The sequence below is a fragment of the Tiliqua scincoides genome, chromosome 1, assembly GCF_035046505.1.
Source record: "Tiliqua scincoides isolate rTilSci1 chromosome 1, rTilSci1.hap2, whole genome shotgun sequence".
Classification (NCBI taxonomy): domain Eukaryota; kingdom Metazoa; phylum Chordata; class Lepidosauria; order Squamata; family Scincidae; genus Tiliqua; species Tiliqua scincoides.
This window is the reverse complement of record NC_089821.1, coordinates 167,359,879-167,504,057: the sequence shown is the minus strand read 5'-3', so window position 1 is coordinate 167,504,057 and position 144,179 is coordinate 167,359,879. Positions and strand designations below refer to the sequence as shown.

Genomic DNA, 144,179 nt, shown 5'->3' with positions numbered 1-144,179 from the left:
AGATAGAGAAGAAACCACTCTAACAGGAAAAGTGGAATGGAGGCATACTTCAGAAAGAAAGCATAGCACACTCAAATGCAAGGCACAAGCAGCTCGGATAGATACTTGTGTAGGGAACTTTCTACTCAAAAGAGCAGCCAAAGCAGCTGAGATCCATGAAACACAATATAATGAAAACAATATCCAACAATGATTTAAATAGTAATAAAGCAAATAAATCAAACAAGGGAGAGTAATGCCACATCAAGCAACATACAAAACAAAGCCCTGCCTAAATAATTGGAGATGTTGAGAAACAAAAAGTAACTTTCCAATATGGTGGGATCTAGAGATGGTATTTTTTGTAAAGGTCTAGCCACCCTCCATTGAAGCTAGATGGTACAGCTCCTCCTTTAGGAAATATGTTAACTGCTCTGCTAACCGCCTTCAGTGGACACAATTTGCCCTAATGGGCAATAGCTGACAAAGTGCCATAATATACATATAATATGCCCTAACATTTTTGGGGAAAGAAGTCAATTTTGCAAAACTCCACTCTAAGTGAATATACACCAGGGCGAGGAGTCAGGATAGTGGGTGGTAAACAAGCCTCATAGAACATACTGTGTATTTGCAAGTCACATGTGTTTACATAATCTTTTTTTCTTTTTCTCCCTCTATTAGGCTACTGAGTGGGTTGCAATAATTTATTTCTCAAGTCAAATTACTTTTGAAGTGGGTGCCTATGTAAGAAGCTTTTCCTGGGAGCAGACTTAAATCAAAATGCTGTTCAGTGCAGCAGAAGGAAAATTGTAGACAAGAGACAAATCAGAGGCAAGCCACTCCAAACCAGCCTACTGTGATTTTTATAGATATAGCAGATAAATTCTTTAGAAGCAGAGAGGCAGGAATGTTCCTTTCAACTTCACTTGTGAAATGAAAACTATTTTTTAAGATTTTTTGGAGGGGGGAGATGTCTAATGAATCCAATTATCTGTAATAGTAGATTATGTTTTTACAATTCCTAATATATACAATGTATAAGTTTACAATTTATGTGTTGCTGCCTTCATGACTCCTTTCAGGATTATACAGCAAGTCTTTTGAGCCCAAGGCATTGGCCCCCTGCTCTGCTAAACCCTTGGGGTGCTTCTTATTCATACCATGTAAATTTCAGCTGCGGATATATCAATCCAAGAGCCACAGATTTTGCAGGCTTTCATATTGTTTCGTATGTCCTCTGAAGTTAAACTCTGGTTTTGAGTCTGCTTGACACCCGATGAAAGATATGACCCCGGCTCTTTGATCTCATACATACTCGTATATAGAACTGCACCGGGATACCAAGTAGCACACACTAGGATTAGTATCGTAGCATTCTTTGCAACACAGCTAGGACCAGTCTGTGCTTAAATCCCAGTATAAAAGTCTGCTACCATATATTATGTAAGTTACCTTATAGTATTCCAGTCAATTAATAGAAAAAATGACACTCATTCACTTAACAGGCAGCAGAAGACAAATAAAAGCATATGTAGCTTTTCTTCATGTAGCATATGATTAAGGGCACTATCCTATATATGTCTAGTCAGAAGTAAACCCTATTGTGCTCAATGGGGTTTACTCTGGAAAGTGTGTATAGGATTGCAGCCTAACTCATGTTGCTCAGCTCATTTGGCACAGGGTCGTCTGGTGCCTACTAACCTAAAAGGCCCGTTCCTATTCTTGATATATGCTAGTCTCCACATATCTCCATTTATGCCAGTGCAATGGCAGCCTCATCAGTGTAGAAGCCTGCCTGCCAAAGATGCACCACAGATGCTGGTGCAACATCAGAAAAACACTACAATGACATAGCTCAGACATCACCACAAGCTTAGACGTCGGCACAGAGGCTTGTCCAGCCTCCACAGGCTGGCTGCCTCTGTGCACCAACCTAGCTGACTCCTGTGGAGGTGCAAATGTGCTTTGTGGCACATTTACAAACCTCCTGAGCTGGCGTAAGGGACTTGCGCCGGCCCAAGTCAAGGGCTAGATTGTGCCCTAAATCTCTCTATAATATTTTACATATAGAAAATCATTGCAGAAAATTAGCATCATTGTATTTAGGCTCACACTAGAGTGTCTTGTGTGTACAAAAACATTGTTCTGCAGCAGCTGGAGCCCCGCAGCTGTGTCCCTGAAACCCTATACACTCCTTCATGGTTATCAACAAGCCAAAGAGCTGCTTAGCAGGCATGCTTCCTCCCAGATTTGACATTGTGTTAAGGAGCATCATATCTACATTCCTTGACCTGGCACATATGGCTTGCATCAGCAACTGCCACCATGTTAAGAGCTGCTTAGCAGGCATGCTTTCTCCCAAATTTGACACTGTGTTAAGGAGCATCATATATACATCCCTTGACCTGGCACATATGGTTTGCATCAGCAACTGCTACCATGTAACCAGGATACCATCCCCCAGCATGCCATGTGGGCAGTGTGTCCAGGTGAGATTGGAAAATATAAGATCGCAGGAAATTTCTGAGCCCCTCTTTAGTCTCCTAGGCCCCCTTTTTGATTCTGGGCCCTGATTGCCAACACCAGCCCCCTTCCCCCCACAGGTGAGTGGGGAGGGTCCTAGAGCTCTTAGTAACCTGAAAGTAGCAATGATTTGACACATGGCCTGTGGCATCCTAGAATTCCACTCACCACAGCAAATAAGAGAATGGTGCAGACAACAGAGCAGGAGAAGTAATGGGGAGAGGAATCACAGTGGCTTTCTTTCAAGAGGCTTGAGGTGATTGTAGGAAAGCTTGAAAGACAGACCACTGGTGTGGCGGGGGAGTAATCGGGCATTTTGAGGGAGGAACTGGGGGCATGTCACGGAAGGGAGAAGGCACATCTAGAAGCATGCACCACCAAAATAACTGCCATATGTTCAAGAAGACCAATAGGCCGCCTTCTAGGAAGTAAAAAATATTTTCATATTTTTTTATCCATCTTGTGCCTGAGCAGTGAGGGACAACCTTACTGATGAAAAAAACATAATAAAAGAAAGAAAAGACATCATTCAGATACAAGCTTATTTTCTGAGATGCAAAAACAGTTTTCCATAATTACGGTCTTTATTCATACCTACCTTGTATCTTTGAGAGTATGAAATGGTGGACATTCAGTTAATTGACTGACGGTCATGTTTATAACCCGATTCCGATTGTCAGCAAACTGTTGATCGCTGTTCTTAAACAAATATTATCACTCTTCCAAGTTTAATTAACATAGGAATCTATTGCTTAGTTTCAAATAAACAAGAGTTGGCCCATGTCATTTGAAATGAGTGTAATTTGCATTGATTTTTATCTAATGTGATTAAAGCACAATGTCTCTGTAATTACTGTATGGGCCTTTGTTCTCGCCTTCCACCCTTCCTGAAATCTCTTCCAACATCATGGATTTATGGTAATCTTCTATACATTGCAGGTGTGTTGACTTAGCAAAGCTTCTACTTTCTGATTAAACTGAAGTTAACGGTGTGTTCGCAAGTGAATTAGAGAACTAATCTAAACTCAAAGAAGGCTGTAGGAGCTTTTCACTTGACTTTCAAGGTTCATTAAAATACAGTTTATCAATTGTAATGTTCCCTGTAGTCTCACAGACAAACCTGATTATCATTTATTCCTAAGTAGCTCCATCTGCCCTACTCACTATGGGCAATTTCAGGCTTCCATGTTGTTCCCAAGCCAACATTTATGGGTTCTTTATTCTTTCATTACATGGAATGAGTGCATCTTTCTACAAGGAAGTCTTTCTGTTTCAGAGTGAGAAAGAATGTCCTTATTTCTCCCCATTGTCTGGTATAATAAATATGTTATATTTCTGTTGTGTTCTAAAATTGCAGGGGAAAAAAAGTTGAACTCATGGGCATGTTCAGGGTCAAGTGGTCAGTTCAGGAAAGAGAACTGACAGTATTAAAGGAAAAACACGGAGGCAAGATTTTCAGGAAATGGGGAACTAAAAACCACCAAACTAAAAACCACCAACCTGTCAATTGGGTCTGGGGGCTTTATTGTTGAGTAGCATCCCAGCTCCATCTGTTGTGCATTACTGGTTACTGTATCTATTTGAACAAGTTCCTGCTCTGTGCTTTCCAGTTTAGCTCAGGTATTTTCCGTCAACCTGCTTATACCATTACTACCCACTTTTGTTTTCCCATTTAATTTCTTTGGGTTTTTTAATAAATTAGTTACATTTTCACTCTTTGCCTGCCTAGTCCAAGTTCACAAGTAATTCAAAGGATTGTCTCTTTGCCCTACAGATGCTACTGTGGGTATGATTTTTAATAAGAACCCCAGGGATTCACTGGTCCCCTGGGAGGTTCTTTTCCCCCATATGCCCTCCCCTCAGCCCAGTCTTTGTAGCCAAAGATGGTGGCAGTGGATAAAAACTACCAACATTTTCCCCCATTAAGCTGCTGGTCCTGTAAAGAAAATGCTGGTCTTTACTGCTGGTCCAGTAAAGAAAATTTCTCCAGTAAAGAGAAAGCAGGAAGGAGTGTGTGTGGACACATTAACCACTAGGAGCTATTCCCCTCGTTCAGCTGGCCTTCTCCCAGTTTCTTCTCCCTAGTCAAACAAAAAGCCCACCACTGCCACCAATAGTATATCCATCTTGTCTAGACTGAGCTTGACTACATTAGCTTTCATCAGATATCCCCTTCCCTCCCACCTCCTTAATTATAATGATGCAAATGTAGGGAACATTGAGAAGTTAAATTGGTTTACTTTGTCAATGAAAAGAAAAAGAGTTTTCTATTCTAATGATTGTGATGTTCTTTTCATTTTCTGAACATCTGGAGCTTTAATAGAGAGAAACTGCATATACACCATAATCCGGTTAGGTTCCCTTCCCAGAAATAAGAGATGAGACCAATTCCTCAAAGGGAGTTCTGGGGAGAAACAGTAAATGTACTAGGGGGTAATAAGCAGAGAAAGGATGGCCTAAAGTGAGGGTGATATAAAGCTAAAACTGAAGTGTGCACTCAAGGTGGAAATGAGTGCAATAACAGATTAAATCTGGATTTATGGAGGCTAATAAAGGAGGAAGTCAGCTCATTAATACAGGGTTATTAAAGTGCCTACCTCCAACTGCAAAGCCCTTAGCAAAGAGAAGGGAAGTCTCACACCATATGCATATAGATAAACGTGCCATATTATGAGCCTAACTGGTAGTTTGCTGGGAGATAACAATAAAATGTATTAATATCAAGAGGTTGTAAATTGCTTTAGAAGGGGCCAGCAGACTAGTGCTCCCCAAGCAATTAAGGCACAAAGAGGGGGCAGGTGAAGAGTGAGCTATGTGTAGCTGAGCTAGCTGATTCTTTGCCAATCTGCTCCTGAGAGTCCGGAAGAGAGCTGGCAGGGCAGCTTTGTGAGAGAAAGAGCAGGACCTTCCACCCTTGCGCCAGGGCTCCTTTCTGCAGCTCTGCAGAAGCCACAAGAAGTCAAGGACCAGCTGTTGTTGGCCCAGAATTGGGGGTGGGGGTGGGGTGGGACAGCACATTCAACCGGCATTCCTACAGTAGCAAAGGTTAATAGAATGAATTTTAATAATGCAACCTAAGTATTTCATCAGGACACGTATACAAAATAGGCTCTGCAATTTTTGTCATTTCTAGCCTCCCGCTACTACACTTTAACCCAGCCTTGCTAATAAGACGAAAAAAGTTGCTGCCTACCAACCCACACCTGTTATTTATGTTTATGCTACTCAGGGCCCAATCCTACCCAACTTTCCAGCTCTGGTGTCGTCACAGTGCAGCCCCGTGATAAGGGAACACATGTTTCTATACCTTAAGAAGACCCCAGTGACTGCCCCTCCACCACAGGATGCAGCACACACCCTACTGGCAAAACTGCACCAGTACTGGAAAGTTGGATAGGGTTGGGTCCTCATTTCTGGGCATATCAGTAGCTTTCTGTTTTCAAAAGCTTTCCTATTTGACCATTTTGTACTTTCCATAGGCAGCTAGTCTGGTGTTATTTTACAAGATGGAAATCTGGTGTTGTATTCCATTATTAACAGAGGGGTAGCCAGCCCGGCTCGGCTCGGCTCAGCTCACCACTGAATAACCCCAGTGGGTGACAGCAGTGTTGTGAGCCAGCTGAGATTCACATTGCTGCAACTTCACCCACTCCTACACTCCTGTCTACAAGTAGGAGCATCCCAAGGCCCCCATTGGCCAGTGGGGACGGTGCAGCATGCCACGCAGGGCCCAGTGCAAGACTTGCCTCTGGGTCCCAATCCCACCACAATCTAACATTAGGTCTGGTTAACAGTGACCCTTTTAGCTCTACATTTTGATTCTTGGTTACATTCTCATCTATCTTCTTCTAGCCAGTTGCAGTGAACCCTCTGTCTTGGTGGTGTTCCCATGTGGATTGAAAACGTTTCTTATTTTATTTGGCGTTTCCATTGTGATGATTAGGAAGTTGTTATTCCTACCTTGCTGATTTTTTTTACCCTTCACTGTTTTACTGTGCATTACTGTTTGTCTTGTGATTTAACATGACTTCTCTTATTTTATTTTTTATTATTTTTATTATTTTTCCTGTGATGTGTACAGTTTTTATGGTATTGTGTTATTTATTGCTGTTGTTTTTTAATGTTTGTATAGTTTGATTGCTGTATTATATACAGGCTTGCATCGCTTAACAACCTTCCACTTAACAACGGACCACATATATGACAATGATCAAAGCACAACAAAGAGGCTCTTAATGAGGCAATCAGGACTGCCGTAGCCTGCAGCAGAGTGTCTGTTTACACAACAAAGAGGCTCTTAATGCAAAGAAGAGGCAATCTCTCTCCAGTAACCTGTGCAGCCAGCTAGTGTCTGGCAGGGAGTGTCTGTTTACTCATCAATGGCACTAGATTGGGCTGAATGTTCGTTTCATAACCTAATCGCATAGCAATGGGGATCGGAGAACGTATCCCCATCATTAAGTGATGCACACCTATATATTTTATGTGGGCTGCCATGGGACTAACTAATATGTTTTATGTTAAGAGGAAAGGTGGAGTATAAATACACAAAGAAATGCTTCATACCTGAGAGCTAATGCACGTCAAACAGTCACCCTATGGGACTTTCCACAGGGATCAAGTCATGGAAGAAAACCATGCCAGAAGCCACCACATACAGCTTGCTGTGAAGGAGTAGCTACCACAGAGAGCAAATTCAAGCCTTCTTGTAGCTCTTGTTTCTGCACTGGCCAAACGTGATTCTAATGTTTTTCTATTCTATCCCACCTTCATGAACATTTCAATAAGCACGTTACTTTGTGATATATTTATACATACCCCTTTTGGGTAGGGCGTTGCATGTTTTCTCTTCCTTTTCTGCAATAACAACTAAGTGTAGTGGAAAAATGGAAGATATTGCAAGGAGATAGGATGTGGTGTCTGCAGTGGGTCCCACTTTCTCCTGCAGCCGACCCAGTGTGGAGGAGACTTATTGTGGGGCTGGGAAGTAGAGACCAAGCATGAATTTCAGAAGCATCCCTAACTTGTGCACAGAAGAGAGCTACTGCCTTCTTGCCCCATGGCCTCTCATGGAAGAATAAGATCTTTCTTATTCTCCTTTCAACAGAGGGAAAGGCAGGAACCCTAATAACTTGAGAGGAATAACTTCCTAATAACTTACAGAGGAAGAGAGACACTAACCTTGCAGCATGTTTGAGGATGGCTCAGCTCTGCATGACTCTTCTGTAAAAATCAGACCTCTCATCTATAAATGACAGATCCAGCAAATGCATTTGCTATTTCAGTCATGTATCAATGATGGTCAAGCTATGTGTGAGGGTGAAAAAGACAGGAGTGATAGGAAAGCAGTGGCAAATGATCTAAGCACAATATTGTGCATGTAATTCGGAAACAGCAAAAGGAACAACAGACAATCCTCAGTGGATCTGTTCCATTTAGGAAACAGGACCAGGGAAGTGAGAACTTCAGAAGCCTGGGGGAAAGGAACCAGAAGTCTAGTCTAAGGGGAGTAGGGAGGAGCCGTGCTCTGGAACTTCTCCTACAGCAGAAGCTGGTGACGTAATCAGCAGTGTAACTAGAGGGGGGCACATCACTAGGTTTGCAGGGCACATCAATGCGCCGTGTCAGCTGCCTCTCCCCCTTGGCATCAGAGCCATTCCAGGCGGTGATAGCAAAGCGGAGAAGACTCCTCTGCATTGCTCTTACTGCTGGGAATTGCTCCAATGGCAAGGGGGAGGGGCAGCTGACACAGCGCATTCATGCGCCTGCAAAACTTAGTGCTGTGTCCCCCTGTAGCTATGCTATTGGGAGTATTTGGGTACTGTCTTCAGAACTTTTTCAAAGACCTTAGCCTAGAATAAGCACCAGGTTTGACAGGAAGCAAATAAATATGTTAACGGGGCATGTGCTAATGTCTACTCCAGGTCATTATGTTTCCCAAGAGCTACCTAAGAGACAGTATGAACTTCATGTTACTGTAAGGCTATAATCCTATGTAAATTTACCTGGGAATAAGTCCTCTGACCTATTCCTGGGTAAACACTTGTGAGTTAACCCTCAGGCCACACCATCTACTGGCCCAAGGGCTCTGCTGGCCATGTCACTCCTGGCCCAACAGCTGCATGACATCAGCCTAAATGGGAATAGCCAAGGGGTTCCAAACAATGGGGAAGAACCAAGGCCAGAGTTTGAATCTGCAGTTGTGTTCATATGGCTGAGACTGTTACTGCAATAGGTGAAAATTGGATCAGCACAAAACACCCTCCCCAAAGAAAAGGAAAAGCTTGCAAAGTTCGCGGCGGCAGAGGAGGTCATAGACACAGTCTCGCAGCCCGCAGCACAAGAAGTTGCAGACAAGTTCCCACTACTCTGGCTACTCCCACTGGAGACAGTTGCATGGAAGCCCAGTTAGTCCCCCAAAAAGAAGCTGAGGATCCAAGGAATCATTCTCCAACCTGGACCTGGCCATTGTAGCCAGCGCCAGCCCCTGAGACCAACATGACCTGGCCATTGCATCCACCAGTGCCAGCACTCGAGACCAACATGACCTGGCCATTGCAGTGATTCTGCCACCAGCACCAGCACATGAGACCCATACTGGGAGGGGGAAGTGGTGCTGCACCAGAATTTAATATTTGCCATTTTGGGTAGGTAGGCATTCCTGGCAAGCATGCATTAGCTTCCTTCTCAGAAGCTGTGCATGAGTTTATAATAGGAATCAACACCCACTCAATGGCCAAGTATGCGCAAAGGATACTTGAAAACATCATATGTGATTCTGCCTGTGTGCTAATCCAACCATATATTAGGTATCTTGTTGGAGGAAGCACCACCCGACCCCCAGGAGGAAAACGCCTCCAGGGAGCTCTTCATGCAGGGGCTAGTCTACAACATAGTTGTAATCTCGCTGTCTGCAGAAGTCACATAGTATTCTGAGAGACCCCTTCCATCTGGCTCATAAGTTCTTTGAACTGTTGTCGTCGGGTTGACGATGCAGAACTATTAGAGCAGCACCACACGATTCCTGAACAGTTTTTATCCCACAGCCATAATTACGTTGAATAAGGCGATACAGTTGTTACCATGCTCCTGGGCATTATGGTCTGTTATACTGTTTTTATGTTATGATGTATGTTGTATAGAATGTGTGGGTGAGTGTGTAGAGTGTGATTGTTGGATTTGTAGTATATATTTATGTTTGTATCTCAAAGGTGCATAAATTTTGTTGTGCTGTAGCACAATGACAATAAAGTTACTACTACTACTAATCTACACACTACTGACACAGTCAAAGGTTTGCCAGAGGAGGATCCAAGTTCCAAGCTCCCAGACAGTCTTCCTGGTGTGCCTCAGTGCCTTGCAGGCATCTGGAGCTAGGAGGAGGAAGGAAGGCCCCACTGGTTTGTTGTTGATCAGAGTTTGTTGTTGATGAGAGTTATTGGGACGCTCCTGCACACCGCTGAAATCATTGGGTTATCTTCTAAAACAGCGAGCAACATGTTCATCATCTTTCTATTTAAAACAAAAAAACGCCTCATTTTACAATTTCTGGTCTGACTTGTTTCTACAGTCAAAGCCCCATATCAATGCTCAGTTGTTTCATGCACTATCCTGCAGTGAGTCTGCCAGACTGGGTCACAGAGAGGTAGGTGTCCTTTCCTTGTTGGGGAACTGGCACTGCTCTCTCTCTCTCTCTCTCTCTGTGTGTGTGTGTGTGTGTGTGTGTGTGTGTGTGTCTTTTCCCTTCACTGTAATCTCTTAGATGTTTGTGTGCCATAAAGATTTGCTCAGTTTGCATTCTTGGTATATTTGTCTATGTTTGGGTTAACCCTCTGATATACGTACCTTTTATATTTAGGGGAAATTTTTTTTTTTAAATCTCATTTTTCAATGTTTAAATATTTGTCAACACTATTGGTACTCACTCCAAGAGTTGGGGTTGAAATAAGTTAGAAATTTTTAAATCAAGTATAATCAATCTTTTTTAAAAGAATTTTGTTTTATTTTTCCATAAACACATAAGCAAACACACATACAAACACATACATACAAACATTGAGGTTGCAGGATACCATATACCAATTAATTAATCATTCATTCTACCAATAATTTCTTATATCTCTTAATATAATAAATAATAAAAAAGGAAAAAAAGAAAACAATTATAAAAAGAAGAAAAAAGGATATCCAAAAAATACATATTCATTTCTAAAAACCCTGTTTCATATTCTATGTACTTCACCATTTCATCAACATAATCATCTCTCCCCTTCTTTTCCAATCATTCTTTATGTTCCTTCTTTCAATAAACTCTTAAACTCTTTTATTAATACAACTTATTCTAATACAAATTTACTACTAAATACTTATAATAAATCTAATTATAAACAAATCTACCAAACCACTCATATGTTACATATCCATTGCTTTCTAAACTTTACTTTCTACCTTCGTATCATTTACCCATCTATAAATTCCAAAACAATATCAAAAAAATTAAATCTAATTCATCAAAATTAATTCATCAAAATTCATCTAAATCTAAATTCTTAAAAATTAACCTATAAAATACAAAATCTTAAACTCTTTTATTAATACAACTTTTTCTAATACAAAATTACTACTAAAGGCTGTTAGCGCCAATCAGGCGCTAGCAGAAGATTGCCCCCGCCCCGCCCCGCCCCGTGCACCGAGGCGGAGGCTTGAGCCGCAAGTGGCTGAGGCGGTTGAGGAGGCGGGACCAGAGCCTTGGCGCGGAGCGCATGCCCCAGCCAGGCTCAGAGCGTTCCTGGCCGGCAACGAGGGTGGTTGTGTCGGCGGCAGGGAGCTCTGAGCGGCACGCGGCCTCTCCCTTCTTCCCCCGCGTTCGGCGTGGGCGGCAAGGAGGGCGAGGAGCAGCGAAGGGGGCGACAAGGGAGCGTTTTCCACGCCCCCTCCGGCGAGCAGAGGAGCAGTTTGGCGGTGCCTGCGGCGGCGGGGCAGCAGCGAGCAGCGGGCAGCGGACCCGCAGGGGCAGCAGCAGAGCAGTGGGCGCCTGGACGGAGGAGGAGCCGATTCGAGGGAGCGCTGGTTCTTCGCCCCGCATGGCTGGCAGGCAGTTCCTGCGCGCTACAGGGCACTTGGGGATCCAGGAGTGCACCTCCTCCCCTGTTGTGCTTGATAGCACCTGTATCCTACTGTGAATTTTAGCACACGGGGGGGGGGGCTTTCTCCTTTGGTCTTTCACCATGGGAAAAAAGAGTCAAAAGCGGGGGGGGGAACCCCCAGGCGACCTGCACCCCCTCCTCCTTCCCCGCCGGCTTCTTCGTCCGATGGGGAGGACGAGTTTTATGAGCTCAGGGCTATGCTTGCTCGTTTTGATGCCAGGGAGAAGGAGAAGGCCCTAAGGAAGGCGGGGATGGGTGATGGCGGCGGGCTATCGGGTGCCGTTACCCCGTTGCGTAGATCAACCAGAAAGGGGTGTGGTGCTAGGCTGAGTGAGATTTTGTCTTCCAGGAAGCGTGTGCGGGGACCAGGAGAGGCTAGCGATTTGGAGCCTCCCGCTCCGGTGCCCAAAGCTCCGGAGGTCGAGATTACGGGCACCTCGCAGGCTGTTCTGAGCGGCAGACAGCCAGTAGGCGGTGCTCCAGGTGTGGCAGGACAGGACTTGGGTACCAATGTGGGGTCCGTCTGGGATGAGAGGGAGGGCTTTGCTGTTCCTTTGGCGGCCCTCGCTCCTCAGTGGTTTCCATGGACTCAGTGGGGGAACGCCAATTCTTATTACCCATGGGGCGCCTTCCAGCGGGGCATGTTTTGTGGAGGGGCTCCGGCCCCGGCAGCTGCTGTTGGGGCCGGCGCTCCCCCGCTTCCTGCCTGGGCACATGGCGGGCAGGGTGTGCCGGGCTTTCCCCCTCTGGGCCAGCTGATGGGCCCATTGGCCACCCCTGGGATGCAGGCGGGGGGTGGTATGGAGCCAGATGAGCGCCCCCGGGTCTCATACGGGGATGTCGCTCTTCCTCTCGGCGGGCATCTGGCTCTGTCTGTGAAAGAAAAAATCTGGAGAGGTGAGTATGTGGACATGTTCAGCCTTCTGCAGATAGAGCCTGAGCCCATGCCGAAGGTAGATGAGCCGATAAGGGACCAGGAGTCAGTTAGGAGGCGTAAGATTGATAAGAACTGGGCCAACTGGCTAAATGGCTTCGTCATTTATGCCTCGGTTGTGCTTCAGATGTACCCCAATCGCGCCCAGGCGCTGTTTAAATATTTGGACATAGTGCACAGGGCGTTTAGGGATTACACGGGGACGGCTTGGGTGGTGTACGACCACCATTTCAGACTATGCACGGCGCACGATCCTGCGCTGGATTGGCGCGTTCCACAATGGGAATTGTGGATGCAGTTAGTCCTTCTGTCCTGGCCCGCATGGGGTGACCGTTCTGATAGCGGGCACCTCATTGCGAGGAACAAGCCAGATCCCAGCAAGGCACCTAGCGGTGCTCAGTGGGTTCAGAACCCATGGACGTGTTTTGAATATAATGCCTCAGGGAAGTGTGGAAGAAATAACTGCACTTTCTTGCACGCTTGCAGACTCTGTGGTGCAAAGCATCCTGTGTCTGCATGCCCCAAATTGGGCAGACCAAGATAGGCCCCCGGGCAGCCAGCTGGGCATGGCTGCCGGGGCGGCGCACCCCCATTCAATCCTCCCGATGGAAAGGGGGCCAACGCCGATTAAGTTACCACAGTTGTGTTTATGGTTGCGAGTTTATCCGGACTGAGTTGCTGCCAGTCGTTTGGTGGAGGGGTTTTCAAAGGGTTTTCAGATTCCTGCAGCGCGGCCTGCCGTGCCTGTGCTATCCGAGAATTTGCGTTCTGTTAAGGGGTTGGAGCATGTGGTTAGGAAAAAGATTGGCAAGGAGTTGGCCCTGGGCAGAGTGGTGGGGCAGTTTGCAGCCCCGCCTATTCCCAATTTACGGGTCTCTCCTCTTGGGGTGGTTCCTAAGAAGACTCTTGGGGAATTTCGGTTAATTCATCACCTGTCATTCCCGGAGGGTTCTTCAGTCAATGACGGTATCCCCAGCGAGCTATGTTCAGTTAGGTATGGATCTCTGGACCAGGCTGTGGGGAGGTTGAGGTCCTGTGGCGTGGGGGCATTGATGGCAAAGGCGGACATTGAGTCAGCATTCCGCCTGTTGCCAGTCCACCCCGATGATTTCTGTCACTTGGGCTTTTGCTTCGAGTGCGCCTACTACATTGAAAGGGCACTGCCGATGGGTTGCGCGATATCCTGTGCCCATTTCGAATGTTTCAGCACCTTCTTGGAGTGGGCGGTCCAATATCGGACTGGTCATGTGACCACCGCTCATTACTTTGATGATTTTTTATTTATGGGACCTGCTGGTTCTGGGACATGCAAAATGCTGCTGGCGTCGTTTGTGGCGCTGTGCGAGCAGTTGGGGGTTCCCCTGGCACATGACAAGACCGAGGGCCCTGTAGCCAGGTTGACTTACCTTGGGATAGAGTTGGATACCATCAATCAATGTAGTAGGCTCCCGGAGGCTAAGCTAGCCAAGCTGTCTGGCTTGCTTCGGGAGGCCCATAAGGCCAAAAAACTGACTCTAAGGGAGTTGCAGGTGCTGGTGGGGCACCTCAACTTCGCTTGTCGGGTGGTGGCTCCAGGTCGGGCCTTTTTGAGGCGTATGTGTGAGGTGATGGCGGGGTTGCGCAGGCCATCCCACCGCGTAAGGGTCATGGCAGCTCTCCGGGAGGACATGGCTGTATGGCTCATGTTCCTTGACCAGTTCAATGGGGTGTCGTTTTGGAGGGCCCGGTTTCTGGTGGAAGCCGAGCTGCAGGTGCAATCCGACACAGCAGGGGGCCATGGGTTTGGAATTTATTTTAGGGGGCGGTGGTGCACTGCCAGATGGCCTGGTGGATGGGTGCAGGAGGGCATCACTTGGGACCTAACGTTCCTGGAGTTTTTTCCCATTTTAGTTGCAGTGTATGTGTGGGCTGAGGAGTTTGCTAATTCCACTGTCTGCTTCTGGTGTGATAACCAGGCTGAGGTCAGGATCATTAATTCGCAGACTTCTAAGTCCCCTAGGGTTATGCGCTTGGTGAGAGCTTTTGTTCTCCAGTGCCTTTCGATTAATGTTCTTTTTTCAGCAAGGCACGTGCCCGGAGTGCGTAACAACATTGCCGACGCTCTCTCTTGTTTTCAGGAGGAGCGTTTCTGGCAGCTGGCTCAAGAGGCATGGCCGGACCCAGAGCCCATGCCCCTATGGCTGTGGAGCCTTGGCTCAGCACCGCCCAGGACATGATCTGGGCTTCTCTGGCGGATGCCACCAGGGTTAGTTATGCAAGGAAGATTCAAGAGTTTTTGGTTTTCCACAGGCAGCAGCGTCTTGAGGATGCGTGGCCGCTGCCTGTGGCACACCTGATGAGGTTCGTTATCGCTCTCAGGGATAGGGACCTGTCAGCTCGCTCCATTGCTGTCTATCTGGCCGCCCTGTCGTTTAAGGCCAGGGCTTTGGGTTGGGTAGACAATACTGCAGATTTTCGAGTCAGGAGGATGCTGGAGGGTTTGAAGCGGAGCTGTCCCAGACCCTTTGATGCCCATAGACCAGTTACTCCTGCCATGCTGCAGGCCCTTTGTGCCGAGTTTGGGTTACTTTGTACGTCTCCATATGAGACGGTTTTGTTTAAGGCTTGTTGCCTAGTTTTGTTTTTCGGAGCTTTTCGCCCCAGTGAGGTTTTGTCCATTTCTAAGTTTAATCCCGGGGAGAGGGCCCTCCATTGGGGTGATTGTCAGGTGGGGCCTAATCGTGTTTCATTGTTTTTAAGGCATTCTAAGACAGATCAACGAGGTAGAGGCCAGTGGGTCCATCTGAAGAAGGCGGCCAATGTCGAGATCTGCCTGGTGCGGGCTGTAGTCGCCTACCGGCGGGGGGCCCCACAGGGTGTAGGCCCTCTCTTTCGTCATGAGAATGCCCTTCCTTTAACTGTGTATCAGTTCAGGACAGTGTTTCACACTGCCTTGCAGAGGCTCGGAGTTGCACCTGGTCTTTTCGGCCTGCACTCCTTTCGGATTGGTGCCACGTCCGCTGTGGCAAGGCTTGGTTTCTCGTCAGGGGCCATTCAAAGGATTGGCCGGTGGCGTTCTGGTGCCTTTCGGTATTATGTGCGATAGGCCCGTGGGGGCAGGAAGGGCCGGGGCAGTCGAGCTACGGGTTCCCCCAGTGGTTGGGGGGACATGTTGACTGGCGTGGCCAGCCTTCGTGTAGTGGGGACTGTCCACAGGGGGTCCCTGGTTGTGTTGCCTAAGGGCATTTTGTGGGTGTTGACACATCGTTCATGTTGCCTTTTCTGTTTCAGGTCTCCGTCGGTCGACTCCAGTGAGGGTCCTGATCTGCGGACATTCGATTATCTTTTGGGCCCGGAAAAGAGCTTTGTCCAGCAGCTTTGGCTCCCAGTTGGGACTGGGGGGGTCTTGCCAGTGTCACCTGGGTTGCCAGACGGGGCATGCACTGGGGCCAGTTCATGCTTATGCTGCTGCACTATCTGGAATGGCATCCCCCTCCTCAGGTAATCGTGGTGCATCTAGGTGAGAACGACCTGGGCCAGAGGACGTCGATGTCCTTGAGGCTTCAGGCCCGTAGGGAGTTCTCACTTTTACGTAGCTGGTTCCCGGGGATGGCTATCCTCTGGTCCAACCTTCTCCCGCGGCGAGTCTGGAGCGGCGCTCGTAGTGTCCGTAGGATAGACGTTACGCGGAAAAGAGTTAACGATTACCTGGGGAGGGTAGTAGTTGAGCAGGGCGGGGCAGTTATTGGGCACCCAGCGATTGGGTTTAAGGATCCTGCCCTGTTCCACAGCGATGGGGTGCATCTGTCCCCAGACGGCAATGATTTGTTTTTGGCAGACCTGCAGCAGGGTTTGAAGGATTTTATCCTTGTGGGGAATGGGAAGGACAAGCGTGAGGCTGTCCTCCCCTATGGCAGGGTACGTGCGGGGCTGGGTAGGTAGGGACTTGGCTCGGCGTCTATCCAAGGCAGCAGGGTGAGGGGTAAGTCTGAACCGCTCCTATGATGCCTGACTGGCTCCAGGAGGCAGGCAGGCGAACTCCTGGCCTGGACAGACAGGAAGGCGCGGCTCGGCCGGCTATCCTGGAGTCCGGCTGCCTTGCCCCCATTGGGGGTGGCGTTGAAAGACCTAAGCTGGTGATTGACGGCTGGGGTCTCGAGCCAGGTGGTAGGCCCAATGAAAATGTAGGGGGAGGCAGACGGCTAGGACCGTTTCCCCCATATTGCCCCGCACGATTGATGTTCAGTGTTATTGCCCTGCTGCAGTTGAAGTTTAATAAAGTGGCCCATTTTCCATCCAAGCCGAAGTCTGGTGTCTTTATTGCGGGTGTGGGGGTAAATACTTATCATAAATCTAATTATAAACAAATCTACCAAACCACTCATATATTACATATCCATTACTTTCTAAACTTAACTTTCTACCTTCATATCATTTCCCCATCTATAGATTCCAAAACAATATCAAACAAATTTAAACCTAGTTCATCAAAATTGACCTATAAAATACCTAGATATAATTTTTCTTCTCTCAGATCAAATATTACACCACTACCAAATCGTGTCATTATCTTAATTCTGTCTTTTCCATCTTTTTTTCCTGATAAACTTCCCAAGAATGTCTCTTAAGCGTTCATGCTTTGACATACATCTTCTTCTTAGTCTTCTTATTCCTGCCAATAGATCCAGATCCTGGCAGGTCATCTCCTTCTTTTGGTCAATCTCTTGGTCAACTACGCTTGTTAGTTGACATGTCTCTTCCCCGTTCTGGTCCAATACCTTTTGAGTACTTACCTTCCAGTCTGCCCCATCTTTCTGTATCTCCATTAAAATTGTCATTTCAACTTGTTAGTCATTATTCTTCATTGTTGTAGCTTTAATTTCCGTTTCATTAAGCTTATTTATCTGTTGGCTTAGGGTTTCCACGCTAATTTGAATTTGTAAAATTTGGATCACTTGTTGTCAACTCATATCAAGCAAATATTCCAGCTTTTGTTGTAATAGATTTTCCCAATTTGTTCCTGATGAATCCATGATTTTTCCCTTACACTTTTCTTTTAGTTCACTAGATGTCCTGGGCAATCTCTTTGCTATGGAATGCAAACATTCAGTTTCCTACAGACGCCGACCAAACAATGTTCAACTCATCACTCAGTGATAAGAAATTCTTCCACGCTCAAATAATCCAGAATTCAACATCCAATAAAATTTATATCGCATACAGGGTTGCAGATTAGTAAACCTGTATTGATAAAGTTATACTCCTTATAGTGCCAAAAGCTCAAATGTCTCTTCTCAGATTTAAAAATCAATGGTGAGGTGGAGGAATCCTCCCCCCCCCTTAACCTTTTTCCAAGTCAGTTGTTTAAAACCGGGATTTGCATAACACAAACAGCACTTACTTTGTTCTTCCAAGTATCTTCTTTCAATAGATGGTAACTGTTTCACTAGATGGTATCTCCACAGGAGTTTGCAGTTAGTCGTGATTTCACATCTCCTCCCCCACTGCCAACTCCTGAGAAGCAAGCCCCCCTCCCCCCCAGCTGGGCTCCAACCTACTCAGGTATCACCATCAGGATGACTAAACCTCTCCTGGCAAAGTCATCGGATCTCCTGGACTCACAGAATACAGGTGAGAAACAGGCTGAAATCCAGAGCCCCGGAGATCGTGCCTGTTCAGTTCACTGCATTGCCCCGCCGCCCAAGTATAATCAATCTTAAAGCAGAAATAAGTGGCAGGAGAAAAGAAAACCCTAAAGAACACATTGATAGCTGATTTTTGTTGTTAGAGTCTTAACAGAGAGTGGCTATGAGGGTTTGACAATAGAGGGTGTCATAATGAAATCCTGCACTTCATCATGTATCACAGCACCATTGAGTAGAACCCAGAGCAGAAATGAACCAGGGGAACAATAAAGGAATAGAATGGGGAAAATGCTATCATTCCTATTAAGCAGCATTGAGGCCTATATATTACTGATGGAAGCTTAATTAAATGTGAAGAAATGCTATGGGTCTTCATAAATAAGGATGTGTGAACGTCTGGCAGCCTTCCACAGAATTTATTGACTGTATTACTAAAGGATAAACTGAGTTTGAGATGGGTAAAGCTTGTTTATCTTTGTTTAATAGAAGGGTTCTCAATAATGGAAAAACAAAAAACAAAATGCACACAGCTTTGGCAGTTGATGTAGACTTGATCACAACATTTAGTGGAGGTGATAGATACAGACCTGTATCCTTCACCTGGATTATATTGTCATCTATTACACACTAGTGAAAGTTTTGCTCTCAGACTCCTTACTTTAATATATATCTCATAAATATCTCATAAATCAAAGGCTCCAATTCAATGAAAGCAACAGAACACAAGGGGGGACCGGAAACTGTGCATGTATCACAGATATACATTTTGAATGATAAAAGTGATTTGCCAGCCAACCTTTAATCAAAGGTGTCCTCTGACTAGCAAAGGCATAATTTGATTTTGATTTCAGTACATGGCACTCCAATGACAGGTAGCTGACACACTGCAATCCAGATTTGATCTCTGAGGCAATTAAGAGGATATTGTTTCATGAGAGAAATGGGAATTGTCCCGTACTTCAAACAGAACGCCAGTAGGTAGCTTAATGAGGGAACAACTTTTATTAGGAAACACAATTGCAGAATAAATAAATAATTTTTCTCACTGCAAATTCAATTTTTCCAATGAACGTTACTTTCTCTCTGCTTATAAAGGAAGGCTGGCATTTTCCTTGGCTGTGAACTTGGATCCAGCAAACACAGGAATGCTTCAGCTCTGTTGTACTCATACAAATTACTTGGGTCTGCAAAGTTCTCTTGCTTTGCATTTGGAAATGACTTTTAGGGGTTCTAAACTCCCCACCCCCACACAGGGAAGGATGAACTTCCAAAATTCAGCCAAAATGTGAATCATTGGGGTCCTGCCTCATCAGCTCCCCTCCCCAGTCTTCCACTCCCACACTTTTTACCTACCGCAGCAGCACTGGCATTCCTGGAAGGGGGGGCAAAACACTAAGGGCCCAATCCTATTCAACTTTCCAGCACTGATGCAGCAGTGCCAATGGGGCATGCACTGCATCCTGTGGCGAGGGTGGCAGTCATGGAGGCTTCTGCAAGGTAAGGGAACATTTGTTCTCTTACCTTGGGGCTGTATTGCAGCTGCACTGGCACTAGAAAGTTGGATGGGATTGGGCCCTTAGTTTCTTCAGGTGCAAGGCCACTGATGTAAAGCAGCCCCTCCTCCTCGCCTTCAGAGTCAATCACAACTGCAAAACCAGTTGGAATAGACATTATACTGTGTTCAGCTAGATGAAGTGAATAATGCCATCTAATGGAATGAAATTATAATTGACAGTGCCGAGGTAGGAAATTGGATTATGGTGCTTTTTTTTTTTTTTTTGTTACAAAGCATGTAAAGGTGGACATCAGTATCAGTGGTAAGTCAAATCAGTGGATACCAAATCAGTGGATACCGAGGTTCCACCTGTACTTACCTGCAAACATAGTCCCATATAGGGTGCTGAATGCTTGCTGGGTACTGCCCTGAAAACATGGGCCAATAAGGTGTATTTCACCTACAAAGGGACCCCTTATATAGGGTACCGAATGCTTGCCAGCTAATGTTAGGCAATCATGGGCCAATAAAGGCCACCTTCACTTGCAAATCTAGCCCTCTATGGGGTGCTGAATGCTTTCTAGCTAAAGCCAGGCAATTCTGGGCCTACTTCTCTTTGCAAATGTAAACCCATTCACATTGCTGAATGTTTGCTGGCTACTGCCAGGCAACTATGGGCCAGTAAAGGCTTATATCACTTGCAAACATAGCCCCATATAGGTTGCTGAATGCTCACTTACTACTGCCAGGCAATTATGGACCAGAAAAGGCCTACTTCACTTCACTTGCAATCATAGTTCCATATAGGATGCTGAATGGTCCCCGGCCACTGCCAGGCAACCATAGGCCAATGAAGGTTGGACCAATGAGGGCCTAAAAAACTTATAAATGTAGCCCAAATAGGATGCTGAACAGTCCCCGGCACTGCCAGGCAACCATAGGAAAATGAAGGCCTAATCTCCTTGCAAGGCGCACTTCTTTGCATCAAATTGCAATATGGTGGTGTACATAATATCAGTCTGTGTCCCCTGAATGCTGTTCAGCTCAGGAACATACGTGTTTTGCAATAGTAAGGTGGAGCAAATAGAGAAATCTATGAGACATGAGCCTCCATGCGAAGGTCTGAGAAATGTTGTGCAAGCATATTGTGCAGTAAGTACACTGGTATTCTTATTCTTATTTAAAAAAACCACTGTTAATGGCATTTAAGAGTAGAAAGACATAGGCTGTAATGATATGCACCCTTACTACATATGATGGTACTGATACTAATCTGGGCCAAAGGAGTAACAGACAAGTCGCCCTCCAAGCAACTGGTGTCATCCAATGGGCCACTAATTTATCGAATGCTATACCACTTGCTACACTCTGAGGAGCTCAGGGTAGCGTACATGGTTCTTTCTCTCCCTTGTCCTCTAAAACAACACTGTGAGTTAGGTTAGCCTCAGAGATAATAACTGGCTGAAGTCATCCAAGAAGCGTTATGGCTAAGCAAGGGGCTGAACTCAGATCGTCCAGATCCAGCCCAACCCAGTAGCCACTGCTGTCCAGGTTCTCTGGTTTCAAGATTCAAAATATACCCAAATTTTTCTTTTCAGGCAGGGCTTTCCCCATAAATGACAAGCCAGAAATAATATTCAAAGGAGTCTTTATAGGGATTGGGCAACCCTCATAAACAGTTTTCGTTGATTTTTGTTTTACCTTGCAAATTGTAAGAGGTGGTCTCCCTCCAAAGAGCAGTTACAAGCAGCCCTGTATATACTCTCGCAGCAACAAACAGCCAACTTAGCCTGTCCTCATATTCCCCTGATATCATAGCGTATAAACCAGGAAGACTTTATTCACTGATTGCTCCCCTAGCCACTGCAATTAAGCAGGAGGAAGCAACTGGGGCAGCACAAGCTATATATACATACCTCCCCACATACTGACATGCTTAATTCTTTTATGCTTAAGAATTTTATATGCTTTAAGAATCCTCACATTTGTTATCTAACTATTTATAACCACCTAACAATAAAATCTAAAATTCCCCTTTCAGTTACATATTATATATGACAAATTTGTAATTTAATGTAACTGCTGTATATTTATATATTTAAAAGTTCATATATTTAAACAGTAGGAAATTAGGAAGTTTTGTCCCTGCAATGATGAATGCTTGTCCGTCAAAGGGAGGGAGCAGAGTAGACAGCAGCATTTCACCCCTGAGAGAAGCAAACCCAAACCAAATAGGAAAGCTCTTAAAATAACACAGACTGTGATCAAGACACTTGTCCGGAAATAGGAGAAAACACACAGAAGCTCAGCTTAAAGCAGAGGTGTCCAAACTTTTTGGCAGGAGGGCCACATCATCTCTCTAACACTGTGTTGGGGGCCAGGAAAAAAAATTAATTTACATTTCAAATTTGAATAAATTTATATAAACGAATATATTAGAGATGGAACTTATATGAATGAATGAAAGTCTTGCAATAGCTTGAGGTCTATAAAGGCCTTGAACAAAGCAAGGCCAGCCTTTCCTTTGCTGCCACTACTGCATCACAGATGTGAAACAGCAAGCAGTGGAGAGAGCCCTCGACCTGCAGCTCATGTGAGAGGTTGAACAGTCGCCCTCATGCTGAGAGCCAATGTATTGGGCCAGCACAGGCTCCAACGAAGACTGGGGGCTCCCCGCGGGCTGGATTGGGGTCCCGGAGGGCTGCAAATGGTCCCTGGGCCAGGGTTTCACACTCCTGGCTTAAAATAATAGAGCCTCAAAAGGGGGGAAGGAGCGAAGTCACCCAGGACACAAAATGTCTGCAAAGCCCCTGAAGGGAGTCATGAGTCTGTTAAAAAAGACCACTGGCAATATGGCTGCCATGAAGACAAAGAAAAAGGAGATGCCTGATAAAGGCAACCACTAAGGCAGGAAATGCTTTATGGGAAAACTTCAGCAGTTAATAATGGGCTTTGAAACAGTTATTGATTCATAATTACTTATTGACCAATGATACCCCTGGGGGCTGGGGGATAAGAATACGCCCTCAGTTTGGCTGTACTTGGCGTAAGAGGCGACTAAACAGCCACCAGGTAGATGGGACTCATCCGCCTGGGACGAGCCAGTTATGGAAAAGTTATGGAACAGGCTTTTCCAGCCAGTTATGGAAAAGGCTTCAGGAGTCAACCTCGAGGCAAAATCCGGAGCCGGAGTCCCTGAGGCAGTTCATGGCTGAACACAGTCACGTTCTGGCAACTCCTGCGACACTGCTGGAACCAACTGTATTGGCATCTGCCTTTCCATTGGACCATTTCAGCGACATGGAGAGGGGGGGATTTGCTGCATGGGTAACAGTCTATCCTCCATATCTACTTAACCCAGGCTTCGCGCACTGGAGAGGACACTGTTCCAGAACCACTATTCAGAGCGCGATACCATAGTCTTCCGAGACTGAAGGATGCCAACAACAATTGACCAATGACCACTAAGGCAAAAGCAGTAAAAAGGCAACAAATATGCAAAACACTGACAGCAATTACAGGAGAAGTACAGTGGGGGCAGAAAAATGACTAGAAAATTGGCTAAAGGACATCAAGGAAGGAGAAGGCAAGGTGAGGACACCTCACAACAGGTAGCAGAAGAGCAAGAGCTTTCCCCAAAGAGCCATCCTGCCCACAGACGTCTGCCTCACAGCTCTTGAAGAAAAGGCAGCAAAATGCTTGAAGGAAACCCTATAGCCAGGAGACCCTACAGCCTCCTGCTTGTAGTCAGGAGATGTGAAGGAGACAGGCATGGCAGATCGCAGAATGAAAGGCGTGGACTGACTCTGAGCCCCCAGTCTAAGACGAAGCTGCTCAAAAAAGATAGCTCCATTATGTTCTGTGCCCATCACACAGCTCTACTCATTGGAGGATGGGTCGGCCCTAGGTTTGTGCCAAGAGAGACGCCTACCTGTATTTACCTGTATAGAACTCAATGCCCTACTATAATTGTCGCAGAAAGGATTAAGTTATTAATAGTACTCCAGCCTACTCTTTTCAGTCTAATCAGACTATGCCTTTAACACCAGAGGTGAGCTTTTTGTCTGATGTGAGGTCTGCTATCAAGCTTCTGAACTACGTTTTTTACTGAACGCCTTGATCAGTGAGATAAAATGTACCCAAACCCCAGGGAATACCAAGGCATGGTTTGATTTTAACCTGGAGACGGTTCTCTGCCTGACACAGGCTAACCAGACTGGTTTTATTTTTGCCTGAAGAGTGAGGGCATTATAAGACTATTTGCATCACATGGGCAGTACAATCTTATCCCTGCTGTCCCAGCACACAACACAGTTGGCCATGAGAGACAGGAAGAAAAAAGTAAGTACTGTATGATACTTTTATTGTTCTGCTTCCATTCCTTCAAGTTGCAGAACAACCTCATAGAAATTCTCTTCACAGGCAGCAACACAGGACAAATGGGTGTCAACTTCTTTAACATAATAGCCAGGTTACCTGGAGGACTTACCTTGATTGCCATGCTATTTGATGAATTTAGGGAGAATATAAATGTAAAGCTATGGGCTTTAAAGCAACCCTGTGATAGGTTTGAGATGAACCACAGCTTTTCATTTCAGCGAGCAGTGGAGGAGTGATAAAATGGAAAAGGTAGGAAGGAGAGATTGTTGTCTATGGAAAGTCAACAAAACCTCCCACCATGTCCCTGCATCAAAAACCTCTGCTATAGTTCTGTTCATTGATTTATCCTCCCTCCATTTTTTTTCCCCTTAATGAGTCTGTTTTGGTTTCTGGGACTTCACACTTTCAGCTTTCTTTCTGAGACTGTCCTATTTGGATCTGAAAGCAGCAGTCAGGTTTCTTGTGAAATCCTCAATTATTTTTCTGAACTGTGGTGTTGTTGCTGTTGCTGAATATATTGGAAGGCACACGCTGTGTTCAGAGGCACAAAACTGTTTGGTCTGTTTTGTCCTCCAGAGAATTGTTTTTTAGTAGTCGTTTTCGGTGCTGTTCGGTTATGGAAATGACCTGCTTCACTCTCAAAATCCTGCAGGTTTTCTGGGGTGTAAGAGGTTTATTTTTGAGGCTATACTACTCTGAAAAGAATTCTTTCCAGGATATTTAATCTTCCACATCTTTTTCTAGTGATTCTTTTTCCTACTGCCTTCATGAATCCTTGAACAGACCCAGCATAATGGGACTGTTTAGATCTTCAACAAAATGTCCAGCATGGATATGGGAAAGATATGCACCCCCTAATTAGCCCGTTGTGTTAAGGACAGCAAAAGTACACCTGCCTCCCCCCCCCCCCCCGCTCCAGTGACAGCATGTGAGCTGAGCCACCCAGTATAGAAATGCCCTCTAATCCACAGGGGTTCCATTTAGGAAATCCCCCCATGGAGAGCTGACACCACAGGTACTGGTGAACACCCATCCTCATATTCTGTGGGCTGCTCTACTCCCCTCACCTCCAAAGAGTCTTCTGAGCTCAACAGAGCCGGGGATGTCCATCCATGCACAACCTCTGCCAGGCTCAGAATGAGCTTTAGAGCTCAAATCACGTGACATTTGATTTTACAGAGAAACAGGAATTAGGAGGCCCTTGGAAGCCCCGGAGGGCATTACAGCTGAAATCACATGACTTCTGGTTTCTCTGCGGATAACTGAATTCACAGATACAGGATCCGTGGGTATGGGGGGCCCCTGTGTATGGCAAGAAAGTGTGTGTCTCCACCAATAGGGGGAGATTTGGTACAATCCTCTTCTCTGTTTGTGCTGGCAGGGCACACACCCCAGTGGCACACACTGTCACAAACCTGCCATAAAAGACATTGCAACAGTGCTCCTCCAGAAAGTGTTGGCAGGAAGACCAGAGCCTTTCTGCTGATACCAATGTAAGGAGTGGTGCCCGCTGAGCAGTTTCTGTGCTGTGCATCACAGGGGCATAAGAAGGGCAGGGGAGGGTGGTGATGGGTCAGAAGGAGTGGGGGGAGGTCGACAGTTGGTGCGTCAGGCCTGGGTGGGGCAGGATCAGTGGTGCCAGTGCAAGCTGTATCTTAACCCCCTTCCTCAGCCTGAACTGGCAACATGGATAAATGCAGATTTGCCCCAGAGATTTCTATGGCACAGGTCCCAGTTAACCCCTAGCAGCAGCTGGAGCAGGGGAACAGATGTCCCCTTACTTTGAGGAGTCATTCCATCTGCTATACTTCTCCACAGGATGCAGCGTAGCCATGCTGGCTCCACGGCATTGACACAAGGAAGTTAGGTAGGATTCGGCTGCCCATTGCTAGTTTTAAGTCTCAGGAGATGCTTCTCTCCCAACATCTGATTAATCTCTGCTTTGGTTTATTTCTGTTGTTGTTGTTGCTGATTTCCTACCTTGTTGCTTTCTGATTGTGTAGCAATGGCTGCATGCAGTTCTTTCTTTGTCTTAGCAATGCTCTTAACTAAGTCTTAACTAAGTCAGTTTTACTGTGCAGGAGGCTTTAATCGCTCAGCTTTGCTAATACCACCCGTACACCCTGTGCACCAGCCCCCTATGTAGATATGAGGAGAGAACTTTTGAATGTTGCCAATCTGCGTATAATCCAATGTGTGACCAACCACATGATTCTAGCCTGCACATGTTGGATTGCATGCACATAGGCAGCATTTCAATAACTCCTCCCATATATAATCAAGACTAATGGAGGTGGGACAAGCACAATATTGGCAGGAAGGGCAGACTCCTCTCCTTCTTATCAAGGGCCAGATTGGGAAGAAATATACTCTTATCCAGGTCTATAATATTGTGATGACTGAGCTCACCTGGTTCCTTCTTTTCCCCCCAAATGTTTCCCTTAAGGAAAGTCTCAGCGTGAAGTTCAATTGGAAAGTGGCTTCCTTGAGATACGTTGATATCAGAACCATTGTAGAAAGAGCTGGCAGGCCATTTTGTGTATTCTAAGTAACCTTTTTTCAGAATTCCCCAAAGAAAACTACCCCATAGTCAGCCCACCTTCTGAGATTGACCAACCAATTAGGCATCAAGTAATGTCAGAGGGTAGGTGGTCAGGTCAGAGGACATGTAGGATGCTTAGGTGCTCATAAAACAACCAATAGGAAGAACGATGGCATCATTGACATTAGGAGGAACAATGGCATCATCAAATCCCAGTTTCTTAAGGTCAAGGCCAAGGATGCCTTGGCTCCTTCAGACATATCTATGTATGGTTAAGTTCCTGCCTGCTTTCCTGATCAAAGAGGTGTAATAGATTCTGCAAGCTGATAATGGAGTGTGTACAATTAAAAACAGTGAGAATTAGATGTAGCAGGGAATTATTTTGCTTTTTTGTTTGCCTGCAATCTACATTTTTGCTAAGACCAGCACCTGACCCTCCAATGCCCAAACCATTTTCCCTGCCTGCTTCTTCTGTTCTTTCCTCCTTGTATTATCCAACCGCACTTTTTTGTTTGAATAAACTCTTTTTATGTTTTAACTGTTTGCCTGCTTGTGATTCATTGAATTAAGCCAGAGCCTTATTCCAATGCTCCTGGACTACCAACTAGCCACTACAGTATAGCTTTCTGGAGAATTTGCCATGTAACTGGAAGGGAGAGATTTCTGAGGATGGTTTGTCTCTACCTGACTTTCTCCTTCAGCAGTTTTTACTGTAAAGTAGAACCTGTGGTGTCAACAGAGGCTGTGGAATAGCAGATCAAGGGAAAAGTAGGAGGCACTACCTTCACCACCTTAGGAGGCTCCCCAAATGTTACCACAAATATGACAGAAATTCTACCTTTGAAATAAAGTCAGCCTTAAAAATTGTTCATACTGCTTAAAGTCTGATCATACCATAGTCCAACAAGTGTTCTTACATTGACAGTAATTTTACCATTGCAACCCTGCTGTTTGAAAAGTTGTGACAAGAAAGAGCAACATTTTTCAATTAAGGGGGACATGATTGAGACTTATAAAATTATGTATTGTATGGAAAGAGTGTGGTGATGGTCAATAACTTGGGTGGCTTTAAAAGGTGATTGGACAAACTCATGGAGGACATTATCAACAACTACTAGTCATCATGGCTATGAGTGACCTCTACTTTCAGTGGCACTATGTCGCTGAATAGCAGTTGCAAGGGACCAGTGATGGGAGATAGGTATGCCTGAATTATGGGCTTCGCAGAGGCAGCTGGTGGGCCACTGTGGAAAACAGGATGCTGGGCCAAATGGGCCTTAGGCCTGATCCAGCAGGGACCTTCTGATGTTCTTCTGATATGTTCTGTGCCAATGACAGAAAAGGAAAGTGTGAATCAGCCTGGCGCAGAAGAATATTAGAATCATTTGGAAAATGCCTCACACCGGTTTTAACAGAATGATAAGCAAGTCAACACTAAACCTCTTTCTTCTTCTAACTGATGATGAGTAATCAACACTGCGTCATGATAGATGAGCCAAAATAATGTGCTTTCAAGTACGAAATAAGATGTCGCAGCATCAATTGAATTAATGTAGATACTTGCCCTCCTTCTTAATTTTTGGAGAGTGGGGGGAGAGGCATCTGTTACTGTTTTTTTGGTACTCTACTGAGCATAGGAAACTATTGCTAGCTTTCAAAAACTGAACCTAGTTAATCTCATAGTTCAGGCAGCCTTGCTTCAAAACAGCTAAATCTGTGATAAAGAGAAAGACATTCACTGCCCTACAGGTGCCTGTTCAACAATTCTATCTCCTTCAATCTACTTTTTCTGTCAACTGCAGACAGCTCTACACATCTGCACTCACTTATATATATAAGGTGGGCATTTTCCCACCTGTGATCTACTGGAGCACCGGAGTGGGCAGTGTCCATCCTGATCTATCAGACTCCTGAGTCATTGCTCTCTCCAAGACATTTTCTTTTCCTCTCTCTTTCCATCAAGCAGGGCATGTACTTGTCAACTAAGAGCGCAATCCTGAGTGCACTCTGAGCCAGTGCAAGGACTTGCGCTGGCCAAAGAATGTTGCGAAAGTGCCATAAAGCACTTCTGCACCACCTCCAGAGGAGGGAGGCCAAAGCCCTTCTGGGCCAGCAGAGGAAAGCCCTCACGAGCTGAGTCAGGCTGGTACGGGGGTCTGGGGGTGTGGAAATGGCAGGGAGGAGGTGTTTTGGAGCGGGGGGGGGGACTGACAGCAGGTGGGCCCAAGGGAAGGTGGGGGTTGAGCAGGGGTGGGGACAGGATCCGGACCTTGTGCAGGATCCTAACCCCTGTCCTAGCAGCCCATGGCAACTCAGGGCTGTTCAGACCTGTGCCAACTCTTGAGGTGGCACAGATCCGAGTAGCCCCACTGGGGCTGCTGCGGCTTTACCCAGGGTAAGGGGAAGCAATTTCCTTTGCCCCAAACTGTGCCGCTTTTGGCCCCAACACCACGTTGGATATGGGGCAAGCCTGCTGGACACCCTGTGCCAGCACGGATTAGGTAGTACTTATGAATGTGTATCATTTTAAATGTGCTAGTGCAAGTCAGTAGTTCATCCTTTGTATCCCAAAGTTAGGAACATTTCGGAAACTGCAAACAAACAACAAACATAAGGAGCAGGAGATGAGGAAAAAAATTGTTCTCATTTTCTGAGGGTAATTTTAGAATACAGTGGGCCTTTGGTATCCGTGGGGCATCTGTTCCAGTATATCCCCAGTTACTGAGTACTGTGTAAATCTGCAGGAGGGTCTCAGAGTACCTCCCAGATGCAACTAGAAGTCTCTGGCACATATTACAGTGGATATTGTGAGGACAGGGTTGGACCATGACTGTATAATTACATGCCTTCTATTATTTGACCATTGGTCTATGCTGTTTATCCTATTTGGCGGCAGCAGCTGTTGAAGACCCCAGTTATTTAAGTTATACTATGTTATACTAGTTATACTATGTTATACTATGTTATACCAGTTATACTATGACCTTTTCTCAGAGCCCCTTCTCTAGTTAGTCTCTGCCTCAGTTTCCTGCTTTCATATTTTCTTCCTATTCCTTGTTTGCGGTCCATTGAACCCTTTCTTCAACCTCTTCTCCCTTAAGTTTCTCAAATTTCCATGGGCCACTTCCCAATCTTCACGTTGCTCCAATTTAAGATTTTAACCTCAGCCAAGCTAAAATATTCCTTTCTCTCACAGAAGAGGAACATTACCACATTGTCACACACTGAAAGACAACACGCAGTGGCTTATCACCACACCAGCATTGTCCCACTGGGAAACTGAAGTAATTCTGACATGGTAAGGCATTCCTACATGCCCAACTACTGCTCGCTTTATTCATACTACTAGTACAAAGCAAAATCCAAAGTCCAGCTGAAATGTCTGCGTGACTTCCTCTTTGCCGACGATGCAGCTGTCACTACCCACTCTGCCAAAGATCTCCAGCAGCTCATGGATCGTTTTAGCAAGGCCTGCCAAGATTTTGGACTGACAATCAGCCTGAAGAAAACACAGGTCATGGTTCAGGATGTGGACTCACCTCCCTGCATTACAATCTCTGAGCATGAACTGGAGGTTGTCCATGACTTTGTGTACCTTGGCTCAACCATCTCCGACACTCTTTCTCTCGATACCGAGCTAAACAAGTGCATCGGTAAAGCAGCTACCACGTTTTCCAGACTCACAAAGAGAGTCTGGTCCAACAAGAAGCTGACGGAACATACCAAGATCCAGGTCTACAGAGCTTGTGTCCTGAGTACACTTCTGTACTGCAGCGAGTCATGGACTCTCCTCTCACAACAGGAGAGGAAACTGAGTGCTTTCCACATGCGCTGCCTCCGACGCATTCTCGGCATCACCTGGCAGGACAAAGTTCCAAACAACACAGTCCTGGAACGTGCTGGAATCCCTAGCATGTATTCACTGCTGAAACAGAGACGCCTGCGTTGGCTTGGTCATGTCGTGAGAATGGATGATGGCCGGATCCCAAAGGATCTCCTCTATGGAGAACTCGTGCAAGGAAAGCGCCCTACAGGTAGACCACAGCTGCGATACAAGGACATCTGCAAGAGGGATCTGAAGGCCTTAGGGATGGACCTCAACAAGTGGGAAACCCTGGCCTCTGAGCAGCCTGCTTGGAGGCAGGCTGTGCAGCATGGCCTTTCCCAGTTTGAAGAGACACTTTGCTAACAGTCTGAGGCTAAGAGGCAAAGAAGGAAGGCCCATAGCCAGGGAGACAGAACAGGGACAGACTGCACTTGCTCCCGGTGTGGAAGGGATTGTCACTCCCGGATTGGCCTTTTCAGCCACACTAGACGCTGTGCCAGAACCACCTTTCAGAGCGCGATACCATAGTCTTTCGAGACTGAAGGTTGCCAATACAATACAATGTAAAAAGGGACAGTGAGCGGTCTACTTGACCCACAGGTGATTCAGTGATTCCCAAGCTTTTTAGAGGCCCTACAGACTTCTGCCAGATTTATAAATATCAAGGGGTGGTTGGGCAGCTGTGTTCCATTCCCCCCCCCCCCCCCGCAAGTAGGAGTTTGTTTAACCTTTGATACACAGAGTGCCCTGTCACTTTCATGAACTACCAAGAATTGGGTCACAACCCACTGGTGAGTCCTGGAGCCACAATTTGGAAACCACTGCTTTGTCTTCAGAAAATCTCAAAAGGGTACAGTAATTCATGTTGGATCAGGTGTTTCTTCAAATGTGTCCAGATTTTAAGGAACAATCAACACAAAATGTTGTTGAAGGAAGCAAAAACAAGTCTAACATATCTGTTCTTCCTAAAGTGCCTTGTCTATATTTTAGATTTAGAGACAAGAATCAGCTCAACCCCATACGCTGGAAATTTCCAGAAGCTTTTAGCCCAATTGCAAAAGTATCAGAAAATGAAATGCTTATGGCAGGAAATGACACAAGCAATCAACTAAACAATAGGACATGAAAGGCAGGAATAAATGGTCTATTTTCAAAATGGAAAAAAGTGCATGTGTGTTGCCATAAGGATGAGTGTTATGTTTTGTTCAAAATATTGCAAACTGTTGTTTTTCAAAATATCACTGACTAGGAAAAGGAAGTGAGCAGGGAAGTAAGAGTTGATGGTCTGTTTAGAGAAGAGATTATCATAGATGTAACATTTGACATTTCAGAAAACAAAAACCTGGTACATGCTGCCTTCCAAGGCTTTGGGAGTAGAAACTGAGACTCATGATACTAGAGCCAGAAGTACCTTCACTGCATCTGAGATCGCCCAAGAGATCTTTTTGTACTCAGGTTTTCACTGAAAAGCCTACAGTTCTATAGTGGCATAGCAAACGCATAAAATGAGGACACAGCCATTCCACAAAGCATGGCAGATCTTATTGATTCACTTCCTAACTGGTGATAAATAGCAATACCCTCATTAGATATTATGCTTCTGAGCACTGTAAATCATAACCTATCAACCAGCTTTACTGCACTCCCTAATAATCTAGCTATTACCTGGGTCTTTTCCCCTCCCTAATCAAAATTATGAATTTCTTGGGCTGAGGAAGAAAGTGACATTTAAACTCACTGAGAAATAATGCACTAGGAAGTAATGGGCTAATTAAAGACATTACAAATTGATTCTTTTATGAAAGATCTCTCTCACAACTTCTGCTTCTTTTTTTTTCCAGGCTGATTTAAACACCAAAGCATTTTACACCTCAATTTTAAAAGCTGTAAGATATACATCCAAGCAACAGACAGTTTGAATCCACTATTCTGAGTGCTCAGATTTCATTCTGCAAGTTACACAAAATGAGCAAATTCATCATTTCCAATTGCGGCAAAAAAAAATGCTGATTGTTGAAACTGAGCTTTGCTAAATTGCTTAGTGTGGAACTTGAGGAAAAATATGGGGGTTGTATCTGCAGATCCTGTATCCATGGATTCAGTTATCTGCGGATTGAGTCTATGGGGCTCCCATGCATGCATTCCCCCTGCCCACTCCAGAGGGTCCTCTGAGCCCAGCAGAGGCCACAGACCTCCATCCATGGCTTCTGCTGGGTTCAAAGGACCGTCGGGAGGGGAGGGGATGGGAGCCGGGTTCCCCTTGCTTCTGGAGTGGGTCCAGGTCATGGGGACAGGCATTCACCCATATCCATGATTTTGACTATCTGCAGGGGGTTCCAGAACGGAACCCCCACAGATAAGGGGGCACTACTGGATCTTATTTTTCTGAAAGGACTCCCATTTCCTGATCTGGGAACCCCATCCCTCTCTAAACTGTTACATGATCAAATAAACTCCATTCCCACACCCTGGTGTTGTGTATTCTGTTCCAGTGCCATGATATGCTGTGAAATATCAGCCATCAGAATGCCAAATGCAGAGAACAAAATAATGGTTGGCAACCTTCAGTCTCGAAAGAGTATGGTATAAGCCTAGAGCACCCAGGATTCTCAGGTGGTCTCCCATCCAAGTACTAACCAGGCCTGACCCTGCTTAGCTTCCGAGATCAGATGAGATCTGGCATGCACAGGGTAACAGTTGCTGTAGAGAACAAAATGTTGACACTTTCAAGAGACTTGACCACTGATGTCTAAGAGCCTTTGAGATGCCAAATGAGGGCACAGAGGCTGAATTTAAATCTGAGGGCTACCTGTATTGATCGTGACTGGAGCCAGTCAGGCTCAGGCTGCAGTCCTATGCACTCTTACTCCGAAATATGCCCTACTGGACTCAGCAAGACTTGATGTTGAGTAAACATGTATAGGAATATGCTTTATAAAGGCGTCTTGTCCATTAGCCGTTAACCAGCAACAAAGGCAGCCTTCAGAGATGATGCAGTAAAGTATGCACCAGCTACTGCATTTTTTCAAACCAGTACACCATCAGAGTACCAAATACATCATTGCTCCACCTGACATTTTTTGAGATGCGCATACAAACAAAAACACAATTATGTCTCATGGAGTCAGTATTTTAAAATGGTGCCATCTGGTGTTTAAACAAGAGTGCAAGGGACAGGAGGCTGCAAGGAAATTATAGGGACAAATGACTGCAACCAATATTCCTGGTGCTAATGAGACAACCAGAACCTAAATAACAAGACAAAATGCCATGAAGACGTTGGTAATGTTTGCTTTTTGAAGTTAACGTTGAAGCCATGGTGTTCTTCCGGGTGAGAAGGGGTGCAACTTTCTGGGTGGGTGGCACATTGACTTTCCTTAATTGTTAGAAAAGCTTGAAGAGAAGCATAAAACCATCCAAAAAAGGTAACATGTCTGGCTCCTCAGAAGGCATCATCCCGTTTTTCATAGGAAGAACACCATCTGACAATGCAATCCTAACCTTGAGTTAGGCTGGCCCAGGAGGGTCACAAACATGCCATAAAGCACATTTGTGTCTCCTTGTGAGTCGGTTGGGCCGGCACAGGGACGCGCGCCGGCTCATGGAGGCTACATCCTCTGTGCCAACGCAGGGAGGGAAGGTTGTGTTGGTTGAGCTTGGCCAACGCAGGGGTCTGGGATGGGCAGGGAGAAGGCGGGAAGGAGGCGTTCAAGGTGGGGGCAGAGTGGGCAAAGGGCGTTCGAGGGAGCAGGTGGGGAGCAGAGGCATGGCTGGGACCCAGCAGTTATGCCAGATCCCAACCCCAGTCCCCAAGCAGCACAGAGCAGTTCCAAGGTGCTTCGTTCTCCTTGGACTTGTGCCACCTCCTGAGGTGGTGCAGGTCCGAGGAGACCCATTGGGGCTGTGGTGGCTTACCCGGGGGTAAGGGGAAGAGTTTCCCTTTGCCTCTGGCTGAGCTGATTCTGGCACCAGTCTTGCGTTGGATACAGCACAGGCCTCCAAGATAGGATTGCGCTGCATGGATTTTATATTATTGTACATTATGAAATAGTTGAATGAAGAGCAAGCAATCAGAGGGAGATGGGTGAAGTTAACTGTATCAAGGTTTGCTTCAGGTTCTGGGTCTAAGGGCCCAATCCTATTCAACTTTCCCGTGTCAAAGCATGGGCAACTGAGGTAGTCACTTCAGGCAATGGAATGTCAGAGGCAGGGGTGCCATTGCCATCACCCAATCTACCTACTGCCACCAGCGCCGGATTTTCCCATCAGATCCTAGCTGAATCCTCTTTCCTTTGTGTGACTCCAGTAAGCAAGAATGCCTGGAAGGGGACATTGTTGCTGCCTCTTAGGGCTATAGTTAATATGCTATAGTTATCCCGATGCAGCAGCAAAACACCAGTGTGGAAATTACTTTCTCTTCTCTCCTCCCCCCCCCCCCCGTTTGTTTAGCTGGGCTGCTGGCTTCTTCCTTCTTTCACTAGTTGCTACATAAGGTGTGCAGAAAAGGCGTTCAGCAGGAAAGAAAGAGTGACTCTTCACCAACCCAGAGGACACAATTCTGCACAGAGTAAGGGAGTGGAAAATAGAGGATGAGGAGATGTTGTTTGGTGCTCCTCTTCAGGTGCCAGATGACTTTGGGTTCCAGATCAGTCTGATCCAATTGACCCCACCTGGATATAAATTCCTGTTTACAATCCATCATTTTGTTCTGAGCTCCCTCCTTCCTTGTCCACCTTTCCCTCCAACCCCTTCCCTTGCCTGTCTTGTCCTTTGTAGCATTCAGAGCCCAGCAGAGCCTGTGTCTCATTTCATGATTGATGTGAATTGCTCTGGGAGAAAATATTTGTCTAAAAAGCAACATAAATATAAAATATAATTAATGTGGGGCATCAAGAAAAATATGGCAGGACTGAAAGACAACACGATAACATCTGCAAATGCCTGAAGACCAACCAAAAATCATTGTACACTTTCTTTAAATGCTGGGCACATAGCAGCATTTTTCAATGTTGCCGCAATGCAAAGTCTGCGATCTCACAACCAGTGCTGTGCTGAATGTGTATCAGCATGAAGCAGGAATATCTGAATCTCTCTTCAAAATCAAAGGCAAAAAGAGATTACATTTAATTAGACTTCTTCATTGTCCAAGGCCAATTCCCAAGATCAATTCCCCTTTCCAGAAATGGAGACAAGCAGATGGACCAGCAAGTTAATTTACTATGGCACACCCTATGCATCTTTCCCAATTGACCTTCATGGACATTTCCCTAAATTTCAGGCTTACCTTTGCACAGTGACTAGGAGAAGTGAAGAATTTGTGCCCCTGAGAGGTGTTGTAAATGTATAACATCATTCCCTTTCCCACTTAGCAATAAAAGAAACAATCTCTCTCTCATCCACCAGTAACGTGGTTTTGGCATTGTAATTTCTGCACATCCAGAAATAATACTTAAATGCTGGAGCAGGTGAACTAGCACAAGGAACTCACAGCAGTATGCATAGCTGTCCCATTATAGCGAGTCCTCAAGGCTACAGGATGGCACATCTCCCTATGCAGTGAAGAGTCCACTAATTCTGGTTATAGTTCTGCTGGTCTAGGCTGGTCATTGGCTCTCTTCGAAAGGAAGGGCTATACAGGCTTGGCCTTTACCTGGGGAAAAAAATACTTTAAATCAGGCTATACAGATAACTAAAAGCTGGATGGAGTTGGTCCAGTATTTTGTACAGGGTTTCACATTGGACCATATTGCCTACTAGTCAGAGGCAGTGGCTGTGTTTATAATGCAAGAACAAATTCAGTCTCTGCAGGAACCCAGAATGGCTCATCAGGAAAACCTGAAGAAGACAGCCATACAGCACTACCCGTTTAGTTGACCCTATGCAAAGAACAAGTAGTTTTTCCAAGAATACTACCTTGGAGGTCCTGGACTTCTACTTCCTATGTTGTCATGTCTATTTGATTTCCAATGTCTTTTGTTATTGATTCTTTGACACCCATTTGTCAATGCCATTTGTACTGAAAAACACCACAACCAATGCTCTCTCTTCAGCATTCAGTAAACAAAAGCATGCCCATGCCCAGCAACAGACCCAGCGCTGGGCGACAGGGCAAATGCCCCGGGCACTGAGTCAGTGTGCCTCTAGGACCACGTGGGAAGCCTCCCCGAGGCTCCCGACCTGGTCAGAAACTGCACTTCTAGTTTTCCCGAACTGCAGTTTAAGGCCACGGGGAAGCCTCACAAGGCTTCCCCAGTCAGCTCTAAGGTTGCATGAGGCTCTGTCATGCTTCAGAGGTAGGGGGCAACTTCGTGCACGGAAAGGGTGGCATCTTTCTCAGGGGGCAGTTTTTCAGGGAGCAGCTTTGGCCTGGGAGCAAGATGGGGGAGGTCCACCACTGCCCATGCCAGATGACTGCTACAATCATACCAGGAGCCAAGTCATCAGGGGACTTGGGAAGGGAATCTGCTGGTTCACAAGAACTCAGAACCAAAGCCATGCCCAGATATTTTCAGCAATATTTTCAGGTAAGGTGTTAAAAATCTTTGAAAAGAAACAAAAATCACTTCCAAAACTGCTTGACAGCTGCAGGTGAGGAAACACTTGCAATAAAACAGCCAGACACCTCAAGAATATGGCAACAGCAAATAATGAATGCACCATTAAAAATGAAAAAAACAAAAAACCAACCATCTGGTCATCTTCAGAAGTAAAGTAAAAATTGCTGTACTTAATGTCAAGCTTTCATTGTCATTGGGCTATTTTAAAACAAACAGAAAACGTATTTGACTCTTCCTGTAATTAACAGCAAAAATCATGTTCCATGGGGTTACATCACCAGGACAAAAACATATTTTTTTTTCTTCATTCCAAAAGGAAAGTGTATTGCCCAATACTAACAATACAGTATAAACATGCAGAGCTCAGTTGAGATAATGAATGTTTGGGACTTGAACTTTCCCATGGCTCTTACCAGGCAGGCAGTTAGGATCAGCAGTTCTCTAACTGTGGGTCAAGGATCCACCAGTGGGTTGTGACACAATGGTTTGTGAAACTGTCAGGCAGAGTAGGCTGTGTTCATCAAAGGATAAACAAGCTGCTACTTGGAGGGGGGAGCACAGCTGCCCAATCACCAGTATAGCCACACCCCTTGGCATTTATAAATCAAGCAGCAGCCTCCAGGGCAGCCATTTTCAACCACTGTGCCGTGGCACACTGATGTGCTGTGAATGGTCCCCAGGTGTGCCATGGGAATTTGGGAGAGGGTCATTTATTAGTAGGGCCACTGGGGAATGTGACAGCACAGTGTGCCTTTTCAATTGTCAAAAAACAGATGGTGTGCCTTGAACCATTTTAGTGCCTTACCGGTGTGCCCTGAGATGAAAGAGGTTGAAAATTAGGGCCTCTAAAAAGTTTGAGAATCACTGGTGTAGTGGTTGGTGAGAGACTCAGGTTGAATTCCCCACTCACCCATGAACCTCTCTTGGTGACCATGAGCCAGTCACTATCTCTCAGCCTAATCTAACTCACTTAGTCGATGGCTTTTCTTTTGACAAATAGACTGCCCTGTGCAACCATAAAGCAAATGGTTTATCCGAATAGTTCCCCAAAAGCAGATACCACTATTTCAATGCCGATACCTTACCCTTACTTCTAAAACTATCAAAGACCATTTCCCACCCTCTCTTTTGGCACTTACTTACAGGGTGGACCAAAAAAAAACAGAACCCACAAATCTTTGAATAAAACTGTTAATTTTAATTTTTCTTCTTTTTTCTTTCAGGGTATACAAGTTGACTTTGTGCATGAAATATTGGAACAATAATCTTTCCCAATATGTCTTGGTCAACCAAGGAAAAGTTTCTTGAAATTTACTGGACCTTTGTAGGATTTAATAAAATTTTTGTGGGTTCTGGTTTTTTTGGGTCACCCCGTATAATTATATCCTACTCATGATCCCCCACCCCAACCAGTTCTCAAATAAGATGCAATCTACAATCCCCCAAATACTAGCCAGATCATGCCCATCTTAGCCTTCTAAACACAGTAAGAGGAAATCCACTGCCCCTGAATCTGAGAAGTGCTCCCATTCCTTCAACTCTGCCACCCCTGTCCTCCTCAGTGCCTCCACCCATTTCCCCTCACTGCCCACTATGCGGACCTTTCTTTAAGTCCCTCCTTTCCTACATGGCCTTTGGCATTCCCCAAATCTCCATTCCTATCTGTAACCAACTCTGAAGTCCACATAATAGCACTTGCCCACATTCTTCTCTCCCGGCCTTTCTCTCTCTCCTCCCTCCATTGTTTCCTCAAGGCCTATATTACACTGTATGCTCCTTGGGAGTAGCCTAAGTAGCTCTTTCAGATGACACTGTATACTGACACTCCAGAAGGCATCACACCAACCACTGCACAACCTAAACAAGAAAGACTGCATTGGCCATTTAATCTTGTGACGAATTCTTCTGCCTGATGGTCTGTCATGTGCTTCGGGCAAGCCAGACTGAGAAAACATAGCCAGAACTGCACATAGGGTGAATTTTTTTTGTGATGGGGGCAAGAGACAGCCTTGCACAAGTCTGATCAGCAGTTACTAAACATCGAACTCAAATACTCTTGTTCTCCCACTGGAGAAATCCTTCCTATTCCCATTTGCTCTCCTACGGATTTGTAGGAAATAAAACATGAAGCTCCTATTCTGTAGCATTAGTCTTAGTGCTGTCTGTCAGACCAGTCATCTTTCCCTGGGCTCTTTGCATGGCTCCTAATACACCAGCTTAAGCTTGCATAATTAAGTCTCGTGTCCTAGTAATAAGTATATTTCAGTGACAAATTAGATGTCACAGCTTCAACCCAACAACTCCCATTTCCGCTGATGGCCCAAACTGGAACAGCATCAACTCCACCAAGCACATAAACCTGACTCAAACTTCACTGAACAGGGGATTGGTTTTTCTGCTCTCGTTTTATTTGGGGCTTGATGGATTAGCGCAGGCAGAGTTTTCTTGCTACCACACAAGTCCACACCTGCAATTAATAACAAGCCGCGATTGCACTTCCAAAGTTCCTGGATGCAGCTCTGCTGCCACAGAGCTAACAAGCCTCCTTCCTCCCACACAAACCTCACACAGGCTTAAGAATGGCTGCAATGCTCATTTCACCTCTATTAATTAGCTGCAGGGGCTAATGGATCCTTTGTCTTGCTGACAGCAATGTATAAACTCTACCAACTCTACAAATTAAACTCCAGCTATGAATTCCCTGGACCATGGCAGTCTGTACAGCCAACTCAAATCTATAATCCAGTGAAAGACAAAGGAATTAGCTTTCTGTGTGAAAGGGTGGGGGGGAGGGGAGGGGAGGAGAACAGATGCGCTACGCAACCGAATACATTTCTCCAAAGTAACAAGATGCAACATTCACACAGAAAGGCGGCAAAGAATTTTCTGGGCTCCTTTTGTAGCGTTCCTGCATTACGGAGTGATGAATTCCCATCGTTATAATTACCCTTTAGAAAAAGAAAAAGGCAGGATGAAACTGTAGTAAATTTCATTAAACTTTCAATACATTTTGAATGTATTATTAGCTGCATAATTCAACGGTGGGAAGATGGGGGGGTGTAACCCCTCTTAGCTCAGTTCCACCACTTTCATGTTGAATTATCAGCTGTATCGCAGGGCCTTTTCATAAAGCTGAAAATAATTTTATTTTGCCCTATAGACATTAACATGCTGTTAAGCACAGATACTTTGCCATCATATTATTGTCTATGGCTGTAGTAAAAAAGAGACATTAGTCTTACTCCCTGGGAACTGAAACGCTTCTCACTTTGGTGATATTAAAGTGTTTAGCTAATCAAAATTCCAGCTGTAACTAAAGTATTACAAATGGCTATTTTATTCTTAACAGGCTTTTTTATATGGCTGTTATCAAGAAGGGTTGCCAACTGATCAGAAACAAATGGCCTACCCTATTCCGTACCTGTAAAAGCAGCTTGGTTGGCAATCTCCTGCACATCAAGCTACCGTAAAAGGCTGGACAAAAATGTAGAAACTTTTATCAAAACTTCCAGCAAAGAATGTGTTGGTTCAGGCATAGAAGTAACTGGTACTGCCTACCAATATGGCAGCCCACTAAACTACAATAGATAGCTTATGGTCTTGAACCCTTTCCCCAAATTTACCCTATCAGGTTTTTCTGCTTTCATTACAGCCCAATCCAGTCCCTCTTCTTCTGGCACTGACAACTCTTAAGCAGTCAGCACTGGTCGTAAAAGGTGAGTAGCATGCTGCTAGGAGTGCTGGCAGGAAAGCTGGAGCATTCCCATGCACATCATCAGCTCTCCTGGCTCCCACTGGAGGGAGAGAGATGGGAGCAGGGTGACCAGATAAAATGGAGGTCACCATGCCTATTCTTTTGACTATTGTATAGAAGAGGAATATTGTCAGGTGCAGCTCAACATGGAAGGGTTTAAAAAGATGCACTAGCCAACATTCCCTTTTCTACAACAGTTAAAGGGATGGACACAGTGTCCTCCATTGTATCTGGTCACCCTGCTTGGGGGTGGGGGTGGACCAGGGTAGTGAAACTGTAGGTGAGGTGGATCCACCAGAGATGGTGATCCCATCCTACCCCCTTTCCTGAAGACCCCCTGGCCCCTTTCTCTCCCTTGTTTGCACTAGCAAAATCACTAGTGCAGGTCCAAGGAGACCCAAGGAGGGGGAGGCTTACAGAAACCTAAGGGGATTTTAATCCCCTTTTGCCTTGGAAGCCTCCTGATCTCCCTCCCGCCGCCCCCCCCCCCCCGCCCCCCGATACAGCACACCTGTTTTTGGCATGGCTGCACGGGGGGAGGGGGGAGGATAGGACTGGTCTCTTACAGCTCAATTCGAACCTGCAGTGAAACAGGCAGGTCAACTGGCCTGTCCCTTGTCCAGCGCAGAGTTGGGGCTGGCTGCAGTGCAACCCAGGACAAAGGGAATCAATTCCCCTTATCCCGGGTAATGTGGCAGCAGCCTGAATGGGGCTACTCAGATCTGTGCCACCTAAAGAGCAGCCCAGTGCTAGGCTGGGCCTCCAGGGAGGGGGTTAGGATCTGGCCTAAGTGCTGGATCCTGGCACCACCCCCCTCCTGGGCCCAGCCTGCCCACAGGCCTGCCCACCATCCGCCCTCCCACTACCCTTGAATGCCCCAGTTCTGTCCTCCCACCCTCCCCAGATCCTCATGCTGGCAGCCTGCTGCTGGTGCAAACTCACCAATCTCAGGGCTTACTCCACTGCAGGAAGGCTGGTATGTGTCCTTGCGCCAGCCTCCCCAACTCTCAAGGAGGCGCAAACGTATATTTGCAACACTCCCAGGCCATCGCAAGGGACTTGCGTTGGCCCAAAGGCAACCCAGGATTCTGCCCATAGTCATCTAAATGCTCCAGAGATAGCAGGGCATCTGCTTTGCATGTAGAAGATCTCGAGTTCAACATCTGCCTGAAACCCTCGAGAGCTACTGCCAGTCAGAGTGGATAACACTGAGCTGGGTAGACTGAGGGCTTGACTCAATATATGGCTCCTTCCTAGGTCCTTATATTACACATGGCTGCACATGTTCAAACTCAGCTTCTTGCCAACAGATGCATTTGCATTGAACAGGCATCTAAGAAGCAGATTAAAATGTGAAACAAACCCTCCTGAAGCATAATATTTGCATAATGAAAGCAAAATTCACCATTAAGAGGAAAAAAGGTTTAGCTAGGTTCAAGGTTTAGCTAGCCATTCAAGATTTAATTTACAAGATAAAAGCCTACCATTTGGCAAATATTTAAAAGGGGATAGTTTTTTTTCTCAGATTTCCAGCACTGTGGAAGGCTTGTCACGCAGTGAGGTTCCAGAGTAGCAATATAACAACATCACGCAAAGACAGAAGTAAGAGACAAAGGCTGGCGTTACTCAAAGCAACATTTGTACATTAATGGTTGCTTTTAATAATGTGTGGATTAGGCCATGGAACAATCTCTGTCTTCTGTAAGTCACAAATAGCATCCTTGAAAGCAGACAAGACTACCTATTGCTTCATTTTTGAGAAGAATTAACCCTTTCAAAATGAGTTGATATACTTCCAGAGCAGGGTCACAGTGCAAAAAATCATACACACACAAAGCTAAAATGTACACAGATACACTCTTCTCTGCATAGCCTCAGGAACCCAAAGCTGTGTGCTCATTCACCTCATGTGGTAAGACCCCGGGGCTACAGGTTGGAGCATCTCCCTGTGCACTGAACAGTGCCCAAGTAGGCTGGCCAAGAGGCTCTCATCAATAGGAAAGGCTAGAAAGGCTTCCTACTCAGGTCGGGCCTTCACTGTCATTCATTGTCAAGCTACGTCGAAGCTAAAACAAGTTGCATGATCAATTCAAGCTATTGGTTTGCCTTTCATGGGATAAGGCCAGTTAACCCTTTGACATGTCCTTTGATTTATTTACTTACTTATTTATTTACTTAGGGCACAAGCCTAACCAGGTCTACTCAGTTCTATTTTGTTCAATGGGGCTTACTCTCAGGAAAGTGTGATTAGGATTGCAGCCTTAATTATTTAGAATGTTGAGACTCACAATCTAGAAAGAGACAGATGGGAGCCATGCCTCACCCCTTATAGGGCAAATTCCTGGCTGATTCTCAGGAATGTGGGCTAAAAACCAAGATGGAGTTAGGATATTGTGCACATTTTGTGAGGTCATTGGCAACATTAATAATAATAACTGGTATTTACAGTTATTTTACTACTGTTACTACATAATACTATAGTAAAATATTACAATAGTGTGGAATGGCATAGCTCAGTGGTAACATGCAGGTTTTAATCCTTGGCATCTGTAGTTTAAAGGTTTTCAAAGAACAGGGCTAGAAGATATCATAGAGAGGTGCTGCCAGAATAAACACTTGTTAGGTGAACCAGTAGTCTGACTAGTATAAGGAAGCTTTATATGTAATAGCACCCAACTCCTACGGTATTTATTTGGAAGAGGATGATGTAGGCAATAAAGGAGATTCTTCCTATACCGTGTGTGGTTTGTATGTTTCAAGTCAAACTCTGGATGGAATAAATCATCTTGAGCAGAACTCACGTATTAATTGGACTTAGACTAATTGGTTCTCTTGCCTTTTGTGAGAAATAAAGCAACCTTTCTGTTTCTCTCAAAGTGAAAAATGAACTGCTCAATTGTAATGGCATTTTAAACATTTCCATTGCAAAGAAAGCTGAAGTATTAATTTAGTGTAGCTGCTTCTGCAAAAGCAAAAACTCAGCAAACAGATTGTAATTTACAAGCCAAGCTTTTCCATATACACGGTATATATCGCTCCAAATAAATAATGAACTTCAGTATGAACCGGATGAACAAATATTGGAGCTGCAAGTTTTTACTAATTCCTTTGTAACAGACCAAATGGGCATAAACTATCCATTGAAATTTCCTTGCTTAATGACTTCAATCTGGCATAATGTCGCTGGATCAAATTGAAAGAATAGCACAGAGCAGCTGTCCTTAGAAATTGGAGTGCTGTAACACAATGGACATTGTCTTAAAATAACATGCTGGTAGTGGTTCCTAAATACCTTTATTGAGGGAACCTAGAAAATGTCGGCTCTTCTTCATCTGTAGGCACGTCCAACAAGTCATGTATAACAACTGGTCGCTCTGTTTAAGGATGCATGTCAACATCAAAAATATGCAACCTTGGACAGTTCAATGGGGCATCAATGAGAAATGTGACTGTGACATGGGTGAAAATATATGCGCAGATGTGGATCTACATACCTATTTGCTACCTACATGAAATGTAGCTTTTGCAGGTGGATCTCCCTTGCTGGATGGAGGAAAAGTTGGAAGTGGCCCATGAAGACCTGCAGAGCATTTGGGACTCACACATTCAAGTTTCTTACCATCTACAGCCCTGATCTCCCACACTGAGGGACCAATCCTATCCAGCTTTCTAGCACTGATGCCACTGCAACGCAGTCCCAAGATAAGGGAACGAATGTTCCCTTACCTTGAGGAGGTCTCAGTTACTGTATACCTCCGCTGCAGAATGCAGTGCATGCCCAATTGGCAAGGCTGCATCAGCACTGGAAAATTGGGCAAGATTGGGCCCTGAGTCACTGAAATAAGGGTATGGAAAGTCATGTGATAGTCACATGTGGAAGTCCTCCAGTGATGGTAGTCCAGTATTCCCAGGAAGGGAATTCTCATTGGAGTGAGTGGATATGCCTTCCTAGCTGGAACCCTAGAAACTGCCTACAATTTTTATTACAGTCTAGTTTATCATGTTATAAGGAGAGGCAAGCATAAACTCTTAAGAGCTGGATATTATTCCTAGTGATCTGTAGTTCTGCCAGGCCCTAAGAGCTTTATATATGTGACTTAAACAGCAATGATTTTATTTGCCGAAACGATGAGGAGACACTCCCTGCTAAGATTGCCCTGCTCTCTTCCAGTTCATTGCAGATCTTCTCCACACTGGTGTCCATGGCTGCAGATGCTGTTTTTAGCACTTTTACTAGATTAATTTCAGCAAGTTTGTGGCTGAAATTCAGATGATAAAAAGCCCAAGTTAAGATCTCGAAGCATGTTTGGAAAGCTGAAAAAACATACACTGCTCTGACAGAAAACTCTGCAGTACAATAGATAATACTTATCATCCAAAAGCAGGCAGTCAGCTTCCACATGCAATAATGTGATCACACTGAGACAACTGAAGAGAGGATGTTGTTGTGCTGGAGAATCATTTCTGTAATAACGCTACTTCTTCTGTGAAAACATTTTCCCTGGTGAATAGTCCTTTGATCGTGCTAAAGGGGCTCTCTTGGATCTGGGCTCTGCAATTAAAACAAAATTAATTCCCGTGCTTGACCAGGTAAAGTGAAATCTAAAGCAAAAATGTTATTCAAAGAAAGAGAGAGATAAGCCACTGGCCAAGATGCTTAACCCGACATCTAGATGATTCATACTGCATTGCAAGCAAAATGTCTTCAAGGAATTGATTCAACCAGAAAACTCACTGAAAGAATTCATGTTCTGTTCCAGTGGTGTCAAACACAAGGCCCATGGGTCGGATACAACCCGCAGAAACACTTCACCGTCACCCATGAGAATCAGACTCTCCCAGCACCACCATCAGAGTTTTAGCTGCCAGGAAGACCTAACAAAATGTCCTTGGCAAGAATCTCCCATATGCACCTGAGAACTTTCAGACCAGCCCTATTCTTCTAACACAGGGGTGTCCAAAGTTTTTGGCAGGAGGGCCACATCATCTCTCTGACACTGTGTCGGGGGCTGGGGAAATAAATAATTAAATTACATTTAAAATTTGAATAAATTTACATAAGTTTACATAAATGAATATATTAAAGATGAACTTATATAAATGAATCAAGGTCTTGCAATAGCTCAATGCCTATAAGAGGCCTTGCAAAAAGCAAGGCTGACCTTTCCTTAGCTGCCGCTGCTGCATCACAGATGTGAAAGAGCAAGCAGCGGAGGGAGCTCTCATCCCACAGCTCACACAAGAGGTCAAACAATTGCCCTCACACTGAGAGAAGTTGCATTGGGCCAGTGAAGGTTCAACAAATCTCTGGAGGGCCAGAGGCTCATTGGAGACTGGGGGCTCCCTGAGGGCCACATTGAGAGGCCTTGAGGGCCGCAAGTGGCCCCCAGACCGGGGTTTGGGCACCCCTGTTCTAACATGATGTTGCTTTCTAATTGCTGCTGGGTGTGCTCACAGTCAGGACTGTTTTTACACTGGGCTATTTTGGATGATACTGTCTGCTAGGCCCACCCACCATATGACGAGGACCATGAGCACACATGTCCTGCTCCCCTCCCTGCTTTACACTGGGAGTGGAACAGGGGTTCGGCCAACAAGCCCACCCCACTCTGCAAACACAGGAAAGCTGCCTTATACGGAGTTACACCATTGGTCCATCTCGGTCAGTATTGTTAATGCTGATTGGCAGCGGTTCTCTAGGTTTGAGACAGGAGTCCTGCCTGGAGATGTCAGGGTTTGAACACTAGAACCTCCTGCACACATAGCAGGTGCTCTATGCCTAAACTCCAGCCCCTATTCTGCAAGTGTTCCACAGATGACACTGTTATTATAACAGTGTTGCTATTAGGCAATGGTGCCCCACCATAGCAGGAGGGGGCAGGACATGTGCACACACTGGAAGTGGGGCCAGGTTGGCTACACCATCCACACATCCAAACCAGCCCCCTTCTTTAAATTATGGCTGGTTGGCAACCTTCAGTCTCGAAAGACTATGGTATAAGCCTACAGCACCCAGTATTCCCAGGCGGTCTCCCATCCAAGTACTAACCAGGCCTGACCCTGCTTAGCTTCCAAGATCAGACAAGATTGGGCATGTGCAGGGTAACAGTTGCTGTATAAATTATAAATTATGGCTACGTACACGTTTGACTGGGATTCAATCCTATCCAATTTTTCAGTACCAGTGCAGCCTCAATGTAACCCCAAGGTAAGGGAACAAATGTTCCCATACCTTAAGAAGGTCTCTGTGACTGCTGCCCCACCACAAGACGCAGTGCATACCCCATTGGCACCGCTGCGTTGGCCCTTGAAAACTGGATAGGATTGGGCCCTCAGCAGCATCTCTGCCAATGGATGAGCTTCTGCTATTGTTTCCTTTGTTCCAAGGAGGTGACAGCATTTCATTTGCATTGGCTGGAGAAGAGAAGGCTTCAATCAGATGTTTTTGAATTCAAGATGTCTGACACAAAAAGTTGATAATTATGCCAATTAGTACAAAGTAATTTGGTTCTGCAGTCACACCAACAAATGCTGGAAGAATAAAAAGGGCAGCACATTTGTCTAGATAAAGAGGGCTTATTTATGAGCGTGCATCCTAAAGATAAAAGCATGTCATTAAAGCTGTACATCATATTATTGTTTTGTCTGGTGTGTTGTAGCAAGTAAACTGGTGAATATAATCGAGGGAGTTCTTTGCACAGATAAGATGTTTTTGTGACCAGAAAACAGATATGGGTATAAGGGAACACAATTAGGACTTATTTTCCTGGATAAAATGGGCTCCTGGCTCACATTTAATCACAGGTCATTTAATAATAACTTTAGGGTTGTATATTGTGCTATTTTCTGATTTACCAATGGACAAAAGGAAAAGAAAAGCGGGGGGGGGGGGGTCTGTGGGCCTAATGAATACAAACTCCATGCATATTAAAGCATATTCACTTGCAGTCTGAGGACATAGAGTTCCAGGATACTAGAGTTCACCTGGTGACACTGATTGGCAATAGAGTCAAGGCAGACAAAACAAAGTACTGCTCTGTGCAAGGAATCAGATTCAGTACCATAAGATGTGGTGATGGGCTTTTGCTTAGAGCAGCGATTTTCAACTGGTGTTTGGGGGAGGGTCATTTATTATTAGGGCCATAGGGGATGTCAGACCCCACCAGCGATGTGGTGTGCCTTGTTAATTATCAAAAAGCTGATGGTGTACCTTGACAATTTGAGCACCTTATCAATGTGCCCTGAGATGAAAAAGACTGAAAATTGTTGGCTTAGAGGATCAAAGCACCCCCTTCCAAAGCAATTTAGGATTGCAACTTGGGTTGCAATCCTAAATACATTTTTCAGAAAGTAAGACCCTCTGAACACAGTAAGGAGGTACTTCTGAATAGGCATGAGTAGTATGTTAGTCACATTAAGAACACCCATATGGGTATTGCTGCCTAACATCCTGCTTACTCTGTGGAAAATGCCCATAACCACATAGGTTTTTGCACATTTGTCTGGGCCTCAGTCTGGCAGATGGCAACCAGAAGTCCAGTACTGATGCAATAAAAGCAGGCTTATGATGAAAGTGGTGTCAGATTGAACTTTAAGCTGTTGGAAATATATAATAAGGAAAGATGAGATTCAGGGAGTTCCATTCCAGACATGGCTCCTTCCAAAGCTAGGTACTGAATGAGATAAAACCAGAAAAACTGAGTGGGTTTCTGTAACCCTCTGACCCAGCAGCATCATGCTATATTAGAAATAAGGTTAAGAGACCTTTCCTAACGCAAGCCCATACGTGTGAGAGTAAAGAAGACACAATGCTGTGGGCATTCTCTTTCTGTGTGGAACCACTTACCAACCACACTCAGGCAAGGCATTGCACATTCTTATCCCTGTTGCCTTGTTATCCCACGCAGTGAAGAATTCCTTGGGAAGCCATTTCGGATCATAGATGAAATGAGAAATCCACATATTGGTGGATCAACAGAATCCTCATGGACATGCATCTAACATTCATTTTATCTTTGGAGCTCATTCATCCCTTGAGAACCTTATCTCCCAAACCACTATTCTTGGCATCCTTCAGTCTCAGAAGACTATGGTATTGCGCTCTGAATGGTGGTTCTGGAACAAAGTATCCTCTGCAGTGCGCAAAGCCTGGGTAAAGTAGATATGGAGGATAGACTGTTTCCCATGCAGCAAATCCCCCCTCTCCACATCACTGAAATGGTCCAATGGAAAGGCAGAGGCCAATACGGTTGGTTCCAAGCGGCGTCGCAGGAGTTGCCAGAACGTGACTGTGTTCAGCCATGAACTGCCTCAGGGACTCCGGCTCCGGATTTTGCCTCGTGGTTGACTCCTGAAGCCTTTTCCATAACTGGATGTAGCCACAAGGCAGTGGAGGTTTGGGATCAGAGTTTTCCTTCTCTCAGATGAGCTGCCTTCCCAAGCTAACGAGTCCCATCCACCTGTTTAGTCGCCTCTTACAACAAGCACAGCCAAACTGGAGGCCTATTCTTATCCCCAGCCCCCAGGGGAAAACCAGACTCCCAAACCACACAAGAGAAATATCTCTGTGACTTAAACTGTGATCAATGACTTTGACACAAAATCTGATGAATTTAGATTTCTGTTGGATGCACAAGAAATTGCAAGGAGTATATTTTTGGCATCCCAGGGACAGAAGTAATTCCTGGCATGACTGCAGCTTGGCAAAATAGTTGCAATAGCTCCACCCAGCTGCAAGACTGTGGAGCACAGACCTGGCCAGAAACAGTTTTAACTGCACACCAGTCACAATAAGCCTCAGTGGCTGAAAAATCTTCCAATCTTGATCGCTTACCATCAGTGACCTGCAGTCTAGCAGTGCAGTTTTGAGGTAAAATGTATAAAGCAGTAAGATCAGGTACATAAAGCTATCTGGTTTTGATCACTTGTTGTTTCTTTCAGAAAGTCTTATTCCTGTTTCCTACTGAGCATTTATGGAGGATGTGCTGCTTGGAATAATTCTGTCATCTTCGCCAAATGCCATGTCATAAGAGTCCTGTAATCTCTCCCAGACTGCATTTTTATTTCACCTAACATGTATCATGCAAAGATGAATAGGTTGCATTATTGCAGAAATCACCGGTTTCCTGGAAATGATAATTTGAGGGACCTGTCCTTGTCGCTGGCAGACATATAATGCTTTTAATAATCTCTTATTCCCTAAGTGATGAGTTTGCATCAAAACGACTGATGTGAAAAGGTTGGAAGGATTTTTTAAAAACCTCTTTATTTTTATTTTGTTCTTTTGGTGCCACCTAGAGGTCTTGCCATCCTACTCAATAGCTATGTCTTATTTTCACCCTCAAAATTTCCATTAAGATAAGAAAAAATCTATAGGTTATTATTGTATAGAGTGCAGCTACATCAGCAGCTCTTTTCCCCCATTCCCATTAATACTGTATGTTACATCCCTATTTCCTTCATGCTAGAAATTCTTTGAGCCAAGACATTATGTGTCCCAAAGGACAAGCAAACTGTAAGATGCTTTTCACCTATAAAACCGATCGGCACCCAGAAATGGCCCTTGTGAGGAAAGCAGCAGTGGGGTTGCTTTAAGGCAGAGTGCACATCAAAGAAGCTGTAAAGGAAGCAGGTGCTTGGCAGCGAGGTGGCTTCACAACAGTCTGCCAACATGACAGAGCCAGAAGCAACATCACACCCATCAGCATAACTGGCTGGCATCAATCAGCCTCCTGTGACAAGCCAGCTATGCTCTATTTCATGCTGTGACTACCAGGAAAGGCACCACAGGAATGTTATCCAATATGTAGCTCACTAGTGAGACAGAAAATCAGTCTAATAAGAAACGCTTTCCATCAAGAACAGCTAGCTCATTTAATGGGCACCTAATTGGGGGGGGGGGACCAAGTCACCAGCTGCTGTAATTTGCTAAAGCTTCATTGCCTTTCACCACCATGCTGATCACCAGCCACCTAGCCCAGTTCATCTAAGAGAATGCTTTACACTCTCTCTCTCTCTCTCAACCTCAGTATGTGTCTTTGAATTAGGCTAAATATGGAAAGTGTGTCAGAGGCTGGCTTTGTCAACTGCTCCTTATGCGCAACAGAGTTCTGAAATGGGAGGGTGGCCTAACTGAGCTTTGTCTCCTAAGCCCCACACCCAGTTCTGTTTCATAACCCAGATTAACTTCTGGTTGGTTGCTTTCCTCGGGCCTCATAAGACCACAGGATATCACAGGATGCCTATGGACCGATTCAGTGGGGCTGTTCTTATGATGCCGCTGCTGTAGGCTAGTCAGAAGGCCGCTTCCAACTTTCCCTTATGCTTGGTACATCGGCATTTATTATCCTTCTTTCCAAAGTCCAGTTGCAGCAAAGCTACTCCTAGGTCCAAGGTTACCCAAGCTTGTATCTGATCCTTCATACATAATTGCCTGCCCAGCCTTGTATAATTCCTCCTGCCCTCATTAACAAAACGTAGACATGACAATCTTTTTATTTCAAAGAAGAGTGACTAAGGGAACTTGATCCTCTGACAGGCCAGGGGGCAAGTCTTACTATAATGCAGAGTGGAACAGAGCTAATAGCAAAGGCTTCCTGTGTGCTTCCCTAATTGGTGCTGGAGGAGTGTCAGCTGAGCATCAGAGAATTAGCCATTGGTGGGGACAGCTCTAGAGTCCTGTCCCCTTCAGGGATATTCCAGAACTCCTTTTGAATGTTCAGCTTTCCTTTTTAAAAAGTAAGCCTCTTAGCTTCTTGTGAAGGCAGAAGAAAAATCATGCAAGTCGTGTCTCTGCCTGTAATAGCAAATGCAGGTCCAGGATGGCAATCAGATCATAGCCAAAACAGGACCATTCGCTCAGGTTTCTGGGTAGTATCTGCATTGCAGAGGTTTGTGGGAGTTAGAAACATTAAAAGAAGAAAACATTAAGAAGGGGGAAGAAGACCAAAAAAAAAAAAAACTCAAAGGAGGCCCAAAAAGAGTCTTAAAATGCTTCCCTTCTTGGGGAGTCTAAGGATTCATGAGAGGCTGAGAGCCCAATCCTATGCATATCTACTAAGAAGTAAGTTCCATTATAGTAAATGGGGTTTACTTCCAGGTAAGTGTGGGTCACATTTCAGCCTGAGTTCCTAAAGAAGCTTTGCAGTGCTTGGGAAAGTAATTTCCTACCCAGAAACAGGGTGGGGCCACCCAGAAGAAGAATTTTATTTTCAACGTGAGTAGCACAATGCAGCAGATGCTCTGGAAAAGTGGCCGCTAAGGGGAGGTGCGGGAGGGGAGTGAAAGATCAGAAACAAGATGATTGTGTGCTGCAGCCTAACAGTGTGATCTGGAGTGTGTTTACTCTGAAATAAGCCCATGGATCCTATGCGACATATTCCATTCAGAATACTGCAAATTCTGAATGTTCTTCTCAACTGTTCACAAAGAATAAAATAATTTAAAGTAACTTTACTTAATTTCTAAAGTATATTACATTCTAGCTATGGGGAGGACCTATCTCTGCAGATCCTATATTTGTGCGGTTTCACTTATCTGTGGATCAGGGATCTGCAAGCCCCCCTGTTGTCCCCCACGCTTCCTCCGGCAGGGTTCCCCCATATCAGCAGATTCATGTATCCACGAGGGGGGGTTCTGGAATGGAAGCCCCACAGATACGGGGGCAAGCTATACATTATTTTACAAAACTATCATCAGTTTTAAAAGAAGTAAACTTTTTAAACATCTTTTTAAACATCTTTTCTACATCTCTTAGTATTTTTTACAGGCCTGATTCCTATGATCTGCTGCTCTATGCTACTTTTACCTCATTTTTTATCTGATTACTGTTTTTATGATATTTGTTAATATGTTAATGTTTTAATCTGTTTTTTAATATTATGTTTTAATCTGTTTTTAACCGGTTGTAAGTCGCCCTGGGTCCCTTTGGGGAGAAGGGCGGGGTATATATTTATTAAGTTTATTATAATAATTATTATTAAGTTTATTATAATAATAAGTTTATTATTATTATTATTATTATTATTAAACTTGCTTCGGCCTTTTAAGGTGTGCCTGCTAATGAGTGTGCATGCGAGCAGGAGCTCAATAAGTACCCAGTTTGCATTCTCTGATGTACAAAATTGCTGAGCCCACCATCTGGTTCCTTGGTGCATGTGTATGACCACAGTTCAAGCTTGCAGACTAGGTGAAATGGTCCTACAAACTCCAACTCAAGTTGCTCAAAACATGCTGAGTGTGATCATTAGAAAATTTTGGTGTGGCAAAAATGTGGCTAAACCCTATAATCCATATCTTACTCTGGTCTTTACTCTGAATTAGCCAGTGACTAGCCTAGGGGCGCAATCCTAACCCCATATGTCAGTGCTTTCCAGCACTGGCATCGCGGTGCCAATGGGAAAGGTGCTGCATCCTGCAATTGGGTGTCACTCACAGAGGCCTCCTCAAAGTCAGGGAATGTTTATTCCCTTACCTCACAGCTGCATTGCCCTTATGTCAGCGCTGGAAAGCACTAACATAAGGGGTTAGGATTGCACCCTAGGTCTCATAAATATCTCTTGATCCTGCTCTGCTGTCAAACAAGACATATCAAGCCACTCCATCTGCCTTTTTAATACTTAATACAGGTTAAACTATTTAACTCTGATCCAATAAAGTAGGCACAGAGCAGCAAGGCTATGCATTTGTAGCTATTTAAACCAAGGAGAATCCCCTGCCAATCATCCATCACCTATCCTTTTCCATTAAATGGGAGGGGGACTTTTAATTTCATGGCGAAAGCGTGAGCTGTTTTGTGTCGGGCCTAGCCATGATCAGTTGCCTCCAAGGAATTTTTACCCCCTTCCTTTTTTCTTGGAATTAAAAGCCTGAATTTACTTGGAGCAGTTTTATGATATGCGGAGGTGAGATGATGTCTGCTTTCCTATTGATCTACCATTTGTATTTATGCTTGTCGTGGCTGTACTTGCATTGGAAATTCTTGTTGTATTTTATGTATTGTTGATGCTTCTATTGTTGTCGCTGCTCTTATTTACTGCTCGCTTTGTTTCTCATTGCTTGTGTTTGTGTTTCTATATTGATGGTTAGATTAATATTGCTTATTGAAACAGTTGTTGATTTTGTGCTTATATAGCTTGGTTAAATGGCTAGCCCCTTTGGGTTTGCTTTGAAAAAGAAAAGCTGGCTACAAAGAAATTGAATGAATCCACTGTTTTTAAGGGAAGAGAGAATGGATTGAATCCAAAGCGCTAGATCCAAAGCGCTGTTAGTATGCATGACCAATTCTCAAATTAGGAAGAGGACGTGTATGCAATGCATATATTCACATGCACAAGTCCCTATCTAGTTGGGCAGACATGCATGGAAGACTGCTTCTGTCCATATGTAGCCCATGTTTACAAGAGAGAACACATGCACAATTCAATTATCTTGAACAATTGTTTAAAGAGCAGGTGCTATGATTAATGTGCCTGCTACTTGCACACCGTGGTTGTTTTTAAATCTACACAAAGTGAAAGCTGTTGCCCTGCCTGTTGAAAAAAAAAGTGTTTATTACAAGTCTTCAACCTTTTGAAAACAGCATTCCAGCAAGCGAGTGCTAATTTCTCTGCTTCAGCAAAGGATTAAATGCCACCATAAATTCTTTCCCCTCTACCTGAAAGGAAATGGCCGGAGCTCTGTTAGCAAGAAAAGCTAGCTAAGGCTAAGCTGAGATGAGTCTAACCTTGTCTGCAGTACTCAAGGATACTCCTGAAAAGCCTCCATAACACTACAATAATTTGTGTCTTTGCTAAATGTATACTCCAAAAGCCCATTAAAAAATAACCATAAATGTTGGCGGAGGTTTTGTATCTATGCTGCATTTCTCAATTCCTACAGTTGATTAGCTGGAGTCAGCAGCATTTTAACTACTTCAATAACCCCTCACCTCATTTGGGAATCAGGCTCAACAATTGAGCTATTTTTCTTCCTCTCCATTGGAAAATTGATTCCAGTTCTGAACTTGGAAATCCCATTGAATCTCATCAGGGGGCTTCCAATCACCTCCCCAAACATTCCCCCATGCTTCCACAACCCTATTGTGAATTCTTGATCCTACCGTCACCCTCTCCCCTTCTCCAGACATTAAATGGTGGCAGTATCTTTTTCTGAAGACCTTCTTGCCACCTTGTGACGCCTTTTCTAGATTGATCTGCAGAGGCTGGCAAGCCAAAAACTCACCAGCATCATGCCAGTGCCTTGGGAGCGACATCATGGCCTTAAAAGGGATTGTCCAGCACCCAAAGCCCACCTGAGTATGGGAAACAAAGCAGCAGCTGTTGTTGCTCTCATGATGCCCTATGAAATCTCTTAAGGTTTGTATGCATGTGTGGGATGTCAAGACTTATATGGGAATGATCCCAGGAAGAAGATAAGGCTGAGAGCTTTGCTCTCAAGAAGACGCCAAATGGGCCTTGGAGATGATGTGTGAATGAACACTTCTGCTTCGTAGAAAGTCATGTTTCAGTTATCTGTATAGCTGTTTCCAATCTGTTTACCCATACGATAGTCATTCTGCACATCACAAGGGACAGTGTGCATGTTGTTCTCTGTCCAGATCATCTCCTTGCAGGAAAATGAAGTGATGCTAGAGTTTGTTCCAGCTTCTGAAGTGCAATCACTGCTGCCACTGGCTTATGTAGTATTCCATATCACAGAAAGAAAAACGAAGCCAAACTATGGATCCAACATACTTCCAATATATAATCACTACATAATATATAATCACTAAACTAGGCGGAGTCTGTAAAGCTGTGCCAGAATTGAACTAATGATTCTGCAAGCTTTTTCACCAAGAGGGGTCGAAATATTGAACTTACCTGCTCAAATGATTGCAAGGAGATTCAAGACAACGTCTACAAACAAATCAGCAGCTGCCAAAGATTCTTCTCCATTGAAGCCCTGGAGATCAGTTTGTGCTTGCCACTGTTCAGTCTTTCATGGGCATATTCAGGCATTTGGAACAGATGGGTCATGAAGGTTTGAGCTTTTGCAGACATTCACTTGGACCATGCGCAAAAGCTCGACTCCACTTCAGGCCAAACACTGGGTTCTTGTACATCCCAAAATTGAACTGCTGGAAGGCAGTTCTCAGCTAGCCACTTGTAAACATATTCCAAAGTCACTGTGACATCTGGATGGCAGCCACATGAGAAAATAAGATTTCAGGACCATGCCCGAACAACTACCCACCACAAAGCACATGAGTAATATCATTGAAATGATGCACCTGCAAGTGGTAAAACATTTGCCAAACTGTGCTTAAAGCAGTCACTTTGGCTATGAAAATCTAAAGGGATTTTTTTTTTAAACTTGCTTTTCTGGGATAAGACCCAAATTGGAAGTATAATTGTCCCAGGAAGTTACAAAATGGCATAGGTGTCTCCTGATACCAGTTCCTAACTGCTTACTGACCACTCCATAAAGTGTAAAATTAATGTAGTAAGTGCCATGGAGTGACTATGATTAACCATAATTTGCTTTCTTTATTGTAAGTCCATTGTCAGCATGCTACCAGCTGTGAAATTGTGCAATAAGCTATAATTAAACAGTGAAAGAGAGTAAACAGAACTAGTTAAGTGTAATTTGGTGCAGAGAGAAACACAAGGTGACTTTTAAAGTTTTTATTAGCACAAAGCAGGGAAAAAACAAACTGTGAAAGTTATGTTTTAAATGAGTCCATGGTGATTGTAAAACGTTACCAAACATCAGCTTGCACTACAAAGCAGCAGTGCTACTAAGGAGAACTGAGAAGGTCATTTTCAACTCATTCATTTGAGGCTACAGTCCTAAATGTGTTTACATCTCTGCAGCCCATCTCAATTCAATAGGATTTAACAAAAGCACCGAAGGTCACACCTCATATTAAGAAGCAAGATTTGGTTTCCAAATTATACATAACTAAACAGTCTGTTGTGCTAAGCAGAGTTTCATCCCACCAAAACAACTGCAATTTGAATGCCAGTTGCCATTATAATGGCCTCTTGTTGTCTGAAGTTCACATAGCGTTGCTATTCGTGACGATGTCATTGCAAACAGGGATGATGCAACTCGGTTGGACAACTGAGACTGTGAGACACACTTCAAAAGTCTAACTGTTCCTTGAACATTGCTACTGCAGAAACACTATAGGCAAACTACAGCTTCTCTCTAGCCTTTTGTTTGTCAAACACACTGCTTCAAAATCTACTTGCCGCTTTTCTGGGATTCTGGAGCTGCTTATGGCGCTACTGGCCTTGCTTTCCCACTTGCACCTGGTTTAATGTCAGGCATCTCCTCACCATGTTTGTACACGCTTACAGTGACATCCACCATCTCGCCACCATACTTGTTCTTGACATTGATGCTGTACTTTCCTGAATCCTCCGATGCCACCCCTTTTATGACCAAACCGGCATATTTTCCTTGCTCCAACTTAACCACATAGTGATCATTAAGTTCAAGCTCCTTGTCATTCTTAAACCAGACCAATTCAGGGTCAGGATTGCCAAATACTGTGCAAGTCAGATTCAGGGTCTAAAACAAAACAAACAAATAATCAAGGCCATCGTTCAGTGTATAATCTCTTGGACTGAACAGAAGTCTCTGCTACCATAGAAATTCAGATTGTAAATTAAGCTGTCCTGAAAATGCTTAACATGATTTTAACAAAAATGTATTCTCAATACAGATATGTGTTTAGATACAATATTTTTTACAATGCATTTTTACAAGTTTCATTCTGGATGCAATACAAAGGCATTAAATGCATTTCTAAAATAGCCTAAGCCTATCCCCTGGCATGCCAAAGCACACAGCCGCAACAATAGAGCTCGCAGTGGGGGGGGGAGGAAACCAGAAGGCGAACGCATAGGCCTTCTGTTGGCTTAAAGGTCTCCTTGAACCAGGGGTGTCAAACATAAGGCCTGTGGGCCAAATGTAGCCCCTGGAAGCAATTTTTCCAGCCCCCATTATAATTGGGCTCTCTCATATCATGAAAATATGAAAAAGATTTGCACCTTTTCTCAATTGCAGCTAATGAGTTTCTATGTGAGAACAGAGTGCTTATTTTGGCCATCATCTGCTTAATGATGTCACTTCCTGATTAATGAGGTCACTTCTGGCCCTCAGCAGGCACCATGAATGCTAACTTCATCCCTCTGTATGAAATGAGTTTGACATCCATACCTGGGACCTATGACATCTATGTTGAAAGGGGGTGGGTCAGTACACAGAATTGATGATAGGATCAATGTAAGTCACTGCAGCCAGGATCCACCCCCTCCCTACCTCTCACCACCACAAACCACCCCTCCCCACCCATGTCTCACCCCCCTCCTCCGCTGCCTTACCTGGTTCAGCACAGACCAGACCTGTCAGTAGTGGGTGCATGGAGCTGCTCACCTTTTGTGTTGGCGGCTGCAAAGCTCCTGGCAGCAGCATGCCATTTATGGCAAAGCCACTACATTTACAACAGTGTGAGCTAGTTCCACTGTTTTAAATCAAGGGTAGGGTTGGGCCATTCATTGGAGATGAATATTCCTTCCCTTACCAGCTAGTATGATGTAACAGTAGCCCAAGAGTCACATTATGCAAAGACAGTCGGTTGGAATGTCATTGCACACTTCCCTGAAGCAGGCCTCCAACAAACCATTAGCCAGACATCATGTTCAGACAACGATGTATTTAAAAACATCTTTGAAGTTTCCCACTTGCATGGTGCTTGGGGATTTTGGAGCAAACCCTTTCAGATACAAAAATTCTCACAAGAGCTTAATTAATGTGAATTACACAGATGTTTCTGCTGAGTTACATGTTGGATTGTTTTGCTCCAACATAAGGAAATTGGCAGTCCAGTCTTATCTAGCTGCTGCAACTACCACTGAGCCCAATTTCTGTGATGTCGTTTGGTTTTCAGTGCGAACACTGCTATTTCAAAGGGTGAAAAAAGGGCCATGGAAGGTCCCCACCTTACACTGGTTCAAAAAGTTTTCCCTGTGTATTTTCAGTGTTATTCCCCTAAACTGCTGCTCTTTCAGTTTCTGCCCTGTTTGAAAGGGCATTCTCTCTCTTTTTTGTACTCTTTTTCCAGCTTTGTCTTTCCAGCACAAATGTAGAGCTTGAAAAACAAGTGCAGAATTAAACACTTTTTAAAAAGCCTGTTTTGCGTGAATTTACATTAAGGGAACCTTTTTAAAACATCTGTTGCTGTGCATTAATATGCATTAAAGCTTCTTCTAAAAATCCCATTGCTTTCTGCTGACACACATAAAAACCTGGATTTTTAAAAACAGCCGTAAATGTGCTATTTTCATGCCTTTCATGTACCCTATTTTGAAAGTGTGGCATATACAGGGTCAAAAATGTTTCAGGAACATGTGTTCTCTCCCATCCCATTTCTCCACTCCTCCCTGATATGGCTCAGTATGAATCTTACAGCCCAATCCTGAGCTGTCTGGTGACCAGATCTGCAACGGCGCCAAATCAGCTGCTGCAGCATCCAATAAACACCAGGCAGTGGCTCCTTGAGGGAAGCGGACATTCATCCCCTTCCCCCGGATAAGGGAAGAGGCCCTGCAATGGGGCTATTCAACTCTGTGCCAACTATTTAGCTAGTGCAGAATAAAGTTGCCCTGAGTCAGGCCAGGAGGTCCGACTTGGGGCTATGGATCTGGCAGAAGTCCTGCCCCCTCTCTTCCCCGCCATGCCTTCCCCTGTCCTCATTTCACCCCATAATGCCTTCCCCGCCCCAACTTACCGGTCCGCCGCCCAGTGCTCACCTAGAACGCCAGGCGGCAATCGTCACTCCTCCACCCAGCGCTGAGTTGTCATGACGGTAAGTGTCATGATGTGCTTTACTGCACATTTGTGACACTCAGTGCCAGTGCTGAGTCAGCGCTGATCTTTATGGATCAGGCCCTTAATCCAAAATTAATATACAATTCTTCCTTTGCTAGGGCACCTCCAACCCATTACTATGAGGAGAGATGGCAGCAGGGCTATAGCAACTTTTCTCTATCCAAGCAAAGATGAAGCTAGTATCTTTGCTGCCAGTGTAGTGCCACACGTTTGGGGTACTGGTATTCCTTTCTTGGAGCCTGTTCCTACATGCCATGTCAGCAGAATATTGAAATCTGTGCACTGATAGAAGTGTTTTTAAGATGGTTGGCAACCTTCAGTCTTGAAAGACTATGGTATAAGCCTACAGCACCCGGTATTCCCAGGTGGTCTCCCATGCAATTACTAACCAGGCCTGACCCTGCTTAGCTTCCAAGATCAGATAAGATCAGGCATGTGCAGGGTCCAATATTATTAACTTCAGAGATGTTTTTGTCACCATTTTGCTGCCAGCAGTACATTCCCCCCCCTCCCAATAACCAGGATGACCAAACAAGTCACATTATCCTTACCTTGCCTTCCATTATAGTCACAACATCAGGCAAACCACCAATGACTTTACCACGATCTGTGAAGTTTAAAAAGCAAGAAACGTGTCATTCAGTCATTCACTATCCTTACACATACATTTGGTCTGATCAAGGAGGCCACAATTCTTACATTACATAGACTGGGTTTAAATGTTGTGATAAAGAACTGCAAGCCAGAAACCACTCCAGTACCAAAATTTGAGGAATATTTTTTAAAAAGTGAAATCTGTATACAACAAATAGCAGGCAAACATATACTGTAAATTGTTAAACAACCCATTCAGCATCATTTTCATGCTCAGTTTATTTCATGTTTCCTCAAAAAGTTTCCATTTACATTTTATGCACTCCAAACTGCATAAAACAGGTTTGTTTTTTTAACTTCTGGGAAACGAAAACATACAAAAATGGTAGTGGTAAACATCTAAGCTTCTAGAATACTGGTACAGAATTGGATTTGTTGTGACTTTAGCAAATATTTAGTAAACATAAATAAGAATAGGTTAAATACTTTCAGCTTCCTCCTACAACTTCACTTCTATCATCAACTTTTAATTATTATCCTTTGTTTCTAGACAACTCTGGCTAGCATCCAAAGATTTTGCTCCTCTGGAGTAATGACCAAGCAGCTCTGGATGCTACCGAAGGGCTGTACTTACCTGTTGTGCACTGTCGTTATCCTCTCTTACTCACGGTCCAATCCTCTGCTGCTGAAATGCTGCTGTATCACTAGGTATGCCAGTTCAAAGACAAGCCCTGACATTGCAGAAGCCCCTCTGCTGGCAGCGACTGCACAGATGGTGCAGACCAGCTGTGGCACAAACTCACCAGAGGTGAAGCAGGGAGTGGAGCAGGCACAGGATGATGTGGAGCCAAAAGCCACCAGATCCCATCTCGGGCCAGACACACTCCCAACAGCTACTCAGAGCTACAACAACATCAGAGCTGGCATCACTCTGAGGAGCCCCATAGAGGACTAGGCAGTTGCTGGACACTCCAGGAAGTATTTCCCTTCCCATCCCCCGCACTCCACCCTGGTTTCTCCACTGGATGCCACATTGGATGCAGCAGACATCATGCCAAAGGCCCTGTGTCCAATGTGCTGTCTCCACATAGGATTGGGTTATCCATTTATGATAGTTTTTGCATTGGAAAGTTAATGGATGTCATTTCTCTCCCTTTTTTCTTCTGATTCCTGTTTACCGACTCAGTTCCAAGATTAACTAAACACTCTTGTTCTCTAACTTTTGTCTAATAGAGCCCCATAGTATGACCAATCCCCACTTTGCTTTTCCCCACTAGATTAGCAACTCTGGCTTCACATAATAAACAGCATACTTCTTCTATGAGTACTTTACTTACTCTTCTCAGCAAAAGCAGCTGCCCTAAAGGTGAGAAAAATAAACAAAAACGTTAATATCACCATATGTTAGACTGACACTGACAACTAAGGTTAGGTAATTGCAATAAGTAGAAGTTCAAAAGGTATAGGGCTTACTTGAGCCTCTGGAATTCTGCATAGGCGTCATCATAGGCTGCAAAGGAACATATTAGTGTATTTTAAAGTTTGCCTTTGAGTCAGCACAAATACTTTCACACACATACTTGTGTTTATTTCCTTTCCGTGAACCTCTAATGCGGTACAGAAACATCAAACAAAATCTAAGAGGGATCAAAGTCACCCCTTGATGGGAAGAGACACAGCATGAATGAAGTTAGTTCTGGGCCTTGAACACATTGGTACAAAATATGTTTCATAATCCATACGTAAGGTAATTTCCCTGCCGTAAAATAGTCCAGTGGGATAAATGTTGCACCATTGCTAAAGGTTCCTACCTTGTCCAGAGAGATCCAGAGTCCGCTTATATGACTCCTTCCCATCAAACAGCTCAAAGGTATATTTCCCCTTATCCTTCTCTGTGGGCTCACATATCTGCATCCAGGCAACTTCTTCACTACCTCCGATCCTCATCTTCTCACTAGAAGAAATCTTAGAATCCCTAGGAAAGTGAATAAGGGAGTTTTCAACACACCCACTCAAGCAATTTTGACATCTGAGCAGAATGAAACATGTATCTGCCAGCATCCAAAGAACCACACAATTAACTTCGTAGAGCCCTGAGGGCTTCAGGTTTATGTTGCTCAAACACACACTTTCGTGCCACTTGGCAAATCACTTTAAAAACTGAGCAGACTTTCAAAAGCTGCTTGTGAGCCTGGATTAATAGGGGACTGCCACTACAAAGGAAAAAAAATCATGAAGGCAAGCAAAACCTTTGGGATTGCCTTAAGTGAGCTTTCAGAATGCTGATTATTGGTATGCAACTTCCAATTCACTGACAAGGGAAGAGCTTTCTTTCATAATGGATTCCATTTGCCTCACAATGTTGATGTGGCTCATTTGAGCAAATATGATGGCTGGATATAAACAAAAAAATCTGTAGCCTTTGTTTTGGAAACGATGCTCTTTCACTTAAAAATATAAACTAAAATTGATTCACACACATACACACACACACACACACACACACACACACACACACACACAGATATATGTGGCAGATGCCTGCATACTCAGATTGATACTTTAGCCCAGGGGTGGGCGAACATTCAACTTTAGGGATCCTGGACCTTTAACAGCTGTGTAATTTCAGCAAATTTCCTCTTCCATACAATTGTTAAAAATCCAGGATCCCTAAAGTTGAAAGTTTGCTCACCCCTGCTTCATGGGCAGAACCGGAAGTGCAGAAAGTTTCTCTGGAAAAAACCAGATACTACTGGGCCATCCTGTATTAATAAAAGGAAGCTGTGCATACTGCCCAGGCATTAAAGAAACATAAATTAATTCCACCTGCATTTTTAGGGACATGGTTGGCAACCTTCAGTCTCGAAAGACTATGGTATAAGCCTACAGCACCTGGTATTCCCAGGCAGTCTCCCATCCAAGTACTAACCAGGCCTGACTCTGCTTAGCTTCCAAGATCAGACAAAATCAGGCATGTGCAGGGTAACAATTTTCCTCCAAATAGGGAATGGCCCCCAAGATTGTCCTATGGCCACATGTCAGGGATTATGAAAGAATTCAAGGTCAGCTGTGACCTCAGAGACAGAAGATGGATTTGTGAGCTCACCCAAGAATCTTCAGTGCCTGATATAAAATCATGCTCTAGGCCAGGGGTCTCCAAACTTTTTGGCCAGAGGGCCACATCAAATATCTGGCATGGTGTCGAGGGCCAGAAAAAAAAAAAAAATTTGCACAGACAAAAAACAAATTTTATGTTGCAAAATTTTTGAACATAAAATTTATTTAAGTAAATTAGAGATGGAACTTAGATGAGTGAATAAATGAATGAATGGCTCATTCATTCAACCTCTCTGGCCCTTGAACACCTTCCAGATGCAACCAGAGCATAGTTCCAGTCATGTTTGGCCAAGTGGGCTAGAGGCTTTCAGGGGACAAGAGGTTGACCGCGGGCCAGATAGAGGCTCGCCGCAGGCCGCATCTGGCCCCGGGCTGGAGTTTGGAGACCCCTGCGCTAGGCTGACTGCTAGAGGACAACTCTGGTGACAATCTTCCAGACTTCTGGAAGATACTTTAAGAAGGTGAAACCTCTGCTTGTTTGTTTTTTCCTTTTTCCTTTAAAGCCTATGACTCTCTGTCCTCTTTCATTCTGAATTTATTTTATACTTTTTTTTGTCCATTCATATTTCAATTTAATAATCTACATGAAGCTTAAAAGGATTTTTTTTTTTAGAGGAAGAACATCTGTCACCCAGGGAGGGTTCTATTACCTCTGCTATTTATCATTTATAGTGCTTTCAAGATGTGCATTGCATTTTCTGAATAAAATAAGAGACATATGCAAAGAGACAAGCCAAGGAGGAGAACTGGCAGAAGGGGAAAGAGAGAGGATAAAAGGTGCACGATAGGAGAGAAAGCAAAAGCAGGTAGATGTACCATTAGATTTGTCAAAATTTGGTGTACAGAGCCAGGAGTAGAGGGGAGGAAAAGAAAAAAAAAGTAGACTCAGGATAAATATGAGGACAAGAACCAACCCAAAAGAGGGGTGGGACGGGCATCTAAGGCAGCATGAGGAGGGTGCAATTGACTTAGACAAGCATGCATGACGCGAATAAAATTCTATATTTCATATTGAGTCACTGAAGGTTACAAAATAGCAAGACTTCACTACTAACTTTTTTAGCAATAAGTTTAGACCAGTGTTCTTCAACCTGTGAGTCACAACCCCAATGGGGTCACAAAACCTCTTCGGAGGGGTCACAGCAACCTTTCAAGGCCTGTGCTTTGAAAGGGAGGGCTTGGATCAAATCGAATCATGGTACTGCTTCATCAAAATTGAGCTCTTGTTATAATCCCGTACAGCCTTTTCTCTTTGTTATGCCCCACAGTTCCTAAGACTAATCCTCCTCAGGCTGCTGCCTCACAAAGTTGTTATGAAGACACAAGAGAACAGGGGGAAATGGTACAACAGGGCAGGTGGGGTGGGGGGTGGACAGTGATAAGGGTGGGGTTGGATGGATTGGGTCCTGGAGGGTGGGATTGGTTGTGGGTCCCCACTGTCTATGTATTTATGTATTAGGATCATGGCAGGAAAAAGACTGAAGACCATGGGTTTAGACCATGCAGCGTTTCAATTTGTCTTTTATGATCAACATTCTACAACCAAAGAGGACTACTGCTTCAACAACAGTGAATGAAACAGTCGAGAGATACACTCCCCAAACTGTAGACATAAGGGCTATGATCCAGTGATCTTGTTTGGTTTACATCTTCACTCTACTAGCCTCCATCAAACTGTAAACCATGCTTTAAACACATTCCCCAATCTGACCGTGGGTAGCATGGAAGCTTTCACCACATGCCCTAGCTGAATGAGGAAATGCACATATGTGGCCAATCTACAGCCCAGAAGATTGTCAGCAATTGCACTGATTAACTGTCTGGAAGGGGAAGAGCATTTAGTGACTCCCTTCCCCATCAAACAACAGAGTGGCACAAGACCATGTTCAAACAGCCATGGCTACTGCATGTGCTTGGAACTGAAAAGTGGAAAATACAGCTTGCCTTTTTGGAAGAAAGGGGCATGGGGTGAAAGGATAAAGGAAAACCTTTTTTTTTTTTAGCTTGCACAACTTAGGGATGTGCAATTAGATTTTCCTGAATTGTAGCTTTATTCTGTAAGAAGGAATGTCAACTTCTGGACATCTTGCACCACTGTTAAGCTACATCTTGCATCTGTTATACTTCAGAGACACTGCTTTTCTGCTAATCCTTCAAAGTTGTTGACATTGGTAATACCTACAAATGCTCTACAAAAGCACAGATAGAGGGGGAGTGACTTATGAATCCATTTATTAACAATGATTGGCTCAATAGTACATTGGAAATCCAATTTACATTCTGAAATAATGCAACTAGAATTGGGAGGAGGAAATGTCCACACTAACAGTGCAATCCTATGCATGTCTGTTCAGAAGTAAGGGTGTTCAACAGGGCTTAGTGTATATACGATATATATGTGTATTTCAGCTGCGGACGTCCGCAGCCCCGAGCCTGGGGCAAAGCTCCGCAACGGTGCCCCCCTATGGGCTATCGCCGCCCCCCTCGGGCAGAAATTCATCCCCCCACTTACCAAAGGCTCACGGAGCCTCGCATGACCTCCTCCCATGCCAGGGAAACCTCTATGAGTTTCCCTGGCACTATAAACTGTGCTTCTGGCAAACCAGAAGCACAGTTTCCTCCCACGTCGGGAGCCTCAGAGAGGCTTCTGCAGGGCCCTACAGGCTGGCACTCAGGACATTTGCCCCAGGTCAGCCTATGCGACTGGTATATTTAAAACTGTATATAGCACTGTTTCTCAAACTGTGGGTTGGAACCCACTAGGTGGATCACAAGCCAATTTGAGGTGGGTCCCCATTCATTTCAATATTTTATTTTTAATATATTAGACTTGCAGTCACGTTCTGGCAACTCCTGCAACGCTGCTGGAACCAACCGTATTGGCTTCTGCCTTTCCATTGGACCATTTCAGTGACATGGAGAGGGGGGATTTGCTACATGGGTAACAGTCTGTCCTCCATACCTACTTTACCCAGGCTTCGCGCACTGGAGAGGACACTCTGTTCCAGAACCACCATTCAGAGTTCGCTACCATAGTCTTCCAAGACTGAAGGATGCCAACACACACATTAGACTTGATGCTACCATGGTATGTGACTGAATTTGGGGAACTGTCACAAATCTGTACTTTTAACAGACTGCTGTGAAGATGCTTTTAACAATGATAGTAAATGGGACTTACTGCTGGGTAAGTGTGGATAGGATTGCAGTCTAGGATTGTTAAAAAATTTTCCTGCTTGATGATGTCACTTCCGGTCATGACATCACTTCCAGTGGGTCCTGGCAGAGTCTCATACTAAAAAGTGGGTCCTGGTGCTAAATGAGTGAGAATCACTGGTATATAAGATTGATATATTTATTTCGCAAGTATTTCCATCCAGAAATTGCTAAACTTATGTGGCAAGGATACTGATCACCCTTTCCTGGATTCTCTTTTATGCCCATTAACAAAAACGAGATTCCCTTTGATCAGCTCCAAAATTAGTCCAAATGGACTGATTTGGCCTAATGATGCCAAGTGCTAATTTGAAAAGCATGAAATATTGCTAGTTAGCTTTGGCACTTCCACAGTAGTTTCAGTTCACTAGACCAAGCAGACCTCTAGATGGAAACTCTGTGGGATTCCCTGCTGTGCAACAAGGAGATGATTGCATGCTGGCTTTAGGATTTGTTTTATGCTCCCTGCTATGCAAAGAGCTGGGATGATTCAGAGCTGACTTGGGATTTGCATGCAATGCTGCCAGCTGAGCTGATGATAAGACTTTAAACAGAGGTTGGCTAATTTCTTATAATATATATATATATATATTTTTTGCCCGAGAATTTAATGTTCTTTTTAAAGCAAGTTACAGAAGAGGATTGGGGGTTTAACTTTTTTCAGCATTGATATCAATGCCAGAATGCTTATTGGCAAGTATCTAGGCAAAATCCACCCAGAATTCAGGACTCATATCTCACTTGTGAGACCAACTTCCTTTCATTTCTTCTGTGTAGTATTTCATGAAACACTGTAGTCTTATTCCTTCTGGTGTACAGTGGACCTTCAACTCAGAAGCAGATTTACCTGCAGGGATTAAAAAAGAAAGAAAGAAAGAAAGATTGAATGTTTAGGTTTTAAGATCTCAAATCAGGACTTAGAAACACAGAGAGACTTAATATAGCTTATTTTACCAACAAAATCTATATCTTAGTTAGGAAGCAGTTGAAGAACAGATTCCTTGTAGAACTAATGGAACAGGATTGCTAGGTCCATATAATTAAGCTAAAGAAGTGGATTTTTTTTCCCTATTGCTGTATATTTAATCAATGCATCTTAGATTTAATCATGTTTTTAGGAATTACTGTTCTGAGTATACTACTGTTCTGAGTATACTAAATAATCTGAGTATACTACGGTACATGTCAGAAATCTGGCAAAATTTGACATTTACTGATAAAATATAACCGTTAGCACACCTCGTAGCGTGCTAGTGGCGAATTATCCCACCCCTGGCCGACAGCAGACTATGGCTGTCAGCCGATTGGCCGAGCATTCCTCAAGCGTGCATGCACTTTGGGATCTCAGACCATTCCCAGACAGCAACCCTGCCCACCTGCCCACCCTCGAGCTAGTCTGAGAGTAGTTGGCTGCTCTTTGAGGGCTGGGTAGGAATTTTTTGCAACCATCTGAAATTGTCCTTTGGTTGGTGGTTTTTAGCCTACCCTAGACTGGCACTAGGCATGGAGCAGCTACATTACGTACGTGCAAGGCAATCATTTAATCACTCGCATCAGCAGTGCAGAGTGAGATAGGCAGAACATTTCTCGGTGTCCAATCTGGGGCAGCAAGGTCGGGGGGGGGGGGTAAGCCAGAACTGTTTCAGTGATGCTTAACCAGCTCGAGGAGGCTGGTTGGCAAGCCCCTTTGGCCGAACTTTGGCAGGGGCGTCCTACAGGTGTTGCAATTCCGCTGCCTTACCCCTTCTAGAGCAGTGTTGAAAGGCGAGCTCAGTAAGTCATCAAGTGAGGCCTGGAGTTGGGTGGACGTCCTACGAGATTGGGGGACAAAGACGGCTAGGACCGTTTCCTTCACTTAGAACCCTCCACTTGGGAGGCTCAGGGTTTTTCTCTTACAGTTAGCCTTGTTGTAGATTTCGTTGTTAATTTAATAAAGTGGGCCATTTTAATCCAAAACATAGTCTGTTGTCGTTATTTGAAGGGTGCTGGGGTAATTTAAGAGGCCAGAGGGAAATGTCAAAAAATTCTGACATTTACCAGTAAATCTCAAAGTCAGCTAAGTGCCCTCAGTTAATGTCCAAATGTCAACCTCATTTCCATAATTTATTAGGTAAAGATCATTTACTGTGCCATGGGAATAAATATATTAAACTCTTCAGACAAACATTTCTGACATTTTTTGCTGTGCCTCATTAGAATATATCAGTAAATGTCAACATTCACCAAGTTTCTGTATTACAATCTAAGGTGATGTTTCAATATAATCAACACAGTTCAAAATCACACATGATTTTTACACTGGTGGAATCCTTTTAAAATGCTCTCCTATGTTGCATCAATGGTCATGGCAAAAAATGAAGATCTGATGTCTAATAGTAACTTCTTACCATAGAACTAAAATTGTAGTGTCCTAAGCCTCTTTTGCAAACAATACAAACCAAAAACAGGAAGCAAAATTCTTTCTTCCTGTATAATAATGCTGTCAAACAAAGTCAAAGGCCTCTTCAGAAAATTAACTACAAGCCTGTAAGAGGATATGAATTGCAGGAGTTCTTGAGATCTGCTCACAGGTACAATTGGTTCCTTTGGTCTCTAGCATCTTTAATATGCAATATTTTTGAAATGAAGCAGCAATAAAATTTACTCACCATTGACTCTAGCCAGTCCCAACATAATGTCATCATATACTGAGGAGAGAAGGGAAAACAATATATGTCAACATGGGGAAATTTAGCCATGTGAAAATATTATGAAAACAATGACCAACGTGACTTGAACTGTGTGACTAAATAACGTGACTTATCATAATTATTTCAGATGGGTTTACATCACATTTTTATGTATCTGTCTGTTGTATTATTCTTAGAATGGCTGTTCATATGGCTCTGGGTAAATCCAAAGGAGACCAAATCAGGACAATTCAGACTTTGGATCTGGAGATTTACATTAAGCTGGAGAACTCAAGATGCTTTTTTCCTCTGTTTCTCCACCACTGCTATTACCATTTTGAATATATCATACATGTGTGCATTATTATTAAGCACATTTATATATCACTTTCAGCAAAAAGTAATTCACAAAGTGGATTGTATAACAAAACAAACATTTTATCATCATCATCCTTGATTGGCATAAAACAGCATCATTCAAAGAAAAGAACTAAGATACTTCCCAGAATGCACAGTATCTGTATCAGTGAGATACACTGCATCTTTTGTTACGTATCTCCACTACATGGTGTATAATGGTAGCTACCTTCTCCATTACATTTGCAGCAGAATCATTCAGAATCTAGCAAATTTTTGCAATACTGAGGCAACCCCTCTTGTTTATTAAGATTGGATCTAAATACCTGGTGCAGTTTGGTATAAATAGGACAATATAGAATAATATACAAAATTGTCTCAATGCCACCAATTTTACAAGACCAGTATCTCTCTTTATATGGTATCTTTTGAATAAGACTTCAGATTGCATAGTATTGAATCTAGCCTGGGAGAAGGCTCTACATTCCTATGGACTTTGTTAAGAATATCTATATTCTTATTTAATAGGAATCATCAGCCTTAGAAGGGAGCAAGCCTTATTAGCCACACTATAAAGATTTTGTAATTCAATTGGACTAGATGACCTCGTAGGTCCCTTCCCACTCTATGATTCTAGGATTCTAACTTCACTACTTGTGTATGGGGAGAGATTCCCCATGGCTTGGAAAAATGATAAACTGTTCAGTGTATAAAAACAGAGCTTTACCTTTTCCTGAAATATCAAGAGCAGAGACATCTTGACCTCTGTCATCTGAGAGTGTTGCCTTATATTCACCCTGTTCCTTCTTAGACAGCTAGAATTAAATATGCCATGGTTACTGTGCAACTTCAAATTAATGCAGGCCACTTAAGTACTTGCTACATTTTCCATATCTGAACGAAAATTTACTTCAAAGTTTGCTTGAACTGAGTATATAACAAGAGAGGAAAGTGAGAGGAGATCATGGTTAATGAGGTAATTATTGCATTCATACTGTTAGATCCACTCCTTGAAGTTTAGTAAGATGTCTATGAAGTTTTTTTGTTCTGAAGAGAGCACCTTCAAGTAGTGTAAATCATGTCTAAGTTTGTAAAGTTCAAGAAACTATTCATTCTGACACAGGGGCAATTAGTAGTTTTAAATGCTTAAAGTGGTCAAAATAGCCTTCTAAATGACTTCTTGCTCTTACTCATTATATCCATGTGAGAAGTGTTTCAAAGTACAACCAGAACAGAAAAAAAAAATTAAATAGCAATGACTTAACTGCAACAATGAACAAATTATAAGAATAGTTACTTGAGAGAAAGTCTCACTGAAATTAATGAGACTTACTTCTGAGTAAACTTGGAGCATGAGCAAGCCAAATTAAGCACCATTAAGCCTCACTTTAAGCACTGAACGCATGCTTCACTCTTCCAGTGAAACCAATAGGATTTAGGAATATCTTTGGCAAGATCAAGGCCACAGTTAGGATTGGGATGAACATCTGTGAACTCTCCTTATAATAAGCTACACAGCGGCAGTTTTTTTTCCCAGTGAAAGAGCTGGTTTAAAATTAAAATTTACCTAGTCAAATGATCAAAAGTCTCAAGCGAGGTAATTAAAATAAAGAAGCACCATGTGGGAGTTACAATAGATTATAATAGACTCGCCATCCATAGTATACGTGCATATATTGAACAAAAATAGAATCAGAAAAGATTAAGGCATAAGAGTAGACCTGCTGGTGAATAGTGTTAAAGATCTCATTTAGTTCTCAGACATGGTATCCTTTATAAAGCCTGAAGCTAAAAACCAAACTGAAAAACAAAGCAATACCTTTTTGTGTAACCAATATTATGGATATAGGAAAAGTTTAAAAGGAAATGGCAGGGCAAATAGAAATAAACATCCCAAAATTCTTTATATTTAATGGCACATTCAAGGAATACTTACAGACCAATCCTGAGCTGCCCAGAGGAGCGGCGGCACCAAAATGGCTGCCACTGCATCCAATGCACACCAGGCAGCCACTGGTGTCTCCTCAGGGGGGACATTCATCCCCTTCCCCCAGGAAAGGGCGCAGACCCCCCAATGGGGCCACTCAAGCCTGTGCCGGCTAATTTGCTGGCACAGAATTGAGAATCCCCTTCTCAGGCATTCCAACATGGTGTTCAGGATGTGGAGAAGCAGAGTTCCATCGATCCAGCCCCCTTCCCGACCTGCTCCCTCCCCTGTCCTAAAACGCCTCCTCCTGCCCCAACAAACCTCTCCACCACCCGGAGCTCTTGCCTTGCTTTGTGTGTGGCGGGCTTCCGGCTGGTGCTGGGCTCAACATGGATTGGCACTGAGCTAGCACCAGGGCTGGCCGGGTGCTGAATGTCGCAGGTGTGCCCTACGGCACATTGTGTGTAGGGCTGGCACTAGGAGCCCAGGATTGGACTCTCAATCAGCATTTCTCAAACTGTGGGTCACAACCCAATTTTTGGTGGGTCACAGACCTCTCAACCAAGAAGCTGCAAACTAAAATGGTATATAACCCAGAAATCACTTTCAGGTTGTGCTGGTGCATGACTAAGTTGAGTGACTGCAGCATGCTGATTCTTGGTTCAAAAACTGGATCATGACCCACCGGTGGGTTGTGACACAGTTTGAGAACCGTGGCGTGCCGTGACCACTGAAGCAGGTTGCATGCTGGTGTGACCCACAAGTGACTTTTGGGTTATGTGGCATTTTAGGTTGCAGCTTTCTGGCCTTGGCAGGCTCCAGATCCACCATGGACACCACAGTGGGTCACCAAGGTAACTAGTCAGAGAACCCCTAAACTAAACCCTTTTTAATATATGCTTAGTAGTGCCCACTCCTTGCCAAGTTGCCATAAATCTCAAGCCTAGCTGGTTGGCACCAGCTGCTGCTACTGCTTAACAAACATGCTTGTGTTCCATCTGCAGGCCTTCTTCTTCCTTCTTCCAGTCACCCTGCACAGTCCAGTACCAGTCTCTTAGTGGAGCTGAATGTCTGGCGGAGTGCCCCTTCCTGTGAGTTGTTTTTCTTTTGAAGAGGAAAATCCCACTCTCTCTGGGATTTTCCTCAATTGTTCCTTATCACTCACAGCAGAGAGCCAGCTTCCATCTCTTGAGTTCTTTGTCTCCCACCTGACATCCTAATAGCCAACTTTGATACCAGTCCCTTCAGCTTGGAATTATCCAAGTTGACTTCAACTGAACATGCTCAGAATTCATATATGCTAATGACAGTACAGTCTGGTCAGAGCTGTCAACCCAAGACTTTGAAAATAGCTAAAACAACAAAAATCAATAAATCATAAAATAAGAGAAGGCAACAGGATGTACACCCACAACATTTCTAAAACATTAATATCTACACACTCAACGGGGAGTGTTAGTTGTTTAGAGGAAGTTCAATTAAGGCTTGGTGTTTCAGCATCCTCAGAAACTATACAAAATGGGGAGTTCTACATTTGTGGGACAGCCACCAGGTGTATATTTTAAGTGTGATCTTCAAATTCTCAGTCAGAGGTTAGAAATGAAGTATGGCATTAAGTCAGTCATTCAGCAGTTACTGTCCCATACCCTTGGGATTGTATAGCAGCACACTCCTTTCTGCAAGTCAGGCAATTCTTTAACATCAAGTCCAGCTCCATCTTTGAACCACCTGAAAATGGTCTCCTTCTTGGTATTTGCTACCTGAACAGGAACAACAACAAAACCAATCAAGTGTTAGAGCCTTTTAGCAAGATAGTACACATTGCATTTGGAGTGATTAGGCTACGCTACGAAGCATTATTATTTGGAAATATATGACTTTGAAATCTTTTCATAGGGTAGAAACAGTGAAAAAAATACTTAATATTAAAAATCTGCCATATACTAAGCTACATATTAGGTTTCTCCTTGACTACAACAATGCAGTAAGTTCTTTGACTTTAGTGTAAAGCAAGAGCTACCAAACATAAGTATGTAACCTTTTTTTGGAGCGTCCATCAGAGACCCCTAGGGCTGGGCTCAAAGGCACTCCAATGTTACAATACAGCTGAAGTTTAGTTTTTGGAACCAAGGATGGTCTGTTGGGGGAAGAGATGCTGAGAGCAAGAGAACTCTTTCTATACAGATGCAATATTCTACAGAAAAGTAAGCTAAGAGAAGCTGCTTGAAGGAAGCTCTTCTGAAGCACTGCTGGAGCCTTAGCTCTGTACAATGGCAAGGCAGAAACAGTGTGTTGCTCTACGCTTGAAGTATACTATAGTTGTGTATAGTTGGCTGACATGTGAAATATTGCTAGATGAGCAGCTTTAAACTGTAACTTGAAAGAAGCAATTTTAGAATGAATATTTAAAAGAACAGAACGGAAGATGATTGCTTTTCAGAGATACTGTTCTATGTCTGGCCATCAAAGAGCGACTGTTTATTCTGTAGCTGCAGTTTTGTTACACTTGTGTGATGAAGTCTGTCCAAATGCCGGAACTAAAAGCACGGCAGCAAAATTGGGTTTCCTTGTCCATAGCACTATGAGTAATGGGAGAGCTTGTCCAGCTCTGAAAAACATGACTTGGAAACATGTCACATATTTTTTTTATTTTATTTCACCAAAGTGAATGAGGTATATAATGCAATAATAGGTTTATTGTTAAGCAGTCTCTTGAGTCAGACACCCCAGGACTGGGGACTCAATAACAGCAACTCCCACCATCCATCAATTAACCTGATGGTCTGATGTCTGCACCAGGACACTTGCACTCGTTGCCAACTGTTTACCACCACAGACAGTAGCATAGCTAGAGGGGTGACAAAACTGTAAGTATTGCAGGTGCCGCAACATCTGGGCAGCAATGGCAATGTGCAGGAGATGCCATTTTGTTCAGCGAGCACCTGTGTGTTGGCATTGCTGCCTGAACCAGCTCCAACGACAAGTGGGAGGGGCCGTTTATACAGTGCATTGCAGCACCTGCAGTACTTGCTGTTTTGCCCCCCTCTAGCTATGCTACTGACCACAAACAATGCACTAGATAGGAATTATTAGTGTAGAGGTGGAAGAATGTGAAGTCAGGTCTCCTTCTTTGAGAATCACCAATTCTTAAAAGGGGGGAAGGGAAGTTGGGCTAGGTGTGTACTTAACGACTCAGCTGAGTTCCAGTCACCATCGGAGCAACTAGTCAACTAGACTCTCCTTGGATCTATACCCACCACTCTGGCAGCACAGCTGTATAGCATAATTTGGTGGGGAATAGGATTGGGCCAACAGTAATACTGATGTAGTTTCTACAGTTGCTGAATTTTGAAAAGAACTGGATGCCCAGAACTGCACAACCAGTACTGTCTAAGGGGAATGTCTAAGGCAGTGATTTTCAACCTTTTTTGTCTCACGGCACACTGATAAGACACTAAAATGGTCACGGCACACCCGCAGTTTTTTGACAATTGACAAGGCACAGCATGCTGTTGGTGGGGCGCTCACATCTCCCAATGGCCCTAATAAGAAATGACCCTCCCCCAAACTCCCATGGCACACCTGCAGACCATTCGCAGCACACCAGCATGCCACAGCACAGTGGCTGAAAATGGCTGGTCTAAGGGGAGCTTGATGCTCTCAGACGATGGTGGGAGGGATACCACAGGGTAAATTGCTCTTAAAACAGATTAGCCATCGGCTGTTCTGTTCAAAGAAAAGAAGTCAAAGCTCATATGATGCATGCCAAAAGTAGTTCTTTGGATCTTTGTGGGTCCACCTGGACTCGCAGCTGCTCCTGGATTCCCAGGTGGCGGCTGTGGCAAGGGGGGCCTTCGCTCAGCTTCGGCTGGTGCGCCAGCTGCGGCCGTACTTGGATCGGGCAGACCTGGCCACGGTGATCCATGCCTCGGTGACATCGAGATTAGTTTACTGTAACGCGCTCTATGTGGGGCTGCCCTTGAAGACGGTTCGGAAACTGCAACTAGTGCAGAATGCGGCGGCCCGTGTGGTTACTGGAGGTAGATGGTTCGACTCTGTCAGTCCGCTTCTCCAGCAGCTGCACTGGCTGCCCATTCGTTTCCGGGCCCAATTCAAGGTGCTGGTATTGACCTTTAAAGCCCTATACTGCTCTGGACCAGGGTATCTTAGAGATCGCCTGCTCCCGTACAATCCGGCTCGCCCTCTCAGGTCATCAGAGAAGGCCTTTTTACAAGTGTCGCCGCCTAGGGAGGTACGTGGGGTGGCTGCAAGAAATAGGGCCTTCTCAGTAGTGGCACCAACGCTATGGAACTCCCTTCCCCTTGACTTAAGAATGGCTCCCTCTCTTGAGACCTTTCGGCAAGGCCTGAAGACCCTTCTGTTTAAACAGGCCTTCTGAGTTCTCGGCCTTTTAACATCTTTTTAACATCTTTTAATATTTTTTACAGGCCTGATTCTTTTATGCTGCTGCTCTATGCTCTTTTTACCTATTTTTTTTACTCTGACTGCTGTTTTTTATGATGTGTTAATATGTTTTTATTTGTTTTTAAATTGTTTTTAATATGTTGTAAGCCGCCTTGAGTCCCTTCGGGGAGAAAGGCGGGGTAAAAATAAAGTTATTTATTATTATTATTATTATTATTATTATTATTATTATTATTATTATTACAGGATTACTAATTTAAATTTAATTAACTTTTGCTGGATCATACCCATCACTGTTTTAAAAAAATTTAATTTGTTATTTCTCAACTACCCCAAGAAATACAAAATGCTATATGCACTCATTCAAAATTTCTGTCCAACTATAGTTGCTTAAACATATGCCCCATAAGAAAACCATTTTATTAAAAAGCATTAAAAACCAATTTACCTTACAAAGCAGCAGCACTTCACATTCTTCTGAAACATCCCAGTACAAATGCTCCTGGAAATGAGGACCTAGAAAGAAAGAAAGAAAGAAAGAAAGAAAGAAAGAAAGAAAGAAAGAAAGAAAGAAAGAAAGAAAGAAAGAAAGAAAGAAAGAAAGAAAGAAAGAAAGAAAGAAAGAAAGAAAGAAAGAAAGAAAGAAAGAAAGAAAGAAAGAAAGAAAGAAAGAAAGAGGTTTGCAGATATGTTTACTGGGTCATTATCTGAGTTTTGTTCATTTCAGAGAAAAAACATACACAAAGAGAATACCAAAACAGAAGATCAACCGAACTTGCCTTTGGTCAATCCTGTCAATTAATAGGTCTAGCCATAAGTCAAGATAAATGCCACAGTCCAAAGAACCATGAGTGCCGGTGAAAAGCTTTGGCACCAATGAGTAGTCATATGAGAATGGCCATGATTCTCTGCTGGTTGCACTCAGAAAAGTAAATGGTTTTGCCACCATGGAATGTATGAAGCCACATCACAACTCCAGAATGTTCGTTCTTTGCATAAAAACGGTGTCTTAGGGCTGGTTCAAATGTGACAATTTTGGCAAACAGCACCTTTTGAACTTTAATATTAACATTATTTCAAACTTTTCAGTGGAGTCATTTCACACATTTAGCTGAAACTCATCAAGTTACAAATAATCAGGTGTTGTGCATGTTTAAACCAGTTTTTAATGGTTATCCTGTACCAGTCAAAGCACCACATTTCAGAAGGAAAAGGGCCCAGCATATTCAGAATGTGCAAATTCAGACACTCCCACCCCACCCCACCCATGAGCGTATTCTGAGCCACGTCAGTCCCCTTGTGAACTTTGACCCAATGCCATACCTTCCTTGCTAGAAAGACTGGCACAATCTTTCACTTCCAAATTTAGCAGACGGCAGCAAAGGTGCTATCTTGCTCCAGGGTCTCCTTTGTGCTCTTAAAGGCTAGTGCTCTAAAAAGCTGATCTGTCAGTGACCCAAGTAACAAGATCTCACAAAAATGCAACTTGGGGTTTCTGAATACTTATTTAGGATGTCACTAGTCTTGATAACTGAGAGCACAAACCTAACCTGGTCTACTCAGAAGTAAGTCCTATTTTGTTCAATGGGACTTACTCTCAGGAAAGTGTGGTTAGGATTGCAGATTCTCAGAATGCGTGATACCCATGGCATGACTGAACAGCAGAATCCTAAATGGCAGAAAAGCAAAAAAATACACTTCCTAGCATTCTTGACATGCTTCCTAGCTCAATACTATGCATGCCCTTGAGTTCAAAGGGACTTACTTCAAGAGTAGTGCGTACAGGCTTGTGGCCTTAGACAATGTTCCATCAGGTAAGAACAAACAAACTAATTCCCATTTTACCTTGCTTCCTCAGGAATTCCTTTCTCTGGAACTCAGCCTCAGCCAATACTTCTTTAAATGCTGAAAAGAGAGGAGGAAAAAAAATGAGTTGATTGCTCAGGTATACTTAACAATACATTGCAGCCAAAGTCAGAACACCTCAGGTAACTTACCATCACCAATGAGAACTAATGAAGACTGGTTCTTAGCTTTTCCATCTTGGATCTGTACAGTGTAAGTACCTTCGTTTTCAATAGTAAAGCGGTCCATGACCATCTCGATAAGGCCAGTCGAATGGTCGCACTTAATTTTATGAGTCTGGAAATCAGATAGGTTAAAGCAGTGATTTTCAATCTTTTTCATCTCATGGCACACTGACAAGGCACTAAAATTGTCAAGTCAGGCCACCAGTTTTTTGACAATTGACAAGGCACACCACACTGACAGCAGGGGTTCACGTCTCCCAATGGCCCATATTAACAAATGATCCCAAAACTCCCACGGCACACAAAACTGTCCACGTCACACCAGTGTGTCATGGCACAGTGGCTGAAAATGGCTGGGTTAAAGAGGATCAGTATTCCAGATACAACACAGAGCACAAGTGATTTACATTCAGAAAATCAAATCAATGGGAATTACCACCACACTTGGTGTTCAGGATTAGAGTGTAAAAAGACATTTGAAAAATACTATTTCTAACTGCTGCAAACTGGGCAAAGAGCACTTTTTAAAGTGGCACTCCTCTTATGTTTTAGCAGGAGATAGCAACTATTCATTCCAGCATACCCTCATTTCTAGTAGCTTTTGGCTGCTGTTTCTTTTGCATCTTTTTAGATTGTGAGCCCTTTTGGGACATGAAACCATGTTATTTAGCATTTAACCATGTATCAACCATGTACAAATTGCATGTACCTTTGCTTTTTGTTGAAAAGTTGGATATAATCATTTTTAATAATCTGTGGGGCACCAGTATCATCCAGTGCAGGATGAAATGCTCCATAATATGAGTTCCTGCATTTACCACTCACACAACACAGACCTTGGGTTGTGTGCTGTTCTGCTATTTTATTGTGTTCTGAATTGTGTTACTCTCTCTGTGTGTGCATGCACACTAAATATTACTTTTAATGGGACCTGCATCGCTATGTATAAGATTGCACTGTTCATCTGCTGGCTGCAGGAATATTCTTCCATATCTGCTACTGTTAGAGGCTCACGATGTTTTGGAAACCCCAAAACAAAGACAGTCATGATAAATCAGCTGCTTTACGGCCTGAGACAAATCTGCCAGCCCTGATTAAGAGTTTGGATTGCAACTGCTTAAAATTGTCATAGAGCCCTTTCCAAAAAGGCATCCAAGGTAACCACTTTCAAAAAACATTCTGTAACCTGAACAGTGTTACAGAAGCCTTTGTGGTTTTGTTTCAGGAGGCTTGGTTCTTTGTTTTTTGTTTTTTTTAAATATATCTGATTTTCTTTTTACTATCCCTATTTACAGTGTGGTATTTAAGAACATAAGAACAGCCCCACTGGATCAGACCATAGGCCCATCTAGTCCAGCTTCCTGTATCTCACAGCGGCCCACCAAATGCCCCAGGGAGCACACCAGATAACAAGAGACCTCATCCTGGTGCCCTCCCTTGCATCTGGCATTCTGACATAGCTCATTTCTAAAATCAGGAGGTTGCACATACACATCACGGCTTGTACCCCATAATGAATTTTTCCTCCAGAAACTTGTCCAATCCCCTTTTAAAGGCGTCTAGGCTAGACGCCAGCACCACATCCTGTGGCAAGGAGTTCCACAGACCGACCACACGCTGAGTAAAGAAATATTTTCTTTTGTCTGTTCTAACTCTCCCAACACTCAATTTTAGTGGATGCCCCCTGGTTCTGGTGTTATGTGAGAGTGTAAAGAGCATCTCTCTATCCACTCTGTCCATCCTCTGCATAATTTTGTATGTCTCAATCATGTCTCAATCATGTCCCCCCTCAGGCGCCTCTTTTCTAGGCTGAAGAGGCCCAAACGCTGTAGCCTTTCCTCATAAGGAAGGTGCCCCAACCCAGTAATCATCTTGGTTGCTCTCTTTTGCACCTTTGTGCATATTTGAGTTTTGTATGCCACAATGTTTGTATTTCACAATCTTTTTTTAAATCAGGATTTCATTTTTTCTAAGATTACAAGCGAGGCACCGCAACTGAGAAAACCTTCTCCCTGAATAAGGGCTATATAGCCTGATATATTGTACCATTAATAAATATGTAGATTTTTCTCTGCAGTCTGAAAAGTCTTCTTTGCCTCAGCTTTTTTGTAGTACTACTTCCTTTCACAATTGAGGAACATCTACTACCCAAAACCATTAATCTCAATGGGGTTTGGTTGGTAGATGTTCCCTGTGAAATATGGAATAAATTGGGTTGTATCCAAAGAAAATAAGTCATGACTAAGGGCCCAATCCTGTGCTCAACGGCACGGCTCTGTGCTGCCGAGAACTGTCGCAAACGTGCCGTAAGGCACATTTGCCAGCCTCACTGCCTGGCTCCCACCAGTGCTAGCCCAGCGCTGGCTGGTGCTGGGCTAGCGTGCGGTGGTCACCCAGCTTCCATGGCTGCAGAACAGTAGGCAGGGGCAGGGACGGGCGTGGAGAGGAGGCGTTCCGGGGAGGGGGAGCATATAACAGTATTTATATAACACTTTTCAACTGAAAGTTCACAAAGCGGTTTACAGAGAAAATCAAATAACAAATGGCTCCCTGTCCCAAAAGGTCTCACAGACTAAAGCTGCAAAAGAACACCAGCAGACAGCCACTAGAAAAGACACTGCTGGGGTGAGGAGGGCCAGTTACTCTCCCCCTGCTAAATAAAAGAAGAACACCCACTTGAAAAAGTGCCTCTTACCCAGTTAGCAGGGGTAACATTTCTGTTATAAAATCCTTGGCATCTGTATCATCAAGACCAAGTTTAAATTCCGTTGACTTCTGTTAGTCGCTATTTTGTCTCATTGATTTCCGTGCTAAGTCATGACTAACAAAGAGCCCAGTCCTGAGCTGCCCAGGTACACAGTTGTGGCAGCACTGAAAACGGCATCCTGCACACCAAAGGCAGCCACAGGCTGTCGTCCCCCCTGGGTTGAGGGAGTAGCTCCGCAATGGCTATGGATAAAAGCCTCCATGGCAGGCTGCAAGTCTGACGTGGAGGCTCAGGATCCAGGGAAGCATCGCTCCACCAGTCCCGTCTCCCTCCCTCCCCGCTCTCTCCCCCCGTCGTGACTCCCCCCTGCCCTCTGCCCACCTCCCCCCTCCCCAGAATGCCTCCTCCCTGCCTCCTCCCATGCCCCCGCTTTCCTCTCTGTTGCTGTTGCTCTGTCCATGTGACCGCCGAGTGTCAGAGGCCAGGTGCCTGCCCAGCTCTACCCCAATGCCGGCCAGCGGTGGGCTAGCATGGGCACTCACCCAGTGTTAGAGTTTGTAAATGTGAGCCCTTACAGTATGTTTGTGACAGTGCATGCCGGCAGTAAGCTGGTGCACAGAGCTCAGGATTGGGCTCTTAGTGTACAACCAAAAAGAGCACATCTCCTTTATGATCCTTTATGAACAATGGATTTATTTAAAATATTTTTATCCTGCTTTTCCTCTTATTATCAGGGTGCCCAATGTGGCTTATAAAAATCCATAAAAAACACAATAAAATAATCATAATAAAATTAATCATATATAAAAACACAAAAAACCAGCAACCAAGATAAAAATCAAAAGCAGTACAACAGTATAAACCACTTCACAGTAATATATATTAAACCATATAAAAATGGCCAAGAATACAACACCATAAATATAGCAAAATAAGTACCATAAAGCAAAGCAATAAATTAGGGTAGGAAAGCTAGTTGAAGAAGAAAAATGTTTGGCCCCTGCCAGAAGATTAAAAGGGAGAGCACAGCTCTCAGTTCCACCAGGTGACGGTTCTATAGCAACAGCGCCATCATTCAGAGAGCCCACCTCCTTACTGCTCCCAGTCTGGTTTTTGCCAAGGCAGCATACATAGCAGGCCCCTTCAGATGGCCTCATATGACCAGTCAGTTCATATGGAAGAAAGCGATTCCTCAGACACCCCAGCCTCAAGCTGCAGAAGTCTTTAAAGGGCAAAACCAGCACCTAGAATTGTGCCCAGAATCAAAACAGACCCCACTGTAGCCCCTGGAGCAGCAGTCACAGCAGCAGACTTACCCTTCGCTGCTCTTGGGGTAAAAGTCTGCAATGCCAGCCACCGCGCGCTATGCCGCCGCTTTGCTGCCCCCATCTTCAAAGCATGGCGGAGCCTCGTGCAACTCCGCCTGGGGAAGCCTTCTGAGGCTTCTCCTTGATCTTAAACTGTACTTCTGGAAAACTGGAAGTATAGTTTCCAACCATGTCATGGTTGGCAACCTTCAGTCTCAAAAGACTATGGTATACGCCTACAGCACCCAGTATTCCCAAGCGGTCTCCCATCCAAGTACTAACCAGGCCTGACCCTGCTTAGCTTCGAAGATCAGATGAGATTGGGCATGTTGTCAGAAGCCTCAGTAAGGCTTCCCATGCAGTCCTAGAAGTCATTCAGGCTCAGCATCCGGGGCATTTGCCCTGTTTGCCCAGTGCTAGGTTCACTGCTGAGCAGTCAGACAGGGCCAATCTGCCAAGCCCCCAGACTAGACAGCCTGCTATGTTCTGAGCTAATTTCTAGACAGTATTCAAAAGCAGTCCCAAATAGAGTTCATTACAGTAATCAAGCCAAGGCATGGACCACTGTGGTTAGTTCTGATCAATGTACCCTTTGCCAGCAATTTGCTTGGTGGCTTTTACACATTCTATACCCACAAGTGGTAGCAAATTCCACATTTGAAATAGATTAATATTCAGAAAAGAAAGTCTGTGTTTCATGACTCAAGAGGAAAAATAAGGTTCCTTATTCTACTTCATACTCTGTGGAGTTTTATATTTTCTCCCCTTTTGTTAGCAGCAGAGTTGAGATTAAAATTGCCAGCTAGGAATACTATTGAATTGAACCTATTTTTATGCTGCTTCATTTCAAAAATCCTGCGTCAGGAAGGCCAAAGGCAGTTGTTCCAATTAGGACCATGTTGGAAATTATCTATTTTTGGCCAATGTCGAGAACAAAACTATTCTTGCTAGTATGATGGTCTATTGAACATGATCGGCGACTGCAGTGTCTGTCTCTAGGCAGGCTTTAGAATATAATTAGGTTTTTAGCTACTGCCATTATGCAGAAAGATGAAGTTCAATGGTTTTATGGCAGCCATAAATACAGGGCTTTTATGTGAATTTCCACAAAAATATCATCAATCTTCAAATGCAAACGTCATCTGTGGCTTGCTAATTAAAGAGGTGAAATAATGCTACAGTTCATATTTTTTTAAGGGTTGCTCTAATGCAGATGCTTTCGAAGCATTGCTAAAAATAAAAAGTTGAGGAGGGAAGGCAGGCAGGGGGGATGACTCAGGTCTAGAAATAGCAAAAAAGAGATAGTCCCTGGACATCCAATAGGGAGTGAAAAGTACGCAACATATTCTAAACAGAATATTTGCTATTGAGGCCAGTCCACATAGAAACCAGTAAAATTCTTCCTGCTCTCGAGTATATACAAAAATGGAAAGAATTCACTCAAAAACCCACATTACATAAGTCCTTGGAAAGATATTGTTTTGGTTTGCTTTCCTTTTATAGATGCAGCACTATAAACAGTCAGGAGGTCTATAAACAGGTAGGAGGTCTGGTCTAGAGGGTAGAACCTCTGTTACCCTGAAGATAACATCTGAAGGTCGCCAGTTTGAGGCCACCGCCAGCTCCGTGAATGGCGAGACCTTGAAGCAGCTGAAGAGCTGAGTTCTTCCACCTGCTCTTTGGTGTGAGCAAAGAAGTGTCTTGGCTGCCCTTCAAGTGAGAGATGAAGGAGCTGCTCATCAGCCAGTGTGGGAGGCAACTGGGGGCCAGAAGTGAGACCAGACCGTGAAAGATCCATCGGAAATGTTGTGCGGTTCTTGAAAACAACCTTTCTGTTGTTGTAAAAATCCTCTCAAGGGTTTAGAGATAGCCTGCCTCTGTGAACTGTCTTGAATAAAGTCAGAGGAGTAATCCGATGACCAGAAAGGTGGTGTATAAATACCATTATTATTATTATTATTATTATTATTATTATTATTATTATTATTGATAATAATAATAAACCCATAAAATAAATATTTTAATAAAATATTAAAATATTAATAAATTAGTTATTAATAATTAATAATATTAATAAACCCAGCCCACTGCAGAAAAATAATGGGAATATGCTGTTTTAATATGCTACTTTTGTTACTAGCATCACTGCTACCACGGTCAAAGCTAGATTTCTGGGGGCTGTGAGGCAAAGTTCCTCACTGGGTCCCCCATGGCATTCCCCCATCTATCTTGTGATGGTGTGTTGGGCATTACTGCATCCACTGGTACTGAGGATTCAGGGGTTGGCTCAGACAAGCCTCACACAAGGCCTCTGAAGGCTCTTATCCAGTGCCCAACCTGACCAACTCCTGACACCACCCCCTGATTTCTGCTAGTAAGCATGTATCATGTCAGTGTTGTGCTAAGTGCTGCACAGGCTACAGAAATGACAAGTTCAGAAACCTCACACTACAAAGCACCTGAGGTGAGGGAGAAAGGAAGCAAAGCAGTGTTTGTCCTACAACTTACAAGAGAGAAGAACCACCTGCCAAACAACTGGATGGCTTCTGAATCATAGCTTGTGTAACACAGGAAGGGGATGGAGCCTCATTTCCTCTTGTAAAATGGAACAAGCACTGAGGGCAGATGGGTATGTAGAAGGAAAGAAGAAGCTCTTGGTCTAAGTTGATAGCATTTGAATGTGATTACACATCTACACATGCAACTTTCAGCTGGAGAACACAGTGAAAGATGCTAAGTTCTTCTGATCTTTTACTGACTAATTTTCCATAATCATGGTAACCTCTCCTGTAGTCTGACCCTGGGGTAGTCTGACCCTGGGGTAGTCTCCTGTAGTTTACCCCTGGGGGCTGGGGGCCAAGAATAGGCCCTCAGTTTGGCTGTACTTGTCGTAAGAGGCGACTAAACAGCCACCGGGTAAATGGGACTCGTCAGCCTAGGAAGGCAGCTCATCTAAGAGAAGGAAACTCTGATCCCAAACCTCCACTGCCTTGTGGCTACATCCAGTTCTGGAAAAGGCTTCAGGAGTCAACCTCGAGGCAAAATCAGGAGCCGGAGTCCCTTAGGCAGTTCATGGCTGAACACAGTCACGTTCTGGCAACTCCTGCGACGCCGCTGGAACCAACCGTATTGGCTTCTGCCTTTCCATTGGACCATTCCAGCGACGTGGAGAGGGGGGATTTGCTGCATGGGTAACAGCCTATCCTCCATACCTTCTTTACCCAGGCTTCGCGCACTGGAGAGGACACTCCAACTTCGCCATACGGCGTCGGCACAACACGGGAAGCAGCAGTTTACCGGTTATAAGTCTTTGCTCGATTGGCGTAGAGCATGACGCCAGGGGCTGCTTCCGACGGTGGGAGAGATCATTGCATCTCATTGGGCAGCTACCGCCCGCCTTAAGCTGGGCAGTCCCCAGCCAGTAAGGTGTTGCCTCGCCACGGTCCGTTAACCTCATGGGGTGCGTGGGGTTTAGGGTGAAAACCGACAAGCGGATCGACAACTCTGCACCATGCAACAGAAAACAGAAAACTACTGCCCTAAAGCTGGGCACCTGGAACGTTAGGACAATGACACCTGGCTTCTCTGATGACCTGCAAGAAATAGACGACGCACGCAAAACAGCTGTCATCGACATGGAGCTGAGCAGACTGCAGATGGACATCGTCGCCCTTCAAGAGACTAGGCTGCCAGATTCTGGATCTGTCAAGGAGAGAAATTTCTCATTTTTCTGGCAGGGAAAACCACCAAACGAAACCAGGGAACATGGCGTTGGCTTTGCGGTCAGAAATACCCTGCTGAAATCCATCATCCCACCTACTGTGGGAAGTGAAAGAATTTTGTCCCTGCAGCTCCAGTCATCAGCAGGACCTATCACTCTCATCAGTGCTTATGCACCGACTCTGTCGTCTCCAGCAGAAGCCAAAGACAAATTCTATGATGACCTGGCCACCACTGTCAAGAAAATCCCTGTAAAAGAGCCATTGTTCATTCTCGGCGATTTCAATGCTAGAGTTGGTGCTGATAACAGTTCATGGCCCACTTGCTTAGGTCAGTTTGGCACTGGGAGGATGAACGAAAATGGCCAACGCCTGCTAGAGTTTTGCTGTCATCACGGTCTCTGTGTCAGCAACACATTCTTCAACACAAAGCCCCAACATAGAGTCTCTTGGAGACATCCAAGATCAAAGCACTGGCACCAGCTCGACCTGATCCTCACCAGACGCTCCAGCCTTCCCAGCATCAAGATCACACGCAGTTATCATGGTGCTGCCTGCGACACTGACCACTCCCTGGTGTGCAGCAGAGTGAAACTGCAAACAAAGCGACTGTATCACACGAAAAAGGAAGGAAGACCTCGCATTGATACCAGCAAGACCCGGGATCAGAGAAAAGTGGAGGAATTTGCACAAGCGCTTGAGGAATCTCTTCCAGGCCCGGCCGACGCAAATGCATCCAACAGATGGGAACATTTCAAGAATACCGTTTACAACACCGCCTTGTCCATATTCGGCAAGAAGACCAACAAGGCGGCAGACTGGTTTGAAGCCCACTCTGAGGAGTTGACACCAGTCATTGAGGAAAAGAGGAGAGCTCAAGCAGCATACAAGGTCTGTCCCAGTGAGCGCAACCTGCAGGTCCTCCGAACTGCTCGCAGCAAAGTCCAACAGACTGCCAGGAGATGTGCTAACGACTACTGGCTCCAGCTCTGTTCCGAGATACAGATAGCAGCTGACACGGGCAACATCAAGGGGATGTATGATGGTATCAAGCAGGCCCTAGGTCCAACACAGAAGAAAATTGCCCCTCTGAAGTCTGCCACAGGCGAGGTCATCCAGGATCGGGCGCAGCAGATGGAACGCTGGGTGCAGCACTACTCTGAGCTATATTCCAGAGAAAATGTAGTCACCGAAGAAGCACTGAACAACATTGAGTGCCTGCCTGTGCTGGAAGAGCTTGACAGTGAACCAACCCTAGAAGAACTTCACGTGGCCCTGGACTCCCTTGCCTTTGGCAAGGCACCTGGAAAAGACAGCATCCCTGCTGAAGTCCTAAAATGCTGCAAAGAGATCATCGTCACTGAGCTGCATGAAATCCTCTGTCTCTGCTGGAGAGAAGGTGGAGTACCTCAAGACATGAGGGATGCAAACATCATCACGCTGTACAAGAACAAAGGTGACAGGGGTGACTGCAACAACTACCGCGGCATCTCTCTCCTTAGCGTTGTAGGAAAGCTGTTTGCCCGAGTTGTACTAAAGAGGCTCCAGGTACTTGCAGAGAGCGTCTATCCAGAATCGCAGTGTGGATTCCGAGCCAACAGGTCCACCACTGATATGGTATTCTCCCTTAGACAACTGCAGGAGAAATGCAGGGAACAACGACAGCCACTCTTTATAGCCTTCATAGATCTCACAAAGGCTTTCGACCTGGTCAGCAGAGACGGCCTCTTCAAGATTCTTCCCAAGATTGGATGTCCACCCAGGCTCCTCAGCATCATCAGATCCTTCCACAAGGACATGAAGGGCACTGTTGTCTTCGATGGCTCCACATCAGACCCTTTTGACATCCGAAGCGGAGTGAAGCAGGGCTGTGTTCTTGCACCAACCTTGTTTGGGATTTTCTTCGCTGTCCTGCTGAAGCAGGCCTTTGGAACTGCAACAGAAGGCATCTATCTCCGGACCAGATCAGACGGAAAGCTCTTCAACCTCTCCAGACTGAGAGCAAAATCCAAAGTCCAGCTGAAATGTCTGCGTGACTTCCTCTTTGCCGACGATGCAGCTGTCACTACCCACTCTGCCAAAGATCTCCAGCAGCTCATGGATCGTTTTAGCAAGGCCTGCCAAGATTTTGGACTGACAATCAGCCTGAAGAAAACACAGGTCATGGTTCAGGATGTGGACTCACCTCCCTGCATTACAATCTCTGAGCATGAACTGGAGGTTGTCCATGACTTTGTGTACCTTGGCTCAACGATCTCCGACACTCATTCTCTCGATGCCGAGCTAAACAGGCGCATCGGTAAAGCAGCTACCACGTTTTCCAGACTCACAAAGAGAGTCTGGTCCAACAAGAAGCTGACGGAACATACCAAGATCCAGGTCTACAGAGCTTGCGTCCTGAGTACACTTCTGTACTGCAGCGAGTCATGGACTCTTCGCCCACAACAGGAGAGGAAACTGAGCGCTTTCCACATGCGCTGCCTCCGACGCATCCTCGGCATCACCTGGCAGGACAAAGTTCCAAACAACACAGTCCTGGAACGTGCTGGAATCCCTAGCATGTATTCACTGCTGAAACAGAGACGCCTGCGTTGGCTTGGTCATGTCGTGAGAATGGATGATGGCCGGATCCCAAAGGATCTCCTCTATGGAGAACTCGTGCAAGGAAAGCGCCCTACAGGTAGACCACAGCTGCGATACAAGGACATCTGCAAGAGGGATCTGAAGGCCTTAGGGATGGACCTCAACAAGTGGGAAACCCTGGCCTCTGAGCGGCCCGCTTGGAGGCAGGCTGTGCAGCATGGCCTTTCCCAGTTTGAAGAGACACTTTGCCAACAGTCTGAGGCTAAGAGGCAAAGAAGGAAGGCCCATAGCCAGGGAGACAGACCAGGGACAGACTGCACTTGCTCCCAGTGTGGAAGGGATTGTCACTCCCGGATTGGCCTTTTCAGCCACACTAGACGCTGTGCCAGAACCACCTTTCAGAGCGCGATACCATAGTCTTTCGAGACTGAAGGTTGCCAATACAATACAAATAATAGTCTGACCCTGATGGGACACTGGCAGTAGGTTGCAGTGACGAAACAAAACCATGTTACAGGTCTAATACTGCCCACCAACTCCCAGCTGACCAGCTTATTTATGCTTTCCATTAATAAAAGACAACCTCTTTTCATTGTTTGCATGAAGCATCTCGCTTGCTAAGATTGGAGCGCTGCCACATGAACAGCTTTCATCAGGCTGAATCCAGGGTCTGCACCTCGCATCTATAAATCCGGCTGAAGATGCTTTTCACAGCAAAGGTGGTTGCAACAAAATTTGACACACCTATTCCTAGGTATATACATACCTCACTGTCAGCCACTTCAGCGTCATTGATTACAAATCGGTAACTGGCCTCTGGGGAAATGCTCTCAGCCTGAAGCCAGAAGCGAACTTGTCCTCTATCCAAAATCTCATAGGTTAATTCTGACTTGAGAGGGATTGCTGCAGGAAAAGAGCACAGCACAAAGCAAATGTGTGATAGGCCTTTTGGAATAACTTAGCCAACTGTAATTCCCAGTGCTTCAAAGCTTCTGAGAATCTTAAGCAATAAACAAGTGAAACGTTATGAAAGCTAAATGGAAACTCTCCACTGTATTTGCACAGATGTGTATTAAAGCTGTTTTTGCAGGAGTCAGAGCAGAAGCTGAAGTGCGTATTTATTGCACTACTTAGGGCTTTTAAATACATAATCCAGTAAATATTAGACATATCCAAGTTGAGTTCATTCATCCCAATATGTATGCAGTGGTGAAGAAGATCTCTCAGACAGAAACTAATATTTGCATTTAATTAATAGAAGGATAAGCAAGCTGCTCGATGTTTAAAAAAATAAGAGAGTTTTCATTACTTTATACTCCAATCAACGGTGTGTAAATATGTTCCGTTTGGGACTGAATATTAGATTCAGAAGTGCTACTTACTTGGATTCTTTATTTCATGGCTTAGTGTCATCAGACGTCCAAGCTCTGAAATGGAGAACAATTTTCATATTTTAATTTATTCTGACAGTCAACATAAATGCTAAGAACAGCACATGAGACCACAAAGCACCAATAATCTGTTTCAGGTCAATGGGGGGGAAAAGCACTTAAGAAAATGTAGTTTATGAAAACTAAAAAAAAATATGAAAACATACAGAGAATTTAAAAGTGACCGGCATCAATCATGTTGTGATTTTACACAAAAGATAAACTGTGCTAAGTGAGCAGGTAATACCCTACTTCTACTACTTCCCTTTCTCATTTGACCCTGTTCTCCAGGGTATCTTTTCAAAAGGGCTTGCTTTAGTCGTCTGCAAAGGAGAATGCAAGCTGCTGGACAAAAGTGTTTACAGAGATATGCAGCAAATGTCAGTAAATCCTCATAGAAATTGTGCAAAAGGCTGGGTCCTACAGAGCTGAATGCAGAGATTAGCCCTACTTAACATATTAGAATTGCTAATAAGGGCTCAGGAAATGGAACTAATTGCACTGTGTGCAAATTTGCAAAATACGAAGAGGAGATGAAATTAGCAAGTGAGTCACTGAGGAGACCAACAGATATTTCTATCTCATTTCAAAACATATTAATGTGGAAGTTATTCCCATTCATTTTGAGCCTTGAAACCTCTTACATATCAGTGAAAATTGATGGAAATTGACCCAACAGCAAGTGAGATATATAATGATAATTGAGATGCTATGAACTAATATGTATAAACGGTGGGTGCTGTCAACTCTGATTGACATACAAAGTAATATAATGTAGAGTTCAAAAAACCAATATAATGAACTCTGAATATAGTGAACTCTGTCAGTGGAACAATCTTCTTTTTGAAGAAGTTTCTTAATTTTGCTTAAGTTCCTACACTCAAAAATGACAAAGTACATTTTGAAAATTCCAAATTTCCTTTCCTCAAAATATTATTTTCTGGCTATAAAAATCTCAGGTTCCCTTTTGGCAACGATGAAAAAGGAGAGGTAGATACATTCATTGGTGTTCAGTTTAATTCACAATACCTCGTAAAGTTAATTCGGTAGTTTTTACATAGCTCTGCCATGTTTCACCAAACAACAATATCAACAAACTGAATAGCTAAAGTGAACAAATTTTGTTCTTACCTTCTTCATCCATAATAAAACTGGATGAAACACCATCGGTATCACTAACAGCAACAGCATATGTACGCAAGTCCTCTTTGTCAGGTTTTTTAAAATAGAGTTTAGAACTAAAAGAATAAAGTAAAAAAATGTATGAAGTGTTTTGAGATAAGAAAAAGGCCATTTTCAATCATTTCCATACAAGACTTTTGAACTTACTGATCTCCAATTGTTTCAACTCTAAATCTATCAGTATCTTCTATCTCTTCATAGAATTTACTCCAGCTAAATTGAGAAGCATCAGAAATTTCTTTGCAGTCAAAGTCAAGGTAAATGTTACCTTCTTCATCCACACCTGAAGTGATTTCCTTGGTGCCTGTAAAACATGATTACTATTAGAAATGTAATTATTCAAGGAAATAATAATCCCCTCTAACTGACAAAATATCAGTTCCCTCAAATTTTATTTCTACTAAGCATTTAAGCATTTTGTCAACGTCTGAAATGTTCCCTTAATTAGTTCAATTTGCTTTAGCTACCAGGACACCATAACCAATAACCTGAAAGAATTAAAAAAAAAGTGCTTTTTTTATAAAAGAAATGGCAACAGAGAAAAATATAAGTGGAGGAATCAGCATTATTTGTTCATACCTGGTTTAACATGAACCAGCACAGCTTCAGAAACATCAGATGGCCTGCCTATACCAGCATCATTCACTGGACGAACTCGAAACACATATGTTTTGCCCTCATGTAATTCTGTGACCTTGATAGAAGAACACAATGAAGGTCTTTGAAACTAGGAACTCAGCATATAATTTTAGTCAGCACTGGTGAAATTCCAAATTCAGAACAAAACACAAACACCCTACAGCAAATTATTTTCTACCTTTAGGTAACGATGGGATTCTGGTTTCTCATTGAATGTGATCCATTCTTCCCCTTCTTCTTCCTTGTAGTCCACAAAATACCCCGTCACGGGGCTGCTACCAATATAAATAGGAGCTTTCCAAAGAATCACAAGGGATGTATTCCTGACTTCACAGAATGTGAGATCATAGGGAGGACCTGAAGGTAGGGGATAGTGACAATGAAGTCAAATATATTCTCCCCAATTTTTGAGGACTTCTGAAATATTATAAAGAAGTATTTTTGTGTGAAAAAAGTGGATTTCCACTTTCATTATTTCTTTGGGTATAATGTGCTTCCTGCTACCATAGTTTCATTCTACCTCTATTAAAAAAGACAGTGATAATCAGGGATGGGCCAAGGCTCAGATGACTCATACCTGAGTTGTGTAAATATGCATTTTTCCTGACTTGAGTTACATGTGTCAAAAACTTGGGCGCTGACTTGGGACTCAGGGGTTTAACCCTAAAAATGAAAAGACTCAAATAGACTTGAGTCAAGGCTTGCTTTTGAGTAGGCTTGTGACTCTGTTTTGTGTGTGTGTTTGCTTGTTTGGTTTTACAGGTCCAGCCTTGTTATACACTGATTTTTTATACATGGATTTGACTCAACATGAATAGCCCCTGCAAATGAGAAGGAATGTGCTGATCCCCGGAGAAGGGGAAAATGCACCCCATTAAAATCACAATTTAAAAAACTGCTTTTTACTGTTGCAGAGAGACAGTCATACAAGTGATTACAGGTATAACCTAAGTATCTGCAGATTTTTCTATCTCAAAGCTGATGAGAAGGGCCCTTTAAATTAAAGGAAAACAGTCGTTTAACCATGCCAGAGAGGGCAGCCAGCTGACAATCAATCAGTCATTCTCTCTGCAGGCTTCACTCGTCCCTTCCCCCTGAGCACGTGAAAGAAGGCTAAATGGCAGCAACTATCACCTTCTCCATTCTTTCTCCCTTGCTGGGGCTCCTGGTGATGGGAGGAATTGCTGCCTCCTAGTGAAGCCAAAGCTCCTGGAGAGAGACTGATGGCCTCTGTGTGCATTACAAAGGTCATCAAGGCTGTTTTTAAATCACCAGAGCAAGGAAACATTTTTTTAAAATTGATTTGCTATAGTGCGTTTTTTGCCATCCACATGAGTTCTTGGAACGGAATCCTCGTGAATAATGAGTCTCAATCTGTATTTCCTTTGCTTTTCAAAAAGACTGGGACTCAAGTCAAAATGACTTGAAAAAACAGCTCTGGATGAGTTGCAATGGCCACCTTTATAACTTGTGGGTGATTTGAGCCAAGGGAGTGGAGACTGCACTGGACTCGAGATTCTGCACTGTGACTCCAGGACATCCCTAGTAATAATATGTAACATAACTTGCCATAGTGTGCCTGATACCTTAGTCAAATGGGTAAGCTTAGTCAATGAGACTATTATTCAAAATGTGCAAGAGAATTCTATCATACCACACATCTATCTATTTGCAATCCAAAAACTGGGAAAACAGAGAAATGGTAAAACTGTCTTCAGCACTTAGCTGTATGATACAGATGAACAATAATCCTCCCCAAGTTTGCTGGGGAGGATTACAGCTTAGCACACCGTCACACATATTCACCCATTGTTTTCTTGGTGAAAGAGTGATATATTAATAGTCCAAGAACACTGATTGCTACCTGGTACCCAGAAGTTTCAATATAAGAAAGAGGCATTTCAATGAGTTCACACAACGGGGTGTGTGCGCTTCCTTTTATTACAGCTTCAATTTATTATTCTGACAAGCCAAGCTTCTCCACTAAGTCTGGAGTCAAATCTTGTCATTGAATACAAATGATTTCATTTCATTTCAAGTGATATTGACTTGGCTGTTTCCACATGAACAGCGTGCTTGAATGGAAACTAGGAATCTCCATCAGAGTTCTGCAAGACAGCCAGGGCCTTTGAAGTTCTGTCTCAGGGGGCTTCATATCAATCTGCTTATGTTTTGTGAGGAAGTACCTTTCATGTTAATGGAGCAAAAAAATGGTAAGGAGTGGAACAATAGAGAAAAAACTCAAATAATATTTCCCTTAACTCCAACTAGAAACAGGTGCCTTATCCATGTTGAGCAGCTGAATTTTCATTTCATAGTTATTTTTCCAACGCTGCCACTGAAACAGTTCCAATGCAACACAGCTCACCACATTAATATCTGTACCTGTACATTATTTATTTATTTAAGAGATTTATACAGTACCCCACTTTTCCTCTGCTATGGAAATGCCCAAGATATATTAAAATACCTTCATATAAGAACTACTACATCCAGTGTATATCATGTGCTGCTTAAAAAAAAAAAATCCAGAATAGGAGACAGTGGGTATAAATCCAACATTTTCCTGGTTCCAGATGCATCTCTTAAAAACAGAGCAACTCCTGGGAAACTCAGCTAACATTTTGCAAATATGTGCAAAATCTGTAATCTGAAGTGGAAGATTAGAGAACGGGCTCAAGGGTACCAAACAGTAATTCCATTTATAGCAGCTCAAGGATTTCAGCTTTCTTGGTATATGAATCTTAGGATCAAGAAATAGCTGCGAAAGTCACATCACCAAAACACAAAGCAAAGAAAATGAAACATTTCATTTCATTACCCAGAAAGCATTCAGTTTGCTTTGGTTTCTGAGTGAAATTATGTTTGAAACAAAATTGGACAAAATTTTAAAATCCAACTGTCTAAGACAGACTTTATTATCTCTTAAACCAGTTAACCAACATAAGATCATATCTAATTATATATCCTACCACAGCTTTTTTTCTGATGAATCTTCCATATAATAAGCAATCATGGCTGAATTGGAACATAGATGGCTTGTGGAAGATTTATGGCCCAGTCCTATCCAACTTTGCAATGCCAATGCAGGGCCCAATCCTATCCAATTTTCCAGGACCAGTGTAGCTGAGTCAATAAGACTTGCACTGCATCCTATGGTGGGGAGGCAGTCAGAGAGGCCTCCTCAAGGCATGGGAACATTTGTTCCCTTACCTTGGGGCTGCATTTTGGTTGCACCGGTGCTGGAAAATTGGATAGGACTGGGCCCACAGTCGTGTCAATGGGGTATGCGCTGCATCCTGAGGGGACAGTCATGGAGGCCTCCTCAAGGTGAGGGGACTTTTTTCCTTACCTGAGGGCTGCATTGCAGCAGCAGCAGCACTGAAAAGTTGGATAGAATTGGGCCCTTAGCTAGCCATTTATAGCACCTAGACCTTATGTTGCTTACCCACTGCACATATTGCATTAACCTGGTGAACCATATCTCGGGAGATAATTGGGAAGCATGGTTAAAAATTGAATGTATTAATTATTAGCATTATGTGACAAATCTTAAAATGGAATTCATGGGGGAGGGAATGCTTTAACTTTATGAATACTACTTACCAGGTTCCGGCATTGTCCAAGCCTCACATCTGAAATGCTCGCTGGGGTCTGAGGGCTGCCCAATGCCAGCAATATTTGCAGCAGCAATTTTGAATTCATAATACGCATTTTCTGTTAAATCCTCTACCTTTGCAGAACAGTTAAGATTAAGAAAAGAATCATGAAGATAATATTCATATGCCTTGACAGAAGCAAAACATTCAATCCATTTATTTATTCAGAGTTGTTCCTAGTAGAGTGCATGAGCCTCCCACAGAATGTCATGGCCATGTGTGATGCTACACATTTGTGCCCAGCCAAGGCCTGGGGAAAGGAAAAGGAATTCAGTGACCCCACCCCATTGAAGTAACTCTGATGTATGCTGCTGCACATGTAGGAGGATAGCTTAAGCCCTTTCCTTTCATTCTATATTTTGGAACTGATCTGTGCACCATATAACCAAAATGAATCAGTAAAAACAAAGCAGCATTTAACTTATATACTAACATATAACAATACTGACCTTATAGATCCTCTCTTTAATAAGAGAAGAATTCACTTCATGCCAGTTGTGATGATGTGCTTCCCGTTTGTCGATGTAATAACCCAGAATATTTGATCCACCACTGAATCGTGGAAGCTTCCATCCAATGGTCATTGTGTGGCCATCACAGTTGAGAAGTGTGATACCATAAGGGTATGATGGACAAGCTTTAAGAAGTCAAACATATGGCACATTAAAATAATGTCCACAAATATAATAGCTCATATTAATAATATCATCAGATTGCTTCTGTTATATTATTGCTTTGGTTATATTATGATAAAACAATGGATTGTGAGATTAATCTCACAAATTTAAGAAAATTGTGTCCTTAAAGCTCAAACATATCAGAGGCAAAGTGAGGCTTAACCAAAGCATTATTTCCCTGTATAACTCTTTCCCCTTCTACGGCAACAATACTGACTGACAACAATACTGTCGGACAACAATAGTGACCGACAGGGTGAAATGAGCAGTCCTGCATTCCATCTCCATAAAGTCCTAATCACTCAACAATGAAGTTGTGAAGAACTTGGTTCTAGTATAACTACTGTGCTGCTTAAGCAATAAGCTGGGCAGCCCAATCCTAAAATGCCCTGGAGCAGGCAGGCCAGCTGGCCTGTGCTGCATCTAGAGCAGGGCTGGACTGGGTTGTAGCACAACTCATTCCCCTTATATTCCCCTTACTCCGTGTTGCATGGCAGCAGCCCCTATGGGGCTACTTGGATCTATGCCACCTAAAGGTTGGCAACCTTCAGTCTCGAAAGACTATGGTATAAGCCTACAGCACCCAGTATTCCCAGGCAGTCTCCCATCCAAGTACTAACCAGGCCTGACCCTGCTTAGCTTCCAAGATCAGACGAGATTGGGCATGTGCAGGGTAACAGTTGCTGTAACCGCCACCTAAAGAGGCAGCGCAGATCCAAGCAACCTGGTGTAAGGTTGGGCTGCGTGGGAGGGGAGTTAGAACTCCCCATTCTGCTGGTGCAGCAGTACAGTATTCAGGCCTCCTTCAGAGGCCGCCGTAAGTCTGTGAACCGGCCTTCCAACTCCTACGGTGCAACTCCTACGGTGTTGCAAAAGTGCCATAAGGCACTTTTGCAACACCTCCCTTGCACTGGTCCAAGACTGCATCTGGACTGTGCTCAAAATCCTTTAGCCAGCCAAGCTAGCAAGAGCTGCTCTGCGCATTCCTTGATCAATAGAGAAGCCACTTCCCTATAGTGACTCCCCACAGCCCATATCACATCCCATTATTTTTCATGTGAAAACTTCTGATCCTGTGGACAACGAATGTGCCTCCATGAACATCCAACATGGAAACTGTCCATGTTATTGGGAATTTCTATGTGACAGTCAGACAGCTGGAGCTCCTCTGAGGTGAGAAGCATGTTATACTACAGGCCACAGTATCATTACAGAGAAGAGAGATCAAATGGCACATGAATCAAAGAACATGTAGACCAGCCCTTGTACTCATGTAAGCAATAATGGGTTCTCAGATTGGTTTCTTTTTATTGCTCCTTTAACAGCTTAAGTCTTATAGAATATCACTTACTGAGAGCTGCCTGTACTGTTATAGGATCAGACTCCTGGGAATTTTCACTCATTCCCACAGCATTTGCAGCTTTCACCCGGAAGATGTATTTCTCTCCAGTTGCTAAGCCATGCACAGCAAATCTGAAATAGGATAGTTAAGTTATATACATAACAGAATGAGAATCTTTACATATGCCTCAAAAGGGCACTCTCTGTGAGAGGCAGGAAGAAACACATAATAAGAAGTCCTTGGCTGAATATAGAAAATTGATACCAACTGAATAGTAAGTTATGTGTCCACACGGCTCTAATACAGTGATTTCTATAGCCATGCTGGTTCTTCCCAGGCTGTATAGTGAACATAGGGCACATAAAACGGCTTCTGCAGCCTAACAATTTTCCATTTAAAGCACAAAAAAGCCACAGGGGAAAAAGTAACTGTTTCTCCTATAGATCTTTTGCTTACTCCTAATGGGGAGAAAAAGAACAAAACAAAAAAAAGAATGTGACAAATTATGTGCATACTCAAACCTAAAGATTAAGTCACATTCCCACACAGTAGATATAAGGATTACACTGATGTCCTAAAGCTTCTTAGGGCCCAATCCTATGCCACTTTCCAGCGCTGATGCACCTGTAGCGCAGCCCCAAGGTAAGGAAACAAATGTTCCCTTACTTTGAGCAGATCGTCGTGACTGCCCCCCACCACCACAGGAGGAGGCATATGCCCCATTGCCATGGCTGCATCAGTGCTGGAACGTTATATAGGATTGGGCCCTTAGTGATAGAAAGTCCCTGACATTCCGGTGTGTTCTTGAGTTATGGCAATATATAGGCTATCTGGCATAGAGGCTAATCATTACTGCAGTGCAGTTGAGAGATGCTACTTTACTTTTCTATCAGTAAGAAGACACTTAGTGATTATGGTTACAGGAAGAAGTTATTTTATTTTCGTATTAAAAGAAACACAAGGGGAACGAGGGATTTTCAACTGACCTGTGACAAAACTTACCAAACTGACTACAGGAATAAACAACACACTCAAAAACACATTTCATTTACCTGTTATACTTAACGGGCTTATGGTTGCAGGCTTCCCAGTGATTCGATCCCACCACAGAACAGTCAATGTAGTAGCCAAACAGATCTTCTTCATGTTTTGGCTTGTCCCATTGTACAATAACAGAAGTTCTTGTATTTCTTGTTGCTACTATACGCCCAGGGGCAGAAGGAACAACTGCGGCACACAGAGAAGCGTTTACTCGACTTCAATCCATTTAGAGCATAACATACAACCACTCAATTCTAATGCTCATTGTGTTAGGGAAGTACTTAAAACAGGATATCCCAACCAATGAAGAAGCACAATGGCATCAAAGCTAAGCCATTTTAACTCCCATAGATTTAAAGGAGAAGGTGTTAAGCATGTAGTTCTTTATTCCACTGAAATTTTAATGGTAGCTGAACTGTGCCCCATGACTTTACATTGATATTACAGCAATGTTACCCTGGTTCTGCAGGCAGGTACACCAACAGAATTTTTTAGAAATGTGGTGCTAATTAGGGTTGCCAATTAAAATTAATCTTAATGTGGCCTTCCTTATTTCCCTGGTTTGCTCACCCCTACTGCAGCTTTGGACTTCCCCCTTTATGAAATTGCCCAGCTGGGGGGCCCTCCTGTGGGTTCCAACATCAACAGTTCAGCTGACAGTGACTATTTTGGTTCTTCTCCACAATGGCCTCGATGTGTGGAACTTTGGACCTTTAGAAATCAGACTAGGTTTCTTCTCTGCCTATATTTCGAAGGCAGCTGAACACTTATTTATCCTCCATAGATTTTGGAATTGAATTAAGTACTCTCTTGCAGGGTTAGATTATTTTTGTTCTTTGCCTTGAAGACCTAATGTGTTTGTTGCTCTGTTTCCTATAGTTTTTGTTTTTTTTGTTTAATATGTGATTGTTCTTGTTTCATTTTTAATTTGTCTTGAGCCACCTCATGGTGGGAGATGAAAAACAAAATACAAATATTTTAAAGAAATAAACAATAATTTTGGTTGAACTTGAACTGCACAGCACCCCACAATATCACATTCTTCTTCTACAGGTTGCCAAGTGAGCAACCAATGCACCATCGTCCCAGTAGGGCTTTAGCTGGCACTTTAAACTTCCTAGCTAATGGCTGCATTGTAGGATTCTGCTGCTGTGCCTTTAATTTTAATTTCACTTTGGTGCTTTGAGCGTTTTCTTGAACCTGCAGTAATTTTTTGTATTCTTATTTCCTGTTCACTGCTTTGCTCGTACTTTTATAGAAAAGAAGAGAACACATGTACATCAATAAAATATGAACATATGAACCTGCCTAATCCCAAGTCAGACCCTTGGTTCCTCTAGCTCAATCTTCTCTATACTTGCTGGCAGTGGCTTTCCAAGGTCTCTTACAGGGTTTCCTCCTAGCCCTAGCTTCTCTGTGCAAAGCAGGTGCTTTCCCACTGAACTATGATTCATCCCAACTTGCTCAATACATTATTATACATTAAACATATAACTGAATTTTTTGACAGAAAGTTCTGCTTTCCAGCATCACTTATGCTTTGACATGGTATTTTGTTCAGATTTCAAAACAAGGCCTCACCAATGGATTCTTTTGCTTGAATAGGAGGTGTTATTTCAGAAGGATCACTAATTCCATGCTTGTTTGCTGCCAATACTCGGAACACATATGGTTTCCCTTCAGCAAGATCAAACACTGCATAGCGTGGAGATCTCACTGCCACTTGGGCATTGACTCTCTGCCAGCTTCCACTGCCAACCATAGACTGGGGGGAAAAGAGAGAGATAATTACTACTTTGAAAGAGTTGTAGACAGAAATACTCTGCCTTAAAATTGGGCTGTTAAGCCCAATCCTAACTGAATTCGCACACAGCAATGCAGCGGCACCATTGCAAGCTATGCTACATCTCACATGGGAATTTTGGCTACTAAGGCTCTTCTCGGGGTAAGAGGATGTTTGTCCCTTTGCCCCAAGGTAAGCCCCAGCAGCTGCAATACTTCAGCTCAGACCTGCATGTTGATCCATGTTGGCGGATCAGGTCTGGGAAGGGGGATAGGATATGGCATGCGCTGCCAATTATGCCCCCTTCCCAGGCCTGATCCAGCCACCCCATGCCCCAGTCATTGCTCACCCCTGCCCCATGTCACTTCCACGATGGTAACATGTCGGGGTGGGGGGGAGAGACTCAACTGCTCAAAGTAATAATGTGCAGTAAGGTACTATTGATGCCCAGTTTCCCTTCCCTTCCATCTGTGTCTCTTTTCATATATATTCACCCACCCACCCACCCTTATTTTAATATATGGGTGGATCTGTCATGTGCATAGTTGCCCCATCACATCTAGTTTGGCCTTACTCATGCACACTGATTATTTCTTAACACAGCTAGGTGTGTCAAGCAAAGAAATCTCTTTCCCCCTTTAATGCTGGCAGAAATAGGCCAGAAGGTAACAAAATTTGGCTAAGGTTTGATGGTGTCCCAGTATGTGACCTAGCCTTCATCTACTAGTATGGAAGGACAGGTGATCCTCATTCCCAAGACAAGAGCCTGGATCATGTCCCCTGGAAAGTGGAACTGCTCTAGGCTACCTGTTAACTTCTCCTTCTGTCCCACAAGCAGAAAAGCAAAAGTGTCTCAGTTTCTTAGCAGAGCCTATAATACAGACGTCTTGTTCTCATTTTATACAAGACTAAGCAATGACTGAAAGAGCACTTCATTTTCAGGTCTTGTATTTCAACAACCATTAAATAATGCAACAAAACACCCTGTTTCTGTGCTTCTTTTATCATCCCATCACCTAGCCTAGGTTTGCTGATTTTATTGTTTCCCTTGCTTCTGCCGAGAAAATGATTTGAAACGGAATGGTATGTGGCCATGAAATGCCTTGCAGCTGAATGTAACTCTACGGCACAGTACCTTCTCAATGAAATATGATAATGGCTCTTTGCCACGGGGAACAGGTGGGTCCCAGCTGAGTACAACATATGTTTTGCTGGTTTCTGAAGCATGTACATTGGTGGGAGGTCCTGGAATCTTAACATCACCTAGAGGAGTAATAAACTCAGTAAGTGTTAAATGCCAGATTAACCTCCCAGGTCAGTGCTTATGGGAGAGTTCGTCTTTTTGAACTCCCTTGCTAGAGCGCATTGCTTGGCTATTAAGGGGTATAATATCAGCTTTGTGGTTTATTAAGGCTATCTCATTTCTACTTTGAGAAACCCAAGCTAACCCATTAGAAGTAGAGCACAGATTTTTTTACAGCCAAAGTCATATTTTCAAAAGTGGGGACGGACCCCTAGATGTATTCATCTCACAAGATTCTTTCTTCAGTCACATCTGAATCACTTTAATCTGCTATACTAAATGGCTTGGTAAAGTCTTTGCGCTTTATGCAAATTCAAAACAGGGCTGATCAAAGACATGAGCCCAGGAGTCTTCGTTGCTGCAAAGTGAGCAAGGAGAAGAATTTGCATGACAGATCACAGCACCGAAATATAAAATGGTGTAGGTGACACATAGGAGGGCAAGCACCATAGCAGAAATCTCTCTTCTGCACTAGGCATGACAATGCAAACCAGAAGTAATTCAGAGGATAGGAAAGAATTTCATTACGGCCACCTTTGTTCTCAAATTCCCACCAAGTGACAATTTAAGTCTTCCAGTCTGGAAAACCCGAGAGGCAATGGGGATCTGAATCACATGTCTGCAATGGCTCAGTTTGCCTGATCCGATACTGAAAATAGTACAAGTGCCTTGTATGCTTTGCACCTCATTCCATGTCTAGTCCTTGACAGCATAACTAGACATTATGGAAGATAAACGCCTGCTGCCCACCCCCCCAAAACAAAAGTCACACTGCTGCCCCATCGGCCTCCCTTAAAGTCTAGTGATGCAACATGTGGTAGGTGACATCACTGCATTCCAAACTTCCTTGTCCTTACAAAAGGCAAGCAATGAAGTGGAGCCAAGGTGGGGAAACTTAAGCCACAATGGCATCACATGACATCACACCTTTTGCATTAGTAGATATTGGGGGGGGGGGAGAGAAGGAGACACAGGGCAACAATTTATAGAAACAACATCTACCCTTCATAGCATCTACTTCCTACCTCATTAATTTCCTAGTTAGACAGTACCTGGCATGAAAGAGCTAGTTCACATTTTAAGTGACAATCACGTTCGCTGAAACCACACCAGCATTACCCCAATGTTTTCCCAGCAAAGCATAAAAACAAACAGAACTACATACAGCAAAGAACCACAATCCAATCAGGGGGTTTCAAGGCAAATGTTCAGGGGGATTTGAGGATGTGCACTGCTCAGTCCTACTTTACATTTTATTGCAGAAAATATCTGAGGTATCTCGACTACACTCAAAGGAAATGCAGGTGCCATGTAAAATGTGGAACCACTGTCTTCCTGCAGTTTCAGTTTGTGTGGTTGAACATCTGAAGATATTCCTCATTACTGCGATTGCAAGGACATGCAGTAATAGCTATGATATCAGAAAGTGCCTCAAATAGGAAAATGGCTCCAGACCTTCCTCTCAACACCCAAACTTTGTTAAACTGTTTTAACAGCTGGGAAATGTACTTCAGCGAAGAGGCAGGGTTCTCTGAGCTACCATTCCCATGATCATTTGAAGGGAATCAGTTAAAGTAATAGTACAGATATACCCTGAAAGTTCAACAGCAGCTAACAAATCCAGAACAGCAGAAGGCCACTTCCCCCAGAATTCAAAATTGGAATTGTTTATATCCCTAGCCTTTTTCTCAAGCCCATCTTGCAGCTAAAGATATGTTTGTGTGTATAAATAAATGTGATCAGGTTCTACTTTGCATTAAAGATCCAGGAGGAGGACAGGTAGACAGACAACACGCGCACGCGCGCGCGCGAAGGAAAATTAAAGGAAACTGAATGCCAAAACAAAGTATACGATAACAGCAAGGGAGCAGTGATATTGATACATGGAGATAAAGTCATGGGCAAACAACATACCTTCAAGGTCATCTTGATAGATTACAATTTTCTTGTCTCCATCCAAATGAATAGCTGAAGGTAAAAACAAACTTTTTAATATATATATTTTTAGCTTTAATGTATCTCTACTCACTGTTATCACCAAGTATTATGGATTTCCACATCTGAAATATCATTCAGTGTTCTGTGTTATTGTTTCCATAAATCCAATTGTATTAATTCAGGATGTCCTAGCAGAGTGGGGCATCTATGCCAATGGTACACAAAGAAGTAAAAGCAATATTTTTAAATGAATGGCATTAATAGTCTGACAACAAATTATCTTGTTCTCCCTCAAACATTAGAATCTAGAGTCATTCAGTTAGGTTAATGGTTCAAAGCATGCTAAATGAAGTTATGAAATGAATGAAAATGGACATTACATTATTTACGTGTGGAAGTAAGTGTGACAGCTACTTGCACAGACAACTTTCCAGAACGGATTAGATCAATACCTGGAGAATACATCTATTGCCGGCAATTTTGTCATCATAATAGCTAAGAAAGAATCCCCCTCTTCAGGGAAATAGACCTCTAATTACCAGGTTCTTGAGACAAGCAACAGGAAACAGCTATCACATTCTGCTTGGTAGTCTCCTGAGGAATCTGGTTAGCCAGTATTGGAAACAGAGAGCTAAATTAGATAGATATTTGGCCTTATCCAAGCAATTCATTTACAAGATGAAGAAATTCAATTAGAATATAACCAAATAATATTTTGAATAAGAGTGTTGACTTTCTTGATGGATGAAAGTAATCACCATATATAGGTCAAATCAAAAGGGAGTTCAGCACATGGTGGCTGTTGCTGGCTGTATAATATTGAATTATTTCAAAATTAAATGCCTCCTACATAACAAACAGTCAGTTAAAGTAGCCACCATCTGGAAAAGCATTAACAACACTAGAGAACTGAAAGCCATTCCTAGGTGTCTGGGCGAGAATGAGATACCTCTTCAAACAGATTGCCTTAAGGACCATCCACAGAGAAATCTGCAACAAATGCCACATTGGTTCTACTTAGTCTGTAATAATCAGAAGAGTTTCAGAAAGCTGAGAGATACAATACCAAAAAATGGTTAGCAAAGGAACCTGCTGCTGGTCTTGGAATATCATCCTTGAAAACCATGACTAAAAACTAAATTGTAACGTCACTATCTTTCTTTCAAAATGCACACAGACTCCTGAATACATGCTTATAGACTGTAAATTTTAATTCCAGGAGCAAACAATTCAACTATAAGAAGGCTGTGAGACATAGCATATGGTCTGTGTTCCCTTGCATCATTGTTAGCAGGTTTAGATGGTATTCAGGGACCATCCAAGCTGACCTGCCACCTAAAATACTGGCAAATTCTGCCCCGTGACCACCACTGCTGTGCCCATGAGACCCCCCCCCCACACACACACACACAAACCAGGCCACAACCCAGCTCCTTTTCCACAACCTTCTCTGTAGTTTCTTGAAGAACCCTGCACTGGGAGGGTCCTGGGTGTGGAAACTGTCTGGTCCCAGCAGCAGCCTCAGCACCTGGCCACTTTATAAGACAGCGGACCTTTTCCTGATCACTGTCCTGAGTGCTTGGGAAAGCAACACATCCAAAAATTACAAGAATGGATAAGCTTCCCATCTCTGTGCTTTTTGAGCATGAGAGAAGAGGTTGGTGCAGCAACCAGGTACAGCAGATGGGCAGGCGGTATGCAAGGAAGGAGGTGCGGCAACACCAACCAGTTTGTCCTCTCCCCCAACCTGCTGCTTGAAGTGGCCATTTCAGTCAGTCTCTTGGGTGGACTCCTCTCAACAGTATCAAGAAAGAGAATGCACAGATACATTTATCCCTCACAAATGGGAATCACTGCCTATTTGCTTTCCTGCTTAAAAAGAAGAAGAAGCAAAATCCTCTTTCAAATATCAGCTGAACAAATACCAAGGGGCTCCTTAGTTCACTCATTACTTACTTTGCAACCTCTCCAAGTCAATGGGGTCAAGAGCTGCCACTGCCTCAGACATTCTAGATGGCCTGCTGACACCAGCCTGATTGACTGCCCTCACACGGAATGTGTAGGAACGTCCTTCAAATAACCCAGTCACGGGATATTTGCAGATTTTTACAGGTGCATCATTGCACTGAACCCAGTTTTCAGTGCCCACTTCACACCTGTTTTCAACAATGACAGAAAAAATTTATGATGAAAATTTATGAAAAGCAATTTATGTTGAATATAAAATGCTTCCCTTGACTGTTTGGATAATGGAATCACATGGAAAGAGAAGATCATTTGGGAAGTTTCTCATATACAGCTTGGGTTGTTGCCAGGTTTGGCAAACACTAATTTCTTCTTTTGATTTTTCCTGATTTCTTTACAACAACTTCATAGCATCATCAAGTTGAAAGGGACATATATCATCATCGAGTCAAACCCTCATCACTGCAGCCTCTCCACAACCATAACGTTCCCGCTAGATGGTTATCTAGCCTCTGCTTAAAAAAGTCCAAGGATGGAGAGTTTACCACCATCCAGAATGTTTCACTGCCTTCCAAATTGTTACACTGCCAAACACTTCATACCATCAGGAAGTTCTTCCTAACATTTACCTGAAATCTCCCTCATTGTTAATTGAAGCAGTAGGATTCGTCCTGGCTACAAGAAGATTCACATTTGCATGTCCATCACTTGATACCTGCAACATTACGTGGTGGCTTGCAAGTGTGAGCTGTTACAAATCAGAATGCTCATGTCATCTTCACTGTGAGTTACTCAGTATTCAAGTGAAGAGAAACCAAGTGATTGCTGCTCATGTATAAACTGATTCAAAAAGAAGACCTACTGCTTCTGGAGACTTCGCACCATCACACAGAAATAGCAGCAATAAAGACAACTGAATAATATTGCTTTTATTTGCCTCATGACACAAAATCACTGCAAGATACCAGGACAAAAAGTTGTATTTTCTGAATTATTGGTTCAAAGATTTGACATGCAAAATAAATATACTAATCCCACCAGAAATATACCTGTCCACAAAGTATCCAATAACTGGAGCTTCATGGGTTGTGTTTGGTGGTTTCCAAGTCACAATCACATAATCTCTGTTTGCATCATGGCATTTCACATCCATTGGAGCTCCTGGTGCCCCCATGACCACTGCATCAGCATCTAAAATCAAGGAGATGTTCAAATTACCAACGTCATTGACACTGGACTCAAGAGGCACACGGTCACACCTGTGTCAAGGGACGCCACAATATTGTATGGCCCTGTCCACTGGGAAACTCACCAAAAGCCACCTATGGTTATTACTAAAAATATCAATATATATCACTTTTCAACAAAAGTTCACATAGCACGAAACATAGCAAAATAAATGGTCCCAGATGAGCTCATCTCACAAAAGACTCTATTCTGTATTAACCTATGGCAAAATTGCCTTTAAAAGGCTGGGTTCTGAAAAGTGTGCACTCTTCTTTCTCCTATGGAGTAATCCATATGCGTACTTTATAGTCAAACTGACATCACGCTGAGTGTTTCTTTCCCCCTCTTCCTTTGGGTGGGTGAGTGTTTGGAAGCTTTTCACCAGTAAAGGCAGAGGCCTGGAGATCAGCCTCAGGCTCCTTTCGGGTGGATTCTCTTAACACTCCTTGTAGCTGCTCAGAATCTGAGCACTCTTCATGTTCCAAAGTCTGTTTCTTCAAAGGTGAAGGGCAGGAGGTGTCCTCATTTACAAGAAACCACCTCTGTGAACACCTGCAGTGCCAATTAAGAGTAATAGTAGTGAAAGAAATCAGCTCTCCTACTGCAAGGTCTTTACAGCCTGTCAAGTGTTGGAGAAATTAGACACAATGTCTCCCCAAATCACAAGCTGTTTTTCTTCCTCCATTTCATGTGCTCAATGTCCTCCTCCTTTCAAGGATTTCTGTTGTATTTTTGTTTACTGCCTAGCAACTTATATTTCCAAGGGTGAAATCTAAACAGTTCTTACTTGGAAGTAAATTCTATTGAACTCAATGAGACTTACAAGACCCAGAATGTAAATGAGCATAAATCAACCCAGCTCCACTGCTTTCAGCAGAGACTACTGAAAATTCAACCTGAAGTCCTGACAAACACTTAACAATGCACATTTGGAAGCGTGCTCCTTTTGAAAGAAGTAGTAACTTAGAATTGAGTTTCTGCTCATAAGGGCTTTAGGAACCTTATTCTGACTCATAGGAGAATTGTGAATGCAAAGGTAAGGTCAAATTATGGCCTTCTTTTTAATGTAGTTGCCTCTAATTCATCTGTGTGTCTCAATAAAAAGAAAACTCTTAAGCAAATCAGAATATTCCTTTTACTTTCTTGCCACAGGCATTACATAGAAAGAGTTAGCTTTTTTGGCCATGTGAACACTCAGTCTCTGTGTGGTAGTCAAGTACAAGCATCACTGCCTAAAACTGAGAGCCTCCTAGAGATGTCCCCTAATTGAGCTTGGCTGAAAGCAAGCTACTGAGCCTCACTTTTTCCAGCTCTAGTGGTCAGGCATGGAGCTGTATCTCTGCACATCTCCCCCAGCACATACAAAATAAAGCCCATACCTCTCACAAACAGATATGCACTGTATTCATTCACTCCGCCTTTGGAGACTATGCGCAGTGTGTATAAGCCTTCATCATCCTTGTTCAGGTGGGTGAAAGACAGTGCTGCCTGACCTTCTCCAAAGAATGGTTTTGTCCACTTGGATTCTTTTATGAGCACATCTGAAAAAGAATTGCGATTAAGTATATCACCCAGCTAGCAGTGATGATTGACCCTCATCAAACTCTACCTTGCATGAATCACTGAGACAGACATTATAGGACAAATTTAATCCAGGTGGGAATTTAGCATCATGAAATTCTACCTTTTAAGATCTGAATTGTCAACTTTCAAATTTATTCCACCTCTGCGTCTATAAAGATGTGCTCTATTTTACAGCCTTCCATGTTATCCCTCTGAGACCTAATGATGGGATGGATGTCTCACCATTGCCATTTTAACAAACCAACTCACCTAGACACACACATACACAAAACTCCCTTCTGAAGCAATGTCATGGTCTAATCTAGGGCATCATCCAGCACGTTCCGCACCAAACACTTTTAAGTCATGTTGATTTAAATGGAAGCAAGTTAAGCACATCCTTTGCTTTCTCATTGAAATCAATGGGATTTAAATGTGCTTAACTTTGGCTGGATTTCGTACTTAATCAGGAGTTCTCACTTTATGCACTTTTGATCCTTTTTAATAAACTTCTCTATTTGAGGCATGTGTCAGATTAAATTAGAAAGGAAAAAAAAATGACTTAAGGCCAGAAGTAAGTTTAATCTGGTCTACTATAAATACACACTTAATTTAAAATCTTTGGGGCATTCCTGCTGAGCAGTGAATCAAATTAAGTTTGAATGTCTCACAGGTGAGAGGTTGTTCCTCAAGATTAATATAAATTAATCTGATTGACTAGTGCAATTGATGCAATGAAATGTGTAGAATATTTTAACTTTGCCAGAGAAGTTTCTACCTACTTCTTCCTATTGTTATTCCTAGTTATTACCCTAATCACTAATTGGCTACTTTTATATGGTTTCTTTCCAGCCTCAAAGAGCTTTTCTGTACTGATTTATTTTCCACTATGTAGCTTTGTTATAACAACAGGAAGCTTAAGAACTCTGCCTAAATACTCCACTGCTCCTCAAAGAAAATGGAGAACTATTTAAAAGTAATGCATTGTGGACAGCATTGTGGACAGCACCTGCAGGTGCTGGGTAATTCAGTACACATGGATGTGCCACACATATTTTCAAATAATACAGTTGATCATGAGGGACAAGCTACTATCTCCCTGTACTTCTCAACTGAGGGATTGTGCAGAGCTAGTAAATTGCAGCTTGCAACTTTGCCGAGATGAGTTAGCATTAGCAAACTTGTCAAAATACCCATTTGAAGAGCTAACATGTGATGAGACTGTTTCTTTGTCCTTTGCCTGGGGCATCTATATACTGCTTAAACCAAAAGAGGTTTCAATTTTACTTATGCAATTGCTCACAATCTCTGGTTGGATGCTGGTGGACCAAGAGCCACTGATTTCCTATGACAAGCCTGCCAATTATTCAAGCATTAATTGGCAACTGAATGGGGAATGTTCACAAACATTACCACCAAAAATAGAGGTTAGAACTCACCATAATTCTTACTCATTCTTTCAACACATTTTGCCACAGGGTCATAAATAACAAATAGAATCCCAGTATCGATATCCTTCACCCCCCACTTGAACCAAGATCCATACATGTACAGATACAGGCTTCCATGAATACAGCTATATGAGTAATCATGTGCACATAAATGGGTGCTGAGTACTCAGTTTCCCAGTCCAATCCACCAACCACACAGGTGTAATCCTACCACATGACTGATAGTACAGGTCAACTGTTGAGAAGGAGAAGTAGCAGGTGGATTGTTTCTTTCTCTTCCCCAGCCAAACACCTGATCATTGTAGTTGCCAATTGTCTGATTGTGGACATAATTGGATGAAGGGCCTTCCCCAATTATTTTGCAATGGAATTTCTAATTTTTTAATTTGTAATCCAAATTTGAAATGTGTTACTTTCTGTTTCCCCTCCAGAATGTGTGAACCATTCCATACTAACTAATTTAGGCCCAAATCCTAACCCACTTTCCAGCACTGGCATAGCTGTGCCAATGGGACGTGTGCTGCATCCTGCAGGCGGGGGGCAATCACAGAGGCCTCCTTAAGGTAAGGTAATGTTTGTTCCCTTGCCCTTAAGTCAGTGCTAGAAAGTGGGTTAGGATTGCACCCTTAGTTTATTTAACATATACCATATCCCCTGGCATTTAATGACTGCTAAATGCTTATAAACCAGTGTTTCTCAAACTGTGGGTTGGGACCCACTAGGTGGGTCGCGAGCCAATTTCAGGTGGGTCCCCATTCATTTCAATATTTTATTTTTAATATATTAGATGAGGCTACCATGGTATGTGACTGCATTTGGGGAAATGTTGTAGACATGTACTTTTAACAAGCTACTATGTATATTCTTATAACAATGATGGTAAATGGAACTTACTCCTGGATAAGTGTGGGTAGGATTGCAGCCTATTATTGTTAAAAATTTTCCTACTTGATGATGTAACTTCTGGTCATGACATCACTTCCAGTGGGTCCTGACAGATTCTCATTCTAAAAAATGGGTCCTGGTGCTAAATGTGTGAGAACCACTGTTAAGGCAGCTAGCGTGCCTGTATGGGCACGCTAGCAATGATTGCCAGGCTGATCCCCCCTATCAGCCGGCAGCAGGGCTTTGCTGCCAGCTGATTGGCTGGCTGACTGGCCTTGGGGGGGCGGGATGACTGAGCCTGATCTAGCGCGCAGGCGCTAGACCCGGCTCAGTTCCGTTCCGGCAGGGGTGAACCAGAACCGCTCTCTGGATGCTTGACCGGCTCGGGGAGGCAGGCTGGCTAGCCCCTGGTCTGAACTTTGGGGCCTTGCAGGGGTGACCTGAAGGCAGAGTAGTTTGGCTGGCTTACCCTCTTTGGGCGACAGTGAAAGGCGGGCTTAATAACAATTGAGCTACGCCTGGAGTCGGGTGGACGCCCTATGAGACTGGGGGACGTAGACGACTAGGCCATTTCCCCCATTTAGAACCCCGCACTTAGTTTGGGTATTGTTTCCTATTTTGCCTTGTTGCGCTTGTTGTAAGTTAATAAAGTGGCCCATTTAATCCCATACCTGTTGTCGGCTGTATTTATTGGGGAATGCATGGTAATAAACTATAGTGATTTGGGGCAAGCAGCACATTCTCCTGGAGCTGATTAGCAAAAGTAAACCATAGAAGTCCATGACAGCAAGCTTATCATTCATATAATTAATTCATAAATAAAGAATGATTTCAATACCCAAGAAAAATGAAACAGGATTTGAATGATATAGCAAATGCAAACCTAGCCATTTGCATATTGACCACTTTAAAATCAGAACCTTTCAGAAAAAGAGCATCATATTTCATCCATTAACAAACTTCTTACTGAAAAGGTTTTTCTTCTGGCCTTCTGCTCTAACACTATTAATAATGGAATGTGGAGCCCACAGCAGATTTGTATAGTGAAAGCAGATCTCTTATGCATGTTTGCTCTTCTTGGAAAGGTGAAGGATCTGTCCAAGGACACTTGCTAGCGAATATCACTCTACTATGCCTCTTGAAAAATTCAGAACCAATTTAAGCGCAGGCACACTTTGCATAAGGACAGTCACAAACTTACCATCTCTGTACCACTCAGCGCGAGGTTGGAGACGCTTCAACTCTGGTGTGACCAGAAGACCGCATCTGAGGGTAAGCGCATCCCCTTCCACACCAAAAGTGACACCAAACCTCTCCAAAAACTGAACATCAAAATGGGTGAAGCACATATCCAATGGCAGAGGCACTGTATGAAAGGGGAGAATAAGGCATGCGAGATGTATTGCGGTCAAGACACAAAGTATATGTAATTCAGACATGCTTTATTACAAAACAATGACAACACAGAGGACTGAGGAACAAATTCTAAGTCTGAAGACAAACACTTTTTTAGAGATTGAGGAGTTATCACTTATGCAGCATACATTACTTCACTATTATCTCTAGCAAACAGGTTTTGCAGATTTTGGTAGCTTTTTTTTTTTTTAAAGAAACCTGCACAATCTATTTAACCACAGCTGACTATGGGACAATAATGTGTGTGGGACAAAGACCAATGACAGTGCTCTCAAAAAATTGCCTGTCTCCAGCCTCAGAAACACATTGGGTTGCATCTAAAGAAAGTTATGGTCCTAGACTCCTCCTCCTCCCCCCCCCCCCACTGGTGCAGCTGCACCTAAAAGGCATGCACTGTAGCCAGCAGCAGAACAGGGTGGTAGGTGTTAGAGAGCAAAGCTGATTTAAATCCCTTTACCCCTCTGCAAGCCTCCCTCTCTGCAATGAGTCTCCACAAACCTGCACCAGCAATTTCACCAGATTCTCCCCCTCCTGCAGCCTCCCCACCTCTCTCGCTCCCCACCCAGTTTTGCCCCTCCATACCCCTTTCTCGCCCTCCCCCGCACTCTCCCACCTATCCCACTGGCTTACTACTCCAGTGGGTGTCAGCAGGCCAGTGACACACACAGGAAGGTTCTGGCCTTCCTGCCAGTGCTTGGGCAGAACACTACTCAGGACGCTGCCAGAGCATGCTTTACAGCTGGTTTTCAGCAGCCAGCGCTGGCCAAATGCATGTTCTGCCAGCGGGGCTGCCCAATCCTATGGGCTCTTAGTCATTACTAAGTTCCACTGAAAAGAATGGATTTTAAGTTAGCCAGGACTAATTTGACTAACTGATTTCAGTGGTGCCATAATACATAATATATATATTACTCACACATTGCGTTCCTGGGATGGGGGCAAAACTCTAAGTTTCTTCAAGTGCCTGGCCACTGGTGTAAAACAGCCCCTCACCCTCAGAGCCAGTTGTAGTTGCAAAGGTGAGAGGGACCACTTTATGCCATTGGCCAGATGCTGGAAGAAACTTAGCATTTTGCCCACCCACGCACCCCCTCCCGGAACACCAGTGTATTCACAGTGATAACTGACAAAAAGTAATGAGTAATCCCACAATTAAATTCCAAATCATGCCTATCCATCTTTTTATCCCTACACTACTTTCCCCAGATAGTCTATTCATTGAGAATTCAAGACCCATCCCTGGGTTTTTATTAGCCCCTATCCAAACTCTGTGGATCTATGTCAGTTTTGTGTGGAGTTTATAAAGAGACTGAACAAAGCCTGGCTCAGAGCAATTTTCTTCAGGAAGTAAAACAGAGCATGGGGAACAAGGGTGTTTGTGTGTCTGCTAGCCACTTCTGTGCCTGTATAGTGTGGTCTGCTAGCCACTTGAAAATGTCAACGTTGTTTCAAAAAGAAATACATGCCCAGCTGACAATGACAAGTGTCATTTATTATTATTATTATTATTATTATTATTATTATTATTATTATTATTATTATTATTATTATTATTATTATTATTATAGCTTCATCCCACCTTACACACACACACACGCCATCAGATGTACAATTCTATCTTAACAGCTTTTACTTTACCCCTATGGTTAAAAGTGTTGAATGCAGATTGATGGGTCTCCTTTGGGAGGGAGTTCAAAAAGACCAGAGCCACTACAGAGAAGGCCCTGTTAAAAATCCCTGTAATTCAGTGGCTTAGGTATCAAAAACAGGGCCCAAACTGAAGACCAAAGAAGCTAGGTAAGCCATACAGAGAAATGCTCCTGAGCTACATTGTTCCTAGTATGTTAAGGGTTTTATTGGTTGAAACTAGTATCTCATATGGGGCCGAGAAGCAAACTGGTATCCAATGTTATTGCTCTGAAAAAAGTACCCTTAAGAGGCTTCAGAAACCCAGATGACTATATCAATTCCATAGTGAACTTACAGTGACCATATAGGATTCCAGCAGGGTAAGGCTCTTCATCTCCTCTGTACCCTGAAAGAAAGTGACAGTTGTGTTACATACAACATAAACAGTGCTGCAGGTACTCCCTGCTGAATTTGAATGCTTTCATGGCTTACTTACTCCTCACAATGACAGCAGCGTTGGTTGATGCTTGTCCATGTACGTTTGTTGCCACTGCAGTGTAAGTAGCAGTGTCGTCATAGTGAGCTCTAAACAGGGTAAAAAGAGATGTGAATTAGTATATAATATAAATAGAGTTCCAGTCAAAGTGAGAGCAGTGGAATTGCCACACAGGGCCTTCAGAGGACACAACCATCCAACTTTGCATTTGGTGATGATGTCATTCCCAAGCACTGGAATTCCATGATATGCCAGTTGCCTTGCAACTAACAGCTGGCTCAGGGAAGGGCAGGATCATGGGTGACAAGGAGATTTAAAAGAGACGGAGAACGGTCAGAAGAAGAGGGAGGAGGGAGGCAAGACCCACAGGAGAAAAAAAAGTGGATTAGATGAGAAAAGTGGAGAAGAGAATCAAAAGCATGGAGATGGGAGAAGGAACAGTAAAGAGAACAGAAATTATCCCGATCGCCCAATTACAGGGGTGATCGGAGTTTATTTAGCCTGGCCTGGAACAGAAGAGTCTCCTCCCTGTGGGGGGAGTGGAGGTGGGCTGGAACTAAGCGGAGGCAGAGGCCTTTTAAGGAACAACGCCCAGCCCTCCTCCTCTTTCGCATGTGGGCGCTGTTACATTTCTTATTTCTACTGTCATTGGCACTGAGGGTCCAGGTGTTGGGTCTGGTCAGAGGGCCAGTGCCCAGCCTGACCGACCCTTGCTGCCACCCCGGCTACCTCGGAGCTCCTTATGTTCTTCCCGGAGTTCTATCATGGAAGAAAGAAATAAAAATCCTTGTTTAAGAAGAACACTCAATGGATGGCTCTTGACCCCCAATTAAGTTATGGCATGGTGGTACAGGCGAAATAGGCAGGGAAGAACCCTATAGCAGGGGTTCAGCGGCACGAGGGCATTGACTGGGGCCCTGGCCGGGACCACGGGGGTCCTCCTCAGAAGCTCAGCTAAGGGACAGACCTGGATGAGTTACACCGCCTGAGAATGGGGCGTGGCTTGGAGTCGGGTGCATGCCAGCCTGGGGGCAGATGTGTTCTGGTACCGCCCAGTGGTCCCACCCCCACACCACAGGGGGCTTCGCTGCCTCTGCGGCTGCAGGTCTCAGCCTCCCCTTCGGTTGTCAAAGCTAATAAAGCGGCTCTTTCTCCCATATCTGTTGTCTCGAGTGTTCATTGGACGGTGCGCAAACAAAAAGGAAGGTGGGAGAAATGCAACCAAATCCACCGGTGGAAAAGGAGGAGAAGGGAATAGCAAAGCACATCACTTTTGAATTAATAAAGTGGCCCATTTAAATCCAAACCGCAGTCTGGCATCTTCATTTGGGATGGTGCAGGGGTAAGAGAATAATAAGCAATACCGACCTATACAAATATAAGTTGTACACAAGCATATTAGAACATAATAGTAAAACAGTAATTTTTTTCCTCCAATACGGTGAGCCTGGCATCCTCCCACCTTTGTCATGAAAAAAATCAGGCCTATATAATTGCAATTTGAATGATTGACAGCCCAATCCTGAGGTGCCCGAGGCGCACGGCTGCAGCAGCGCCGAGATCAGCTGCCACCACATCCTGCGTGCCTCAGCCTGCCATGGGCGGTGCTTCGGTAGAAAGGACTTTCGTCCCCTTCTCCCGGGTAAGGAAAGCAGCCCCGCAAGGGGCTACTCACTTTACTGCCGACCAAAAGGGGCCTAGAAGCAAACTTGCATACAATATTATTGTTCTGAAAAAAGTACCCCTAAGAGGCTTCAGAAACCCAAATGACTATCAATTTCACAGTGAACTTACAGTAACCAAAAGGTCGGCAGTAAAGTGAAGACGTTTGTGTAGGGTGCCGAGCCCTGCACAAACAGACAGGATCGGCCCACCTCCTGCCTCCCTGCTCCCTCCTCCTGTCACAGCTTCCGCCCTCCCTCTCTCTGCCCCTCTCCTCCCGGTCATGCCAACCGTCCGCCCTCTCTCCGCCCTCCCCATGCCTCTCCCCTCCCTGGAACGCCTCCTCCCCACCCCCGCTTACCGTGCTGTGGCTCAGCGGTCCATGAGACCACCAAACAGCAGAGGATGGGCGCCTGCCTGGCGCTAGCCCAGCAACGGCTGGTGCTGTGCTACCATGGGTGCTGGACTGGTGGTAATCCTCACAGACGTCCCTTATGGTACGTTTGCGACAGTGTGCTCTGGCGGAAAGCCGGAGTGCTGAGCTCAGGATTGGGCTCTCAATTAGCAAGCTTGGCTGCCTCTTCCCCATTCCCATTATGCTTCAGGTGATCCGTCCCTCTTTTAAAAAAAATAAATTATGTGCTGCATGTATAGCTATTTGGTTAAATGTTCATTCATCATGTTGTTTTTTTTAACAAAAACAAAATCTAATTTAAAAGAGCAACATCATTCCAGGGGCAGCACAGGAGTGATGAGTTCCTACCAACACAAACATTTGCCATTCTGAAATGTGCATAGTTAACAGTAAGAGCAGTTTGACAATGGACCCAATTACTATGGGAAGTGGTGGGTTCCCCCTTGCTGGAGGTCTTCAAGCAGACACCTTTGGAGATGGTCTAGAGAGGTTTTTCCTGTTTCTAGCAGGAAGGTGGACTAGATGGCCATAAACACCCCTTACTATATTCTTACTATATTCTATAAAGTATTATTATTAATATACTTTATGCTTTTCAACAAAACAAGCTCGCAATGAGTTTGCAGAGAAAATCAAACAACTCAGTGTTTCCCTGTCCCGAAAGGCTGCAATCTAAAAAAGCCCTACAGATGGGCCCACGTATCTGCAAATCTCATATCCATGGTTTCAGGTACCTGCAGATCGGGTCCACAAGGCCCCCCCACACACACAAGTCCCCTCTGGAGGTTTTGCATAGCAGTGGGGGGAGGATATGGTAGCAACCTTGCTGAGGCTATTCAAGAGGGTTGGATTTTTTTGGTACATGGGTGGGAGACTTCCTGGGGATCCTACATTCCATGCCATGAGTTCCATTAAGAAAGGGAGGTGGTGTGTTGATGTAAGAAATAAATAAAAAGTTGCACACAAGTTCAGGTTCAAAATTCTGTAGCCAAGAGTATGGAGCCCGATGCTGTTCACATACCAGTATCAAGGAAAAGACAATAATCTGCTGCAACTCAGGGCAAAAAGAAATGGCTTGGGCATGAACAAACTGTCCTTTTTAGACTCAACTGAAACTTCATCTCCTGAAAGTTCTATAAGGAACTTCTTAAAACTCTGGGTATTTCTATGATACGTTCAAGACCAGGTGTTTCCATACATGTGTACAAAATCCATGCTGGTCCTAATGTAGGCTGTCTATCTGGTGTGCAAACTTCCCAGTCTAAGTGTCAGAGGCCACTGCTTTAAAGTTTCAGACCTTTAATAAAACATTCAGCACACCTGCGTTGGATTCCCCTTCCAAAGATCAATTTGGTTGTTTGAGAAAGTCAGGTGAACTGGCTATAAATATTGCTTTCTCCATTGCCTGTGCATTATGAACATCCAATCTGACAGCCAAGAACAGACACAGAGAATTTGGATACCAAGTATAACGAAGGTTGTAGGTTTTGTGACAAGGAGCACACTTGCTTTCTGAGAAACAGACAGGCATGTTCCCTGCTTTGCAGAAAGAAGAGGTATAGGAAGAACGGGAAAAAAGGGGGGAGGACAGACCTGCAGTCAGAGCCCTTATGGTGGTGTAATGCACACTACGCATCACTGAAAGGTGAAATACACACCACTTGATTTCAATAACTCCTCTATGAATGACAGTAAACCGGAGGCATCGCTTTTGTGATATGTAAGGATTATAGCTCCTCCTAGAGGCAGATCATCACCCATGCACGACAAAAACCAAATTGAGTGTTATCAAAGAAATGCATGTCACCGTCATTGGGGGAAAAAAATGTGCTGCAGATGCAAGGGATGCTTCACAGGGAATTCTTTCAAAGTACAAACAGTGCTCAAAACTGTTCCCAGATTTCTATAAAGTTAAAAAGCTGGGTTAAGCACAGGAGTCATCTGATCTTAGAAGGTTTTGACAGCAGACTAAATCAAGGCAGCTCTTACACAATAATGCATCCTATTCTTATTTAAGTTGGTATTACACTCACTTTACAGAACACAGAAACAAATGCTGACATATAAATCAGCATTACTAATGTAGCATAAAGCACTGCAATAAGGAAAACTATAGTACAGAGTCTATTTTCTTCATAAGAACGTCTACCTGGTCCTGTATTCTATTTCTGACAACCACCAGATAAAAGTCTTAGTAGTATCTACAGAGGTAGTTCCAAGGAACTGTGGAAATTCTGAAGCAGTGTTCAACAAACTGAAAAAAATCTAGGCAAGACAGACAGTCTCCTGATCAGGAGATTGTGAGCGCAATCCTAACCCCTTAAGCCAGTGCTTTCCAGCACTGGCAAAGCGGTGCCAATGGGAAGTGTGCTGCATCCTGCAGTTGGGTGTCACTCATGGAGGCCTCCTCAGAGTAAGGGAATGTTTGCTCCCTTACCTCAGAGCTGCATTGCCCTTACGTTAGTGCTGGAAAGCACTGACCTAAGGGGTTAGGATTGCGCCCTCACTGATTCAATGATAGTGTATCAGCCTGTTCCAAACAAGGTTGTGCTCCCCTTGAAGGATCATCAGGTTTGCAGTTTTGTGGGCCAAGCTTTGCTCCTGAATGTCCAGGTGACAGTTGTGACCAGGTGTGTTCTTGCCTAGCTTCAGTGGCAGTAGCATAGCTAGAGGGGGTGCAAAAGACTAAGTTTTGCAGAGTGCCTCACCTTGAAGTGCAAGTGGCCCCTCCCTCACCCCTTGATAGCCATTCTAGGCCACTAGAGTAAAACAGGGGATACACCTCCATTTTTGTCTACAGTAGCCCAGATTGGCTCTGAAGGGGAGGGGTCACTTGCACACCAAGGGGAGACACCCTGCAAAACTTAGTGTTTTGCACCCCCTCTAGCTACGCTACTGTCAGGTGGTATACCAATTTCTGCCTCAGATGGACCTGGCCATGGAGATATGTGCCGGGCAGCCCAAACCTGAGCTTCCCAGTGTGTGGAGATGCTATGGCGCCAAAAATGGCTGCATCCAGTGTGCCCCTGGCAGCTGCTGTCACCTCCTTGGGAAAAGGGGACTTTCATCCCCTTATCCCAGGTAAAGTGAGTAGCCCCACAATGGGGCTATTAGATTCTATGACAACCCAAGGGTCAGCGTAGAATTTAGAGCCTCCATGTCAGGTAGACAACCCAACATGGAGGCTCAGGATCCAGTGGAGCAGAGCTCCACCGGGACTGTCTCCCTCCCACCCCACTCCCTCTACTGGCATGCCTCCTCCCCACCTTCTCCCCACCCTCCCTTCACCTCCCCCCACTCCGGAACACCTCCTCCCCACCTCCCCCCATGCCCCAACTTACCTCTCCGCTGCCCAGCAGTCTGCACAGCAGCTGAGCAGCAGACCTCTGGTGCTCCACCGACACTAGCCCAGTTCTGGCCAGCACTGGGCTAGCACCAGCGCTCCAACGGCGCGAGGGCCCGCAAATGTGCCGTAAGGCACATTTGCAACAGTGCATGCCGGCGGTAAGCAGGCGTGCATTTTTTAGTATTGGGCCCTTAGTCAGTTCACAATTTGATGCTTGACCTGTCTATGTACATGTGTTCATGTTGCTCAGTGCATACCAGGAAACATGACCCAATTTATACATGCATGCATATGAGCAAAAATTTCTGAATAGATACCTTCCTGGTTTTCGGTTTTAGAATATGCAGAGGGCATCATCATTTACATTCTCCCATAGAAAAGGAAATACCTTTTTAAGATAGTACTTTCCATCTGCCTTTCTTGTGTTAAAAATAATTTACGTTTTTAAAAAGTCTGATGGCTGATTAATTGGAGATGGAGGTACTTCCCCATTGATCAAAATATTTTAAATTAATGAATTGACCAAATAGTGCAGCTCTCACAGCAACCAAAGCCCAATTTAGTCCCAAAACAAGCTCTCAGAACAACTAATGAAAACAAGCAAACAAAAAAACAATAATACTAAATATCTAAGCAACTGTTACCCTGCAGATGCCTGATCTTGTCTGATCTTGGAAGCTAAGCAGGGTCAGGCCTGCTTAGTACTTGGATGGGAGACCAGGAATAGGAATACTGGGTGCTGTAGGCTTATACCATAGTCTTTCAAGACTGAAGGTTGCCAACCAAGACACAAAAATCAGCATCAAAATAACATCATGAGTAACAGCACCTGCTGCAATAACTAAATAATTCATCATCAAAGCTGTCAGAGAATATTTCATTCTTTTATTTGTCCACGTAGGTAAATATTTCAAGATAAACCTTGCCTTCCAGTCAAATAAATATGAGAAAGTTACCTGTCTATATGCTTGCTTAAAGAAATATTAGTTTGATGTCACAGAGGCTTGGGTCTCCAGTTCATGTGATAGATCACACAGATATGATCGTGCACTATGCCTAGACTTTAGAAAGTTCCTGATGCTGGCCTGGTTCAGATATCACGCAGAAACATGGTTTAATCATGGTGCTATGTGCCTTTCACAAGCCTGAAGTTTGCACACAAGAAGATGTTTTAACCTTCCAATCCTATACTGATGCTGTGAATTCTCACTGTGTTTATCTTACATACATTTAGGTTTTACATAGAATTGTCACAGACAATTGACCTCACTGCTAATTTTTTTTCCTCTATATACCCTTATTCAAACAACAAAAATATGTATACAGTTGGTGCCTCAATATCCCCCACAGATACTGAAAACCACAGATAACAAAATCCATGGTTTTCGGAGCCCACTTAAACTTCAAAAGCAACCCAAACCTTGTTCTGGTCACGTCCAGAGCTGCTCTGAGATTCAGAGAAACTACATGCCACTGTGCACAGCCTCTCCAAAGCTCAGAATGACACCCAGAGTGTTTTTTCAATGACTTCCAGTTAAACTGGAAGGTTTGGAAAACCTCCCAGATTCAGTTCAGGAGTGTCTGCGGTTAAGCAAATCTGCAGATGCCGAATCCATGGATAAAGAGGCCCCACCTTTACGCCACTTTTCAGCAAAAGCATTAATGAAGCATTTTACATAGGAAAATAAATGAAAAAAACCATTTTCTAGCCCCCAAAGGCTCACAGTTTAAAAAGAGACACACAGGAGACACCAATAAAGAGTACCCAGAAAAGGTTCTGGGTTGAAGTGAAAAGGGATGGTCGGGCTAAGCGATAGCGAGCCATCACTTTAAAAGGTACATCAAAAACCAGTTAGCAGGGGCATACATTTATATGCACCTGCCAACTGAAAATAACACTTCACACAGCTGTAGCCCATGAAAGTTTACAGTACAGTGAGTACATTTGTTTGGGCCACAAGAATAATTGTGGTTTAAGATGAATACAAGTCAGCAATACAGGGCCACTGCACATGCTCCAGTTGTTCCCAATTCTTGATAACTGCCCCTTGTACTATTCCTATTCCTTTTTGTCTCCATAGAAGTTAACTGCAGGTTGGCGGAGGGGGGGGCGGTGAGGTTGGCATTTTGATGAGGTAAATGACACAAAGGGTTGCACCTCCTTCCAGCACTTTTCCCCTGATTACTTCAGCAGCCCCAGCCTCTCATGTCTGCTTTAAAGATCAGAAAAAGATGGAGAAAGATCAAATCACAGATCTCCTGCAATTTGGCCCACAGAAAAGTTGGAAAAAAATCCAGAGAGAAGCACCAAGCACTGTTAGAGGTTTAGAGAATGTCTTAAATAAGACATATATAAGACATAAATAGAATCAGGTCTTCAGTCCTTCCTCAAATAAGGACTGAAGACCTGATTCTATTTAGTTTGAGAAGACTGAGAGGGGACTTGACAACCAGTATGAAATAATGAAAGAGAACAAGAAACTTTGTTTCACTTTAAGAAATAATGGGCCCAAGCCAAAACTGTTTAGGGAGCACTTCCTAACTCCAAGTACAGTGGAGTACTGGATCAGATTTCCTAGGGGTGAGGAAAAATCTTGTGACATATGAAGCTACCTGATCCAGAGTCAGACCACTGGTCCACCTATCTCAGCCCTGCCTGCCTTTACTCAGGGCCATCCTTAGGGCAATTTGGCCAAATTGGGCCCTGCACCTGGAGGGGCCTCACACTGAGGAGGCGAGCAGAACAGCCATCGCTGCAGGTGGCATCTCACTCCGTAGCTGACACTTTGGCATGGAATCTTCCATGTCGAGGCATCACAAGGAGAGTGTGGTGAGTGGAGCATTGGGTCCAACTGGCTTGAAATTGGCCCGCTCAGAAGCAGCTGGTGGTGACGCTGCTGCTGGGTGCCTCGCCACTGCCACTCAACCTGGTGAGTAGCTTCCCACCTGGCAAATTGTTTGGCATTGGGCCCCACAGCTTCTAAAGCTGGCCCTGCCTATTGGCAACAACTTTCTAGGCTTTGACGCAGAGGTTTTTCTCAGCTCTACCTGGGGATGCTGGGAATTGACACTCAGACATATTGCATGCAAAACACGTGCTCTGTTGCTGAGCTATGGCTCCTCTCCATTACTAGAGGTCTTTAAGAGCATGGTAAGTGAGCATTTGGATGAATTAGCTCATGTGGATTTGAGCCCTGAAGCCGGATGAGTCAAGGGTATCTTGAGGTATAACTCATTCATTAGTGTTTCCAACTCTTGAAATAAAAAAATTCCATAACCTGGACTGGGCAAGGGAAGCACAGCCAGAATGGGTCTGCAAATGAAGGCCAGACACTTTTTGGTATGCCTGAGAGTACAGCAAAGTTGTTTTTGGCAGATCTGAAGCAAAGCCCACAGCTAGCAGGAGGCAGTGAACTAGAAGAGGTTACCCTGCACTCCATGCACACCCACCACCTTCCCCAATCTGCCTTCTATTCAGCTGCTGCATCCTCTCCTTGCTCACTCTCCAAGGAGTCTGAGGAGACTGCAATGGCGAATTCCTTCCTCCTGCAGCACCACTGCCAGAGATCATGGTGACAGAGCTAGAGGTGGAAGTATAGCCTTCTTCCCAAGAGAATAATCAGGAAGACAATGGCTGTCATCATCAACATCATCACCTCCTCCACTTCTGAAAAATGACCCAGGCAGAGGATCCTGGGATAGGAATCCTATTCCACACCCAGAAGGAACTTCCCCACTCAATCAGACTTGCAGATGTGGCAAAGGAAGGAAGAGGTGGAGGTGGATCTGAAAATGGGGAGCCAAGGTGGGCACACATCAGTGGATGTGCAAGGCCAAAAAAGGTTAAAATGGGGTAGTGGAATTTGTCCTGTTCAGTTTGGGTCAGGTCTGCTTATCCAATGCCTAACAGGTCACAATGTATGGTTAGAGGTGTTTAGGGTGAGTAAGATAGGATTACAACCTAAGTCTTATTGAACGCAATGGACTTACTTCTGGGTAAAGTAAATAACACCATTTTAAAACACCTCCATGTATGACCAATAGGCTGGTTTTAGTTTGGCTCAAAGTTGTGGGAATTTGCAATGGATAATATACACAGATTGTAGGTAGCCATGTTGATTTACAGATTGTATGTGTATTATGAACAGTAACTGAACCTTATATTTTAATGGTGGCTTATTCAGTAGCAACCACAGAGTAATGTGCAGGACAGACAAAAAAGCAACTGGGGTTATAGCAGAGCATAGGAAACTGTGTTGGAATGATACTTGGATAAAGTTGAGCATAGGTGAAATCTCATATTTGATGCAGGGGAAATGTAGCAAAATCCAGTGTAGGTTTCAAAGTAAGTACAAACATAGGAAAACTACAAAGGAAGCAGGAATTACAATGGGGAGCCGTTTTGTTTGTTGCTTATATTGAAGAAACGGTAAATAAAAATCAAGACTGTATGAAAACAGTTGTAACATCTGATTTTTTTTTAAGGCAAATAATTTTTTTTAGATTTTTGTGCAGATGCAGGAGGCCTTTCAGATGGGCCAGTGGACAGATGAAAGGGTATCCAGTTGCAAATTTGAAACGATGAAGTGAGGCCACATCTTTGGCTCCTTGAGAATGTTTCCACTGGAGCCAAGGAGCACCCTGTATATTCATAGGAATAAATGTCACACTTGCATCAGAAGGAAAAGTTCTCTGCATAAGCTTCAGAGAAATGCTAAGATGACAGCCAAGAAATTCCTAAGCTGCTTTAAGTGATCATGTATCAGATGACTTGAAGCTCAGCATATTGGTATGAACAGCTGAGAAGAATACTGAAATAGGCAGAGAATCCTGGCTGTTCTAGGTCCCAAAAAATTAACACTAAAGATATTTGAATCTTTCCAATATTTCTAACTGCAAAGGACTAACCAAAATATTTTCTGCACCCTTACTAACAAGGAAAGTATTCAGTTCTCCAAAAAAATATTAAGTATAATTTTAAAATCCAAAGAATCCACTTTTTTGTAGAAGTTTGATATTCTCTGTCACCAAAAGGAAAAATTCCAGGACTAACCTGTTTAGAAATGTTCAGACAATATATTTTTAGACAATTTCATTCCATGATTAAATCACATGCATCTGATTTAGAAACAAGTTTACTTTACATTATCTGCTTCTGCACAATAGTTTTTTAAAATAAGTCAGTTCTGAATTACTTGAGGACAGTGCTAGACCTCAGGACTCATCAGTATGAATGCACATACACATCTGTGTGAATAAAGGCATGGGGTAAATTGTGTTATAACATGTGTAATGGCGCTACGAAAAAAATGGGCAATAGAAAGAGCACATGCAAATAAATTCAGATTATATTGTGTAAGCATAGATACATTTTTGGCTGCCAGTCAAAATCCCTCTCTCTCTTTCCTCCAATTCCAAGGATTATTAAAAATTTGAGGTGTTCCTATACCCTCCATCCTGTCACATGAGGGGCTTGTCCTGATTTTAAACCTCATCTACTCAGGCTGCAATCCTATGAGTATTTTCTTATGAGTAAGCCCAATTGAATGCAATGGGAGTTACTTCTGATTAGACATGACTTGTATTGGCAACCTTCAGTCTCGAAAGACTATGGTATCGCGCTCTGAAAGGTGGTTCTGGCACTAGGCTTGTGCTTTCAGTTCTTCATTGGTATCCACTAATTTATCCACTTTTTGCAATGCAACTAAACAAATAGCACTCACAGGTGTTACTCAGCAAATTCCACATTGTCACCACCAAATGCCTTCAGCTCCACACCCAAGCAGACCCACCAAAGGTGCCAAACACTTTCAGATTCACTAAGGAACACCTTCAGTCACCAAGGTATCATGAAAGTAAAAAAAGCACAAAAGAAAACACAGACTGTTTAATGGACTGGCATTGCCATCACCTCTGGGGATATTTATCCTGTTGTCATTTCAAGACAGACGTCTAAGAAATGATACTATCCAAAAGATATAGAAGAAGCCACAAAGCAGCTTTCTGAACTAAAAAAAAAATCATAAAAGACGAGAGACTAATGGCTTTTCTAAAATAATACACACAAACACTAGAGTGGTCAGTCTTCATAACAGGTTCTGGGGGGGGAAGGCTCTAGAGTAAAGCCCCTCAGCATGCACATATGTCCATTTTTCCTCCTTACTCCAGAAAGGTAAAAGGGATGATTCTCGGTACTCCTCCCTTAACACCATCAGGGTGCTGAGAGAAGAGTGCCCAGCCCATTCTCCTTTTACCTTTACTACGAGAAAAGGGAAAAGAAAAGCAGACTGACTCTCTCTCTCTCTCTCTCTCTCTCTCTCTCTCTCTCTCTCTCTCTGAAGGAAACCAGTCAAAGACAACAACACAGTCACTCTGACCAAATCTCTCCTTCATCCTCCGTTTGCCGAGAGGCCTTTTAGAGAATCCTTATCACCAAAGGGGTCTCTGAGGAAGCCCATTTGTGGCTAAGTAGGAAAAGGCAGAAACAGGCTAAGGGCCCAATCTTATCTAACTTTCCAGCACCGATGCAGCCACAATACAGCCCTGACATAATGGAACAAACGTTCCCTAACCTTGAGGAGGCCTCAGTGTCTGCCCCCCTCCCTGATGCAGTTGCATCAGTGCTGGAACGTTAGATAGGATTGGACTTTAACTCACTTAGCTGAACACATCGCATTGCTGCCATGTGCCAGCTGCTACGATGGAGGCTTTAATAGCTGCTGGACGCTGGGCAGGTTGTCAAGGCTGTAGGTCATTCCCCAATTCCAGCCCTGAATCTGATCCAAGCAGCTGTTAGGCAGGGTTGTGGTGAGGGTTTGGTGACTCTAATTCTCAAGAGAGCAAATCACTTCCTTTCCTCTTTTCCCTAGCGAGTGTGAAGATGAGAGAATGAAAAAATTAGCTGCTTTTCTTTACACGTCCTGCTGAAGCAAGAGTCATTTTTCGCTTTCATTAGGATTCTTTGATGCTTCTGTTTCTTCAGTTAGCATATGGCTGCTTAAATTCCTGCCAGCAGCTGCTGCTGAAGAAGGCAGCCTGATTGATTTTAATAATCTTACTGGCCAAACTATCATTCACGTTGTCTGATTATGGCAGGTTTTCCTGCACTGGGTAAAATTAAGTACTGTATTCATTTCATCTGTCTCAGGGAAAAGCAACGCAAGATCCACAAATGATATCTTCCTGCCCCCAAGAAAACGTTTTCACCTAAAACAACTGACCTATAAGTAAGCCACCCTGTGGTCGAGGGAAAAGACTGCAAGAGGTAATTTTTTTAAGGCTTAATAAAAAGATCCTATGGTCAGCATAACATTTTGTTGCTGCACAGTACATTATTTTTAAATAGGTCATTTACAGTGCAATCCAAACTACACATTTGAAGTTTCCCCTTACCTCTGGCTGAGCCACTTTGGGCCCCTATCCTGCGCTGGACACAAAGCACGCCGCTTGGCTTGCTTGTTCCAGCGCAGGATAGGATTGTGCCCTTATTTATTTGCATAATGATCTGCTGCTTCTCGATATACTTTACCTGTTTATTTCCAACACATGAACTCCATATTTGCTTTCAATATGGTACTTTCCTGGCTCACTCGCAGGAGTAATCAATTCTTCATTTTTATACCTGAAGCACAAAAATAAAACATATTGCACTGGTAAACACATTGCAGCAGTAAATTAGAATGAATTACTGCCACTTGGACACAAAAGGGTATGAACACAAGCTGTTTGCTCCGTTTTTAATGACTTTCTGTGGATAAATAGAACCAGTACCACAAGGAAAGTGCAGAAATGATGGGTTGAATCCAAAGGAGCCCTTTCCAATCATGGGGAGACAGTTTTACAATTATACTGTTGGACAAGGAAAATGAAATGAAATCTAAAGATGCTCTCCTGCTTGCACAAGAGCTTGCACAAATTCTTGCATTTGCAGAATTAGAGGCATTGTAACAGAACCTACTTGTGATCGTGTCATGTAAACTCTTGCACGAGTTTACATGCTCTTATGCAAGCATTTGTGGGACAATTGCTAGGAGTACGTTCCATCAACTCATGGTTCTGTGGATTTCGCCCAATGACTGTCTATTACAAGCTTCTTTGTTCACAACTATCTCTCACAGCTCAGTTTAATCTAGGATGGCCCCACAGAAAAGAGAATGAAAGCCCTGAACCTGTAATAGTTGTGGAGAAGGGGGAATATTTCAGCAGGTGCAGCTTTTCTCAATCCTTTATTGCAGTGGCTTTGTTAGAGCTCCCTGCGGCAGCGAATGTAAAAGCGGAGCAATCGCGCCCTACCTCTGCTAAAGCAGAAGTGGAGCGCAATCACTCCACTTTCACTTTCACTGCCGCGGGGAGCCCTAACAAAGGTTTGCACCAGGCTCCCCGCACCCTGGGGAGGCTGCAGGAGGCTTGGGTAAGTGCTCCCAAGCCCCTGCAGCCCCCTGAGCAGCGCAATCCTGGGGATCGCATTGCTGCCTCCTCCCTGCTTCTAGGCTGCCCCCACCCCTTAAGGGGACAGAGGCCAGGGCACACAGACTGGGGCGTCGCAACGCCCCAGTTTGAAAAGCCCAGCTTTATTGATTTGATTGGTTTTAAAATATTTATATATTTTATCCAGCGCAAGTTTGGGACCAGAATTGGCACAACCTGAGGCAAGGGGGAAACTTTCCCTGTACCCCATGGCGTACTGCATTGGCCACAATGGGTCTACTTGAATCTGAGCCACCTCAGGAAGTGGCACAAATCTAAGTAGAATGGAGCAACTAGAGGCTGCTCCTCACTGCCCAGGAATGGGGTCAGGATCCAGTATAACCGACAGATCCTGGCCCCGCCTCCCACTCTGTCCGCATGTCCTCAAGAACACCTGCGACCCGCCCCAAAATACCTTCTCCCAGCCTTCCCCGTGCCCCCCAACTCCTGAGTTGGTTAAGCTTGGCTAACACAAATCTACCCTGCTGGGTCTGGATCTGGTGCAGGGAGGCGAGCACAACTCCTTGCACTGGTCTCGCTGACTCTAAAGTCAGCGCAAACGTGCCTTACGATACGTTTGCAACACCCCCAGGTCAGCACAAGTGACTTGTGCCTGCCTAACCCAGGGGTTAGGATTGCGCTGTCATTCTATTAAAATCTTCAAAGTGGTTCACAATAAAAAGTCTTCGTAATATGACAAGTTGCACCTGCTATGACACCCTCTCCTGTATTATTAAAGATACAGGAGGTCTTCATAGGCATTAAGTCCTTCTAATCATCACACAGGAAGTCAATTACTCCCACTGCCTCCTGCTGCTTGAGAAATCAGTTCAGATGACTAGGAGACATTTAAAAGCTTACTGTGCAGTGCTTCTAACCATCAGAGGAGATAATCTTCTGGCTTCCAGCTCAATGGTTAAATCAGTAAAAGTGAGTTCAGCCATATGGTGAAAAACAGCAAGTGACTCTCTTCTGATGCAGTTAGAGAAACCATGAAGCAAGCTTTTGATTGATCTCTACATAATGGGACATTTTAATCCTCCCTGAATCATTTGGAAGGGTGTAAGGAAAAGCATGACCAACTTTTGTGTGTGAGTGTGTGTATCCCAATTTGACTTTTTGTCACTGTTTTTGCTCATTAAGAGGACTTACAGCCCAATCCTATCCAACTTCCCAGCACCAATGCAGCCAATGAGGCACGTGCCTTAGAGGCCTCCTCAAGGTAACATTTGTTACCTCCAGGCTGCACTGGTTAGGATTGTTATGCTGAGGGAACACTAGATAACTCATTAATAGATAACAGAAGAACTTCAATGGTGAAATTTCTCCATTACCTTCTTGCCTGGCCACTGGCAAACACACCGGCAGACCCAGGTGAATCAAATTTTCTCATGTAACCTGGAATGATTTAATTCAATTCATCCTCATGTTTTCAACGAAGAACTGGAGTCTTGGGCTTGTATCCTGCTCTATTAAAGTCAATGGGAGTTTTGTTGCTGATTTGCATGATGACTTGAGAATGGATGCTGCTGAAAAGACCGCATCGTGGGTCTCCAGTTATTCTTTACATAGCAATTAGATCAGCGTGCAACACTTTCTGAGTTCTGAAATATCCAGTATGTGTCTACGGTATAAAGTCTAAGCCTTCTGTGCCTTTCGCAGCAATGTCAACAGACACAGCATGCCTTTAGAGATTATAAAGGGTTTTTAACATAGCCATTATATATGTGAGACATCCTAGCTGGGCTGGCTCCCAAATGACAAAAGCTTAACACCATTTTGAGATTCTTGGACAAAGACTTACCATTGTACAACAGGAGTGGGGAATCCTTGGACCGTAACGTACAGCCTCACAGCCATCTTCTCCCAAACAGTATGAGATCGGAGTCGTACCAAAATTTCAGGGGCTCGGCTTATTGTCTCTTCGACTGCATACCTTTCCAGAGCCATCCTTTCTTCCACCTGTAACACAAGAAAAAAATTTAAGTAAGAAACACAAGAAAACTAGGTAATCACGTAAACAACCAGACAAAGAAACAACCCTAGAGGAGTTGTTTTTTTTGTCAGCGTTCAATCAAAAATGTATTGTCCTGCTTAAGAATGAAACTCAGACACTGTTACAGTACCATCCTCTGTATGGCAATTTTATCCAGTTGTTCTCTTGCAAGGTGCCTGGCTGAGTGAATCTCCTCTTGCAAAGCAGCCAAATCGGTGACAAACCGGATCCTCTTCTTTTCGCTTGCATGAAGAGACTTTTGCTCAAGACTCCTGCATGACCAGAGGAAAAAGTGGACAGGATGAACCCAGCATCAAAGCTTTCATATTGTTATTGAGACACTGGAGCAGGCAGATGAAGTCGATGAAGTCTCATTAGCAGCATTAAGGAAATGTCAAACTATTCCACTCCTCCTCTTTAGAATGCAACAAGCATCCTGAGGAACAGAAGCATGGGTGCTTTGATTCTTTCTTTTTCATCATTGGCTATGACTGTTACACAGAATTAGACCTTAGCTAGTACTGACTGGAGCTGCCAACAGAGCTTAGCTTTTTAACTGTTAAGCAGAACCTCTTCACAGAAGGAATCTAGGATGATGGAATGGATGTGAATTATAAAGGCAGTAGGCCCTCCCTCCAACCAATGGATGTTCTACTGAACATCTATTGAGTAGCCCCTTTTAGACACAATATCAAATGCATAGAATGTCTAAAAAGGGAGCAAGATTTGCAGCAACAGACTCCAACCTGACCAACCTGAATGTAAAGGCAAAGCCTTCTGCCAAGATCCCACTCTCCCCTCCCATGTACACCCATTTAGTACCGCTCAAAGGAGCTTGCAAGCAGAATCTTCATGCATGCAAACTATAAAATACATCTGTAAGTATAACTGAGAACCCTGAAAAAAGTAGCGTTTCCAATCACACAGCCAAAACAATATATGTTCAGCTTGTACACATATGGGGTGTTTCCACACAGCATACTGAGCACATGTGAGCCAGGGAGGATCTGCCACTGATTCAACTCTTCTCCCCCCAACACACACACACAAAATGCTTGAAGGGCTTTTACCCCTGCTAACTGGGTAAGAGGCACTTTTAAGTGGGTGTTCTTTTATTTAGCAGGGGGGAGAGTAACTGGCCCTCCTCACCCCAGCACTGTCTTTTCTAATGGCTGTCTGTTGGTGTTCTTTTGCATCTTTTTTATATTGTGAGCCATTTTGGAACAGGGAGCCATTAGTTGTTTGTTTGATTTTCTCAGTAAACAGCTTTGTGAATTTTCCATCGAAAAGTGGTATATAAATACTTTTGTTAATAATAATAACAATAAAGTGTGGCCACTAAGGATCTGTTTTCAGACATCCAAGAAAATAAACTTGATCTCACACCAGTCTCTGATTCATTTATGAATTCACCAAGGCTAAAGTGCACTGAAAGTCAAGGCTAAAGTGCACTGAAAAGATGCTGAGAATTGCTGGCAAAAAGTGAGTTTCCTGCCTGACTTCCTCTTTCTGACTTCCTCCTGCAGCCTCCCCTTCCCCTTTCTTTCTTCAAACTTGCACTTGTGAAATTGCTACTACAGGTCCAAGGATACCCATTACAGAGTGAAAGGCTTTTAGAGGTGTAAGAGGATTTTAATTCCCTTTTGCCTCCAAAGCCTCCCGATTCATCCTCCCCACACTGGATATAGCACACATGTTACATTCCATGTAAATTATTCCTGCTCTCAGGGAAGGAAAACATTACCATAGGAGTACACAACTTCTAAGTCCCTGCCCGTCACTAAAAGCGCAATCCTAACTTGTGCTGGAAACAGGCTGGCCAGTGGGCCTACACTGCATCCTGCACAAGTTTGGGACCAAAAGTAGCACAGCTGAAGGCAAGGGAAAACGTTTCCCCTTACCCCGTGCCGCGCTGCAATGATCCCAATGGGTCTACTCAGATTTGCACCCCCTGATGAGGGGGTGCAAATCTGAGCAGTCCAGGACTGCCCTGGGCCACCCAGGAATGGGGTCAGGGTCTGGCATAACTACCAGATCCTGGCCCCGCCTCCTGCTCCCCACCCACCTGCCCACAGTCCTGCCTGCCCACCCACCTGCCCTTGCCTGCCCTAGAAACACCTCCCACCCGCCTCCTCCCTGCCCTCCCCACACACCCTGAGGCCCCTGCATCGGCCAATCTCGGCGGACGCAACGCACCTTTCCTCTGGGGTCTGTGTTGGCACAGGGAGGATGGCGCACATCCATGTGCCAGCCTATCTCCCTAAAGAGTGGCGCAAAAGTGCTTTACAGGCCAGGCCAGCACAAAGGACTTGCATCGGCCCAAGTGCCTTCTAGAATTATGGCCTAAGAAGAATAGTGACAAACCTGTAGAAACTATCAAAAATCCCTTTAAGTATCAGGGGTTCGTTTTTCTGGTACTGAAAATATCATTTCAGATTTCTGAAACACCAAGACTAAGTTCAGATATCCAGGTAAACAATCCAATATATCCAACCTATTTTTGAACGCATGGGGAGGACGGGGACTAACCAATCAGCCATGATGGTTTGACATTAACTAACCAAACAATTGCATGGGATACAGATCTTATCTTCATGGATCTTCGAGACTGGAAATTCATCCTTTCTAGTTTTTAGTAAGCTATGCACCATGTTTTGTATCATGGTGCATCACTTACTTAACCTACTCTACTTAACCTGCTCTAACAACTATAAGCAATCATTTTTTAACTGGATGTTCTTTGCTAACCAAAAGCTCCCAAGATGTCAAAACACCTATATTTTCCAATATGGTTAGGTCAGGGATGGCATCAGAAGTTGGCCAGTTTAGCCCAAGAGCCAATGTTCACTGAAGGATCCAACTGGCCAATGCTTGAGGCCCTGGAGAGTCCACTGCTACCATTGCTGCTTCCCACCTCTGCTTGGCAAACCTATGCATTTGGTTCTGGCTTACCAGGTAATGGTGGACTGCTGCAGCTGATTCTTCTCTCAGCTACACTGTCATTTCAAATGTTCATTTTCCCATCCCAGCCCTGCTTTAGTAATGAAGGAAGAGGGTTCATCTTTTCTCCTTTGATCTTTCCCATGTGACTGGGCAAAGTGTTTGTGCACTTACAGGAAGTAGGGGCACAGGGCACCATCAAAGGGTCCACCCCATGATTTGGCCTTAGAGCCTGCCATAATCTGGCCTCAGTGTTAGGTCTCAAACAATCTCTGTACTAGGTGAGAGACTGATACCATCTTATCTCTGTGATGTGGTTGCCACAAACATTGAGAATGTTATATTACATTGTTAGGAGGGACCATGTCCATCCCTTCTCTATTGGAATTAATCCTCTCTCCACTGAGGCTGCTGACGCTAGCATAGGAAGTACCCATCTGATCCAGACTAACCATGTAAGCCAACATTCCAAGGTTACTGCTGTAGCCTGAGAGCTAATCATGGGCAAGCGGCACAATAATTAATGGCAACGACTCAGCAGAAGTATCATATGAAATTAGCTCTTATTATATCATGTTCTGGTTTTGACATTCATATTTATTTTCTTAAAATAGACAACCGCTTCACAATTAGATTATTTAAACCAAAATCAGCTTGTGTCCTTCATTCACCTCAACTTCAGTGTTGCCAACAGGTAACTTGAGATTATGAACTTGCCTGGAGGAACAAGATGATGATGTCTCCATAACTCTACCTTTCATAACACACAGCATCCATGGCACTGGTGTATTTGCTGTACAGTACGTCATTGGGTGTACAGTCACTCACAAAACTGGAATAGAGTTGTCAGCATATTTACTGCAGGAATACATCTCTTGGCTGAAACTGAGATGTCACCTTAAACCCCTCTGGTGATAAATAGGATGTGAGGAAGATAGCTATACTCTTAGTAAGTTGCCCAAACATATAGCTTTAGCATTTAATAAGAGCATAGTATATTTTTTAAAAAATCTCACATTTGGTATATATTTGTTCTTAATCCATTTTTTAAAAGTCTATTTTCAGTACTGGCATGCGTCAGCTATGAGATTTATGAGACATTCAGTGCTTTGGCATTCCAGATCGAATGAAGAACCCAGTGCCCTATAAGTGTTTTCTCACTTTGACAGCTCTTCCAGTAAGCCTATTTTTCCTGAGTTTTCAAGAGGTTTTCAGATTTCTTTGGTGTGCAGTAATTTCAGTTTTCATTTGAGGATTTTTTTTTTTGTCCTGTAGCCAGCTATTATAAAAATGTCCCAAGGTACATGCACAGGCCATTAGGCTATGGGGCTTTGAGTGCTGACAGAAGGCATGTTCTGCCAGTGATGGCTGTTTTTCTGCCAGCGCACAGAGTAGTGAACTGCCAGGGCAATGAAAGGAAGGCCATAGCCTTCCTAAGCAAGTCACTGGAGCTCCAGTCGCCCACCAAGGAAGATAAGATGGCAACAGAGGCAGGAGAGACAAGGGATGGTGGAAAGCGGATAGGGAGGGGTGAAACTGGGAGCAGGGAGACTGTGGAAGTACGTGGATCTGGTAGCGATGGCCCTCTGGCAGCAGCTTCCCCACCCCCTCTTTCTCATTGGACTTGTGCTAGTGAGATCGCTAGCACAGGTCCGTGGAGACCCACTGCAGAACAGGAGGCTTATGGAAGGATCCCCTTTCCCCTCTCAAGTCTCATGAGCAGCCTTCCTCTGCTGGATTCAGCATGCCCGATTTTGGCACAGCTGCACCAGTGGGGGGGGGGGGGAGAGAATAAGATTAGGCTGCTAACGATGTACCTGACAACACAACTCGTTGTCACACCAAGACAATAAAGCACCCCAGAAGAAAATTAAAAGGAAACTAGAAGCTTTCCGTCAAATATTTGGCTGGTTATTCAAATTAATATATGACATTCAGTGTTCCTCACTTCTGCATCTCCTGGCTCTCTTGAGAACGCCTCTCTTTTCTGGTCATTCTCTCCATTGGAATTCCTCTCAATCCCTGTCTCCAGCCACCTTCTCTTCACACTGCTTCTCCAACTCTCCTTCCCTGTGTCTTCCTCTGCTTGGACTGGTTTCTCCTCATGCCCCTGTCTCCTATTTTCTTAGACCTCTGCCCCATCTACAATTCTTTTTCTAGGTCTCTCTGTCCACTGTTATCTCCTTTCAGGAATTCATTACCTCAGCTAATGGATGCTGGACTTTTCCTGCTACTCAGCCTCTTTGTGACGATAGGGCCCCTCAGTATTTCCTTGCCAAAGTTTTTTTTTTTTTCTTCACCATTACCACATAATCTCTTAATGCATTATAAACACAGACGACACGGCTGAAGAAAGCTTTACCTTGCCTCATGCGTCGCCTCATCAGACGAGGTGTAGAGCCTCTTGGCGCAAAGTCTACATGTTGTTTTTCCCAGGCCAGAAGTCTGATATGTAGCAGCTTGTCTAGAAGCAGCCCTTCAAATAGAAAACCAAAGATAGCTCACAGTAATGCGGTGTTAGGATTCCCACTTTTTCTTAGGTAAAGGGGATCCTAGGCCCTGCCTCACTTGCATAGGTGAAATGAATGCAAGTTTAGAGGGTCAGGCCTGGTTAGTACTTGGATGGGAGACCGCCTGGGAATACCGGGTGCTGTAGGCTTATACCATAGTCTTTCGAGACTGAAGGTTGCCAACCATTAGAAATTTCATTTTGCTCAGGATTGAAGTGGATGGGGGAAGGAGGTGGCCTGCAATCCTGCACTTCTACTTGGAAGTAAATATCATTAAGCCATTTCTGCCTAATGTTGCATATATGCAACAGGGATCAACTGTGTACACCTGTGAGCTGGGCAGAAATGGGTTAAAGTCAGTAGGACTTACTTCTGAGTTGACATGTATGTAGCTATAATGGTCACAGGTTTTTGGTCTTAGATCTGCAGCGATCCTACATAGCATAAGGTGCAATCCTATGCACATTTACCCGGGTGTAAGCCCCCATTGAACACAATGGAATTTACTTCTCAATACACATGCATAGGATTGGACTATAACAAAAGAGCTGTGTGTATTCAATGGAAACCTGAACTTGAACTGAAAAAGCAAATAAACCCTTCTCTGTGTCAGTGTGTTCTGTAGCATGCCCAGAAGGTCACAAAGGACAACTCAGTGAGAAAGCTTTTCCTTTAGCCCTTCTTAACTCACTTTATTAACTTAACTTAATTCATGGAGGAGGCAGTCTTCTCTGGTGTCTGAAATTGCACCCATATGTGCTGTTCACACTAAGAGAGCAAGGCAGTCCCCCAATAAACCCCAACAACAAGAATTGTAACATAATGTTTTGGATAGGACTGCTCATAGCTGTTCACTGAAGGGCAGTGAAATTATCCATAGCATAAATGTCAGGGGCTGAGGCAGAGAGAGAAGCAAATGCAAAACTGAAAAACATTTTGGAGCAATGGAGCTGAAATAAATCTGAGTATTCCACCAATGGTTTGGCCCAGTTCACTCCGAAGCGATAAACGCATGTCACTCTAGACCAGGGGTGTCCAAACTCTGGCCCGGGGGCCACTTGCGGCCCTCGGGGGCTCTCAATCAGGCCCTCAGGGAGCCCCCAGTCTCCAATGAGTCTCTGGCCCTCCAGAGAGTTTTTGGAGTTCGTGCTGACTCAACGCAACTGCTGTCAGCAAGAGGACGACTGTTCGACTTCTCACCTGAGCTATGGAACAAGGGCTCCCTCCACTACTTGCTGTTTCACGTCTGGAATGCAGCAGTGGCAGCGAAGGAAAGGCTGGCCTTGCTTTGTGCAAGGCCTTTTATAGGCCTTGAGCTACTGCAAGACCTTCATTTATTCATATAAGTTCCATCTCTAATATATTCATTTATGTAAATTTATTCAAATTTGAAATGTAAATTGATTCGGCCCCCAGACACAGTGTCAGAGAGATGATGTGGCCCTCCTGCCAAAAAGTTTGGACACCCCTGCTCTAGACTATATCATTTTAGACCTCGGGTGGCAGCTCACATGATGAAATGCCACCCTCACACAAAAACACTGTGGTTAATAGAAAGCTTGGTTAGACATTTCTTCCCTTAAGATCTAGTTTTCTAAATTCAGGAGTTTATGTTTTTTCATATGGAGGTATATTCAGTCATGAGAATTCCAAACTGCAGCTTGAAGCATGCAGTTGAAATATTGGTTTGCCTTCTCAGTAAGAATTATGCACCTACCACAGTTGCAGATGTGACCATTGCAATAAGGAAATTCACAAATGTTTGGAATTACTTATACGTTCGTAGCTAGGAAAAAAAACATCAATTGGTGCTGACACCACTGCGACATACGTTTTAAAAGCTTCTGGCAGGATACAAAAGTCAAACTTCATGTTCCCCCAATTGGGATCCAAGATTCACCATTTTTTTTAAAAAAAAAAATGGTGTTTCAATGTTCAGATGGAAGCCTCAAATACTCATTCAGGAAATTTACATTTGCATTTGGGAGAGTATATTGTTCATTTTTCTCAGTCCTAATAGATACACAGACATGTTTAAGAAGAATGCAGGAAAAGTCCTGCCAAAGGCCCATCTAGCCTAGCATACTTTATCCCAGAGTATCTGGAAAGCCCACAAGCAGGACAGAAAGATATCTCACTCCCTAGCAACAGGTGTTCAGAGGCATGCTGCTGTTGGATTTGGAGGCAGTGCGTAGCCATCCAATTCCCTTTAAAATAATCTAAGCCAGTAATCATCTAGTGACAATGAATTCCAGAGGCTAAATGTGCACTGTAGGAAGAAATACCTCCTTTTGTCTGTTCTAAACAACAAACATTTTCACTGAAAAACCCCTGATTCTAGTGTTATAAGAAAGGAGGAGAAAAGCTATCCATTCTCTCCTCACCATCCTTAATTTTACAGGTCTCAATCTTGCCCCCCCCCCTTAATTGCTTTTTTCCCCATCTAAACAGCCCCAAAGGGTTTTGTAAAGAAGATGCTCCAGCACTCTGATCATTCCAATTGCTCTTTTTTCCACCTTTCCCCAGCTATACAGTATCATCTTGAGGTGAACTGGACACAGGATTCCAAATATGGGTGAACCATAGATTTATATAGGGACAATATAATGTTAGCTGTCATATTCTCAATTCCTTTCCTAATGATCTCTAGTGCAGAATTGGTTTTCTTCCTAGCTGCTACACCCTGGATCAATACTTCCCTGAGCTATCTACCATGCCCCCAACATCCCTTTCCATTTCCATCGCTCAGATTCCATCAGTGCATATGTGAAGCTGGGATTTTTTTGTCTGCGTGTGCATCATCTTACACTTAATGACAATGAACATCTGGTTGAAACACTGAAGGTTTTCAATTCACCCAGTTTTAAAAGATCATTTTGGAGTTCTTCACAATCTGCTTTGGTTTTTAGCACCCTGAATGCTAAATTTAACACCCTGAATGGTGTCATCTACAAATTTGGCCACCTCACTGTTTACCCCTAACTCCTGATCATTGACGAACAAGTTAAAAAGCACACATCCCAAGACAGGGAATTAGGGAACTTACTTCTCCACACTGTGAAAATTGCTGATTTATTCCTACTTTTTCCTACTACTTTATTGCTGATTTATTCCTACTACTCTGACTGACAAGCTGAGCCGAGTTATTCCATCTGCTCTGAGCGTGGGAGGATGGAGGCCAGAATGTGATAACAGATCAGAAAGAAACATCTGAATTGTTGTGGTTCTTGAAAGATAGAACCTTATTTTAATTGTAAAAATCCCTACGGGGATTTAACTAGCCTGCCTACGTAAACCGCCTTGAATAAAGTCTGAGGAGAAATCTGAGGACCAAGAAAGGCGGTATATAAATACCTGTATTATTGTTATTTATTATTTATTATTATTTATTATTATTATTATTATTATTAATACTTTTTGCTTCCCATTCTTTAATCAGTTATCAATCTAGAAAAAGACCTATATTCCAATTCCATGACTGCTAAACGTCTTTTGGAAATCCAAGTCTACCATGTCCACAATTTCTTTGATACATGTGCCTGCCAACACTCTGTAGAATCCTATCCTGGGCAGCTTTTTACTTATCTTCTCTACCATACCATGGTCCCCAAAGGACCTACTTGGATACATGCCACCTATTCGGCTGGCGTAAATCCAAAATGAGTCCAGGGGGTGTGTTGAGGTTGGGTCAGGGGCACAGGATATCAGCAGAGCTGCTGCCACGATACGTGTTCCAGCTTTCCCTTAACACCTTGAGAAAGGTTACTACCTAAATTATACAACTACAATTCTGAAAGTCTGAATCTATCCATTCATTTTAGCTGCTACAACCCAAGAAACAGTTTCCTCTGCGGCAACATCCTCCTGTGCTTGGATCTGGCTATCCAACTCTGACCCACTTTCCAAAAGGGACTCTTAAAATGAAAAAAAACAAAAAACAAAAAACACAGCTACAGCAACTGCAGGACTTCTGGACAATTCAGTGGCTTTCTCAGATGGGGCATGGTCTTTTTTTGACATGTGCAGTGCATATAAAACCTGGCATGACATTCAGGTTTTGATTTTTATTTTGTTTTATTTGTATTGTTTTTATTTTGGTTTCAGTGAAAGTGTCTACACTGATTAACTGCAACTCTGCATGGTTTTAGAGATTTTGTTGTAGCCCTATCCGGAGATGCTAGGGATTGAACCTGGTGCCTTCTACATGCAAAGTAGATACTCTGTCACTGAGCTATGCCCCCCCTACCATCACAAAAGTGCTAGAATCCTTAAAAATCAATATATGAGCTTTGGTGTTGGTGCAGATGCTCATCATAACTCAATCCTTTTGAGCCTCACCAAGCCAAATTTGCAGCCCACTAGACATGTTTTTAGTTTGACATGCACCTGCAAGTGCTCTGGTTTTGCAGCTCCAGGTAGGCAGCAAAAACAGTAAACTGAGGGCCCTATCCAGAACCCGATGTGCCCGCTTACCGGATCCTCATGGCCTGACATGGGACTCCTTGCTTCTGTGACTGCTCAAGAGCCGCCACAGAATTGAGTAGCCCCATTGCAGAGCTACTTCCCTTACTCAGGGAAGTGGATCAATGTCCCCTTCCCCCGAGGAGCCACTGCAGGCTGCCCACAGCACATTGGATGCTGCAGTAGCCATTTTGGCACCGCAGCAGCCTGGTGCGCCAGCAGGTTTGGGAAGCCCCTCCTTTCGTGGCAGAGTCTGAAAGATGACCACTAAACAGAGTTTCCTTTGTCTTCATGGGTCAAACTTCATACAGATCTGTATTAACAAAGAACACTCCCATTTTCATATAGGAGTGAACAGTATAGCACTTACCTCCTTGCTGAATATTCTTGGAGCAGGTATCTTGTCTCGATGTTTCGATAGGACTGGTCAAAGTGCTTGTGTCTCTTTTGGTAGAATGGCACTCTCTTGGACGACATCTTGAGATCTGCTACTGCTCACTGCCCCTTTGAGTTAAAACAGCGACAATTATAGTGGGCCACGGTTCACAACTCACTGCTTTGCTTCTGATGCTGAAATGTGCTCCGGTTCCAAAATAAGTGAGGAGGAAGTCCAAATTGTTACATCAGTATAACATGATGGCAAATACCACTACACACATTGGATTAAAGATTTAGGATCATATGAAGAGACATTTGTGTATAGAATTGACAACTTTGGGCTAATTAAGTTAATGGATGTTGCCTACTTGAAAATTAGCTCATGGTCTTCATCACTTAATTATGACTTATGCATATTGTTTTTATTCAGACATTTTGCATTCAACTTGTCACCTGTTGATATAACTGTTCTGTCTGTGGTGATTAATACGAGTGACAGTCCATTCACTTATACATGGTGCAGCTGGAGTCAATGGCCACAAACCACATGTTTGGACCGAAACCCATTGAAATCAATAGAAATCAAATAAGTTATGACTAACCCGTTTCTTTACATTCAATGGGACCTAGGTAGACGAGCTAACAAATAACAAACATTCATGTGAAATCTCACAGCCATTTCACATATTACCCATACACACAACAAATAAATACTTCATTGTCAGATATGGTGACCTACCTGTGAGTTTGTCAATATGGCAGGGTTAGTTATCTTCACAACAACTCTGTGAGGTAAGATAGGTTAAGAGAGAGTGACTGGCTCAATGTGACCCAGTGAGCTTTCCCAATCTTAGTACGACTGCTTTAGTTTTCTTGCCAGTGTCAGTGGTTTGCCTTCCATCAAGGTAGAAACCCCTGATCAAAGCCACCATGGGCTCAGATTTCATGGCAATAGACACCCAGAAACAAGCAAGGAAGAAAAGAGCTATAAACATAGAGTAGAAATGTGAGCATTCAGCCCATTCAAATGATATTCTCCCCACTCAAGCCCCACACAATTAAGCACATGGGTATTCATGATGCACACATTTCCTGAACATTCCCTCTCAATTCTAGGGAAATTATTTCAATTCAGTGGAGGAGGGTTCAGGTGAACCACTCCCCTACATGTGCTACTATTGTTGGCAACCTTCAGTCTTGAAAGACTATGGTATCGCGCTCTGAATGGTGGTTCTGGAACAGCGTCTAGTGTGGCTGAAAAGGCCAATTCGGGAGTGACAATCCCTTCCACACCGGGAGCAAGTGCAGTCTGTCCCTGGTCTGTCTCCCTGGCTATGGGCCTTCCTTCTTTGCCTCTTAGCCTCAGACTGTTGGCCAAGTGTCTCTTCAAACTGGGAAAGGCCATGCTGCACAGCCTGCCTCCAAGCGGGCCACTCAGAGGCCAGGGTTTCCCACTCGTTGAGGAAACGAGTTGAGGAAATGCACTACTAACTATTTTAAAAATAGCCCTAGCAGCACATGTAGAGGGGTGGTTAAGATGAACTCCCCCTCCAAAAAAAAATTGAGGGAAGCAGCCAGGACATACACATGGTATATATACACAACACTTCCATTATGTGGGGTTGCTTGGGTGACAGAAGCATTGTCCAAGCTGACCCTTTCTCAACAAACTGAGCTATAAAATGAAGTTCCAAACCCAATATATTTATACCCTGAATATCTTGAATAATTATTAGAAAGGTGGCGAATAAATGCTGAAATTCATACATTCATTGTCACATGGTGGAACAGATGTTCTAACACAGGGATGTCAAACTCATTTTATACAGTAGGCTGAAGTTAGCAGTCATGTTGCCTGCTGAGGACTGACAGTGACATCATTAAGCAGAAAGTGACATCATTAAGCAGATGATGCCCAGAAATAAGCACTTTGTTCTCCCACAGAAACACATTCGCTGCAAATCACAGAAGAGAAAATGTGCAAATCTTGTTCATATTTTCAAGATATGAGAGAGCCCAATTATCAAGATGGGAGAGCCCAATTATAATGGGGGCTGGATAAATTGATTCCAAGGGCCACATTCGGCCCATGGGCCTTAGTTTTTAACCCCCTGTTCTAACATCCAAAACACCCAGGTTCATCAAATCATGCTTATTTAGACGACATTACTCTCATTCATACAGTACATAGCATTTTCTGCCACTCTTTCCAGTGTTAATATGTTATCTGTCACACTTTTGCTTAGTAAACAAGACTTGCTCACTAACAAGCATTTTTCAAGGGTTAAAGAACATACTGCAAATGGCCATCTCATTAATGACATCCATCAACAGCTACTTCTGGAGTCCATGTGCAGTTTCTTCTTTCCTCATCCATATGTGGGAATAGGGAACTCTTGAGGGGTTAGAAAAGGGCCCCTGGACTTAATGTCATCTAGAGAATGTTGCAGATCAATTGAAAGACATCTCCTTTGGTTGAAAACTGTCACTGGCAATCTCCTGAGTCCACAGGTGGCTTTATTTTTATTGATTTAAAAACATTTTTACCTTTGCCTTTCCTCCCTTTACAATAAAAGGACCAAGTCTTATTTTATTACAAGAATTCTATTAACCTGTAATAAATACTCAATTTTTTAAAAGGCACTGTGCCTTGTAAATTAAACAATATCATCTTGTTCCAAATTGCATTTTGATGAAGTGGGCTATAGTCTAAAACAGGGTTGTCAAACTCGTTACATACCAAGGGCCAAATAGCATTCATGATGCCTGCTGAGGGCCGGAAGTGGTGTCATTAGGCAGGAAGTGATGTCATTAAACAGGACATAACCAAAAATAAGCACTTTTCCTCACTTACAAACTCATTAGCTGCAAATGACAGAAGAGAAAATATGCAAATCGTGATCATATTTCAAGACATGGGAGAGCCCCATTTTCACATGGGCTGCCCCTTCAGCAGTAACTCCTTAGCACTGCTCAGCAGCTGAGAGCCTGAGGGCCAGATATAAAGCTTCTGCAGGCTGCATCCAGCCCCCGGGGCTTATGTTTGACATCCCTGGTCTAAAAAGTACATGCTAAAATACATTTGTTCATCTTTAAGGTGTCACAAGACTCTTTGCTGTTTTTGTTGCAAATGATAAATAAGATACATCTGTATAATCACCACTGCCCCCTTCCTCTTGTGTTTCATCTATACTTACACAGCAAACCTTCAGGAAGGGATTTTCTTTCTTTAAATTCCTGTAAATTGTTTATTTTTTAAGCCCTATATAAATCATCATCATTGTCAAAAGCATGGTTGGGTGTGATCATGATTGAGATGGGAACACTGCTACAAGGAGTGCTACTACTTTTGGTAGATGACAGACTTCCCACTGAATCAGCACTAAGCTAATTCCCAAACATTAAGAGAATCCACCACACAAGCAAAGTCCCTATCCATTTGTGCTTATTCAAAAGTCAATGGTGTGTGTGAGTGAGTGAGGGACTTAGCGTAATTGTGAGGAAGTGATATCACCTGTGCCCTGGCAGAATTCCAGCACACATCATCACATCCTGCCCATCTAGGGCCCACTTGAAATTTTCAGTAGATGGAAGAGTCCTTCAGTTCCTATCCTAAATGGTTAAGCGGTGCTTCTTTAAGCAGCTGACAATACGCCACATTCCATGCCGATTGAGTTACAGCAGTAGCCGAAGAAACTACTAAAGGTCTGGAAGAAACCCTGGCCCTGCACCTCAACTTCTTACTCTTAAGTCAACTTCCATGGGAATAATGCCTCTACATATTGACCTCACTAAAAACTACACCAGGATGAACAGGAGAAACTTGAGAGTTGTTCATCTTTTTCTGATGGAGCGCCAACTGCATTTCAGAGTGTTGTAGGAGATGCCGCAAGGTCAATCCTTATTGCTCCCTTGAGAAACAAGAAGGCCTATTACTTTCCTTGACTCTTCTGTTGGTTATAGGCAGAAGGCAGATGGATTGCATAGAACATTTTACACCCCTCACTGCATATACATTAAGGGCTCAATAAAATCCTGCTAGGGCCTCTGATCATTTCATATTATTCATTTTGTTGCTGGCTGGAGCAA

General features: G+C 43.7%; 1 protein-coding gene and 3 pseudogenes across 1 annotated transcript; all 4 read right to left on the bottom strand.

The window, feature by feature from the left end:
- Positions 1-33,041: 33,041 nt before the first annotated feature.
- Positions 33,042-33,159, bottom strand: LOC136638239 (5S ribosomal RNA; annotated as a pseudogene).
- Positions 33,160-46,763: 13,604 nt separating this feature from the next.
- On the bottom strand, positions 46,764-46,883 carry LOC136637090 (5S ribosomal RNA; annotated as a pseudogene).
- A 7,837-nt stretch (positions 46,884-54,720) lies between these two features.
- MYOM2 (myomesin 2) lies at positions 54,721-140,189 on the bottom strand. Its single transcript, XM_066622692.1, has 37 exons — positions 140,083-140,189; positions 135,104-135,217; positions 129,932-130,073; positions 129,610-129,767; positions 126,868-126,960; positions 113,917-114,005; positions 113,776-113,826; positions 111,577-111,741; positions 107,856-108,017; positions 106,299-106,440; positions 105,241-105,440; positions 103,261-103,314; positions 101,179-101,306; positions 99,842-100,025; positions 98,272-98,446; positions 97,229-97,350; positions 95,650-95,837; positions 95,148-95,274; positions 91,720-91,898; positions 91,482-91,596; positions 91,050-91,206; positions 90,852-90,958; positions 89,673-89,717; positions 89,057-89,193; positions 77,942-78,086; positions 77,790-77,849; positions 76,393-76,460; positions 73,166-73,279; positions 70,320-70,407; positions 69,215-69,253; positions 67,308-67,413; positions 62,045-62,208; positions 61,707-61,743; positions 61,571-61,593; positions 60,191-60,246; positions 57,030-57,317; positions 54,721-54,795 (listed from the first exon to the last, which is right to left on the bottom strand). The coding sequence occupies exons 1-37, from the start codon at positions 140,187-140,189 to the stop codon at positions 54,721-54,723; spliced, it is 4,404 nt and encodes a 1,467-aa protein (XP_066478789.1).
- Positions 96,449-96,568, bottom strand: LOC136638105 (5S ribosomal RNA; annotated as a pseudogene).
- Positions 140,190-144,179: the final 3,990 nt, after the last annotated feature.

Bases quoted from the DNA above. Each gene is read 5' to 3' on its own strand.
- MYOM2 (XM_066622692.1), bottom strand. From the start codon at position 140,189: ATGTCGTCCAAGAGAGTGCCATTCTACCAAAAGAGACACAAGCACTTT. The intron at 76,461-77,789 runs GTAAAATGGGAA...CTTTCTTTCTAG, and splicing joins GGAATTCCTGAGGAAGCAAG to GTCCTCATTTCCAGGAGCAT. The intron at 57,318-60,190 runs GTAAGGATAATG...GTTTTGTTTTAG, and splicing joins TGACTATAATGGAAGGCAAG to ACCCTGAATCTGACTTGCAC.